This window comes from Melanotaenia boesemani, chromosome 8 (genome assembly GCF_017639745.1).
Source record: "Melanotaenia boesemani isolate fMelBoe1 chromosome 8, fMelBoe1.pri, whole genome shotgun sequence".
NCBI classification, from domain to species: Eukaryota; Metazoa; Chordata; class Actinopteri; order Atheriniformes; family Melanotaeniidae; genus Melanotaenia; species Melanotaenia boesemani.
Genome location: NC_055689.1, coordinates 7,030,257 through 7,172,611, shown reverse-complemented (window position 1 = coordinate 7,172,611; position 142,355 = coordinate 7,030,257). Strand labels below are relative to the sequence as shown.

Here is a 142,355-nt window from a genome sequence, read left to right as displayed (position 1 = left end):
GCAACTGTCTTGCAGGTTTTAGATGTTTCCCTGCTGCAACACAAGTGATCCAAATGAGCTTGTTGTCAAGTTCTGCACAAGCCTCTTAATGACCCATTAATAATTTAAATCAGGTGTACTGCAGCAGGTAAACATGAGAAACCTGTAGGAAAGCAGCTTAGGATTTCCACAGTTGGTGATCCCTACACTAGTACATCCGAAAAATCTTCATAATTAAAAAAGGGGGGGCTTAAAAAGATTCAACTTTTTAAAATTGAATATAAAAACTCAATATTTTAACTAATTTAAATCCAATTCTTGCAAGTCCAACTCAACTCAACTCAACTTTATTTATATAGCCCTTTAAAACAACCACAGCTGAAACAAAGTGCTGTACATAAATGGACAAAGCAACACATAAAGTACAAAAATCAACCAGGAAATAAATAATATCATAAAATATAATAAAATAATTGTTCATTGTTTTAAAAACGGTTTTAAAACAATAAGCAATTTTAAAAGAACAAATATAAACAAATAAAACCAATAAGTAAAACAAACCACAGCAACCTAAACAGGAACAGTCTCATACTGGGCTGAAAGCCAAAGAATAAAATGGGTTTTAAGATGAGTTTTAAAAATAGACAATGAAGAAGCTTGTCTAATGTGGAGAGGGAGCTCATTCCACAGTTTTGGACCAGCGACTGAAAAAGCTCGATCCCCCCTGAGCTTCCGTTTGGACCTCGGTACGTCCAGGAGCAGCAGATCAGCTGACCTGAGGCACCGAGCAGGAGCGTAGGGGTGGAGTAGCACAGAGAGGTAAGGAGGCGCCAGACCATTTAAAGATTTAAAAACAAATAAAAGAATCTTAAAATGAACTCTGTAGTGCACTGGCAGCCAGTGAAGTGAGGCCAGGATGGGAGTAATGTGCTCCCTCTTACGTACTCCAGCTAGGAGGCGTGCAGCTGCAATTTTGCACCAACTGGAGACGTGCGAGGGAGGACTGGCTAACCCCAAAGTAAAGAGCATTACAATAATCCAGCCGAGATGTAATGAAGGCATGGATTACTGTTTCAAAGTGTTGTTTTTTAAGAAAAGGTTTGACCTTAACAAGCTGCCTGATGTGGAAAAAGCTGGACTTTACTACAGAGCTGATTTGACTATCCAGTTTAAAATCGCTGTCCATCTTAAAACCCAAGTTTGAGACTGTTGGCTTTAAAAAACCTGCCAAAGGACCCAAATCAATGGTGCAGGGTTCACAAAAGCCACTGGGACCAAACAACATCACTTCAGTTTTTTCCTCATTAAGGAATAAAAAGTTTAGGGCCAACCAGACATGCCAGAAGAGGGACAAGGGAGAAAGACTGTTTCTTTTTAAGGGGCATATATATCTGACTGTCGTCAGCATAAAAGTGATGGGAGATGCCATGCCTTCTCAGGATTGAGCCCAGGGGCAGTAAATACAAAGAGAAGAGCAGAGGCCCTAAAATCGACCCCTGGGGAATCCCATAAGGAAGTGGAGCAGAGCTGGATTCAAAGTTTCCAGAGGTCATACTCATGCTTCTGTCGGAGAGATAAGACTTGAACCACTCCAATGCAGTACCACCAATGCCCACTAGGTGGCATAACCGAGCCACCAAAGTGTTGTGGTCCACGGTGTCAAAAGCTGCTGTTAAATCTAAGAAGAATAATATGTTCACCAGAGTCACTTGCTAAGAGGATGTCGTTAAACACTCTTGGCAAAGCTGACTCGGTGCTGTGCAGAGTTTTAAAACCAGACTGGAACACCTCCAGGACATCATGATCATCTAAAAACAGCTTGAGTTGAGTGTGAACAACTTTTTCTAAGATTTTAGAAATAAAAGGCAGCCTTGAAATAGGTCTGAAATTGGCCAGCACGCTGCCATCAAGGCCAGGTTTTTTAAGTAAGGGCTGGACCACAGCATGTTTAAAACTCAACTGAACAACTCCAGATGACAAACTACTGTTAATAATGGCCAGAACTGCCTGCCCTAGACTAGGAAAACATTTTTTCAAGAAACCAGGAGGGACAACATCAAGTGGAGAGCCTGACAGCTTCATATGGCCAATCAGATCTTCTAGGACTGAAAGAGATACCAGCTCAAACTCCCCAAGAGCTGCAGAACATCGAACAGAGACAGAGGGGTCAGATTCAGGAGTAGAGATGAGAGTCCTTGCAGTAGCAACCTTATCAAGAAAAAAGTGGAGGAAGCTACTGCAAGTCTCAGAAGATGCCTCCAGGCTAACAGGCTGTGGGGGATTAAGAACATTGTCTATGGTTTTAAACAACACATGTGGGTTATGGCGATTAGACTCAATAAGGTTTGCTAGATATTTCCTTTTAGCCTCCTTAACAGTGTGCTGGTAAGAGCGCCAACAGTCCTTAAGGATGAGGAAGAAAACCTGCAGCTTCTCCTTTTTCCACCTTCGCTCAGCTTTGAGGCACTCCCGTCTAGCTGCCCGAGTTTCGTCATTAAGCCAGGGCTCAGATTTAACCCTGGGCTTCACAATTTTTATTGGAGCCACAGAGTCCAGTATAGTTCGGCAGGAAGAGTCGAACCAGGAGCTGAGCTGCTCTGTGTCGGCAGAGGCAGGGAGTTCACAGAAGTGGTTAAAAGCCACAGAGAACTGACCAGCAGTTAAAGAGTTAAAAAACCGGCGACGTTGAACAGGAGCGCTAGATTTAAAATCAGCACAGGAGAAAGCAACCTCAAACACAACTGGCATATGATCAGAAATTGCTTCATCACAGATCTCCAAGTTAGACACAGATAAACCATGTGAGAGGACGAGGTCTAATGTGTGTCCATGTTCGTGTGTGGGACCAGACACACACTGCACCAAATTAAAAGAGTCAATAAGCTTTAAAAAGTCCTTCACCAGCGGCCTATCAGGACAACCCACATGAATATTAAAATCCCCAAGAAAAAGTGCACGGTCATACTTTGGCACAATTTCAGCCAGAAGATCCGAAAAGTCTTTAACAAAGTCTTTATTATATTTGGGTGGTCGGTAAATGACAGCGCACAGCACCGGGTCAGAGCGACCCACCTCAAATAAAGTCACTTCAAAGCTGGAGAGTGGGGATAAAACAGTGCGCTGCTTACATTTAAAAGCTGATTTAAAAACCACCGCCGTCCCTCCTCCACGGCCCGATGAGTGTTAAAATAAGAACAATCGGCAGGTAAAAACTCAACCATAGCGCTGGACTGACCAGCACCGATCCAAGTCTCGGTCACACAGAGGAAATCCAGACCACGGGAGCTGAAGAAATCCCTCAAGATAAAAGTTTTGTTCGCCAGGGACCTGGTGTTCACCAAGCCAATTCTGGAGAGAACTGGGGCCTGTAGTCCGGTGGGTCGGGAAGCGCAGGGCAATGCCCTCAGGAGCCGATGATCCACCCGACGCTGAGAGACCCGGGGAGGACAAGGGCTGCGTGGTTGGAGTTTCTCAAATAAGCCGGTGACAGGCACCAGGCTGGTGTCAATTGGGTCGAGGAAGCGTCGGTGTACAGTGTGGGCATATAATAATCCATATCCTGTCCGGGAAATGGATGAAGGGCGTGACAGCCTGAGCCAGAGCTTCAGTTTCACCAGCCGACCACCACGACTGCCGCGGCGACGGGGACGCTTCCGCCTAGGAGGTAGAGCCGAGGCCCGGCACAGGTGAGGCGGAATTACAGCCAGGAACGGGGGCAGATTATTTCTGCCATCATAACTGGAAGCGGTAAACTTTCCAATTTTCTGTCGAATAAATAAAAGGGACTGGCGATCATACACCAGCAGAGACTCGATCTGTTCAGTGCCAATAGTTAGAAATAAAATAAACATGGAACATAGCAGGAGCATCAGACGGCCAGCCGAACACACAGGCGCCATCTTCCTCATCCTGATTTATCAAGGACCAACCAATAAATATCTTTTACATTCCAAAATCAGCATAAGCTGTACTTTTCTAATAAACAGACCCAGTAAAACCACATTGTTTACAGTGGGTCTGATCCAAGTGGCAACTTCGGCCAGTGAAATGGGAAGCCTATGCGAAAAATTGTAGCTAGTTCACTCCTCACCCGCTAGGGGCTGGCTCCAAAACAGAGCAAATCTCCATAGATGTTAAAAAGACCAATTTCACAGCAGAAATGTTTAAAGCCTGATACAAAAAGCCATTTTATGATTAATAGGTCAAGTTTACCTTCATGACAACTGTATAGGGGGTGAATTTTTTTCTAAGTCATCCGTTTGGATGTTATTTAATCTTGAAATTCGGCATAATTAGGGGCGTGTCCTTTTGATTGACAGGTATCCAATATCTGCGGCAAGACGAGAGAGTGCAACACAACCGTGGTTTTTAACCCGGGTTAGCTCTGGGTTAGCTCTGGGTTAGCTCGGTTAGCTCATAGCTACAGGCAACTTGAAGTTTGATGGGTGTCAATCATCCACTTCCACCTTCACAGTCCCCCTCTTAGCTCCACCTCTTTGCCCATTTTTGGATTTTTCGAAAATGACAACACGCATAATGCTGCCAAGACGGCAATGGTGGGAACCACCCAATGAGTTTCAATTCAGCTCTTCAGAAACCTATGGGTGATGTCACAGAGGCTCCATCCATCTTTTATATACAGTCTATGGTCTGATCTCAGTTTGGTCCCAGTTTGAAGTTATCATGGCAAAGTCACAGTTTATAGAAACTGTGATCAGTAAACAACTAATCCTGATTGTACTTGGCTTCTTCTGAACACATTCAGTGAAGCCAGTCTGATGGAGTTAGTTGTACAAAGGTAGTAACAAGTTAACATTTATACCACTGCGGCGCAAAGCGTGTTGCTAACATAGATGCTAACATTAGCTTTCGTATTACAGTGACTAGCCTCTCCAGGGGGTTTTACATTGCATGTGGTGGATCCAAACTCCTGGACTTTTGTACTGCACAGGTTCCAGTTTGCTACTCTTATATTTGCTCTTATATAAGTTACAATGGTGCTGCAATAACCATTGTTTCGACTGCACCTGCAGAGGCATTTGTGTGATGTTGCATCAGTGTTACGTCTGGAAAAATTATAGCAAACAGAAGATCGGGCAGAGAAGATCATGAAAAATAAAAATAAAAGATGGTTTCTGAATCTTAAATCACAAGTCCGAGTCCAGTCTCAAGTCTCTAGAAATGCAACTTAAGTGTGACTTGAGTCCTAGTCCCAGCCTTTAGTCCCCATCTCTGGTATCTGTGACCTTTTCGTCCAGAATTTTGAAGCACAACTTTCTCGTACCTGAATCAGCTGTGCACCTTCATACAGAGACAAATGACAGTAGGTCGAATAAAGTGTTTACTGGATGTTTTGTTAGTTCTTATCACAGCTAAAGTTCTGCTAGGTTAGTCAAATGTGAAATTTTGTGTAGAAAATGTCAGCAAACATTGAGGTGGCCATCTGAATCTTTCGGTCTTCAAATTTTTAGGCCACAGAGGTAAAGTTCACTTTAATGGTAAAATTCTTTTTTAAAAAAAGTTCATCCATGGAACCTGGATGTTTTTTCATTTTCTACTCTGTTTATTTCATTGAAAGGTCGAGAGGGCAGCTGGAGCCTAACCCAGCTGCTAGTAGGAGAGAAATGTATATTTTTCATTTTCATAAAGCAGTAACCAGCAAATCTATAAAAAAAAAACTTTTTCTTTTATTTACAGAAAAACAAAATAAGCAGGGAAATTAACACATAAGTTAGATTACAAAAAATAATAATAATTTTGAAGCCAGTAAGAACATTGTGAAAATATGGATGCTTTGGAAGGCCAGCTTAGCAGCATTTTCAAAGCACGGGGAGAGGCTGTAGATCAATATATTGCATGTTTTTACTGTTTTCAGATTTCCTGCTACTACAGCTCTCAGAGCCAGGAGTATAGCGAAAGTACAGTCAGGAGCACCGTGACATTTACCGGTGGCCTGAGGATTGTTTTGGCAGTTTTTTTGAAAAATCAGCTTGAGCAGTCACAATGCACTGAGCAGAAATTAATCACTGACTTCCATGTTAATATGTCAGGCTTGAATCTAATGAGTGGGTGCACCACTGATACCTCTCAGTGACGAACATGGCAACAATCTGAGAAATGAAAAGGTGGAACAGAAAGTGGAGGAATAAAAGAAGGAGAGTCTTCCCACAGATGCAGGTATATGCTGCAAACCACAGTCTGGTCATCCTGGGTTAAAGTCTGGAGGCGTTAAATCTTCCCAGAAGATTTGCATAAATTTTGATGATGCTGAAAGGCACAGCTCTAAACTGTAAACCCACTGATGCCATATTTGGAGAGAGGTTGAAAGATCAAATTTCATCTGGGCACATTTGTGTGAAAGTGTAACAACCTTCCCATCGATTAGAGGTGTAATCAAGGCTCTAAATGAACTTTTAGCCAGTGTGGCTGGTAGATTCCCTATAAAAGATTTTACATTAGTCAAATTTTTTTCATCATAGATGTTTCTGTAATTGTTTTTATTGACTCTTTTCTATGAAAATGCTGAACAATATTTTCTCACCATTCTTTTTTCTAACAAGGAACAAAATAATGTACTGGCCAGTTACTGTCCAGCCCAGTAGTTTACATTGTCCCACCACAAATGTTTTTCCTTCTTTGTGACTTTCTAATATTAACCCACAGCCCATGGATGCATATTAGTGTTGATGGGAAAAGTAGTGAGTTGCTTCGGCTGAAGAGACAGCAGGTCCGGCTATTTTCAAAGGTCCGTCTCTCCTAGAAGAATCACTGCTTCCTGCTCCACAGTTTCTCTTCATTTAGTTTGCGAGGGAGGGTGAGTGAGTGATGAAAAGGTGGGAAGAGACATGAGTTGAGCCGTATATTTACACAGTCCTAACATTTGGGCACCGTTTTTTACCTGTTAGTTAACGTTGTTTAATTGTTGTAGCTACTTGTTGTATATTGATTTTAGCTTATGTTGATGTGGTGTGTTGTGAAGCAAAGCTCTTTGTTCCCAGACATATTAAGTGAACTTTGACACTCAGAGCTTGGGATTTGGCATAATCTAGCACTGAGGAATGGTTTGTGTTGGAAAGCAATTTTTTTGTTTAGTGATTTTGGAAAAACTTTTTTCTTTTGCTTTGTTCCTCCAAAAGATATTATTGTAATGTTATTGTTGTATTATTGTAATGTTTCAATCAATCCTTTAAATGAACATATGAACAAAGACCCACACTAAACAAATAAATTAAGACTTCAGATATTTTTATTTAACAAATTTTGCATCTCCTCCCTGAGCCGCCACATTGGCCGGCATTACCACCACACTGTCTTTGTCGTGTCTGCCCTCTTCCTTGTTTTACATCAGTCTTCTTGGCATTCTCAGAGCCCTGGGTATAAAAATACACAGATCCACATTTATTCAATATTTTACAATCCAATAACATTGATCCTAAATTAAAACATCAAACACTAATACAATAATCATTTGTAAGTGTTAAGGACCTCGAACAGACAAATCAGAGATGACCAAGGTTTTTTTATTATTATTATTACTAAATAAGGGTGATAAAGTTTAGCTTGATGTTCAGCCTCTGACACAAAGTTTTTTATACTGGTAATTACTTCTTCTCATCTTGACTCAATAAATCCATCTTTATACTATTAGTAGGACATTAAAGAGCTTTGCTTATTTATTAGATTGGTTTTCATGCTGGGGGAAATGAATATTTCTGGGTCAAAACAGCTGACTTACTGACCGACTGAATGGTTTCATAACATCAAATGTCAGCTTCATGTTCTGAAAGTGACCTAGATCTCAGACAAGAGTTGAAGAGTGTCATCACACTGTGGGTTGTTATTGAATCTTTGCGCTATTTCTTTTCAATGGAGAATATGATTATCTCTGTTGACTAACCTAGATTGCAATAAGGGCATTAATCATGACACAGATACAAAGAAAAAAAGACATTTTCTACCACAGGTTCGGCTGTTGAATAACGTACACCAAATTTCTGGTTATATAACTTCAATTATTAGTTGTGTTGTTGAAGGAGAATCATTTGCATTCATGACTTGTCTCAGAAAACTCAAAACCTGTAATTAGTCCACGCAGTTTTGCCCGAAGCAAACTCTGGAAGCTGACTGACATTTAAACATTGGGTTACAAAATTTATTTTAGACACAGCTGTATTGTACATTTAATGAGAATATATTCATTGTACAGAGAAAAAAAGATCTAAACTATATTGACGGGAAAAAAAAAGAAAAGAAAAAAGACTTCTAGTCTCAGCATCCTGCAGCACTCAGCACTCCATCCATAAATGGAAAGAACAGCTGCGATGAGAAGGACAATAACATGTTCTGGCAGCATGAATGATCATGTTGTGTCTTTGTAAATCTTGTACTAAGCAGTCGCCCATGGAAACATGTTTACAATATATAAAGTATGTTCAAAGAGGACGAGTCTTTTGGCTCAGGAATGGAACATGTCCGAACTACAGTATGTCCTGATAAACACCGACCCCAAGGTCAAAATCCACCGATCCACTCTTCAGACGCTGAACTTCACCCCAGAGTTGTGCATCTGGAGTGAAAGAAGTTTGTATTAAAGTTCAGGTCTAGATCTCTCCATCTGTAAATTGTTTGGGTTTGTGAATTAGAAAATGTATTTACGGGAGACTGTAAATATGAGTTGATTTCCACTGGCAGCTGCATTTCATATGAATTATTTGGCATTTTTTATTAGCTCTTATTTACATAAATCCTCAAATATTATGAAATGAAAGAAAGACTTTATCCCAGGGAAATATTTCAGTGTAGTTGTTTTTTAAAATATATAACAAAACTCAACAATCGTTAATTATGGATGAACAAGAACTCTATTGATCCATTTGTGGTGAGGGGAGGACTTCTGGGGTGCCAGAGAAATAAAGAATTTCACATAACAATCATTTTCATTACTTATGTCCACACAGCAAAGCCATCTGGGGGTAAGGTTACCACCCCAAGGAAAAATAAAACTAAGCACAGTGCAAGGCACACAGGTGCAAAAGCAAAAATGTGATTTAAGATTATAAGAAGAGTTTGCTTACAGTAAGTATTTTAATAAATCCTGCAATAAAGTTGAGGAAAGCAGAGACAGGACGCCTGCGCTGCAACACACCTAGAAAATAAAAATCCTCATGTTCCATATGGGGGGGGGGGGGGCATACCTGGGAGCCGAGGCACAGCTCTCCCACGCAGGGGATGGTGAAGCAGTGATCCACGTCCTCACTACTACGAAGCCATTGAGCTTTGTTAATGGCAGGACAAACAACACTAAAATTAAAAACACAAACTCCGGCTCAAACATCACATCCAAACTACAACTCCAGCCCGAGGAAAGGAGAAGCCACCAAACTGCAGCCTACCACACCAGCTCCAGCCTGGCACAGAGACAGGCTGCAGAAACCTGCTCATATATGCCACAACATGCATCAGGTGTGGGTCTTTCACAGAAAGAAATGAGAAGAGGAAGAAATTCCTTCCCACCACATATTCACATTCCTCTTGAAGCCAAATGACAGTCATTCCTTTGCAGGATCATGACAGTAGAATCTTTGTGACTCATTCTTCTTCTTTGGAAGTCTAAACATCACCTCATTCCTGAGAATTTTCCTGGTCAGATTTGTAGACTTTTTCATTTAAGCATAATTGACTAGACGTTGACTGTCGGATGTCTCAGCCAGTTAGAGGGAAGGTATTGTTTATGGCTACTGCCAGAGGAAGCTGGCTCAGGCTCTATCAATGGTGTTCTGGGCCTCTTTATCCGGCACGCTGATTTTCCCCTTCCTGGACATTTAGTTGAAGTCACAGAGAAAGAGGCTATTAGTAGAGTTTACTGTAAGCTCACCTCACTGACCAGTCTAAATATAGATTCTTAGACTGAATGAACAATAGGTTTCCACAACCCTGAGACTATCTATAGACACAACTATAATTACTCGGTCATGCCTTAATAAGAAAAAACGGAATAAAGAAAGAGTCCAGACAGTCTGTTCAAGCTGTAATCCAAATAAATGTACAGTTTCTGTTTGTGAGAACTGAAAGAGAACTTCCCAAAGAAACATGATCAACATGATCCTGTATCAGGAAATTAAAGTTTAAGTTTTCATCCATGAGGTATTTGTTTTAAGTTAATTATGATGAAAAATCTAATGAATAATTTGAGCTCCTTTATATATATATATATATATATATATATATATATATATATATATATATATAGTCTCTGTGGATATGATTTATTTATCTCTGATTTTATCCAGACTCCTTTGTTTAATATTGTGAGACATTTCTCCTTTAGCAAGAAGCTGAATCCCACATTGCCTTTTATGTCTTTATGGATGTCTCAGTGTGTATCTTAGCTGTTCCTAGGACAGCACTCTTCCAAAAAGAAACCCATCACGGTGTTCATGGATCTAAAGGTTCAAAGTTTAGGGTAAACTTCATTGTCTCCAAGGGGCAGTTTTTGATGCAAGGAGCAGATCGCCACAAAACAACAAAAAAAAAAAACAAAAGAAAACACATGTTCTTTGTATAAAAGAAAATAATACAAACTGATTCAATAAAAGATTAATAAAACATTTTCATAAGCAAAGTATCAACATTAAACTTTCTGAGTTTACAATAAAAAAATATGTGTTTATGGACCTTTGTATAAATGTCGCCATTAAGTGTAAGTTTGTCATGTAAAATTGTTTTGACTCTTTTCAACTTCCTCCTTCAGTTCCTAATATTTTTTCAAGCTTTTCATGTTCTTCCTTCTTGATTTTGCAGGATCATTACATCTTTCACTGCTCTCTTCTAGAGTTTGTGGACCACCACAATGACCAGTTAGCCAGTCGTAGCCTTGTCATTGTCCACCATTAATAATGTTTCCAGTCTTGACCCTGAAAGTTCCAGTCCAAACTCTGCACACCATTACAGCCACCTGGTTATGGTGCTCCAAGTCTGCATCTTGCAGGTCCCTCCTGCATCCATCCCCTGGTGCCTGGTGCAACTGCAGACCCGAGCCTCCTGCATCAACCCAGCAGCAGCTTGTCAGCTGCTTCTCTCAAGCCTGCAAAGAGTTTGGACATATAATTAGCCTGAAGAAGACCAACATCAGGACCCAGGGCACAGACTTCCCTCCAATATGGCACAATCTGGAAGTTGTTAACAGCCTTACATACTTCGGATCCACCATATCCAGCTTGTTCACCATCGACGCAAAGGTCAACAGCCGGATCGCCAAGGCAGCAGCAGTAATGGCCAGACTGAGCAAGAGGGTCTGGAACAACGCATTCCTCACTGAGAAGACAAAGCTGCATGTCTGCCAGACTCAGCAATCTCATCTACAGCAGCAAAGTATGGACCACCTACGCAGGGAATGAGAAACTCAACAGCTTCCACCTGAAGTGGATGCTCCGAGGAGGTCAGAAACAGAGACCATGCTGAAAGGAAAGCTAGCAGGAAGGAAGATCAGCTGCAGCCTCAGCAGGCATCAACATTCATCTGCAGCATAGGCCTTCAAGAATCGGACTCTTCAGCCATTTAAAAAGGTGCAGAAAGAGAAAAGCCAACCGGAAGCTACACCACCCTCTCTTGAAGATGAAAGAATGTCAAGGTGGAGCTGGTGTAACAGTCTGTAATAATACAAACCATCTAACAGAAAGCAGCCTAAATAAACTCTAATAGTGACATTAAAATGAAAAAGATAAAATTCTGTTAATGATTATATTTCATATTCTTATCTTATTATTTTAATTAATTTATTTATTGTCTGATTTACAGTATTTTTAGTGCCTTCTTACCCTGTATTTTTAATTATTGGTTTATTGTGTGTTTTTAATTTAATTCCGTTTTATGGTGTATATACTTGACTTTAAGATGAGAATTACCAAAAGAAATTTGGTTATGTGAATGTGTAATGACAATAAAGACTTTTTCACTCTTGAATCGTAAATGTCTCTTGATTGTACTCACAGCAACCCTTATGTTCCTCCTAAACTTGTATCAGAAAAGTCATTTTGAGACATGTTTTCACATGGCAGCAGTACTCAGCGGTTTCAGACACAACGTGTTGCTCAAATCTTATTAAATCAAGTTCATATCAGCTAAATCAGTCACACCTTTTCAGATAACTCTCTAACCAACATTGTTATTAAAGAGCAAGGACAAATATCATATGACCCCTGCAGGGGATTTACTGTCTGGTTCTCCTATACTCAAATTCATGGACTCATAGTACTCAAATTCATGGACTCATAGTACTCAAATTCATGGACTCTCAAATAAAATCCCCCTACAAACACAGACACAATCTTCACACCCCCTAAGGACCTTAAAGACCTGTGAAGTTATTCAATGACGACTCATTTGCTTCCACAGTATTGTGGAGGAAATTCAGCTTGGAGGAGTCTCCTCATCCTCCCACGCGTCTCGTTTCATTGGCTAAGGGGTGTGACATCACACACCAGACTGCCCTATAAAAAGTCACTTTCCCACACAGAGAGCAGAACAGCTGGGAGCTCATTCACTCACAACGACAAAACAGGAGACCACGTTTAACTCACTCGCTGGAAACTTTGGAGCTACCCAAGCAGAAAACATCTCATCATGTGCAGAGGACTGGAATTACTGCCTCTCACCTGCCTGGAGAGGTGAGCCAAGAGATTTATAGTTCTTTTTCTGAAGCAGAGATCACAGACTTCTCATTTTAATTAAACTCAGCATGTGTGTTTCTAACATTTTTCTGTATCTGTTTTCACAGAGCAAAGGAGCTGAGAGCTTTGTTTGGAAGTTTACTGCAGAAGTCGGACCACAGCATCAGCGAGCAGTCAAAGAAAAGTGAGAAACTGAGGTGAGAATTCATGAAGTGTCTAATTTTAAACAATTTAATGTAATTACAAGCCTTTTAAGAACTTTTTCTAATGATTTTTCTCTCTGTTCATGCAGGTTAAATGAAAACGAGCCTCTGAAATGGAAAGAGTCTTTTGAGAGTCTGTTGTCCAGCCAAAGTGAGTAGTGTCCTCCTATTCAGAGTTTATGTAAATGTTTTTCTCTTCTTTTTTTCCTATCTAAAGGTTTTAAAATATTAACCGCTTATTTCCTCTGCCTCCAGATGGACTGTGCCTGTTCAGAGCATTCCTTGTGTCGGAGTTTAGTGAGGAAAACATTGCTTTTTACTTAGCGTGTGAAGACTACAGGGCGACAAAACCTTCAAAACTGGCTGCCAAAGCAAAGAAAATCTATGAGGAGTTCATCTGCTCTGATGCTCCACGAGAGGTGAGGTGTATTTGTAATTAGGGTTAGACACTCAGATGCTCATCAAGCTGTTAAATTGTGATATTAAACCATTTATTTCCTCCATTCTACAGGTAAATCTTGACCATGTGACCAAAGCAATCACAAAAAAGAACATGGAGCAGCCCAGTCTGTCCAGTTTCGACCCGGCCCAGGCCAAAATCTACACCCTGATGGAAAAAGACTGCTACCCTCGCTTCCTCAAGTCTGCAACATACCTGGAGCTGACCAAGAACACCAAGATGGTCAAACGGACTTAAAAAACAATTCAAAGAGAGAAAAACATTGATCTATAAGCAGCAGACGTCATGTGAATCCTCCTCAAAGGGATGGACACTATCTGACGCACAGTGAAGACTGGAAAGGTTCAAGTGGAACAAATACCTCAGGCATGATGAGCTCTGGACTTATTCTACACCAGAGATCCTCAAAGATTCCTGGCTGATCTGGGTCCCTGCTGGAAGCTGAGGTGTACATGAGGCAGAGGAGAGGAAGATGACGCAGACTGAGTTACAAGAAGAGTCTGCCTCAGAATAAGTTGAGTTTACTGTGTATACAAGACTGCATGATGGCAGTTGAGGGTGACATGAGATAAAAAAAAAAACTGCAAGGAGATTTGAAAGAGTTGCTGTCACACAGCAGAACTAACACTGGGAGAGATATTTATCTGTAGCATGAATGTTTATTTATTCCTTATTTATTTGAAATGTTTATTTTGTTAATGTTTGCTGTGCAACTGGTTGAAATAAAGTATTTGTATTTTGAATTCAGTTTTTTAAATCAGAAGTTCTATATGTCAAAGGAAATGCACTGAATAAAAAAGAGGAAAAAAAGAAAATCCAGAGACTTGGTTGGCTTCTTTTTTACATGAAAAAGGTGCAGCGTTTGCAGAGATGGTTGATGTCATTAGTCATATGAGGCAAGAGGAAGAAGACTTGCTCATTTGTGCTGTTTTAGTTACCAGCCAGTCTGAGGCCGCAGTAAATCCACTTCACACATGGGTGGCCAGATGACTCCTTTTCTCTGAGGTTACAGTCAGTGGAAGAAGTGAAGTCAGAGCTCATGTGTATGAGTTCACAGGGTGATATTTATAAATCAAGTCTGATCTCTAGATCTGATTTTTTTTATCAGTAAGCAGAGGAAATGTTTTGCTTTCTTCCGGTATCAACAAAAAACATGGGTTATAAATATATATATATATATATATATATGATGCATGGAAAATGTCCTTTGTAATACCGAGAGGTGTTAATGAGGAACAGGAATCCACCAGGAACTAAAGAGAAACATAAACAGTTTCCTGAAACTCAAAGCTTCTCAGAAAGGCTCTACCGAAAAGAATTTTAAGCCAGAGCTATTATGTAGATATTTTCTGCGTAATGTTACAAGTCAAACTGTCTTTGAATGCACCACAGGCTGCATGGATGTTCTGCAGTTTGGCACTTTTTATTTAGTTTAAGATTATTTTTTTAACTGAAATCTATCATTTTTTTAGCAGCATTTATTGAATTATTTAGTTTTACTAAACAAACTAATCCATCTTTGAGAAGGTTGCAACTCTAGATGTTGAACAACTTCTTTACATTTTTATAAAAATTTGAAAGTGATGAAATTTAAACCTCATTTATTTTCTTTGTTTTCTTTTACCATTAGTTTTATGAAAATACGTTGGATTATCCGTTAAAAAGTAGTAGACCCTTTAAAGTTTACTGACCCTTTAAAGTTTTGCACTAAGAGAAAAACAAGAGAAAATGATTTCTTTTCTTTTTTCTTTAGACAATAATAAGAATAACCAAGGTTTTCTTTTTAACCAAAGGCTGAGAAAGCATCGATAATATAGTAACAGTGGTAAAATAGTTCATATTTGAATAATAATTTAGTAATAATGATAATTTCATTATTTACCCAAACCAAGTAATAGATGAGACTTAGACAGGTTTATTTCTACAATTTTCTTACAAGCTTCATTATAGTCATTTAAAAAATGCTCTACTAAATTGAACTGAATTGAATTGAATTGAATTGATATGAATTGAATTGAGCAGGTATTCTAACAATTCATCCTACCCATCCAGATGTTCTATCTATGCTTTCTGCACATGCACACATCATGTAGGGGGTGAGGACACGCCCGTAAAGCCATGCTACCCTCTACTCCATGTTTAAGAACAGCTGCACCTCCATGTTGTTGTGAGACTCTCATGTATAATAAATTATTTTAAAACTTTTAGATAATTTTTGCACGTTCATTGAAATTGTATATTACAATTATTTAGAGGTTGTTATTATCATATAATATATGCACAGATAAATTTATCATTTACACTGTCAAATCATCCTACATCCACAAGCTTATAAGCTAGCATACTTTGATGGGGTCATTTATACTGTCGAGGCATCCTACTTCCTTAAATTTATTCACAGTTTGATAACCCTGACCCGGTGATGTTATTTTGTAAGACAGTACCTACTTTATTGCTTCATTTAGTTTGAAGATCATTAAACCACATGTATGTGGATTAATGATCTTAAACTATTTTTTGATAGTACAAAACTGAATTGTACAAAAAAGATGCTCTTTTTTTCTGATTGGCAGCAGAGATCTAGATATACCTATAAATTCAGACTGTGGTAGGATGTTTTGACAAGGTAGCACATTTTAACAGGACACCGACAGTTAAAGGGTTATGTTATTTTTACCCTCAGATGTTGATCACTGACTCAGACTCAGTTGACTCAAATTTTCATGTGGGACTAAAAATCACACACATGGGAACCCTGTCACAGATCATTGAAAGTGATAAGAAAACCTGAATTTTAATCGCACTTTAATCATTCCCTGAGGAACCATCCCTACCCCATAAATAATCTGTAATCATACCACCAGAGTTTGATTGTAGTGTTTGCATACAACACAGAAAAGGTTTTGTGATCTTCTCGTGTGTGGTAGTGTATTTACTGGTCTGTATGTGAGGAGTTATCATGTTCATCATTATACAACACAATTTGCTGAAGAGAAGTTATGTGAGAGATGATCCTTTAATACATTCTTTATATAGATAGATAGATAGATAGATTAATGTTTTATATAAAAAATTTATATAAAATCAGATATATCAAAATGTTTTATATAAAATCAAACGTGAGTTATGTCTGGCAAAAAGGGGGAAAAAGGAGAATTGTGCCTTTAAAGTTAGATGGATCAGATCTAGGTTAGATTCAAGAATGCGGTTTTGTAAACGAAAGCCCAAAGATCTGACGTGCAGAGTTGTGAGATAACGTGTTTGTGTGGGCACGCATGTATCTGTTCAAAAACAAGTCTATTCTGCGTAGAAGCATCCAAGTGTCAGAGCTGGTTGCCATGGATACAGTGCAGCTCCATACCATGCACCTTCACAAGCAGGTTTGTTTACTACCTTTGCAGCCACTCAGTCTGTGAAGCGTCCTCCTCCCTTTTGTAAACCAGCCCCTTGCTTTCAACCTGCCACCATCCATCCATCACCGCCTCCCTCCTCACTGCTCTCCGACTGCCACTAACGACTCATGTTCAAACACTAAAGCCACTAAACGAGGTGTGTGCAAAGTCATTAATAGCACTCTGACACTCGTGGAAAATGGCAAAGGCCATCTCTCTGACCCATCTCTCTTTGTTTCCCTTATTTTTCCTCAGAAGTGACAAGCAGAGAGGCTTCTTATAAACCCAGACACACGCTAATTGAGATTAAGTGAAGAAACACTGGTTTGTGTTTTTGGCTCAGCAAACTGTGACCACAGTCTTTAGTAAAGAGAACAGATGGACGCGACTTTAGCTGTTGCTTACTCTTTGCTTACCAGCTGATGTGACCTACAAAGCTGCAGGATTTACTTTGAGTACGCTGTTCTGTTGGGCAGATGTTCATGTTTCATATGTCATTTAAGCTTTTAAATGTCAGCCTTCACACTGAAAATGAAAACAGCATGTTGAGACTTGATCAGGCGCGGCTCCATGTGGGTGGATGAAACTTGTGTTTTGTTTTTGTTTTTTTCCTTTTCATTTATTGATATCGGCCTTGAGAGTAGTTAGATTAATATTACAGATAGGTTTGCTGTGGCAACACAACATTTGTAAGAAATTACAAGCCTCTGCTTGAATGTTTTTTATCTGCTGAAAATGTGTATGTAGCTTTGTGATGCATCTATGTACATGGATGATCCTCTGTGATGATCCATCCTCTTTTGCTTACAGAATTTTGTTGTTCATCTGTGAAGTTTTATTGGGTAGACAACAACAGAGCTCGTTTCAACTGCTTTTAACAATTTTTTTTAGCGTTATCTTATAATTTGTTAGTGGAGCTCTTCTTCTGATTCTAGGTAGAGAAAGTGGGTCACAAAGATGTCAGGATTGAACATGGCCTACAAACTGGCCTACACCTGTCCTCTGCCCACAACCTGAGGCAGAGGACAGGTGGTTACTCCTGAGTGAAGGAGCTTTGGGATTAACTCCCTTCACTTTACCCAGCAGTGATAAAGTAGACATGGGACTCTGCTGGAACTAGAAGAGCTGTGTGGTGTTAATTGCTAAAGCTCGTAGCAAAACATTTGCAGATTAACAGGCAGCTTCTCAAAGCTAACTTTCTCTGCACCAACATCCTGTGTGCTGTGTGTGTGTGTGTGTGTGTGTGTGTGTGTGTGTGTGTGTGTGTGTGTGTGTGTGTGTGTGTGTGTGTGTGTGCTGTGTGTGTGTGTGTGTGTGTGTGTGTGTGTGTGTGTGTGTGTGTGTGTGTGTGTTTCCCCTGCTATAAGTCCATCTTACAGGGGCCACACTGTTCTTTTAGCAGTGCTGTAAACAACAACATGTCAATGTGCAATGACACGACTCTTATCCAAACAAAAACAGCTGACTTTTAAAAAAGTCATCAACTTTGTGCGCCGTTTTGACTATTCTATAAGTCGATTAGCCGTGCACATCCCTAGTTTATATCCACTTGCTAGCGTGTGAACAGAAACTTGGCTGCAACATCATGGAGCATCGTGGATGAAAAAGCTGTATTTCTTAGCCTTGGGACGCTGTTGGACAGCTCCCGAAATTTACATAACAGATGTCAGTGTGCCATCAAACGAGTCCAGAACACAGAGTTTTAAGGTCAGAAAGTTAAGGCTGACACACATTACAGGATTCTTCAAACCTTAAAAGAGCACACACTTGATGATAACAAAAGACAGATCGCACAAGATCCCTCTTTTCTGATCTTATAGTGTGGTGTGCACTACAGAGCACACTACACACTAACCGATTCTTCAGCAGAGTTTTAGGTTCTTCACACTCAATGTTCCAAATCTCAAATAGTCAAACGTGACTTAAGCGTAAACAAACATGGAGGAAAAAACAGGAAGCAGCAAAGATGGTTGTTTTCGGCCTTCTACTTTCCACGATAAAACACACAAAAAAGAAAAACCATTTTTGAAAAAGTCACAGAGACAGTAGGAATGTGGACTATGAGCATTACAGCATGAGTTGGAGGTGAGTAAAGATTGTCACAAGTATTACAGATAGGTTGGAGAGGAGGACTGTATGCTAGGTGCTAGCACTGGTGCTAGCATATCATGAATATTAGTAATTCAGTCTATCCCTGCTACCAGTGATAGGAATAACAGCATTACCAACATTTTTTGTTTGTTTTTACTTCAGTCAGTCAGTTGAGTCAGCTTGTGTCTTCATCGGCTTTTGTTCCGGTACACATTGTGCATGCTCTGCTCCTCTCAGAGCACCCCACACATCACTGGATTTCTAATCACAAATATCAAACATATTCCTTATTTATGATCTCTCCTTAAGAGGCCTTCCAAGTGAATCAGAGCGGACAATATCACTCTTAACACACCCCACGCCACAGGAAAATTGGACATGATGTCGATTACAAACATCAGACAATTGGGCCTTTGCTGGTTTTGAACATAAGGCGGAGACTGGTACAAAAATCGTCCCAATAATCCTGTAGTGTGTACCCCCCACTGCATAATGCATCTTCAAAGGATTATGTGTTTTAAATAGGCTACTTTATATTCTTTGGAAATGCAGGTTGCAGCAAGCAGCCAGCAGAACTAAAGACTGCATGATGTGAGAAATAAACTGAATGGGGACAGGAAGACAAACTGATCACAGCCTGTTGTACCTGATGTGTCTGTAAGTTATTAACAACTTAGATATAAACTGCATGCAATCCTAATTTCATAACAGCACCCCCAGTCCATTAAACACCAGCATGTAGGATTAAACTCCTCTTTATTTATATTTTACTGGTGTGTTCTTGCCTCCTTTATTCCCATTGTATACATTTTTTTTTATTAAATCCTAGGAAGAATAAACATATAAGAAAATACAAGAGCCCATCAAAATGTGTCAACCATCAACATATAGTAACAAAGAAATAAAAAAGAAGAAATAAATAGATGGAAACTCAAGCTGGAATATAATGTTCGCCTTGTTTCTGCTGCTGGAGTTTCCGCTGGCAAAGAAAAATAACCCAAAGCTCCTGCCAAGCCCAACTAGAAACTTGGAAAATCAGAGCAGGCCCCTAACAACCACCTAAAATAGCACAGTGAAAATATTGTGGGAAACACTTGACAAAATCTTAAGAAAAGAGATTTTTCCTGTCCTGATGAATTGTCTAAATAACCTGATTTTTTCCTCTTCCAGGCATAATTGAAAGTATGTGTTCTGAGAAACTCTGCTTTCTGCATCTTTTGTGTTATGACTTCTAAACGGATTATTGTTTAATGAGTTCACTCAGATAAACAGTTTCTAGGCACACATCATTCTGCACAGTTATACATCACTGACTAAAACACAATTTTGAGAGAAGGGATCTTAAATTTTCACAACATATTTCTTTTTACTGAGGCTGATCTCACCATCCTGGATTCATATCCAGCAAGGAATGTGTTTTATCTATCATGCTTCCACTTTCTTTTTACAGTTTTCGTTATCTCCTAAGTACTCACTGTTAAAACTGCTTTTTATTACTTTATTAAACATTCAGCTACATCTCTCTCCAAGCAACACAGTCAGGTTAAAGCATTCTAATGTAATTAACTGGTCATACTACTGTGACACTCTCTTACCTATTTTCCACCTAAAATTACAGTTTATACACTGAATCATGCTCACCCAATAACAGAGCATATGTTAAAAAAAATTTAGGTGTTCATGGAAGTTATCTATAAGTTTTCATAGTGATTTTAATCTTACTTATTTTTTGTTTTGTTTTGTTTTGATTTGGGGTTTTTTTCAAATTGTTTTCCTCAGTCTTTTTAATTAACAGGCAAATAACAGATAATTAGCCTTTTTAACTGACCTGAACAGTCCCTATGCACCCTGTTAAATGGCTTCATAAAATAAAATGTATTACTAAGCAGTTAATATTAACCTAGCTATCTTTTTTATATAACTTTTTAAACATAAAAACACACTAAAAATCAAATGTGCACCCTTCATTTGAGTTTGCTAACAGCTAAGCAACCAGTATGTTTGATAAACAAATGTTTAATAGAAGAGGAGGTGCATAACTTGGCTCTCTATCTGCTTTCATCTCCAGCTCTGTGGTTTGGCAGTGTTTTTGTTGGACTTGATTACTAAACACTGATGCTAATTGACATTTTATGCATTGGTTACACATGCTTTGGGTGTTTTGTCTCACTTTATTATAAGCACGGTCATAAATTAGGAAGAAAATGTTGCCCCCACATGCCCCAACTCAGTTTTATGCCAAGCTAACCCCAATAAACCAGAAGCTGAGCTTTAAAAAGCAAAGGAGGCTGCTAACAGGGAGCTAATGCTTTCAACAGTGACAGAAGAAGACTGAATATCAACTATCTCAAACAACTCAAACATCATAGTCCTATAATGTCTGAGTCAATGTTTCACGATGGATTTTTTCAGGTCAGTTCAGATAGTTGTTTTCTCTGTTTTCTCTGCCCTATAACTGAAAAAGAGAGGACAAGAAGATTAACTGACCACATATTATTGTACATTTTGTGTCAAAGTTATTAATAGCTTAGAGTGATTTCTTAATCTCGAAAAAGCAGGGACAGGTGTTGAACGTATCAAATGGCGGCCAGGCAGGGGCACAAACTGGAAAAAGGGTGACACGTCGTCAAAAAATATAACAATACAAAAGAAAAAAAAATTCAGTATTTGGTTTTACTGTGTGTGTTTTTAGAAAAACTTGAATAACATTACTTAGGCCATCATTTTAAGAGAATGACGACATGTAAATGAGACTAATAAAAAGTCTAGATTTTATGAAATAATGAACTGATTATTACAAATAAAGTGGTCATCAAAATATTTAATTAGTTACTTTGTCGTCTTTCTGCATTTGTTTAACAGGCCAAATCCATTAAATTTTTCATGCATGTGTATGTGTGTTTTGTTGGTTTCTAAACAAACAGAAAAAACTAAACTAACTACACATTCCCCTAAAAATCCTAAGAGAAAAAAAGACAGACAACAGGTTTGAGTTTCATTTTCATTTTTAGAATGGTGTCTCCAAAAATAACTGAGGTGTAGACATGATTCATGAATGGAAAAAAGAAAAATGACAATCTGACTCTTTTCAGTTTGCTGTTTTGTAAACACAGGATCACCATGTTTTACAGTGCTTGCTGTAAACACAGACAGGCTCTGCACCTGGATGAGCAGGCACAGGAGAGGCTGAGCCAATAGTTTCCAAAGCAACAATCAGTTGAAGTGAGGCGGTTGAAATGTCAGGAAGGTGGGTCCTGCTGCGGGCAGATGAGTGGGAGCGTTGTTAAACAATGGATCTGGCTTGTCAAGGCACTGGTTGAAATGAGTCAGCAAACTCACTTTAGAACGTATCTTCTGTATGAGTGGTGATAAATAGCATCGGCGGCTGCTTTTGAACTTGGAGTGGAGCGAAAAAAGAGGTGTAGTCATGGTTACCATGTTACCAAGGCAACAAACACTGCACAACTGAGTGGCCCCAGCTTAGTGTTCAATGTAAAATAATTATTCCACAAGAGCTTAAAGGCCATTTTCATTTGATTTGGATTGCAAAGTAGAAGAAAATTGTCAGCTGGAAATAAACTCCTTTGTGTCCACTAGTTAAAATCCTCAACAAAAATTACTGAGCTGTTTAAACCACTTGTACAAAATAAAAGACTACAACTTTTGTTTCAACACATGCTGTTAATTCTTTCCTTACATGAGGGTATAAAGCCAGCAGTGAGCCAAGGAGCATGGGAACTAATGATGAATCATGTTGTTGAAAGCACGTTTGGTTTTTGCTTAAATTATGAAGCTGGATGTGTGTCACATTTACATTAGTCATGCTGAACACTTTAAACATATGAAATGTGCACATGTAGAAGTAACTGGTGTAGTTAGGCTTGTTGATGTTCATGGCTCTTTAATAAAATCCCAACCAAAGTTATAGCAAATTTAGGCTAAAAGAACAGACCACACTGTGTTTAAAGCTAAACATGTTTGTTTCAGAGAGACTGTGCTGTAAGAATCCGCCTCAATGGGGTCTTTTCGTTTTCTACAGATGTTTTCACTTTCTAATTTTATTGCAGCTTTTGGAATGACACTTGATTTTTCCCATAATTACACTGACAGAAAAGAATTTTCTCAAATTAACTGCAAATTATGCAACAAATGAATAGGACAGTTTATTTCTGAAACAGGATTTCCCACAATTTTGTTTGTCCATTGATTATTTTAAACACAATTTCATCAGATGAAGTACTTTCCTGATGATAATCATAAATAAGAAGCTCTTTAGTCGCATATAATAAGCAAATCCAAACTGGATAAAAGAGAGCTTAAAAGAGGTCAGAGGACCCCTTTTAAGCATATTATCATAACATAAACAAAGAGTGCAACAAAGGGAAAAAGCCCAGAACTGGAACTTCAGTTTGTTTTTACTAAGTTTATCATAACAAAAATTCTCAATCGGACTAATATCTGGGCTGTACCTGTAGGTCATTCCCAAACGTGTTGTTTCCACTTTAAACACTGGAGTGTTGTTTTACTCATTTTTATGTTGAAAGATGAACCTCTGACTCATTCTCAACGCTGGAAAACTGAAAAACAAGTTTTCCCTGACAACTTACCTTTATTCAGCAGGATATGTCATTCTATCAGTCATCAGCAGCCTCTCCAACCCTGCTGGTAACAAGCAGCTCTGCAGCATGATACTGCCACCACCATGCTTCATTGTGGGGACGGCTTCCTAGAACTGATGAGAGGTGTTTGGTTGAAAAAAACTCCTTAACAGGCCACACCTTGCTAGTACCGGGTTGGACCCCTTTTCCCTTCAGAACTGCCTTTAATCTTGGTGTCATAGACTGACCCAGGTGTTGGAAACCTTCCTCAGAAGTTTTCCATATTGATATGACAGCATCACACAGTTGCTGCACATCCATGATGAGAATCTCCTGTTCCACCACATCCCAAAGCTGCTCTACTGGACTGAGATCTGGTGGCTGTGGAGGCCGTTGGAGTCCAGTGAACTCATTGTCATGTTCTAGAAAGCAGGTTGTGACTTGGTTCATTTTCCTGCTGGAAGTAGCATCAGAAGATGCTACACTGTGGTCATAAAGGGATGGACATGGTCAGCAACAATACTCAGGTAGGCCATGGTGGTTAAACCAGGCCATGTTGGTAATAAGGGGACCAAAGTGGGCCAAGAAAATATCCCCACACCATTTCACCACCAGCAGCCTGAACTGTTGATATATGGCTGGATGGATCTATGTTGTTATGTTGTTTCCACCTAATTCTTACCCTATCATCTGAGTTGTGTGGAGCGGAAATAGAAACTCATCACCAAGCAATGTTTTTCCATCCTCTATTGTCCAATCAGTCATCCCATTTTCCTCTGACATCAACGAGACATTTTGGTCCAGAAAACTGCTGCTCACCGGCTGCCCTTGCAGCAGCTAATAAGGATCGTTGATATAAATAAACAAATAAACTGGATTTTCTCTTCTTCAGACCATTCTCTTTAAACCTTAGAGATGGTTGTGTGTGAAAGTTCCAGTAGATCAGCAGTTTCTGAAATACTCAGACCAACAACCATGCCACGTTCAAAGTCATTTAAATCTCCTTTTTTACTCATTCTGATGCTCAGTTTGAACTTCAGCAAGTCGTCTTCACCATGTCTACATGACTAGATGCACTGAGATGCTGCCCTGTGATTGGCTGATTAGATCATTTGTGTTAACAAGCAATTAAACATGTGAAGTTGACAAGGGCTCAGTGGAGCTCTGTAGGATTTCTGGTTGTTTTGGCAGATTTTCTTGTGGGGCCATATTTTTCACTTTTTTTTTTTTTTTTTCGGATTGGATTATCCTTGAAATATAAAGACTCTTTATACGTCTCCATCCTGACCTCTAAAATAATTAGTAAGATTACATCTTAAATTGGTTTTTTTTTTTCTTTTTTTTTATGTCACCTCACTAACATGGATATTTAATGTAGGTCCAAGTAATAAGGGCCTTCATAACGTTCATGGGAAGCACGTTAAATATATTAATTTGCATGTTAATGTCATGAAGCATAAAATGATAAACTGGATGCAGTTCATTGCTGTTGTTTTTTATATTAATATACTTTAAACACTGTCTTCCAGCTAACACTGAAGGATCATCCAGTTAAAGTAACACACATTAGGATGGATGGCTTGCTTTGGCCAAAAATATTTACTTTAAGGATAAATAAGTCATTTTAAACATTTTGATTGTAGCATTAATTTTCTAGATTTCTGGGGTGTTTTGGGAAGTCAGACTAAACTGTTGTATTGGTAGAACTAAACTGAACTAAGCTTTCAGTTTTTACCAGAGGCAGCTGCTGCTCATATTACCTATCAGACAGCAGTCTTTAGAAGTCGTTAGTTATGTTCAGGTCACGTTTTTCTTTGGGTTTTGTAATAATAATAATAATAATAATAATAATAATAATATATTTTATTACTGGGCACCTTTCATGACACTCAAGGTCACCTTACAGGAACAGAATAAAATACAAAAAATTAAACAAAATACATTAAATCTGGATATTTTAAAATAACATACAGAGCAGGTTGTCCCTGACAATTCCTCAGTTTGGGTCTGTAGTGGGACCATTCTTCCTCAAATGCACCATGTCTCATTATAAAATCACAAAACTTCTGTTTCTAAGGCAGCAAAATAAGAAAAATGTTATTTTAAAAGTCACTGTATGTGTACAGTACAACTTTGGAACTTAGGTTCATGTTTTTAAATACCTTGGAAAAAAGCCCAAAAGCCATTTTTTACCTTAATGATTGTTTTCCAGGAACTCATTGTTTGTTGTGGCTTTTTTATAAACTCAGGGAAATTCTGAGCTCATTTAATCATAATTTCTTTTGGAAAACACAGGAAGTAATGTGACAGGCAGTCACGTTGTCACAGCAACAATGACAAATGTGTTTGACAATAACCGAGTGACTTCCCCAACTACAAGGTAGTTGGTTTGTTAGGTCAGCTTTGACAAACCAAGCAGGAAATGTCTTACTGACCTTTGGAAAGCAATGAACTTCACGTCACTCAGCAACTGGCCGCTTCAGTGTCTATAAATAGCAGCTTTGCCCAATGCTGAGCTTTGAGTTTAGATATCTTTACTCCCCAAAGCCCTGCAAGAGGACTCTGTCTATAGAGAAACTATTGTTAGCCCTTCTAAGATAATCTGTGGACAGTAAATAGATGTTGATGTGGTGAAACGTGTCCACTAAAGCTGTGGTTGCTGATTAAAGTTAGTCAGAAAGACAGAAAAAATAGCCACAGCATGTTTGTGAACACATGAAACCCACGTCACCAGTCACAATATCGGTCAAAAACGCTGAAGAGCTGAAAGTCGTCATTGAAGCAGCAGGAACTGGATGCACCAGTCGATTCACACAAGCAGAGATTGCAGAGTTTCTGGGGTTTTCTCAGTTGGATTGTGGAATATAGTTTGTCCCTGGAGTCGCATGTGTGTGTGTGTATATGTGTGTGTGTGTATGTGTGTGTGTCACACTAATGATTGTGCTCATTGAAAATGTCAGAAAAGCCAGAGAGATGAAGAACAACGTGGAGAATAAAGAGTTGCACACGTGAAACATGTGAATGTTTGATTTACTTTCCATTTCCACAACCTAAGAGTGATGTCGCCATCTGCTGGAAAAATGTGTAACCAAAAAATCAAGGTTGAGCTTCCACGTCATGTCTTCAGAAGTAATCTGTAATTGCCCAGTGATAATGCTTTTGTTTAAAACTTCTTGGACCAATACCTGGAGAATGTAAAAGCTGCAACTCATACTGAACCCTCCCTTTTTTTCCTTTTTTTTCAACTTTTGGCCTTACATCCCAACTGTTCACCTACTGCAGTGAGTCACAGCCATTGTTAGCCTTCTTTTCAACAGTCACAAAAAATGTTTTCTCTATAGTCATATATAATCATCTATAATTGATCCGCAGAGTCCTTATCCACTTTTAAGAGCAAGCTAAAAACTCACCTGTTTCCGCACTTAGCTTAACTCTTCTACTCGTCAGAATAAGTTAGAAAGATTTGTCGAGCTCTTTGGCTCAACTAAGTAATGAATAAGCTGTGTGCACTTATGCCTAAGATGATATTGTGTGATGAAATCGGGATCTTGTATTTAAACTTACAAAAAACAAAACAAAAAAGAAGCGCTGCCTCTAGAACTACATGACAGCACCTGGGTCCAACTGGACTCCCAGCAGTCTGACTACCACTTAATGATGATGTTCCATCTTGTTTGAATTCTTGCTTGTGTTGTTCTTACTCTCAGATGTAAGTCGCTTTGGATAAAAGCATCTGCTAAATGACTATATAAAATACAATAGAATAGAATAGAATAGAATAGAATAGAATAGAATAGAATAGAATAGAATATATAAGCTCCCAGTTTCACAAATTTTAAATGATCACCATATAGTTTCTTCATAAATATAAGTAGTGTTGCACTACCTACAGTCCAGGCCTTGATCTGGCCCGGTGTGTCTGACTGTGGAAACAGCTGAAATTAGCATGTTAGCATCTAAGCCCAGAATCATGAAAAAGAAACAACAAATCAGAACATAGTAAAATAAACAAACATCTTGGCCTCACCAGGTTTTAAAATTAAGTAAATATGACACTGGGTATACAGCAACATATTATTACTTTGGGTTATTGTTTTTTTTTGTGTGTGTGTGTGTGTGTGTGTGTGTGTGTGTGTGTGTGTGTGTGTGTGTGTGTGTGTGTGTGTGTGTGTGTGTGTGTGTGTTTGTGTGTTTGTTTTTTTAAGTCAAAATACAGAAGCAGTGACATTAAACCTTTGGAACAAATCGCTTCCTGTCTTCTTTTTACTGTATTTCTTTTTAAGTAATCTACATATTTCCTTTATTTATTTACTATTAATTATCTAATGTTTCATATTATTTGTTAATTGTTTGTTTTTTATATTCAGTTATATTTAATTTTATTCCAGTCTTTTTCTTTTTGTCATTTTTCTCCTTATTGTTGTTTTTTTTTTTTTTTTTTTTTCATATAATTGTTAATAGGTTCAATAGGTTCAGGCGCTAAGAAGTTAATTGATCATCAGTATTTGAGTTTTCTGCTCTGCAGTATTCAGGTGTGTGCAAACACTATATGAATGAGGAGAGACATCCACAATGATCTTAGAGAAGCAATAGTTACTGCTCTTCAATTGTCGAAGGGTTATAGAGTCATTTCCACTGTCTGCCCATCATTCTACAGAAAGAAAGGTTATTCACAAGTGGAAAACATTCAAGTCAGCTGCTAATCTTGATGTCCCAGTGAATTCAGTCCAAAGTAATGCTCAGAGACCCTTTTATAAACCCCAGAGATGCATCAGGCCTCAGCATGTTAAATATTCATGACAGTACAATTAGAAAAAGACTGAACAAGTATGGCTTGTTCGGAAGGGTTGTAGGAAATGGACTCTGCTCTCCAACCAAAGCATGGCAGCATGGCTTAGGTTAAGCAAAGTTGTTTCTGAGGAAACCACAAGACTTCTGGAACAATGGGCTGTGGTTGTATAAAGATGTTTCTCACTTGTGTTGAGTCTAGATAATTTTTCTTATTTCAGAAAATCTTACCAAGTGTAATTATCTTGCTGCAAGAACAGATAATTTCACTTTATTATAGTCTAAATCTTCACAATTCCAGTGTTTTTCCCTTTCCCTTTGCAGTGTAGCAAAGTATTGTAGATTTATATGTGGGGACATCTGAAGCTTTGGTGGGACCTAAGGAGAGCTGTGCAGAAACAAATGCTTGTAAACATCAATCATTTGTAACATCATAAAGCAACAAACATTAGAAATGAAAGAAGGTGCTCTTTCTTTCACATATTCCTGTGGAACTGCTGCCTACTGTGCTCCTTTTGTAATCCAGAAATCTGCTTCTGAACATGAATGTATATTTATCTGGGCCTGTACAAATTCATTCTTCATCATTTCTTTTATTTCTATTATTATGGGTGGGGTTGATCAGTAGAAACTAACAAAACCAGAAACAATGCTGTGATGTGCTTTTCTAGACTATGATTATACTTTCATTAGTCCATTTACCTGTAAAAAATAAAAACCCAATAAATGTTGCCTGGATTTTTTGGGTTATCACATAATTATTTTGCATTGTTTAAAATGGAAAGAGGACCATTTTCAGGAACTTCATGGATTCCTGGACTTCAGCTTGTTTGCTTTGACACCACTAGATGTCATGTAAGCATAAGCGAATACCAGCTGACAGTTCACGTAAGGAGTCCTTTCTTCTTTATCAGATCTTACATCCAGATAAATGGCCAAACATCTCCCACTGCCTCTGAACAAGAAAATCTCCCTCCGCCAAATTAGTTCCGAGCCGGACTCCGCTGTGCTGCGAGGAAAAAGCGACCATGTTTTGAGGTCCGTGCGTCATCGGGACACCGGCGGCCACTGCGTCTCAGTCATGCGTCAGACCGGAGCGGAGCAAGCGGGTCAATAACGGGTCGTATTCACCGATCCTCGACCAGCGCTTTAACCAATCTTAAAAACCAATTAATCGGTCGCGACCCGAGCGCCTCCACGCGCATGACCTCCAGAGACTAGACTAGTGTATGAGTGAGAAGGAGGAGGAGGAAGAGGAGGAGGAGAAAGATACGGTGGAGATGCGCATATCTGCAGGTCTCTAGCGCGGTCGTAAAACAAGTGTGGGGAGCCAGTCAGCTCTCACTGGAGCCATGCCGGGAGTAACTAAGTACAATTTAGTGGATGACGCGCACGATTTGAGGGTCCCCATGCACAACGAAGAGGTGTTTCAGCATGGGGTCTGCTTCGAGGCGAAGGTAAGCACCCTCTGCAACAGATAGAGGGCTAAGGACGGATTTCAGGCTCGAGGATCAGGAATCAGGAGATGTCAAGCCCAGACATGGCTGTTGTCTCTGCTTCTGATAACAGCCATCATTATGCTGTCATTCTGGGCATTTTTATCACCGTTAATGTGATTCAGTCTTATCCTTTGGCTGTATGAAAGCAGAGTTGTGCTTTGTGCTGTTTGATAAAAGCTGTCATGTATTTTTCATTAACTGTCAGTTTAAGTTTCACTCTTTGGCTTATAGCATGTGATTAATTCAGTCTGGGTCTGCAAGACTTGTCAGTTATTGTCATAAAACAATTTAAAATAAATAAAAAGGGGAATTGCAAAAATATTCAGTTGGATATAATCCAAGCAGCTAAAATCATGTTTGCCTGAAGCCTAATTTGCTTATATTGCTAATAAGTTTTGGTGAGTATGGAGTATTTGGGCTCCAGTGATGAGGAAACACTGTGCAAAAGTTTTGAGCCAACCCTCATTTCTTTATATTTTGCTTCCAAGCAGCCAGACTTTCTTGTCTGTCAAAGTTTTTATTCGGATATTAGATTTATTACTCATTTTCAGTCAAGTTTTTGTACCTGACTGTTTTCAGAAGAATATTGTTAGTAGTTGGTTCACTTACCCACGAATCATTCAAACAAAAAGAGACACATAACTAATGTTCATCTACAGTAGATCTTAAAGTGATGTTCTTAAGAAATACAGCAAAAATCTGGCAGACAGAACAGAATCTTACTTTCATTATACTGTAATATATTATCATTTCACAGAATTTGAGACATCTAGTGTTTATGAAAGAATTAAAATGTCAGTTTCCTTGTAAAAAGAATGTATTTTAACTCAAATTGTAATCTCTTCTAACCTGAATAAGCTTCCAAATTTCCAAACTTAACCATGTGATGTTTACATGTAACCATGGCAACTTGTGGAATGGGATCTATAACCTTGATGATTGTGTTGTAAAAATGAAGTAATTTAGCTCAAACCATGGCATTTTACATTCACCCAATCACACTCTCAGCACTTCTAGATCTGTATTAAGTGCTTCTATAAAAAAAAAAAATTATACACATTTATACCCTAATTGACACATCTGGAGGCAATGTGGTGTTCAGTGTCTTGCCCAAGGACAGTTCAGGCAGTGTGTGATCCACGAATCGTGGTAGATGACCACACTTCCTTCTTAGCTTCATCCACCACATGACGTCTGTTCTAGTGTAAAAATGTTTATATGAAGCATATTTTTATCATGCCATCTGCATGAGTCATTCAATATAAACATATGACAGGAATTATTTAAGCAGTCTTAAAAATAGTTCTTCGGGTTTCTTAAAGGACTTTCAAAAGATCTTCTTTGGATGTTTCTGCCTTTCATTCTGTTCTCTGTCCAGATGATCCCATGCTGCTGCAATAACACTGAGGTCTGGGCTCTGGGGAGAATTCATCCAGTTCATGTATCATGTAGCATACCATAGCCATGCTCCTCATGTAGCATGGCCTCAGCCAACAGTGGCCAGATCAGGTGAAGGTCCAGAGGCATCTCTCTGGTCCAACATGTCTAAAATGGTCATATCTGTTATTTGTTCATTGCCTTGAATACATACTATATGGGCACATTTTGGGGAGGAGGACAACCTAAAAATACAGAAAACCTCTGGAATTTTTTTTTCCTTACACACGTTTTTTTGCACATTTAAATAAATCACTGCATCTGTTTCCTTCTTTTCCAACAATATTTTTAAAAAAGAGGGTTGGTTCAAGACCTTTGCACAGTTTCATCCATTTGTAATAAACAGCATACAATCCCACTATTCCCTGAATAACCAGTAATCCTTAAACCGTTCTCTTTTGCAGTACATTGGGAGTTTGGAGGTGGGTCGCCCCGGCAGCCGAATGGAGATAGTCGCTGCCATGAGGCGAATCAGAGTAAGATAATTAAATATATTACTTTCCTGACGCACATGCTGACTGAACTTGACACTGGCGACAAAAGCTGCTTTGACTCTTTAGCTGTGAGACACTGATTTATGTCACTGCATGCACACCTCACATGTCTCTCTCTTGTGCTTCATCCTTCTGCACATTGCTTATTGGACCCTCTCACTCAGCATCCTCCCTGCACATAAATCACCTGTCTCTGCAGAAGTACACACTGGGCAGGTTCAGTGGGCTGTCTTAAGTGGTTAAAATCATGTTAGGCTCTATGCTGGAGACACTGCTGTGACTTGTCGCTGTTGCGTTACACAGAAGCTCAGGGTGGAAGGATTTAGCCGCTTGTCAGCTGTTAGATCTAATCTAACAACCAAGTTATTGTGTCATCCGGCGGTCAGCCACATCCAGTGGTGACATCCTGGAAAGACTTAATCCTCATCCCTTGCACACACTGCAGACTAATGGCCTTCTTGTTGTACTGGCCAGTATTTATTGTTTAATTTTTCTTTTGGATTTATTCATATTTATCCATTAAAAATCACATACCACATTTAGTGTTTGAATAATTCTTATGATAGTCAAGATTATTCTTGCCTGCTGCTTCATTTAATTCTAATCAACAAAGCTTTATTTGTATAACGTCAATTCACTGAATTCTTATTATAATCCAGTTATGATCCTTATTAGTCAAGTTATGTTCTTATAAATTCATACAGTTGATGAAGACAGTGATAATAATGATCAGTTAAATCTCCCACCCTGACAAACACTATCTGTAGAGCAGCTCAGGTGCAGTGAAAGAAACAAACAATATTCAAGATAATCCAAAGGTTGGAGGCCTTTCTGGTTAAATGTGCATTTTTCATACGTGCACAAATGAATGAATCTTAATTAAATACTCATATTGTGTCCTCCTTTTGTATCTAAACTCCGGCAGAAACTGCAAAATGTGTTTTTCTAAGGCTTTCAGGTAAAACTAATGAAATGCAGGAGATAAAGAAAGTAGAAGAAGAAAAAAACACATTGAGTGGAGGTAAAAATGGTTGAAATTAAAGCTGAAAACATAAAAGCTCATCTGTGAAAGCATCGGGCTGTTTATGAGCTCGGCACAGTAATTAAGAGTTCGCATTTCTGAAGGGGGGAGATAGACTCTGAATATTCAAAAGATTAACTTGTCCTCAAAGTACTCGCTGCAGCTTTGAGGTAAGACTGGAGGTGAGTTGGTGCAACTTGTGGCTGAGTTAGTTTCAGGCCACTGCACATGAAAATGTTGCGTGAACGCTCCCTGTGTTCCACTTCATCTCCCTCTGACAGCAGTATGCGAGGAGATGGATGATCCTTTTGGCCCTGTTTGTGTGTGTGGCTGCGTTTGCTTGGGATGACACACACACACACTGTGTCCTTCACCTCAGCATATACAACCCAGTCTGCATGTGGAAATTCCCATCCATTAAATGGATGAGAGAACATGTCAAGAACAAAAATCACAGGCTTATAGACAGAGGTGGACAGAGTGTCACTGTGTCACATCCCTGAGCGAGCAGAGGGCCAGTCTGAGCGCAGATTAAATGATTTTTGCACATCGGTTACATTTTGAGAGGAAAATATTTACAGAATAACTTAATCTGTGCAAACAAAAATTTATTCTGGGTACACAAAATGAATTCCTGTGCTGGCTCTTCAATGTGTATACACATGAAGATAATGTAGATTTCTCCTCAGAGTGCTGCCACACACCTGTGTACACGCTTATCGTCTTGTCATGGACTGTCTTGGCCCAGTTCTGTCAACTAGTGGTGTGCGGATCAATACTGAAGCATCGAACAGCGTGTGTGTGGGAAGATATATAGGTTTTAGAGAAACACCACAAACCTACTTAAACGTCTGAGAGTCAATCATAACACAGAATATAATGAAATTATGATGAGGAAGAGGAGGAGGAGAAGAGAGGAGGTGCTGCAAGGCTGAGACAGATGTCACTCTTACCCCTCATTTCCACTGGGTGCGTGTGCGCCATACTATGGCTGCACCACGGTTTTGTTTTGACCTCCGTGGCACGTCAATCCACACTGGGAGCATGTCCGGTGTGGAGCGCTCGCGAGTGCAGTCCACAAAGCTGGATCTGCCAGATCCCAAAATCACAGGAGAATTGGAGAATCTTGTGATTCTCCACTTCCAGGATAAACGTCTCGTCCATGATGGACAAAAAAAACGCTGAGACCCTCTGACTGAGGGATTATTTACAAACTGCAATGTTGGTAGCTAACGCTAACTCATTCCTCCACAGAAAATGAATAGTGGTCTGTGTAGCCTTTGCATCATTTAAGTGAAGGAGTCGTCACCTGGAAATTGTACTTTTTTAAGTTAAAACATGTGTATTGGTGTTGGACCAATGTGTTGACTTCCCTGAAAGAATTTCTTTTGAAGATGGTCGAGTTTTTCTATCTGGGCCTTTCCACCCCCTTCACAGCAGAACCACCAACAAGGGTAAACTCTTGCAAACGTCTGCTTTTAATTTGCTGCTGGAATTTCATCATCACAGGAGGCTATTTGAATAAGCCAGCCACTCTTCCACACCTAAAGTCATGCTTTAGGCGTGGAATGATATAATGATATAAAGTCATGCTTACTGCTGATGCAGCTAATGCTAATGCTAAGGGACGAGCCTAAAAGTTTAACCCCCTGCAATGTTTAAACAAGCCCCGTATTTTCTTTCTCATAAGTGGGGTGAAGTGCTCTGCCACGTAAATTTTTGTAAACATTTTGTTGTAAACGTGCCTCTTCCACCATCTCGGTATCTTCACTCTCAAGCTCAGAGTCTGGTTCAAACATAAATAGCTGAATTCCATAAGCTGCTGCTCGGTCAGGTTTACTCGCCATCACTAAGCTGTTGATGTTTTGGAGTCGGACACACTGTGCATGCACTGGGCCAGCCCCTCTTCTGACTCTGGCCTTCCTGCGACCAATCAGCTCGCACCTCATTAGCATTAGTCAAAAGCTTTCATGAACTCTCACGAGACGAAGGTGAGAACAAGCTCTATGTTTGATTTTTAATAAGTTTTCAAAAAAATATTAAAAGACACTTAAAAGACAATGGATACATGAAAAGACCAGGTGAATACACCTTTAGTTGTTTCCAAAACCTAAAAATGTCTATATAAAAGTCTCTGTTTTAAGACTGGAATTCTGCAACCTACCCAGACTAGAATCCACCTAAGCACAACAAAAAACTTACCAAAACGTGTTTCCTCAGGTTATATATTGAATTTTTACTCAGAAGACTCTGCATTATATCGCAGATCTTTTGCATATGATTTTAAAAAACTTGTTGTGTATGAGTCCAGGGGTGTTCGTCCTCCTCAATTTTAACATTTTAGACAGTTGCCATTTTTCATGTGTTTTTTCATTCCATTTGCCAGGGGTGGCGCTAGACTTTTACACATGGGGGCCAGAAGGTGGGGAAGCCTTTATCAGGGTACCATATAGTAAGAAAGGAAATTATTGTGTTTGCCTCTAACACACACACTAACATCCACTGCTGTCATAACAGTGGTCACATTAGAGAGACATGAGAAATAAAACCTCTTAACTTTAATAATCTGGATCAACAAGTGGAAATATCGGCAACAATTTCTGCAACAATTTCAAAAATTTGTTGCAGATATTTCCACTTGTTGATCCAACAATTTGTTGGGGTGCAGTATGTGTTGTTTGATGTGGGAGTAGAGGGGTCAGTCCTGGTTTACTGTCTGGTAAACCAGGACTGGATCCTTGTGTCTGAGCATGATAGCTTGTGTGGCTAGCTTCACTTTGGGAGGTTTGGGTCTGCTGATACTGAGGCTATGGTCTATCTTGACCTGAAATGTGCCCTTCCTCTTCACAAAAAAGTCAGAAATATCCCCCTGTATGGGATAAACTTTGTGCCACTGGGGAGCGAATCTGAATTGTTTATATTTGAATATGAATTGTTCAATTTGAACCTGAACATGCATGTTTGAATAATTGCTTTAAAAAATTGAGTCCAGATTACCGTATTTGATATTGAATCTTTGTTTTTTGAATGTGTATTGTAGTAAATTTGAGACTTTTGTATTTGAAAAATTTGTTTCCCTAATTATTGGCTTTTTACTACAATACACATTCAAAAAACAAAGATTCAATATCAAATACGGTAATCTGGACTCAATTTTTTAAAGCAATTATTCAAACATGCATGTTCAGGTTCAAATTGAACAATTCATATTCAAATATAAACAATTCAGATTCGCTCCCCAGTGGCACAAAGTTTATCCCATACCCTCTCACTTAATTCTTTTATCTTCCCATACAAAACGAGACTTGTTACAGATTATATTTCTTCACATTTTCAATTCCTAGCTTACTTTAATACCAGCATTGCTAACCTCCTGTTTAAATTAAACTGGATCATGTAGCTCTAGCTTAGCGCTAAGTAAAGCCGACACTGAGGTACTTTTTGAGCATTGTTATATTTTATTTTCAGCTCCAATGTAAGAATCTTCATTAACTCAGTTGAGTTTATCTTGAAAGAAATAAATTACAATTTATTTATAAGCAATTTATAAGTCTTATAAACTGAAAAGTAAGTGTTCATATTTTTTTTCACATTTCATATCACCCTTGCAAAAAGATATTCAAGCACACCGTACAATCGTGTGATTTTTCTTTAAGGGGCAAAAAGTAGGATATCTGTATCAGTACTGATGAAAAACTATCATGAACTAATGGTATTGAAAGGAAAAATTTTAGCGCTGCCCATTCCTCGTCATGTGACTGCAAGGCCACATCTGACTGATGAAGGTCATGCAGAGATGGAGATCAACTGGTGGCATCTCTCTGGTAAAAATAAAGCATATCTGATTGAATAAATGATAAAAAATAAATTAATAAAAGTAATGAGCAGAGTAAGAGTGGTGTTTTTGCTTCACAAATTTACTCAACAGTAAAAAGTATAGTGCAGTAAAACTACTCTGAAATGCTTTTTTCAAAGGCTGCTCATTACCCTCCTCTCCTTAGAGACAAATTGCTTCCACTGCTGCTTGTTTCTGGTAATATTAATTTTAATATTGTCTTTTCTTCTGCATTGTCAATTTTTTGTTTCCAACATAAACCAGCTGAGTTGTTTCAAAGAAATCAAAGAGAAGATGAGAGAGAATATCCGAGGCTGTCATGCTGAGCTGATGAGGGTTCGTTTTCTGTCTGATTTCACAGAACTTCCTCTAATCAATTAATCATTTGATGTTTGACTTTGTGTTTTTTTTTTAATGTGATGTACTTTTTCTGATAAAAGCCGTGGCTGTTTTTAAATCTCTGATATGTGGAGTCTGAGCCCGCTGGGGAAAGTACAGGCTGTATTAATCATGCAGAGGGATAAAAGTGTCCCACACATGTCTGCCTCCCAGCAGGAAGTCGGCCTTTGAAAGCTTTAAGAGCTCTCAGAAACTGAAACTGACAGTTTCTCCGTGTTTACTCAATCTCAGATTTCCCCCGGGGAAGATAAAACTATTCCCTCTCCACACGATCCCTCCTCTTGATTTATCTTGTGTAAAGAGCTCCGTCTCTACAGAGATATTTAACACTGTGAGATGCTGTAATCACTTTGGTTATTTTCTGGTTGTTTTTTCTCTGCAGTATGAGTTCAAACTGAAGAACATAAAGAAAAAGAAGGTCAACATTGTTGTATCCACCGACTGTGTCAGAGTGATCCTGCGCAAAAAGAAGAAGGCAAGTTTTGTGGAATTTTTCAGTTAATTACTTTAATCACTTTTTTACACTTGCCACTGTAATTCCATATGTTTGTGTGTTGCTACAGAGAAAAGGGTGGTCATGGGATGAGAACACCATCCTGGTGACACAGGATCCCATCTACAGGTGGGTTTGTTCAATTACAGACGTGGACAAAATTGTTGGTACCCTTCAGTTAATGAAAGAAAAACTCACAATGGTCACAGAAATAATTTGAATCTGACAAAAGTAATTATGAAAAAAAATTCTATGAAATTCAACCAATGAAAGTCAGACATTGCTTTTCAACCATGCTTCAACAGAATAAAAAAAATAAATAAACTCATGAAACAGGCCTGGACAAAAATGATGGTACCCCTAGAAAAGACTGAAAACAATGTGACCAAAGGGTCATGTTAATCCAAGGTGTGTCCGCTAATTAGCATCACAGGTGTGTACAATCTTATAACCAGTCAGTGGGCCTATATATAGGCTACAGGTAGTCCCTGTGCTGTTTGGTGACATGGTGTGTACCACACTCAACATGGACTAGAGGAAGCAAAGCAAAGAGTTGTCTCAGGAGATTAGAAAGAAAATTATAGACAAGCATGTTAAAGATAAAGGCTATAAGACCATCTCCAAGCAGCTTGATGTTCCTGTGACCACAGTTGCACATATTATTCAGAAATTTAAGATCCATGGGACTGTAGCCAACCTCCCTGGACGTGGCCGCAGGAGGAAAATTGATGACTAATCAAAGAGACGGATAATACGAACGGTAACAAAAGAACCCAGAAAAACTTCTAAAGAGATTAAAGGTGAACTTCAAGCTCAAGGAACATCAGTGTCAGATCGCACCATCCGTCGTTGTTTGAGCCAAAGTGGACTTAATGGAAGACGACCAAGGAGGAACCATTGTTGAAAACAAATCATAAAAAAGACAAACTACATGTTGACAAGCCACAAACCTTCTGGGAGAATTTCCTCAGGACAGATGAGACAAAAATGGAACTTTTTGCCAAAGCACATCAGCTCTATGTTTACTGAAGGAAAAATATGAAGCATATGAAGAAAGAACACCGTCCCTACTGTGAAACATGGAGGAGGCCCTGTTGTGTTCTGGGGCTGCTTTGCTGCATCTGGTACAGGGTGTCTTGAATCTGTGCAGGTACAATGAAATCTCAAGACTATCAAGGGATTCTAGAGAGAAATGTGCTGGCCAGTGTCAGAAAGCTTGGTCTCAGTCGCAGGTCATGGGTCTTGCAACGACAATGACCTAAAACACAGCTAAAAACACCCAAGAATGGCTAAGAGGAAAACATTGGACTATTCTAAAGTGGCTTCTATGAGCCCTGACCTAAATCACATTGAAGAGGGTCCATAAATAGTGTGGTATGGTTCGGCTGTATGGGCCCCTTTTTATAATGGAAACACACAAAATACCGGACCGCTCAGTAGAAACGAGGCTTTAGACCAAAAACAAGGAGATGGAAACCAAATATCAAAATCCCAATTAAAAACCTGCTGACCTGATTTAATTTGCCTCCACAGGATCTTTTACGTCTCACACGATGCTCAAGACCTGAAGATTTTCAGTTACATAGCCAGAGATGGACAGAGCAACATGTTCCGCTGCAATGTCTTCAAGTCTAAGAGGAAGGTAAGATGAACCATACTTTAGTCTGGTAATCAGTATTTTACTGACTGTGAGTAACATGTCATCATGTAAGGCAGGTTGATTCCTCTGATCATAATCACAGCTGGATCCATCCTGTCAAACCTCTGCTTCTGGCTAAGTCACAGGAGTCCTAACAAATAGTCAAAAGATTACCCAGTATCAGGGTTTTTCTCACCTTTCTCAACCTCGTTGGGAAACATTACAAGGTTAAGTAAAGTTATTAGGACAAAAGGAGACAACTGAAATCATGTCTCATGTATCCTATTGGTATAATAAGATAATAAGAAGTCTGCAATATAGTACGACCCTAATTCCAAAAAAGTTGGGACGCTGTGTGAAATGTAAATAAAAACAGAATAAAATAATTTGACTTGTAATTGGCTGAAGTTGTTTGTGATTTACTTTTAGAGCCTTGTGTTGCTCCTGTTCCAACTTTTTACAGACGTGTTGCTGCCATCAAATTCAAAATGAGCAAATATTTCCCATGAAATGATAAAATGTCTCGGTTTCAACATTTGATGCGTTATTTAAGTTCTATTGTAATTAAAATATGAGTTAATTATATTTATAAATCAGTGTATTCTGTTTTTATTTACATTTTATTACACAGTGACACTATTTTGGAACTGGGGTTGACCTTTAATATCAATGTTCATAATTAGGAATTAAAAGAAAAATGCACAAAAATCTATTTTATCACTAGCACAGGCAAGTCACAATAAACCTCCTGTTATTATTTTAATTCCACATGAATAATTGTTAGTATAACTGGATAAATATAATCCAGCATCAGTTTGAAAGCTGCAGCCTCAAGGAATTGTGGGAAAGAAAGATGTCTTAATAAAGGATGCTGATCTCCTCTTCCTTTCATCAGGACATACTCCTGAGATATTCCTGGGTCATTTTACTGAGTTGGGAATATTCTATAAGCAAGGGAGACTATATGAGCAACCAGTTTTTTTTGTTCTGCCATCTGCTGTCTCTACTGGAGCTGCCTACAACAGTGACAGCAGTTGGATTAACGGCTTTGGGCTGGGATGAAGGAATAGAAGATAAAGAGAGAAAATAAGACTTCCGTAAATATCAGTTTACTAATTTGGGAGATGCATGTTGCTGTGGTAGTTAGTGTCATCGCCTCACAGCAAGAAGGTTCTGGTTCAAATCTCAGCTGGAGCCTTTCTGTGTGGAAGTTCCTCCAACAGTCCAAACATGAACCTAACACGGGTGGTGTTAGGTTCATGTAATCCTACATCCTCGCTGGTAGTGAGTGTTAGCATGCATGGTGATGGATCTGTCCAGGATGTTCTCGCCTGTTTAGATCACTGATTAAAACCTCAGGTTTGATTATTAGTTTCCCAGCAGAGTTTAATTAAAAGGAAAATAATTAAGGCAGTTGTTCTACATTATTAATCAAGTCACAGAAGAATCTTTCTGCAAATGAGAAGCGTGAAATTGTGCATTGATTTGAGGATAGAATTTAAAAAAAATAGCACATTTCGTGCAAACTTAAGAAAGATTATTGTACTGTTAAAAATTAGCTTCAGAGTGAAAATGGGTTGTTTAGATAAAAAGTTTTTGTTAGAAAAATGAATCGCAAGCAATTTTTAAAAAGCCATCATTGATCAGCAAGCCGGTATTTGAAGCTGCTGGTGAAAGTCCAGAGGCTGCAGTTGTCCACAGAGCTGGATCTGTGTTTTGTTCACTGATGAATGCGGCGCTACACTGGATGGTTCAGATGGAGTTCTGCACTGTAAACCCAGATTCAGTTTAAATATAAACTTTTTAGTAGTGCTCAGTAATTATTTTATGTTTTATAAACAATGTCTCACTTAAACCTAAAAGGTTGTTTTTAATTTAGTGCGGTAAAAATGATTAGCAAAAAAAACGTTTTATGGGGGCTTTAAGTATCTGGACCACAAAGGTTCATGGGAAATGCATGTTTGACAGGAATTAAACTTTGTGATTGTCATCCTATAAATTTGAGTTATGTGCTTTACTACTTTTGTTGTGTTTACGTTTAGACAGTGTTGTTGGAAAATCGTGTTCTGTTTAAATGTTGAAGTTGGTACCATGAGTGTGAAGGAACGTTCAGGCTGAGAAACACACCACCCCACAATAGTCTTTGAATTGTACCAGGGGTAGAAATAACGCTGGTTACTGACATTGATGCAAATTTATCTTCTTAAGCTATTACTGTTATGTTCTTACGTGTGTGTTTATTACCTTTAAAATATGTGTTATTAAGTTAATATTAGGTTACTTTAGGATTAATCAAGTATTAAATTTGGAGCAAGGTGACTTTCCAAGAAACTGATTCACAGGGATTGAGATTCCTTATTTGAAAAAACTAAATAATTTAAGTAAATCTAACTTAACGATGCACTACGCCATGCACCACTTATTGATGGCTAATCCAGCATCCATCTTGCATCTTACCTGCACTGTGAGCTCTCTCCAGCCAGTAAAAGTCAGTCTTATCTTGACTTCTGTCTTATCTCTTGCTCTGTCTCTCTTTTTTTTACTCTCTTCCTCTTGGAGCTTGTCCACAACTACCAGCATCTTTATGATTTTTCCTCCTCGTTGTACAGTGACATACACTCGTGCCTTAACAGGTGGCAACACATTGGAAGCGTTTGGGGCGTTGATTCAGAGACTTACTAAGAAACGCCCCACAAAAACAATGTGACCAGCAGATTGGCTTTTCACTATTTCTAAGTCCCTGGCGGTGACTGCCGCAAATATGTACAAAGACGATGCAGAACATTGACGTCCACGCTTGCGTACTCAGCAATATCCCAGCTCTGAAAGTGTCTTCTACATACATGTAGGTTCTAACTAACCATTTCCTGGCATTGGATAATAGGAAGGACAATTTCTTCTGCATTGAAGACAGCGCTCCATGCCATGCTGTAAAAATACCATTTAGTTTTTGGCTGCTATGGAAATAAAGGGAGAAAAACTAATGTGGGGTCAACATCATCCCCTACCTTCAACCTTACTTAGAACCTGTAGAGCATCTTTTAAATAAAAGATCTATAAGGTTGGGGTCAGTAAAACTTCAAACAGCAACTTTTGGAGGAAATTCTGGTCTCCTCAAAATAGATCCAGGCCAAAAAGTATCCATGGACTTCCAGGTTCAACGGATGAGAAAGAAAGTTATCAGAGGCGGGCTCCACCTTAACATGAAACATGATCTGTAGAAAAGATTTTTTAATTTATTTTTAGAAAGATTTTGTCCTACGTAAGACATAAAATGAAACGGGTGAACAATTTCAGTTCTTTACAACCTGTTTAATGTCAAATCATCAGTAACACTGAGTTTTGAGTAAATTTTCATCATTAGCAGTTCTGTTCAATAAAATCCAGATAATCTAGAACTATTTTTGATGATTGAAAATCATATTCATTATCATTGACATTGATTATAACGGCATATGTAGAAGGGTGTATTTTGAGGAATAAAGGCTTGTGTTTTTCACATTCAGGGATTGTTTGTTTGTTTGTTTGTTTGTTTGTTTGTTTGTTTGTTTGTTTGTTTGTTTGTTTGTTTGTTTGTTTGTTTGTTTGTTTGTTTGTTTGTCTTTTGGCTGCTGATAATTTTGGAGCACCTGAGAACTGCTAAGGTTCTTCTCAGTTGTCTAGACATTTACCAACTAAATGATTTGTAGTACAGTGATTTCTTCCATGAAAGAAGAGCAGAGAGGAACACTGGGGTCTGTTCTTACCATCAGTGGGAAAAATCCAGATGGCTCTGATGCTACAGCTCAACTCATTGATGTAATTAGAAAAGATTTGCTTATGAAAGATAGTTCTAGACAGAAAATTCATGCAAACACACCCCAAGGATTTTTTTAAGGCACATGTAATCACCCAAACTATTTCTTCTGACAACTTCCCAGATTGTTGTGTGTATTGTTGTGATAAACCATCTGGAGGTGTCAGGCTAACAAACATGTAGCTGAAAGCTCAGATTTGAGTTAACCCTGCATATCATACATAGATGCTGGAAATACCTACAATACTACAAATAAATACTAATTATGACCATTATAATAGTGAAAATACCAAAAAACACCGACAGCATTGACAAATGCTTTGTGCTAAAGTGCTTAGTCAGTTGAAAGAAGCCAGACCTCAGCTCGGAGAGGGAGCACCAGTAGGATGCTGAAGCAAAGAGGGGTTAGAGTTTAAGAACTGGAAAGCTGTGGGGGGAAAAGTAGCTCTTTTCCCTTTGTGTCCTGCAACCTGGACATTGTGGTCTGTGCCCCGATGGGAGCCACTTAAACACAACATGTGTGAGAGGTCCTGTCAGATCTGGCGAGCAGTGTGGGTGCTTTGTTGCTCACACAAGACAGGCAGAGCTCCACAGGTTGTCTAATGGTTTCAGTGTGGTGCAGTGTAGCTGTGTCTGGTTCTGCAGAGTGATGGACTGAAACCAGCAGATGCGTAATGGTGAGCAATGAAAGAATTATAAAAAGTCATGAGAATGTTTTTAGTCACCCCAAAAAATCTGTTTCCTCATTAGGTACAGTCTCTGATTACATTTCCTGAGGATCGCTTCAATATTACAGGAAAACCTGAGAGAGCCCTCAAAAATTGTGCCCAGGTACCTGTACTCATCCACAACATCCACAGGCTTCTCTGAAATGGTGGTGGTAATAGCCTCTGCCTGCTGGAGAAAGTCACTAATGACCTCTTTTGTCTTCTTAGAGTTCAACTGATGATAAAATAAAGAAAGGATGGACATCAGATGAGGGAATTTTGGCCTTCAGGGAAGAAGTTACACTTAAAAAGACTCAACACTAAGAGTGGATTTTAACTACATTCCTTTTGTTAACAGTTGTTTACGTTAAGTCTGTCAGTATCTGTGCTGCAGTTTGGTTGCTGGTTCGTGAAAAAGTGACTTGCTCCATTTAAATAACGAAGATGTTTTTTAGGTTGGGATGAATAAATTAATGAATCTTTATCGTCATCACACAAGAAGTACAATTAAACTCTGTAAAATGTTCTCTCTGTAAGAAATAAAGTTATATTTAAAGAATAAATCCAATAAGGAACAAGTTTAATTTCTTTTGAGTGGGGAGAATTGTTGTTATCCCTGTTCTTAGCAGCTATTAGTTTGGTTCCTCCTCAACAAATGTGTTGGAACTGAGAGCACCGCTCTCTACTGCAGTTTAGACATTAGCTACTCGCAAGTGCTTCAGCCACTTGGAAAATGAAAATATTACCTTCATTTTTCCTCTCAAAGACCTCCTCCGTTTGGTTTACGTACCTTAATGAAATCAGTCGGCAGTATAACTAACTTCACTGAAGTATTTTAACTGACTGTGATGGGAGTATCTGGTAATGTCGCCACAGTGACAGCCTTAAAGCATTTTGGGAGCAGCTCTGAATGAAATCTCACCATTTGGTAACTTGGGCATGGTTGAAACTAAGTCATGCTGCGTGATGGAGGTTGGATTGGCAGGGGAGGGCTTTGGAAATTCATGGACTAATAACTTGATAGTTTGTGACTTCTACCCACTAAAGGACTCACCAAAACTGATCTTTTCCCTCCTCTACTTAGTTCCAGTCACGTCCATGTTCACAGTTGTCCTCTTCCCATCAGCTCAGCCTGTTCTTTTTCATTTCTTTCTCCATATATTAGATGAGTGGCCACGTCTCCCCAACGAGTCTTGTCATAGTGACCTAGAGCCCAGAGTCCATGGTATAAACTGATGCTCCTAACATCCCGGCCTTCCCTGCCTCAGAGTGTATTTTGACCTTTAATTTTGGCCTGTCTCTTTTTTTCACTTGGATGAATCGAACTGAAATGTCATTTTTATTTATTTCCATGTGATTTTCCAGATGGAAGTTTAAGGCTATTTTTAGGATGTTGCTATTGCTCATTTGATTTGCCATCATAAAGAGCAGTTCTGTTGTGTTTGGCTTTGGGTGCTTTTTTTGGTTTTAAGCCAAATGTAAAGATGGAATCCAAAAACTTAATGATTTGTTCAATTTGCAGGACAAGGATGGTAGTCAAAGGAACTAAAAACATTTATTAAACTTAGGACCATCCACCCACTAAACTCAATAATCCAATATATTCATATGCCCTATTTGTTCTGTACATTACTTTTTCATTTACAGACCACAAAAGGTAAAGTTATTTGTGTGTAATTAGATTTATTCTTAACTTTCATAGATAATACCATCAAATAAAGTAAAGAGGGAAAATTAAATGACTAAATTTAGTTTAATGACTCAGATTTCACTATTTTAACAGTCTTAACTAGTCAGGAAAATTTAGCTAATTATTAGAAGTCAGAGGGAACAGGAGGAAGAAGAGGAAGACAACGACGACGAAGACAACTGAGGAGATGGCGAGAGTTGTGTAAGTGTGTCGTGCATGTTGGGTGGTTGCAAACAACTTTATGGTGGTGCATCACCGCCACCAACCAGTGTCCAAAACTGACCTCAGAACTCCGAACTCAGCACTGCCCACAAGTGACTTTATAACCATGGCAACACACAAGACACATGGAACTATGAAGGGCGGTGACCTTTTACAACGCTTGAAACGGACACTTCATAGCACTAGACGAAGAAGTTGTTTTATTGCTTTTTAGCAATATTTTTTTTTAATAGACTCTGCTTTTGTAATCAAGGTGCTCTCAACTTAATCATGGCCTTGTTTGACATTTACGTCCTAATGTGTCTTTTGTATGTGGGCGCGATGGTCTTTTGGCATCCCGCTCAAAACACTGCGAGTCAGTAGTGGAGGAGGCCTACCTGTGCTCACCTACACCTGGGAGGAACTTCTTAACCTACGGACATTTGTCACTTATAAACCTGATTTGGACATTGAACTACATGACATCAAACGTAGGAACAGGAAACGAGGCTGCAGAGGGGGAATTAAAGTTAAAAATTGGCGGCGGGGTTACAAGCCCGTGCTTCCCTCAGTTATTATGAGAAATGTTCGCTCACTTTGTAACAAAGTGGATGAACTGTCGGTGTGTGTCCGCTATGAACGTCTATACCGGCAAACCAGTCTTATGTGCTTCACGGAAACCTGGCTGACTGAGAAGACACCGGAGTCCCACGTGAAGCTAGATGGATTTACACTTCACAAGATGGACAGAGAGACCATCTGCTGAGATGGTGGGAGGAGGCGTGTGAGACTCTAAAAGGGTGCTTCGAATGCACGGATTGGTGTGTGTTTTTAGAGGATGATCGTAATGATGGGGATGACATTGTTGACAAAGTGACATGTTATATTAACTACTGTGTGGATCTGGTACTTCCTTGTAAGCCCTGGGTGACCAAGGAGGTCAAAGCTGCAATTAATAAGAAAAAGTTAGCTTTCTTCAGTGGTGATAAAGACACAATCAAGAAAGCACAAAAGAAGCTCAAAACAGTAATCAGACAGAGTAAAAAGAAATATAAGGATAAATTGGAAAGCTCTGTGATAGATTGTAGCACCAAAAGTCTCTGGGACAGTATGAAAACTATGACTGGGTATGGAGCTGGTAAGTCCACTCCAGATGGGATGAGGTTGAATGTGAATGAGATGAACCAGTATTTTGCTTGATTTGATCATACTGATTTCACACATGAACATGCCCAAATAATATCATCACTTGCTGTATAAAATGTGGAAATCTCCTCTCCAGAAATTAGTTTTAGTGTTAGTGATGTCCAACAGCAGCTAAGGCACCTGAAGCCTAATAAGGCAGCAGGCCCGGATGGTGTCCACCCTCGTGCCCTGAAAGTCTTTGCAGAGCAACTTGGGTCTGTTCTTCATTTTATTTTTTCGCTGTCTATGTCTACAGCCAAAATACCAGCAATATGGAAAACTTCTTGTCTTGTACCCATCCCTAAGAAAGCGAATGTGAACTGTACTTTGTCTAATCTCAGGCCTATAGCATTGACATCACACATTATGAAGTGCTTTGAGAAGGTTGTTCTTGGCCACCTGAGAGGACAGGTAGCACCTTTTCAAGATCCATTACAGTTTGCATACAGGAAGGGCAGGCGTGTGGATGATGCTCTACTGTACTTGCTTCACACTGTTTATCAGCACCTTGAGAAAACTGGTAGCTCTATTCGAATCATGTTCTTTGATTTTTCTAGTGCTTTTAATACAATACAACCACATATTTTAGCTAATAAGTTATTGAATTTTAATTTGAATAATAAGACTGTTGCCTGGGTTTTAGACTAGAGCTCCACAGGGCATGGTTTTACCTCCGTTTTTATTCACTTTCTATACAGCCGATTATAGACACAGTCATGCATCCTGTCAGATGCAGAAATTCTCTGATGATACTGCCTTGTTAGGCCTGATTTCTCAGGATGATAATCTGGTTTACAGGGAAGAAATTGACTCTTTTGTTGGTTGGTGTGAGGCCAATTTCTTACAGCTAAATGTTAACAAAACACAGGAGTTAATTATTGATTTTAGGAGAAAAAGGGGAACAGTCTCTCCAGTGGTCATCAAAGGCCAGGCTATTGAAATAGTTGAAAGTTATAAGTATCTTGGAGTTCATCTGGACCATAAATTGAACTGGAGGAAGAACAGTGAAGCTGTCTTCAAAAAGGCCCAGTCCAGACTGTTCTTTCTGAGAAAGCTTCATTCTTTTGATGTGAGCAGGAGGCTCTTGTCTGTCTTTTATCAGGGGATCGTGGCCAGTGTCTTGTTTTATGCTGTACTTTGTTGGGGTGGGAGCATCACCTCGGAAGACAAAAATCGGATGAACAAACTGATTAAAAAGGCCAGCTCAGTGGTGGGGCTGAGCTTGGACTCTGTGGACATTGTTGTGGACAAGAGGATGAGGTCCAAACTAAGAACTGTTCTGTCTTTCACAGACCATCCTCTCCACAGTGTTGTAAGTGAAATTAAGAGCTCTTTTAGTGGCCTATTGGTGATGCCACGGTGCTCAACTGAACGTTTAAGGAAGTCTTTTGTTCCTGTTGCTGTGCGCTTTTTGTGATTTTCTTTTTATCTGTATGTTTTAATGGTTGTGTTCTGTGTTGCAATGATGTCGTAATGGTGTGTAGCAGAGTCTATTAATGTAGTGTTGGGATTAATAAAGTTATCTTATCTTATCTTATCTTATGGGGCATGAGTCACCGTAGTTTCCAGAGGAGAATGTAGAGGCTTGAACTTGATGGTCGCTATCCTGTAGGTTTTTTGTTGTCCGGCTCCAACATACCCGATTCAAATCAAACAGATCAAACTGGTTCTTGTCAACTTCTTCACAATGACCCATTAATTTCAGTCAGGTGTGTTGGAGCAGGGAAACAATAAAAACCTGCTAAGTAGCGGTAGCTTTTGTTCAGGGGCTAATTTTCTAAGCTGGTGTCAATAAGGGGCATTTATGGAAAACGGGATGTTTGCCATCACATTTGTGCTGAAAACTGAGCTAATCGTGCATTTACAATAAGGTAGCTGTGTTACAGTGACCAGGCAACATTATCAGTCATTACATCAAAGCGAGCATATTATTATTTTCTTGATGTTTTTTCAGTGAAAATGGCAGGACTGTCATGATCCATGGGCATTTGGTCTATTTTTGGTTTGGGAATTTTGGATTTCTATTTCTTTGTATACCTGGTTATCAATTTATATTTGTCTGTTTCGTTGTTGCTTCAGTTTAACCTACTTAATTTTCTCTGTATTTATCAGGGGTCTTAGAGTGCCTTTTTAGTCTTAAGTGCTGAGAATTTGTGGAGTTTAGTCCTACTTTTAAACCTAAGAATAAAAGCTATTTATCAACTTTCTCAAGTCTAAGAATCACTCCTACTCCTAATATTTAAAAGACCACCAGAGGTGTCATAAGTGGTTAGGGGTTTCCTGTCGAGCAGGGCTACTCAGCTCGGTCCCACAAGGGCAACAATCCAGCGGGTTTTCAATGTCTTTCTGCTCCAACACACCTGACTCAAATTAATGAGTCGTTGCACAAAACTTCATAGGCTGTAGGATTCATTTAACTTGAGTGAGGTGAGTTAGAGCAGAAGGCTTGCAACGTATTTAGTTGGTTTGCATTTTCCTCCCATGCGTTTCTTTTATCACGGCTGGTAAACTAATTCTACAAGTAGGAAATTCTCCTCCTCTTTTCACTTCGGTTTTCTTTGTGATTCCATGTTGGTTTCAGCTCTGTGGACAGTGACTGTGGTAGAACTAAAGTAGGTAAATTACTGCACGCCAGTTTCAAGTTAGTCTCCTAGTTAATGACTTGGAAAAGAAAGGAAAGGCAAATTTATTTATATCACATTTAAGCTACTATGAATTAATTAATTATTTAATTAATTAATGAAACTTTATTGTCATTGCAACAGGTGCAACAACATACTAGGCAGTTCAAAGGGCTTTACATGAAACATACATCAAGTAAAAGCAGCAAATGCAACACAGACATGAAGTACAATCAGAAAATTCTGCATTGGAAATGTACAATTTAGTTGTTTTTTTTTTTATTAACCATTTATTTTTTTTTAATGTATATATTTTGTATAATTTTGTTGATTATTGTCAAAATATACACTCCCACTGTCCGTTTAACAATTCATTGAGATGTCCTTCTAAAGCCGCATTCGGACAGAGAAGTTCTAAGAACGGTCCACCTCAAATTTTGTTCTATGAACTGTCCTTCTCCAGAGGAACTGCTTCATTTTGCATTTGCACATGAGTCAGAGACCGATGTGACGTAACCGTCTACGACAGTGACGTGTGATTTTAGCGCCACACAACAACAAAATAAAACCCAGAGAGAAGAAAACAACACCACCCAGAAGCTAATATTCTTGTCATCTGTAGCTGCAACAGATGTTTTTAAAAATGACGAGGCCACAAGAAGCAGAAATCCAGCAAGGGGCGTAGCTTCCAAACACCTACATCATGTGGGTTCCTATGGAGCCCTGAAAAGACCCTGCCTAAAATGGTTATAGGAACCGAGGGTCTTAATCCATAGTTCCTATATGTCCGAATGCACAAAAAAACTGCCTTTTTTCTGAAAAAGTTAAATGAATTTCAAAAGGTTCCTACAGGGGGAAAGCAGCTTAAGATATTTCCATATTCTTAGATAAATAGTTCCATTCAGCAATTGGTCAGTTCAGTGGAGTTGGAAGGGATGTCATCTAAAATTCCCTTTACGGCTCCTAGTAATGTTGTAACCCTACACTTCGTATCCTACACTTCGCTAAAAGTGTGAGTGAGACACTTGATAAGTCATTTTTAAGTGCAGCTTTTAGCGAGGAATTTTTATTTTCTTAGGCGTAGGAGTAAGAAATTGATAAATATGGCCCCTGGTTTACTGTTGGCTAATTACACCACCTGCTCCTCATCTTGTCATTAGTTGCCCAAATGCATATATACCATTTGGTTTGTATTGTTCAGATTCCCAGTTTTTTCTTCTTCCTGACTCTGTTTGGTGTTTCTAGCTCATCCACGTGGTGATATGACAGCGCCCTTCGTTTCATCAAATATAATTTCTCATGTCAACTTGCTTCCTGCCTTATCCCTGCATTTAAGTCCATACCATCATTCTGACAATGGAGCCAGTGGATCTAACCCTCTGGTTGTCATTCAATAGACCAGGAAAAAAAACTTGTAAATTAATAAACTGATATTAAATGGAAGAATAAATCTAATCTGGCAACACCGCCCCCTTGAAGACCAACATCACGGAAACCACCTTTAAAAAAATGCTACTTAAGTTTCTGACCTTAAAACTCTGGTTTTTCAGTTGTTTTGATGGCACACTGTCATTTATGTACATTCCTGGAGGTGTAGTTGCCCTGCTTCATCTGAAGGCTGAGAAACTGCACTTTTGATTGTTATTTTTCCAAACCAGGACACCATTATGAATGCCCACCATGGCTGATTCAGCAAAGAAACCCAAGAGCACATTATCAGAAGAAGAAAGAAAGAGAGAATGTGACATAAGATGAGTCATCATCGGACTGACTTTTGCTAGAGAGAGCTCAGAGAAGAGACAGGATGTAAAACGGCTGCTTTCTGCCAAACGTTGAGTAGTGCTACTTTAAATAGGGAAAAAAGATGAGAAGTAAAGGAGAAACATTCAGATTTTTTGAAGATTTCTTTGCCAGATGAAATGATCTGGAGTCTCATCATCACTGTGAGGCCAACATAAGGTTTGAAGGTTTTAACCCAACATAAAAGGCTTCAATCAGGATTTTTTTTTATTACCTTTGTTATAGGCTGCTGGTGGCGGTTTCACATGTTAAGAGTCTGAAACGGACAAGCTTCTTGCTGCAGATTTATTTGAGCTATAACGTTTAGCATTGTATTTAATTTTTGTTCTGCTGTTCAGCTTCTCGTGATAATATTTCTGCCTGTGGTCTCAATGATTAATTGTCCTACTGGACTGCACACATGGCCAATATATCTGAGAGTTAGACCCCTCATGTGTGTAATTTTGAGAGGAAAATGAAAAGCATGCTTTTCTCCACATATCTGCATATCCAGCAGAGCCAATTTTTCTTCCACGACAAAGACTGAGCATCAGCGAGGTTGACTCCCATCCCCTCACCATGGATACCAGGCCGACAGTGACCTAGCAAAGCTGAATACTAATCATTCCAGTGGGAAGAGAAAAGAAAAAGGGCTTTTTCTTTACGCACCATAGCTGAATGAAACACCCACCACGTTGTCATGGAACACAACAAGTGTGCCTCTCGGCCTCCCTGGGGTTGCAGGGCCTTATCTGGGTGTTACAGACCAAGTATGTCGGCTGAGTAGGTGGAGATGGATCAGTTGGTAAATGAAAATTTCATTTATTTACATCACCGCATGTTGCAGTGCAAGGCTTAGACGTCAGCTTTGTGCTTCCTCTCAGAGGGATGGCAGTTTAACAAGACAATTCAATGGCAAATTAAAATTCTCTGTTCGGTATCATTGGAACTTTATAATCAATTTCCCCACTGTATTCTTGTTTTACTTGTTGTTTTAGTTTTGCTATTGCACTTGATTAAAATGGTTTCGAGCTTGAGTTATGTTGCCATATTGACCGAATGCCTTGAGGCGAGACGATCCTCCAGACGCAGGTGGCAATAAATTTATTTTGACGCGGCTCCTGCTGACATTCAATATAGAAAACATCACCTTTACTGAAACTGAGGAAGGAGGATAAAGATCCTTTCCAACAGATTAAGAACGCTATCGTTGGACCACATATTGATGCTTTGGGGGGAAAAGAGAGCTTCACATTTATCATTAAAGTCCTGGTGTCTTAAAGGTCATTTTTTGTAACCTGTTTGTTCTGTCTAAAAACTCCTACACCTGCAGTCAGGTAAGAACAAAATGTAGTATTTATGATAATTGTTGAACCTGAAATGTTGCACACTTATAAAGTGTTCTGATTTCATGACTTTGTCCTCAAAACATCAGTTACTTAAAGCAAGACTACATTACTTTCCAACCTTAAAACTCTGTTCTTCTGGATTGTTTCAATGACACACTGATGGTCTATGAAGCAAAACTCGGCTATAAAGTGACACACCTTCCTGGAAGAAAAAGTTATAAAGTGTGGCTTCTCAGCATTGGGATGCTGCAGGGCATCAAAACAAGGTCAGAAAGGTAGCACTACTTTAAGTTTGATTAGAACAGACTTTCTATTAATAATTGCATATAATAAGAGAAATATAATTTACAAATACACAACGACTAGTCAACCTCATCATATCAGAACAAGTTTGCTTCCTTTCTTACGTTCTTCCATAAGCTTTTGGTCCTTGAGTTGCTTTCTCTCATAAACCTCATTCATTCAGTCTTCTGGGAGCTTTGAGCTCCAGCATGATTACTTGCTTGCTGGACACTAAAATGATGATCATTCAGTTCCTCCTCGCGACTGTTTCCCTCCCTTCTTGATCTGAAAAGTCGGTGTGGTTTTTCTTCAATAGGAACTCTGTTCTTCGTGGGAGGAAAGTGAAGAATATCTTGCTCTCTGCTCTCAGCAGAGATTTTTCTGACTGGACAAATATACATAGAGTTGCTTCCTTTGGGAATTTTCCACAAGAGGGCAACTCTCCCCTTGTGCTAGATCATCTTTAAGATTTTCCAAGGAGTTAGAGAGCAGAGCTGTAAATAATTCATGTGACCTGGACAGAGTGCGAATTATCCTCCTACTTCCTGTTTCTACATCCAGCTGGACTCCCTTATGGAAAACTCAACCATAGGCCATTGTGGGATTGAGGGCCATGTATGGTTGGGCATCCTTATCTCGCTTTCTTTCAGGATTGTACCAACAGGTTTCCTCTTTCTCAGCCATTGGTATACAACTAACACCTGATGGGTAGACAGACATATTGGTGTGAGATTCTGGAGCCAGTGGTGATCCCACTTCTCCAGAATCTGAAACCTAACTCCATCCTCCAGGACGACCATGCTCTCCCCCACAGAGCCAGGATCATCAAGAATACCTCCAGAGTTTGGGATTGGAGATGATGAAATGACCTACTGAGTCCAGACCTTATGGGATCAGTTTGGGTTTGCTGGACGTGTTCTTCCACATGACTGAGGTCTCCGACAGTTTAAAATGAAAAAAGTATATAAATGACCAATATGTGTTGTTGTTTTCCCTGACTACTGTGGTAGAGTGCAAAAAGCTCAGAACAAGAGTGAATACCAGCAGGAGGACATAGCAGTGGATTCTGGTACCTTTTATTGGAGGCACTCCACATACGTATGTTGTTCATTCTACAGAAAACATGATTCTTACAAGTTTTTAACGTAAATAAATCACTGTCCAATGGGAAGTGACTTCTCAGAAGCCCCTCCCAGCAGAGAGGTTTGCATCAGGAAGCGTGAAAAAGAGAGTGGGGAAGCATGACTACAAAGATGGCAGCGAGCGCAGAACTCTGATCAGCGAGAATAAAACACAGGAAACAGATAACAAAATATATATTGTCAAACAAAGAAAAGACAAAGACAAGGTTATGGTTAGTTTTACTTTTAAAACAACATTTTTACTTTTTTCACTCCCATAGATCAGGCTTCCCAACCATGTATAACACACCAGTTGGTTTATTAAAGAGGAGAAATAATTAACCAAACACTAATTTTGTGCCGAGTTTAGTTACACAGATTATTGTATTCATGTTGGATTGATGTTTTGTTTTTTTGGATCAGTACTAGTTGATCTTTGATCTGATGTACTGGTGTGTTTTAATTTAGTTCTTCCTTCTTGTTTCCCTCTGTCTCTACTTTCTCAACTCCTTTGCCACCTCATGCCCCCCCCTGCTGTGTACCCTCATTTTTGTATTCCTTCATAATATTCTCCCCCTGCTGCTCCTCTCTGCCCCCTTTGTCATAACCACACACCTCCCCCACTTCCTCTGCGTCCTCCCACACAGTCTCAGGCCATGAGGATTGTGCGAACGGTGGGCCAGGCCTTTGACGTTTGTCACCAGATGACCTTGCAGCTGAAAAGTGAAGACCAGGAGGATGAAGAGGGGAGGGCGGAGGAGCAAGAGGCAGCTTCAGGTGAAACTGTAAATCTATTAAATGACTTCCCTCCTGTCATTCCCCTTCCTTGCATCACTCCTCAGGCTTTCATCTCTTACTTTCTGGCTCTCACACACACAAACTGATTTCCCCACAGAAACAGCGACAGAGCACATTTCTCTGAGAAAAGATGTCATCATCCTCCACAGTTTTTTCTTCTTTGCATGAAGCTGTAAATTTGTTTTGGTGAGACAAGCGAACCAATGATCAAAGACCGCTGTCGCGTGGGCTCTCCGCTCGGCTGTCGCTGCCTCGAGATGTGGTGCAAACTTTGAAATCAAAACAGTATGAAAAAACCTCCAACGCATCTCGTCCCTCTGCAGCAAAGAAGAGGTTGGCGTTGTCAGAGGAGACGGACCTTGAAGCCACCACAGAGGAGAGCATCGAGTGTGTCTCTTCATCAGACCTGGAGAAGAACAAAAAGGACGAGGCTCTGGGAACAGATGGGAAGGTAGAACACATCCAGCATACAAAACCTTGCGTCACTAGGAGCCAATATTAACATTTGAGAATTTTTTAAATGTATGTTGATATTCAAACTACAAAAACAGCCAGTTTAGTTCAGTCTCTTGTCATTACAGCAATAAGAAGCTACATTTCTATCAGCTTTACATTCAATTTTGAATTTCAGACCTGCAACACATTCTTAAAAATGCTAGAAACATTCACATTTAGACCTGGTAGTAGAATATAAAGTAAATGAATGAATAAAAAAAATCATTTTAAACAGGTGATGTGATTTGCCATCCAGCAGTATCCTTAAACAGTTGATTCTTTGAGGAGCAAAGACGGACAGAAGATTTCCACCTACCCACCTCATGAACAATTTCCTATTTATCTACCTAAAGTCGTATTTACAAACTTTTTATAAAGATTGTGGCGTTCATGAAAATCTTTTTATTTCAAAATCTTTAATCTACGAGCACTCAACCCTGGTACACACTAAAGGATTGTTTAAATCTCAAGAGATTATTTTATTTTTAATTTTTCTGTTCTAGACCTCACACATGATGATAAAAAATCAGGCATTTAACAGTGTTGATCATACTGTGTGCTCCGATAATCTCAGCACAGAAGAACACACACATAACAATGCTGTCCTGCAACTGATCTACAATCTAATCCTCCGAGCCAGAAATCTCGCGTGGATAAACGTGATCTAACAAAAACAAAGAAGAAGAAACGTGGTGGCAACTGGAAAACACAACACCCAGCATGAAAGAGGAAATACAAGACGAGGGAATGATGGTGGTCTTGGGACTATTGTTAACAAAAAAAGTCCAGAACTAAAAAAAGACTGGAGACGGCGTGAACACGGACTTTATATCCTTTCTTGCTCCCTTGTCAGCTCGCTCTCTCATTGGCTACGTCCATGTCATAATCCACATAGTCACACTTCAGGAGTCGTCTGCTTTCCTCACACACGTGAAGTGGTCATAAATATTGAACATGTTCAATACTTCCTATTGTCGACCACGACCAGTTTCAGAGCCGATTAACGGGACAAATTCATTCTTAACACACCTCAGACCACAGGATGATCTTATAGATAAATCTTATGAGATTTAAGATAATCAGGGGTTTGCCATCCTTGGTCGGGAGGGGGCAAAATCAGGACCAAAACAGCTCAATAATCTTTGTGTGCCCAGCTTCAGGACTACTTTAGTGTTTGTGTTGTCTCCTGCTGTTCAGTTCTTTAAAACACACTAATAGGATAACAACAATGTTTTTGTGAGAGTTTTAAATTAAAATTAGATAAGTTACAAAACATTTTGTTTTAAAATAAATAGCAAGATGTTGCAGATTGTGTCCTAATGTTGTTTCCCTCAGGGGAAAAAAATAAAATATCTTTCAATCATTTCAAGTCACAGTTAAGACCAGATTTAATCCTGTTGCTGGTGAACCACAAGAATATCACTCCATAAATGTCCAAGTCACCGGTGACTCCCAGATCCCCCTGCTGAATGATATCTTTTATAGTTAAAATTTACTACAAGAATATTTTTTATTATTACTTTTATTAGATTACGGAGGTTATGCCCAGGCCCCTGTTTGACTGCTTAAAATCCTTCTTTTTTTTTTTTTGCCTAAATGGGTTGGTATGGATAAGACTTAGTGTGGACCTGTTATTTTAATGGACTACTTTTACTGGACCTTTGCTAATGTAAAAGGAAGTCTTGCTTTTCTGAAAGTATCTGCTACTGGAGCTCAGTATGACTTCAAAGATAAATTACATTTCCAACTGGTCTGAAACAAGTTTTTACTGAATCTACATGTATGATTGTAGTCTGGAATGATATGCATCATTCAGAGAATCCTAACTTTCCAGTGGTGTAAAACATCTGTACTTGGAAGGTAGACTGAGTGAAAGGTAGCTCACAAGACGTCTAGTACCAACAGGTTAAAAACACCACTGACCAACCTTCTGACTCACCTAGAGGGTTTATTTCATCTGATGCACCACTCGCTCCATCGCCTTAAAAAGATGTTGAGTGTGTTTGACAAGGAGGTAATTTGCTTTACAAACTGTAGAAGGTTCAGTATGTAAAGTGAGAAGAACATTTATTCCACAATGTCCACTACACCACAAGGATGTGGGTCTTGACGCATTCATGGGACCAGACTGCAAGTTCCAGTCCAAGTTCAGGAGTAATTAATTGCCCATTTGTTTATAAAGCTGCTTTTATATTTTAATATCTAATTATCTAGAACTACGTGTGTGTCAAGGTGAGTGGAGGTAGAACAAAATGCAAGGTGAAGACACAGGCAGCAGCAGATGTGGGAATCAATGGTTTAATTATGATAACAAAAGCCACTGCACAAGCAGGAGAACCAGAAAGTAACACAAGGCTGGAAAAACTAAACTAAGAAGCAGACTAATACAAGAGATGACACTGGGGGTGACAACAACAAGGATCTGCCAATGAACAGAAGAAACAAAGGTGTACATGTGCAGAGGACAATTAACCAAATGAGCAGCAGGTGTAGCAACCAATGAATCGGGACTGCAGTAACAGGAACAGACACAACATACAAGGTGGTGGACTCTACAAAATAAAACAGGAAGCACAAAAGACATTAGACAAGACCAGAAACCAAAACAAAAGTCTAGAAGAACTCAATAAAAACCCACAGACCATGACAGGGTTGTTTTAAAAAATGAGGGCATTCAGGTTTCAGTGCACATCTTTAATATTATTCATTTTCATTCATTCTGTTTGCACTCAGTTTATTTTTCCTCATCTCTGTCCCACCTCTGTCTGTCTCTGTCTGCACACGGCCGGTCAAGCTTGACCTTTTTATGGGTATTTTCAGGCACTTAGCTGTAAATTACGATCAGCTGGTTCATCCTTTTAACATACGGGGGTGATTGGTGAATACCAGTGATGTGCGGTCAGGAGAGGCAGTCACAATAAAAATGCATTTTCAGTATGACTCTATACAATCGACAAATTTGAGGATGTCCCGATCAAATACAGAGCAGAAATCCCGGGTGAGAATTTCACAGTCTATAAACATGTTCATGAATCTCACGAAGAGTTTACATAAAAAAATTAAGCACAACTTAAGAACAAATTGAAGAAGATTTTGGTAAATGAGGCTCAATGTTGCTTGAAGAAAAACTGGAAGGGATTAGAATATTTCTCTCTCCATTATAACATTAAACTATTAAAGAAAAGGAGACAGTGTTGCATCAAGAGCTGTCGTATGTAAAGAGCTAATTTAGCTGCATCTGTAAGGGATTACTGCAGGAAATGTGCTGCACCACAAAGTTACATTCACAAATGCTGTGTTTGGTGTGTTTGGTGTCTAATCAGTATATAGCCCTGTTTCCTCCAAAGGGTCCGGCTTGGTACAAGACAGGACAGGACAGTAAACGTTTGTTTTGCAGGCAAAAACTGTGAAAGGTGCCAGAATATCAGGCACCTTTTGGGGGGCCAATCAATTTGGAGCTTGATGCAATCCATTGATTAGTTGAAAGATCATTGTTTACTGTGTAACTCATCAATAAGAACAAAGCAGGGAAAAACAAAAATTGTGTTTGCAGCTTGAAGCATCCTGTCATAGCCTGTCTTTTACAATAAACAGTAACATGCAAGAAGAAAGAACACAAACTGTTTTGTTGTGCTTTGTTTCTGTGTTGTGTTCTTCTTTGTTATAATTCAAGGCAGGCGTCGCGTCGCTATGACATTTTGCTGTTACGTAGCTGATGCAACTATCAGTATCCAGCATATACCCTGCCTACCAGGTAAGGATACATGGTGACTGTGGAAACGCAACAGAGATCAGAGTCTTTTTTGTTTTAGAAGAAGAAGAATAAATGGACCACAGATGAAAAGGACAACTTTGATAAGTCCAAGAGACAAACTCTAAGCTGGTATAGATAGTGTAGAAAATAAAGAAAATTTAATTTCACAGCAACATATGCTGCCGTAAAGGTGACATCTTTTCCAGCTCGGTCCATGGATTCTTCAACAAGACACAGCAAAACACCCCTCTGCACAAATTACAAAGATATGGTTGCAGAAGAAGAGGGTACAGGTTCTAGACTGGCCTTCCTGCAGTCCTGACCTGTAACCCAGCAGAATTTTAAAACAACGAATTAAATGACAGAATTGAACTTGCATACATTTAGACATGATTGTCGGAAGAATGGGACAAAAAAAAACCTGAAACAATACAAAGTGGTAAAAGCTTGATGTGATGTGTCACAGGCCTGAAATGTCAAAATGAAGATTTGTGAACAAATAAATGAAGTCAACAAGATAAAGCATGAATTGTCCTGACTTCATGCTGCATTCCCAGACAACAGTGAAACAAAATTCAGTGGAAGACAACATTGCTCAGCCCTGGATGGTGCTTCTAACAGCTGTCATAATGAAGTCTCGCTGGTTTTAACTCAGTCTGAGAGACCAAGCATTTGTTTTTCTGGTATTTGAGTAAAATTGTCATTTACAGATGGGAAGAATGTAAATAAACATGTTCTACTAAAGTGTTCTCGTGGATGTTGCATTGTTGGTAATATATGTAATTTTGCAGCTTCACACATGATTATGAGCAAAATGAGGATATTACAATGATAGATAGGAAACAATGAACAATACTAAAGCACAAACTTTCTTTTAGAGAAAACTTTGCCTCTACCGCCTCTATATTCTTTCAGAGCAGGACAAACTGGAGGCAGTTTAGGAGATTTGATTTTGCAATAATTTATTGAAATGAAAAGATTCTAAAGAATTCCCTCTTTAATGCCAGACAGGATCATGTTGTAAACAGTTCTAAAGGAATGTTGGTTGAGCAGCCAAGTCTTTAAAAGCTTGTTTTTAAGGAAACGCTCCATAAAGTCTCTTCAATATTGATGGGCTCATGTAGTTTATTGATGAAACTGCTAGAAAACTGCCCTCTGATATTTGTCTGCTCATCAAGTCTCAAATACTCCGAGGGCTTTAGTGTTCTGGAGGGAAATGTGGCGTAGCTTTAGCGAGGAGATCATTTGTGTGAATGAATGCTCATGTCAACAAACAATGGTTGTCTTACAACAAAGGAAAAGAAAATCTGCCAATTTGAAGGTTAAATTAAGATTAATAAGACAAGTCATAACTGTGTTTCCCACAGAATGAGGGGTGAAAATTTTATGTCATTTTTGGGGGACAAAAACAATAAAATTTTAGAATAATTTAGGAGAGATGAAAAAAAAATGTTCCCCCTCTCCATCCTCCTGCTCCTTTCCAACTTGCCTTTCCCAAAAGATGCATAATTGATTCAATACATGTTTTACATCGATGATTGTAACGCATTTTGGGGCTGCGTTAGAACATAGGTCCCCAACCCTGGTCCTCAAGGCCCACTATCCTGCAGGGCTTAGACGTCTTTTATGTTAGTCTTTTAGCATTTACCATTACCAAAGTAACCATTACACAAGGATCTGGATCACTAACAACCAACACAAGGGTGGGTCAAGAACAATAAAAGGTATACATTTTAGGAATTAATGAAGTAATGAACTGATTTGATGTAAAAAGTAAATTATGTAAAATTGTAAGAGCAAAGTCAATGATAATATTTCAAAAACTACTGTTTACTTAGGACGATCCTGTATTTTATGTTTTTAATCACTGCTGCACAACCTTTTTTCTCAGGCTAATTCATAACAAGAGTTATAAGGAAGGTGGAGGGGGCAGGGGGCAGGGGGCACGATTCCAGGGGTGATTTGTGATGTCATTATGAAAACTTTGTCTCAAATGTTTTTTTGTTTTTGTAAAATAAGTTATCTTCTTTTTAGTAATGTTGTATCAAATGGTCTGTAAATTGTAGTTACTGTGCATACCCCCCTTACCCCACCCTCCACATAGCTAGTCCATTTAATGCCTGTTTGCTGCCATCCACACATTTAAGAGTTAAAGAAGTTAGAACACTTTAAAGTACGGTGATTGTCACGTCTATGCATGTTGCATCAGATGTATGTCTCCCAAATCAACGCTAATGCTGCCCCCCTCCCCCCAACATTGACCTGGAGTCCGGGAATATTCTCATTTTTAATTTATGGATTGAAGATTTATAATCATCGCTTTGGTGTCCCAAACTCAAAATTAAAGGCCAGTTTCTTCCTTCTGCAGAAACAGCACCAAATACAAATTCATTCTTCATTTACTTTGAGTTTCCAATCTGATATGCTCTTTATAAGTTAAACTTGACAAGTTTGATAAGGTTGATGATCCTCTCTCTGACTCCTTACAAGCTTACCGCATTTCTCTTGAACCAGGAATCTTCAGGCAAAGTGGATTTAAAACATAAACACATCATACAAATATTTTCATCGCAAAACTCCACATGGAACATCAAGAGGTGATGATATCCAAGTGGCAATCTGAGGATTTCTACATCAGGCTGAGATGAAACAGCCATCAGCACACAGTCTCTTTGCATTTCTCTCCACGAGGAGATCAGACCAGCACACACACACACACACACACACACACACACACACACACATACACACACACACACACATACACACACACAGCCTCCCATATATTTTTCTTTCCACCACTACTCTAACATTTAGGGTTGTTAGTTGCACTACCCTATAATTTAATCATTGTGATATGTTTTCTTTTGTTAGCTATTCAGAAGGGAATGTGCAGGATATTTTGGAGAAGTTCAACTACAAAGATCAGTAATGACAGAGCAATCAAATTCAAAACTGTGTACAAATAAATCTCCACAAACAAGATTTCAGAGTAAGCCGAGTACATTGAACCCTCACTGAGTGAACCAGCTATATCTGGTATGAAGCTTGCATCACCGATTACTGAGTGAAACATTTTATTCTCAATAGCAAAAAAATCTGATAACTTAATCAAGAGTGTCAGGATCCCAAATTATGGACCTAATGTGGAGTTAAGTCATGTACTTGACTGAAATGTGAAGCACGGACAGTAAAAGGGGTTGAAATGAACTTAGTCCACCTTTTACTTGAATAGAAATTTGAGAGGGTCAGTAGCAGCCAGGTGCTGCTGATGAAAAGTACTTTATTAACTGAGCTCATATATTAAAGTGGACTTTTTTTTTTTTATTTGCTTGTCTGCATCATTCAGATGCAGTGGTGGGACTCACGGAATTAAAATCTGGTAATCTAACTAATTACTCTTTCCATCATTACAATGCTGTTGCCGTTACTGAGGATAAAACATTACTGACAGCGCATTAATATTCTACGATAAGATTAGTTTTGGTTTGGGGTGAATATAATTTTCACATTCGTTCGGACTATATTGTGCTGCTGCTACAATGGAGAGGAGGCGGAGTAATTGGCTGAAACTGGAGAATACACTCAATTTTTGAGTTGTTGCATTGTGACCAGGTGCAAGCCAACTGGGTCTGAACCTAGAGACGGGATTTATGGCTCTTTGAATGGAGCCGGATCTTGAGGAGCCATTCCTTTTAAAGAGCCATTCAAAAGACTGGCTTGTTCTTAAAATACCTGACAAAATTTCACAATATATAAGAATAACAAACAATCAAAATATGTACCTATAACATATAAACATTGAAGGTGGCCCCCAATCATCCCAGATTTAGACATCCCAGCAAACACTATACTAGTTTCAAACACTATAATGCTCAGAGAAACAGCAAACAACCTATGAGCCGCATCTCGAGCTGTTCAGGCCTCAGTCAGTGCTGCTTCATAAAGCCTCAAACTTGACAATGTCAATATTTTCCAATCTAAAAAAAGAAACAGAGACACTAAGGATTTTGTCATGATTTCAACGTGTCACTTTTTACTGCAGGTGTGCGACGAGCCCCCTTTGCTGCTGAGTTCACCCATCCTCGGGGCCTCGTCGGGTCAGTCAGCAGCAGAGGTGTCCTGCTCTGCAGAGCATCAGCTCCAGCTCCTTCAGAAACAACTGCAGCAGCAGGAACAGCAAGCTCTGGCGGTTTCAGCACAGGTACTCTGTTGGTTTTGCTTTCTCTCCTCCTGTGTTGGTGTTTCTAGAGATGCACACTGCAGTCTTTAATTATAATTAAGTACTGCACAAATTAAACACCCTGAAGACACCACAAGAATAAGTCCACAAAGAATACTTGGCACAACTTATACACATAACTGATTACTATTATATATAATTGTAATAATGTTATAAATGACATCTGTGTGCAGGTTCATGTGCTCCAGGAGCAGCTGTCGGTGGAGATGTGTGCACGGACTGAAGCCCAGGCCAGAGTACAGAGGCTGCTGCAGCAGAACACTGACCTGCTGCAGCATATTTCACTCTTAGTTAAGCAGATCCAGGAGCTTGAGCTCAAATCTGCTGGCCACTTAAGATCCAGTGAGTGAAAATCAGCTTTTCTTCTTTACTTACTGCTCAGCTTCCATTCTGATTCAGCTTATGTTTTCAGTCCTCTTCAGTGTTTGTTTTCTTCTAACATCAGAGCTCATTTTCTCACTTTCTTGCCCTTTCTTCCTGTTATAGCTCATTTTCCTGATCTACTTCTGGCATGCAATTAATTATCCCATGACAGCCTTGTCAGAGTATGCAGTACTCCGCTTTCGGCCAGAGATATGCTGCAATATACTAATGACTTTTTAAATCCTGTCAGTACAGAAATCTTCCAACTCTGGTTTCTCATCTGTTTAAACACTCTGTATCTGTTTGGATGTGATAACTAAAATTCCTTCTGTACTTTATTTTATCCTGTATGTCCATCTTTCACTCGTTCTTTTTATCTCGTCTTTATCTTCAGTGGGATCCCAGGACAGTCTGCTGGAGATAACTTTCCGTGCCAAGCCCCTCAGCATTCCCTGTACACCCCTCACCCCTTCTTCATCCACAGCCCCACTCGCATCTCAGTCCCAGCTCCAGATTAGTGATGGTACATGGCTATCTGCTCTGCCAGGGCCCTGCTCTCCAGGTACCGCCAACGCCATTCCTCTGGGCATGAGCGGCAGCGGAGTTCGACTCGAGTGCTTTCGCTTCTCGGCCCCTGGGTCTGACAACCAGGGGCCAGGCCAGGACACCGGAGAGACTCCCAGTGATGAAAGCTCACTGCTGGGGGAGCAGGTCCTGGGAGCCTTGGAGTTACTTCGCTTTAGGGAATCGGGGATCGGATCAGAGTACGAATCAAACACAGACGAGAGCGACGATCGAGACAGCTGGGGGCACGGGGAAGGAGTGGGGGCGGATGGTGCTGCACGACTCTTTAATGTGCTGAATGCAGAGAGCCTCGCAGACTGCTTAGGAGATGAGATGGCTGTTTAGTGGTCTCCATGCACAAGGCAACTTTAAACTCATGCACCATCCAGGAGATATTTAGAATCTGAAGGACTTCACAACGCAGAACTTAAATATTATGAAAAAAGATTTCAACATCTGCAGGTGTAACCGATCATGTAATCGTGACACTCACTCATGATTGTTCTTGCAAACATTTTAAAGAGGCCAAGCTATGCTTTTCAGAGTTTCCCTGTCCTTCAGTGTGTGTCATAGTGTCTTGTGCATGGTAAAAGGTTTGCAAAGTCCACACCTAAGCAGGAGCAAGTTTTCTCCCACAGAAAACCTGCTCCCGAACTGCCACAAACATTCATCACTTTATTCATTACCTAACATGTTGGTATGACAGCTGCTTAGCTACTAGTTGGGCTGCAACTCAAAAAACAGCAGTTGCCTACATTGGTTTGTTTCAATTTAATAATGTTGAACAGAAAATACACACAAGTACGGAAGCCAAAAGCAGCCATGCCTGCAGTTTTTTATTTTATCTCAAGATCACAAAGCTTGTCTTTACTTGATAACTAGACACCTGCCTTTTGTTTTTCTCAACATATTGGGTATAAAGAGATAACAAGCGTCGTCTCAAAATCACATGATGAACAAGGTGGGCTTGAAAATGAGCAGTTAGCAGCTAAACCTGGCATTTTCATCATGGAATACGGTCATGCCATCAGGGAAAAAATCATGGACTGCCTTTGACAGGCTTGTACAGTAAGCACCAAGCAAGATGGCTGCATCACTTCATCTGGCTCTCTTCATACCCTGATGCTCTCTTCAATCTGGAACAGGGTCAATATGGACTCATCAGACCACATGTCACTTCTTCCAGTGCTCCAGAGTCCAATCTTTATGCTCCCTAGCAAATTCACGCCCTTTTTTCTGATTATTATTACTGATGAATAGTTCTGTTAAGGCTATACATCTGTTTAGTCCCAATCCCTTGAGTTCCCTTTACATTGTGTGTGGGGAAATGTTCTTACTTTAACTATGAAACATAATCATGAGTTCCACTGGTGTTTATTTAATAATTTGATGTCACCAAACATTTAAGTCATCACCGATCACCATCATTCAATATTTTTATTTCATTCACATTTTGTACTGAAAGACGACGGTTCCCCACAATCTTTCCAGTTTTCTATAATGTGTTGGACAGTTATTGACCCAGTTTTAGTAGTTTCAGCATCTCCTTGTATTTTTTTTTTTTTTTTTTTTTTTTTGCTTGTTGCCCATAATTTGATGCTTCTTCAGCAGATGTTTTCTACAACCATAGGATGTGTCTTTCCACATTTGTTTAAGAAATAAAAAAAACGAATTATTTAACTAGAGTTAAATAACTTGTTGCAGCTTAAATATCATCCTCCATGAAGTGATTATCTAATGGGAGGCTTTTTCCTATTTGCCCATTTAAATCCAGGTGGTGACTTTATTTATTTATTTATTTTATTTTTATTTTTATTTTTTTAAATGCATCTTGACAGTGGCTTTCCTGAGCATCAACAAAGCAAGACATCTTTGTTTATCATAGCTTTTAGAAAATAATTAAGCCATTATCTTGAGATAACATAGCTGATTCAATATCTTATGCTAATAATTTTCAAAAAAAACCTTTTCATGCGTGGCCACTCTCAGCTTCCACACACCAGGCTAGTTTCCTTTTCCTGCTTTCTGCTAGCTCTAAAATGTAATTATTTTCCCCAAGAACAAACACAACATCTTTCATTCACTGAATAATAGTGAAATAAAGTGGATTACTTGTGTTTTTGATGTGAGAAAAATCTATATTCAGGGCCCTTCGGTTTTTACATCAGCTTGGCGTGAGATCTGTTTTCAGGGTGTGGGGAAGATCATTGCATCAAATTTGCATTCTGCTTTTCGCCTGTTTGCTTCTCTCCTACTTCTTGTGCTCACACGTATTGTATATTAACACAGCTAAATTCCCAGTAAAGCTGCTCCCTTTCATGTATATTTCAAGTTTGACATTGTGATTGAAAATCAGTCCAATAAGATTATATGTTAACCAGTGGTTACTGTAGAAGCATCTTTACTGTTGCTCTGAACTGATCAAGTCCATTATATTATAACTGCAGCATAATCTAAAAATTGAATCCAGATAGGTTAAAGGTGACATCTGAATAGTGATTATATCGACATAAGACTGCCTCTTGCAGTAGTTTACCACAAGGACAACACTGGGCATGCTCAAGCTGCTCACTGTAAGTTGGCAGCACTGGTGGTGCCTGCCTCCTCTTTTGACACTGCAAGGTTGTGATTTGTTTAGTAATAGATGGATTCTGTGATTGTTATTTTCAAACTATTTTTAATTTTTGTGATAACATGGACTCATATCTCAGAGGTAAACAGCTTACTGATCTCTTCTGCTGAAAAATGTGGCCATTTCATACTGTCAGCAGCACTTTATTTAATGCCGTAGTGCAGCAGTGATAAACTGCTGTGTCACTGTTGCTCCACCTGTTAAAGGAATTGTTTTGGAAAGTCCTGAAATATGAAGTCATGAAACGATGGAAGTGTGTCAGAGACTTCAGGACTCTGGTGCTGCATGCCAACTTTTTGAATTGCTGAATTTGGAAGGTGATTCTGAGCTGTTTCCAGAGTCCATTAATCTCTTCTAGGCCCACCATGTTTCCCCCCTTAAATTCCCTTCCTCACCCTTCTCTTCGCTGTTCCCTGAAACTCGTCCCCTTTTTTCCATTTCTCTCAGTCTGTCTCTTACATTTCTCTCCAAGGTTATGTCTGTTCACAAGAAGTGTACTCAAAATGAAAGTGCACTTACATCAATGTTTTGCTCTGTGGAATTAAATGTCATTTTTCAAATGCCATCTGCTCTCTTGGTGTGTTTAGTCTTTACCGTGCGACTTACTAATTGCTGAAATTAATCCTGGGCTGATTTAGACTGAAATATAACACAACAATAAGTGTCACTGGCTCCCGGTCTGACCTTTTCAAAATGTTTCCTCATTAGTATTGCTTGAGAAAATGAGTTGTGGGCATGTGGAATGTCCTTTGTGAGGGTGATGGCTCTTTATTATCATTAAAGCTACACCAGCTGTGCCCATTAAACAGGGTCAGCTCCCATTAGGCACAGTGTGTCTGCAGGCAGCAGTAGCTTGATGTAAGCAGATAAGCTGGATAATAAGAATAATATCAGCCATTACCCACCTACAGCCAGCCACGACACTCTGCAGCTGCACTCGTACGGCTGCTGCTGACAGAAATGGTGGGCGGCTTCTAGCAGTTGGCCTCTGTTTTTATTTGCTTGATTATAAAGAAGACTGATCTGTAGTGTCACTCTGTTTCCACCCTCTATGAATCCACATCATCTTCCTTTGTACTCTTCTGCTGAAATTAAGCTTGAAGTGATGCCATTCTGAAATGATTAGTGCACATATATTATGTTTATAGCATTGTTTGGTCTTAGGGGAGATGGAAGCATGACTGTAAGAACAATATTATCAGAAATATCCCAAATTAATTACTTCACTGATTGTAATGTCCTAATTTATTTATTTAAATTCTTTCTGACAGTGATGTTCTCTAGTGAAAGATAAAAGTAGCCACCACAAATCTGCTGTTTTACCGCATCGTTCCTGTTCAAGATTTATCTATATCTACAATTCTTGGACAAGTCCAACTTTTTTTCCTTAGCTCTTGCATGTTAAAACACTTCTGTCCCTTTTTATGTCATCAAGAACTCAAAACTAAAATTACACAAATATTTCCTAATATGGTTTACATTACAGTATACTAGTGTTACAGTTCAGCTGGTTTGTTGTCTTATTTAATGTGAAGACATAAACTTTAATGTAGAGTGTTTTTACAACAATGTTAGTTAACTCTTCTTCTTTAACTGTCTTAAGAAATAGTGATACTAAATTTGTTTATGGTTAGCTTTCATTCTTAGAAGCTTGCATAATTAATGATGACTAAATTATTTATTTTTAATTACTCATCAAAGGAACAGTACATGTTTACCAATTATTTATTCTCCAAACTAAAGAAAATAGTAAATGAATTGTAGTTGGAACTAGCAACCAATTAGCAAAGATTAGCTTCAAGACTGTAAATGGAAAAATAGCAAAACAATTGTGTCCATAAGCAGTAAAACACATTTAATTAATGTCACTTATGTATGAAGCTAGCTAGCTATTTCACATGTTAAAAATGTGTGGCTCCTTATATTATAACTGAAAAATCATCAAACAGACTCACAGTTAAAGACAATACAGTATGGTTGATATTGTACAGTTCAACCTGTTTTTTGTTTGTTTGTTTTTTTTTTTGTTTTTTTTTTTTGTTGTTGTTGTTGTTGTTTTATTTACATTTCAGAATATTAATATTTTATTTTAATGTGGAGTAGTGAACTGCTATCCCAGTAAACTTTCTGTCACTGCCTTAATGGTGATACTAAGCTCCTATTTTCTGTTCAGCATTCATTCTTAGAAGCTAGCATACTTAATAATGGCTGAACAATTTATTAGTAACCACTCAATAAAGGAACACCAAAATACCAGAGGAAATACAATGTGTCCCCATGTGGGAAAGTTGGAACTAGCAACTAAATAGAATAGCTCAGTGTCAAGACTTTAACAACAAAACAGCAACACGATTGTGTCCACATGGAAAACAAAACAAAAAAAAAAAAAAAAAAAAAAATTTGTTAATGCCACTCATGAAATGTATGCTAAATATAGCTAGCTAGCTATTTCACATGTGAAATACATGTGTGGTTACGTATTGCTAACTGAAAAATCATCAAGCAGACTCACAGCTAAGACTAAGGTAATGCTAATATGGCTAATATATAATTTAGCCATTGATTAATCTAATTTACATACCGAAACATTAATATTTGATAATGCTGTGGAGTGTAGTGAACTGCTCTTCCAGTACTCTCTTGAACTCTCTTGGATGATACTAAGATACTTTATGTTTAGCATTCATTCTTAGAGGCTAGCATACTTAATGATAGCTAACTTCTTAGTAATCCATCAAATGAACAACACGTTAACACTTATTTAATCTACCGACAAGAGAGATCATAGCTTAGCTTAGAACCAGATTGTTAATGGAAAAACAGCAACACAACTGTACCCACAAGCAACAACACACTTGCCACTCATGTATGAAAAACTGAATGTGAATCTAGAAATAGCTAGGTTTGCCAAGCTATTGTAGTATATGTTTTGATCTGTTGTGTTTTTGTTGTTTTTTTGTTTTTTTTGTTGTTGTTGTTGGTTTTTTTGTTTTTTTTCTTATAGTTCTTTACAGTTTAAGCATGCAATAGGCAGCAGAAAGTACAGCCTGCCCAGGCTGTACACAGATTTTGGTCAGTAAAAGAAAATGTGAAAAGTAAGCTTTGGTAATTCATTCTAAGACCCAGCAGCGTGGGAAGCAGACTGGAGGCTTGGAGCATCTAGAAGTGATGCAAGATGAGCTCTAGAAGAGCCGCACCATCCGATGCCTCTGGCGTGTCTTGCCTTCTGACAGCGTTAACAGCATCTGCCACCTGCTGCCACTATTATGTCTTTCTGACACTGGTAATGTCCACGCCGTGCTCACTAATTAAAACCCTTTTACACTTTTCAACGAGGTCCATCAGAATCTCAGTCTCACATTCCGATAAAATCATTATCTTCCCTCTTTTCCTCTACCGAGCCATCATGGAAATGATACAATGAATATTTATGACAGGCGTCCACCTGACCTTTTATAGCCACCATGTGGGCGTGGCAACACGCTCCCTCAAGTGTGCCAACTTTAGAGTTGATTCGGATTTATGAACAGGAACAGCCACGGGACACGTGTCCACGCTCTTTTATAAATCTGAAAGGTTTTGTGCGCCTCATTTCCTTTTTTCCCTAGGTACGCTACCTGTAGTTTGCTTTGCTACGTGCAGTTTGATAGATGAGGCCCCAGGACTCAAACCTGGGTTGGCTGCTCCACCTGTTGAGCTAAATCACTTTTCTATGTTATCTACTTCATCCTTATGAATTGTCTGTTGATTTCTGACAAGATTCAGCCCCTATTTCTTTTAATACTTTTAACTCATTTCATTCAGGCCAATGAGTTTTTTCTCTTTCAAACATCATGACCACTTCAGCAATGTGCATACAGCTTTTTCTTTGTAGTAAAATGACCTATTTCTTTTTTTTCTTCTTCTTCTTCTTTCTTTTTTTTTATCAGTAGCTCTTTTTAAGAGCCTCTCAGCTCCCTCTCTGGGTCCTAATTGAAACCATTCATGAATCAGGTGGAATTCTGGGATTTCTGCCTCACCTCAAAGTACCAAAGCATGTTATTTTCTCTGTTTCTTTTCTCCAGCCAGGAAGACTGTTACATCAGCCTTGGTTTCCTCTCGCTCTCTCTCCCTCTCTCCCTCTCTCTTCTTCCTCTGTCTCTCTGTCCCTCTTTTCAGTTCCCAAAAAGTCTTCCCAAAGAAGAGGTCAGCAACTTTCGGTGTTAAATGCACCACTTCGCAGCAGATGTGGAATATTCCCTGAGACAGGCTGTTTGAAAGAAAATAACTTTCCCAAAGTAAGTAAAATATTTGTTTTTTTTCTCACATGTGGCTATAAAGCTCAGTATCCACATTCACTTTATAGGAAGCTGGGGACAGTTTATGGACTCACATCATAAAGAAAATATCTGTTGTTTATAATAATCTGATATATGAAAAGGAGTATCAAACTGTATGTATACTTTAAAAAGGACTTGATTATAGGATTATGTATATGTATTCAACACTGCAGAAATTTGAATTTAAGACACGAGGCTTGTGTATGTGTAGTGCTGTGTTTGTTCCTCTGTTTTTTACCAGCTTTGTTTATTTTGGAATAATAGTGCATACCTCTACAGACCATATTAATTGTAATGTGCTCCAAGTTAACACAATATATTAGATGATGGTCATCTAGAGTTATAAGGCTCTTGCAAGACCAATAAGATTCGGGTGACTATTATTTTGGACAATAACAAGGCTCCATCGTTAGACTCAGGTTGTTCTTCTTTTCTAACTATGTTTACCCAAAATCTGATTAGCATCCTTTCCTGGACGATTATCATCGGTGCATCCAACAAATCATTCACATTTCATTCAAAACAAAGGCTTTGCTGTGGAGGATTTGTCCACATTATATGTGATTGAAAGCTTATTTGCGGAAAGTTTAGCTGCTTTCCTCACCCACTGATCCACAACTTTTCTTTCAGGAGCTTTTTGAGAAGAGATGAAGATCACGGACGTTAAACTGATCACACATGGTGTCTTCTTAATTCTGCTGGCCATTACTGTAAAGGCTCAAGTTAACCCAGGTAAATGCTCAGCCTTACATTTTAGGATCAAACATACAGAAGCATCATGTCAAAGATTAAAATAACTTTTTTTCTTTTTATAAGCCCGATGGATTGGCATGTTGACATGCCAGAGCAGGATTAGGTGGGTGGGCTCAGAAAGCAGGAATATGATGTGTTTATATGTGTGGATGCCTGTGATTGTGTATATGGTTTACCTAATGGTCAGAAAGTAAATATCCTCAGAACAAGCAGCGCTTTGATAAGCAGGGGGGGGGGGGCATTGTGGATAAAAAAAATTAAATTGTAGGTGTAGCTTTAGGTAACCACACACAGCTACACTTACATTCCCTCACACACTCACACACATGCAGTCATTTGACAAGTTGGAATATTTTCCCAGTCAAAGGCTTGTTTGTTCATCTGCTCCCTAAATGTCCACCAGAGGGATTTTTTTTAGTAGAACTGTGAATAAAACTCACAACCCTTTAATTAGATTAATGTTGGCAGTAGTAAACAGAGGATCCCTGGTGCATTGAGCTGCTGTACAAGTATGACACTATATTTCTGTTATTATCAAACATATTTTTCACATATACCCAGAATCTTAGTAGTTTCTCTCTCATCCCTGTGGCAAAAATCATGAAAACGCATGAAAAATAAAGAGCGGGTAGCTCAGTGGACACTCCCTACTCATTTTGCTTAGACTGGCACCTACACAGTGATGCCTCTGTTTGGCTTTAGAGGCCTTGCAGGGCTACAGGAAGAGGGCTGGAGGTAGTGGGAGTAGAGAGGGACCACTTACCACTCAATTCCTCAAATCCTGCAAATATTTAAAAGGGAAAAAAGATGGCATGTGAAAGCTCTCACTCTGTCACCATTCCTAATGTTTGCCACGTGTATTAATGATGTCTCCTCTGTTTATAGAAATCTGTCGCTATCCTCTGGGTATGACTGGCGGGCAAATCCAGGATGAAGACATCTCTGCTTCCAGTCAGTGGTCTGAGTCCACTGCTGCACGATTTGGAAGGCAACTTTGATTCAGTTTTTTTCTTCTTATAGCTTAGCTTAATTTTATTTCCTTTTGGGAAGCTAAACAAATGTCATAAGACTGCGTGCAAGGTGTACCTGAACTCTGTCCTTCATTCGCTCCTCCTCAGGCTTGACTTTGATAACGGAGATGGTGACGGGGCCTGGTGTCCTGACATCATGTCCGAGCCGGCTGGCCTCAAAGAGTACCTCCAGGTGGACCTGCGTTCGCTCCACTTCATCACACTGGTGGGCACCCAAGGTCGCCATGCTGACGGCATTGGTAATGAGTTTGCCCAGAGATACAAGATCAAGTACAGCCGTGATGGCAATAACTGGGTGGGCTGGCATGACAGAAAAGGAAAGCAGGTGAGTATAAGTAAAAATCCCACTGTTTCCTGATATTTGAAGTTTCCAGCTCCGTTTTTTTTTTTTTGTTTGTTTGTTTTCTCAATTGAAGCATTTTACAATTTATTGGTTATTATTTTAGTTAGATTGAGGGGAAAGATCAGTAAAACTCCAGGGGGCTCATTTATCAAACTGTGTGTAGCAAAGCAAACTACAGGTGGCATCTGTGGTGCAAAAAGGAAATGCTGCGCACTTCTACTTTCAGATTTATCAAAGCGTGCACACGCATGTCCTACATCTGTTTCCATTCATAAATCAGAATCAACTTTAAAGCTGGCGCACGTGAGGGAACGCCTTCCCACGCCCACATGCTGGCTATAAATGGTCAGGTGGACGCCTGTAATACATATTCATCACATCGTTTGCATGATGGCTCGGGAGTGAAAAAGAGGAAAAAAGTGGATTTTTTTCGGGTTGTGAGACGGAGATCTTATGAACCACATTGACAAACATAAAAATGTTTAAATGGTGGGCATGGCGTGGGCATTATTTGTGTCAGAAAGGCAGAATAGTGATAGCAGGTGGCTGACCCTGTCAACGCAGTGTCAGAAGGGAAGACACGCCAGAGGCATCGGAACATCTGGGTTGATATCTCAGTCGGTAGAGCATTCATCTGCCATGCAGGAAATCGAAGTTTGAATCCTACAGGTGTGAATCTTTTCGGAGAAAAGCATCTGCTAAATGACAATACTGATGCCGGTAATTTACTCATTTGTTTTAATTTATAAAATAAATATGTACAGATAGATCTGAGATTGGTAGCAGTTTATTTAGTGTAAAATAATATTTCTTTCTAGTTGCTGGGTGCTCCAGCTGGGTGGTCGGTGCTCCAGCTGGGTGGGCGGTGCAAAGGGACACAATCGTCGCTTAACCAGGTGGACAAGGAGTTGTGGGAAATAAAGACCATCTTGACAGAAATTGGGACAACAATTTAAAAAAGCGTTGTGTAAGAATAAATAAATAAAAGGAAATCCTCCTTGTTTCATTAGCGTTGCATCACTTCTAGACCTCCAGCCTCCAGTCTGCGTACCTCTCTGTTGAATGACTTTCTGACATGCTGGCAGCAGACTGTCACCTTATTTAACTGGATGTATTTTATAACATGCAAGTTTTGTTTCACAATGACAGAACATATTTTAGTGGTTGAGGTTCTTATTAATATCATCTCCCTTTTTCCATAAAATCCTGTGGGTTTTGAAGGCCTGTTTCAAAAACAAGATTTGTCCTTACCAGGTCCAAAAATTTATTTTAGGTATTTATTTAAAGCAACACTACATAAGTTTCCAACTTAAAAACTGTGTTTCTGACTTGTTTTATGGCGCAGACATTTATTATGTACATTCGTGGAGCCGTTGTTGCCTTGAAGTGTTCTGTGCCAGCAACTGAATGTCAACGCACTGGCCGTTTCAAATGTGCACCATGACTGATTCAGCAAAGAAGCACAAGAGGATAGGAAGTGAAGAAAAGAAATAGAGAAAGTGACAGAGCAAGCGATAAAACAAGAATCAACACTGGACTGATTTTTACTGGCTGGAGAGATCTCAGAGAAGAGACAGGTTGAAAGAAGGATTATGAATTTGCTTTCATTAGGGACGCCAAATGGCACAAATTGGCCAAAATTAGCAGTGGCTGTTGGACAGATGGTCTCACTTTTGACTCCAGAATACTATGCTAGTCATTGTTTATTGTCTACTCAGTGACTGCAGGATGTCTGGGTTCTATGGCTGCAAAACAAGCCCAAATCATCTGCCCACCCCACTGTGCTTGATAGTTGGCAGAGGAAATTCTTGGGTCTCTGGGGGCCCCAAGCAAAATTTTACGGGGGGCCCTTCCAACTAGCTTTCATTGCCCTTTTATTATGATATTGAATATTTATCAAATCAAACTTTATTTATAAAGCACCTTTCATGCCACAGGCAACACAAAGTGCTTTACATGATTAAAAACATTTATGCATATATAAAACAAAACAAATTGGAAATACATAATAATAGAAACACTCACCAAAGTATTTCACACAGCCGCACGCAGACTGCCCTCTCTTTATTTTTCATGCTTTTTCATGATTTTTGCCACAGGGATGAGAGAGAAACTACTGAGATTCTGGGTGTATGTGAAAAATATGTTTGATAATAACAGAAATATAAATATTTTTTTCTTTTTTTTTTTTTCTTTTTATGTTTTTAAGGACCAAAGAAATACTTTAGATTGACTTATTCAAAATAAATGACAAAAAGATGGACTTTTCTCCCCATTTTTCCTTGGGTTGGGTTTTACAGGGTTAAAGAATGTCTTCAGTCAGAGACTTCTTCAGCATCACTGTCCTTCCTGCCCACGGTTGTTCATATTTATTTTATCTAATTCATATATCATTTGTTTTTGTATTACAACAACAATTTTCCTTTTGGGGATTAAAAAGGGAATAATCTAAAGTTTTTATCAGGATTAAACATTGACACTGCGTATGTTTACATAATTTGGTGTGACATTTAACTTTGTCTAAACTGTGTCCTCTGCCAGATCATCGAGGGCAACAAGAATCCATACGATGCTGTCCTGAAGGATCTGGAGCCTCCCATCATCGCTCGTTTTGTTCGCTTCATGCCCGTCACGGACCACTCCATGATTGTGTGTATGAGAGTGGAGCTCTACGGCTGTGAATGGCTGGGTTAGTCATAACTCTTTATTATACAGACTGGAATATGCTCATCACATTAATAAATATCCAATTTACAGAATGTGAAGTTTTCTCAAGTAATGTTGTTCATACTCTGCTGTACTCTACTGAAGTGTAGGTGTCTGCTTAAATCAGTCCTTATAGTTCATGTTTGACTTGCCTATTTTAGATGGCCTGATGTCTTATAGCATTCCAGAGGGACACCAAATGATCTACAGAGGCCTGGATGTCTTCTTTAATGACTCTGTGTATGATGGAGCATCAGCTGAAAGGTTGTAGTGAGCGTTGTATTTTTATCCAAAAGAAGTCAGTAATGTACAAATATTTTTTAAGAAAAGAAAATCAAATATTTGAAGTTTTTCTAATCAACAACTCATCCATATATGCCTCCAGCCGACTGACGAAAGGCCTCGGCCAGCTAACAGATGGCACCTGGGGTCTGGATGATTTCCTGCACAGTCACACCTACGGCATGTGGCCCGGATATGACTATGTGGGATGGAGCAACAAAAGTTTCCCAAAAGGTTACGTGGAGATGATCTTTGATTTTGACCACGTCCGAAACTTCACTTCTATGAAGGTAAGGATTCAGTCAAGGGGGAAAATTTCAAAGTCTTTCTGTGGACAGCATGAGGACTGAAAAAGAGGAATAGTTGTAGAACTGCTGAGCTCACAATCCTCTGAATAGAGCTCTGCACTCATCCCCCATTACTGCTGCAAGTTTTATTAAGATATAAAGTGTAATAAAATATGATATAGGAGGACAAGGAAATTACATTTTGATGCATGGTTCTTGAAGCAGTCTAGTTAAAAGAAAAAGATTAACTTATAAATCTTACCATAAGAAAGCCTGTTCATTTCCCTTTCAAACTGAGGCACATTTGTAAGGAAAATGCATTTGTGGGATGAGCAGGAGAGTAGAGTATGTGGGTTGTGCTCACGAAAACCTTGTGTTTTTGCCAAATTCTGCCTTTGATTCTTGTTTTGAGTCTCTGGTAAACCAGTGCTGACAATAAGGTGCCTAATTAGCAATAGCATGTGCAGTGAAACCTGGACATGTGGAGGTTTCATTGCACATGTTACTCTAATGCTCAGAGATGAGTCCAGATTCTGCCCTCTGTGGAGAACGCCATGGTTCGAATTACAGGGGAGCTAAAGGGAGCTCAGCTTCCCTGAAAATCCCATGACCTCCCCTGAAAACATTCTCCATAAAGTCCATAAAGTTCCTCGTGTTTCTTAAGTTAAAAAAAATGCAGTGATTTGTTATTGTTGTGTGTTTACTCATTTATTTCTTTCAGTTTTCCAAACATATTTCTTTACTATTTGACACCCTTTTACATTGATTTCTTCTGAGGTAATCCATGCGTGACTCGTCACCACACAAGGAAAAGTCACCTATACCTCTCAATGGATCAGTACCAAGTTTCTTATCGTGGAAACCTGTTATAAAAACCATTTTTACAGCCCAGGCCGCTGTAGTTAGGCTAATAAACAGGACTGATCATAGTCCATTTTAACATTGACGTGTTTTATGATTTTGATGATGATGACTGAACTAGGGTTCTGTTTCAGTAAGACTTGTTCATCATAAGAGCCTCTGTTTCAGACTAACTTTGTTGCATGCCATGAGCCGCCCAAGCAATGACCCCTTTTTTTCTCGCTTTTTGTGTTTGTTAAAAAAGCCAACCCTTATTCAGTTTTTGATTTTTGTGTAAATAAAATGAAATGCCAAGAAAATAAAAGAATGATGACATTAAACAGTAAAATAACAAAGAAGGACAGTGATAAACAGATAAGGCTGCTTTTGACCACATTAATGTGCACTAATATATGTGCATGTGATTTAGGAAGTCAGAGAGCATGCCCAAAAATAAGGCTCCCCCAAAACCCCCTTTTTATTCAAAACCTGGAGAACATTATTCAGACTGCTGGACCAATAGGATGAAAAGCAGTATGATGGTGTGGGGCAGTATCTTCCTCACTGGAGGCAATCTCACTGCAGAGAGAGACTGCATAGTCTGGGACCAAAGTCTATCCTCCAAGGCACTCACCCCCAGAGAGCGGGCTTTATCAAAGTCTGCCTCCAGATTTTGGGAGTGGAGATGAATAACCTGCCTGCAGTCCTGACCTCAACACCACTGAACACTTCTGGGATCAGCTTAGGATGCTGTTGGTGCCAGAATCACAAAAAAAAAAAAAACACATTAGCTGACTTGTGACAAATGGGATGCCATCCCACAGCAGTGTGTGACTGAGCTGGTGACCAGCATGGGGATGAGGAGGTACCAGGCTGTTGTGGCTTCGTATGGATCTTCCACATGCTACACAAGGCCTTGTTTTGTTAAATTAAGACATTGTGAAATTGCCAGTATGTTTTATTTCTTCAGACTTTTATCATCCAACTCAATAAATTACTCCAAACATGAGTCAACAGAAGAATAAGCTGTTTGCCTTTGGCAGAGAAGATCTGACTGAATTTGTGCATCCTACAAATATGGCACCATTTATAAGGAAATAAACACGTTTTCCATTGGTATAAGATTCTTTTCCAAGCAGCATTGTTACAACAAAGAAATAGCCCACCAGAAACTACTTTCCAAACTTTTTATGCTAGGTTAATGTTCTTCAATAAATCTTAGTTTAAGCTTTCTCCTTCTCAGGTTCACTGCAGTAACATGTTCAGCCGCGGAGTGAAAGTGTTCAGACAAGTCACTTGCTTCTTCCGGTCTGGATCACAGTGGGAGGATGACCCGGTGACTTTCAAGCCCACTGTTGACCACATGAGCCAAAGTGCCCTTTTTGTCAGCGTGCCCCTCGGGGACCGCACAGCCAGGATCATAAAGTGTCGTTTCCACTTCAGTGACACGTGGATGCTGTTCAGTGAGGTGGCCTTTCAGTCAGGTGAAAAAGATCACTTCTCTTTAAAGGTTTAATTCCACACATGTGGAGGCGATGCCTCGACTCCACATCCTTTAGCTGTGTGTTTTTTGGATTACAGGCTCTGCCGTGTACAATACCTCGTTGACTCCTCACAAACATGGACATCCAGCAAACACACTACCAGGTTGGCAGCTATGACTTCTCTCTCTCTCTCTCTCTGTCTCTCTCTCTCTCTCTCTCTTGCTCACTGTCTCTCTCTCTCTTTATGTTTCTTAAACTTGACAGTGACAATCAGACAGTCCAGAATAAAATAAGGTTGCTGGAAAATGACACACTGTGAAACAAAACATGGGACAAATTATTATTTTCATTTAAACAAATGAAATCACATACAACAATACATCTATAATATCATTTTAACATAAACATATTTCAATAAATCTTTGTCAACTTAAAAAAATGTGTATGAAAGGTGGAACAAAAAGGTTTTGTGGTCAAACACTGCCCCCTGCTGACAGAATCAGAAACTACTCATCATTCAGACAAAAAGGCTTCTTATGTGATTTTACAAATGCAACAGGTATTATGAAAGAAAAACTTCATTATTTTAGAATATAGCGTAATAACTTGAATAACTGTTGACCGCACTAAAAGTCATCTCAACTTTCAACTCATATCTGGTGTGTCAGGGGATGATCCCACTCACAAGGTGGATGACAGCAACACAAGGATCCTAATTGGCTGCCTGGTGGCCATCATAGCCATCCTATTGGCTATCATAGTCATCATACTGTGGCGGCAGGTCTGGCAGAAGATGCTTGAGAAGGTGAGAAGAGTTTTTGTTTTGCCGATTTTTTTATCTTGGAAATCAGTGTTTTGATGTCTCACCTTTATCATATGAGTAATCGTTCATTTCCATTGTTATTGATTGATTTGATTGATCTATATGATGCTTTGAGTTTATCACTTCAAAGCCGACATTCTCCTCTGGGTGATACAGAGGCAAAGAACAGCCATGCTTGAATAATATTTTAAATATTAATATCTCAAAGCAACAAGTTTACTATCTCCTTATCTTGAAATAATGGTTTAATCCTTTCTAACAAACTACAATAAGATAAAAACAAAGATGTCTTTCTTTGTCAGCATTCACACCATCGGCAGGAAGGGAACAGAATAACATGTGCATGCCTTAACTTCTCCAGGACAGTAATTAGGACGCTGCAACAGTTCACTGTGGTGAAGAGAGAACTGAGCAAAAAGGCAAAGCTTTTGTTTACTGGTCTATTTTTATTCCAATTCTCACCTCTGGCCACCAGATTTGGGTAGTGACCAAAAGAATGAGTTCATGAATACAAGTGGCTGAAACGTTCCTCCTTATCGAAAGGAGTAACTTGAGTTTAGGATTATAATTTGGTTGCCTCCTGGCAGCTTCCCCTTGGAGGTTTTCTGGGCTCATCCTACTGGAAGGAGACTCTAAGGCTGACTCAGGACTTGTAGAAAGGATTATATTTTCCTCCGCCTTGGAGTCACACAAGAGGAGCTGAAGAGTGTCATTCAGGAGAACCTGAACCTGTTGCCTTTGGCAACCTGACTTAAATTACATGGAAGAGAATTGGATGGATGTATGGATGCCTTAACTTGATGTTACAGATTCTGAGCAATTGTGGCCATTACCAATTAAAATGGCTGATAACCATTTTCAACCTCATCTTGATCATCTCATGAGCAAAAACAGTTCATCTTGTGATAGCCTGTTACAATGGTTGGTTATCTTGAGGAAACTAAATCTGATTGAGATAATAAGAAAAACTCGCTAGTTCATTAAAATGAGCTTTGTGATCCCAAGCTAACAGAATGAAAAATAAATACATCCATACATGACCATGCTGATACTGATGTTTAGCCACTGATGAGCTGACACACACTCTCACACATATGTAGGCATCCCGCCGGTTGTTAGACGACGAGCTCACTGCTCGTCTTGCCATCCAGACCAGAGCCTTCTCCTTCCACCACTCCTCTCTGTCCAGCGAGGACGGCTCCACTTCCAACTCCACCTATGAGAGAATCTACCCCCTCTGCGCCGACTACCAGGAGCCTTCCCGACTCATCCGGAAACTGCCCGAGTTCGCTCAGTCCTCTGAACATCTCGGTACTGTAAGCTGGCAAAAATAAACAAATACCTTTGATTTCAGCTAAACTTCAGGTCCTGTTCATGTCTCTCTTCCAGAGTCGAGCACCTCGTGCAGAGCGCTCGCAGCTGGTTCAGACAGCGCTCCCCACTATGCAGAGGCAGATATCATCAGTCTGCAGGAGTCCTCCAACAGCAGCACGTGCTCCATCCCAGCAGTCAACATCAGTCTGTTTGCCGGCACTGATTCATCCATGAGGGAGTTTCCCAGAGAGAAGCTTGTCTACAAGGAGAAACTGGGAGAGGGCCAGTTCGGAGAAGTATATTCAGTTTTGTTGCTGTAAATCTTTGCTGGCACAGCTCGACATACTTGGCTCATTTTCTCTTTACCCTCATTAAGGTGGTGTCACTGTAAAGCTATTATTCAGCTTGCTGTAGGGCAAAAGCACCAAACTGTGAACTGACATGCATGCTAATAAACAGGCAGCACTTGGAGATAAACAAATGGCTCCAAGTGGTGCCAAGCAAATGATGGACTGCTGTTCCACACAGGTGCACTTGTGTGAGGCAAAGGGCATGCAGGACTTTTTGGATGAGGATTTGTCGGTGGAGGGAAACAGTGAGTCACCTCTGCTTGTTGCTGTTAAAACACTGCGGGAAGATGCAAACAAGAATGCAAGGTAAAGGCAGCTGGCACAAAAGATTTGTTTGTTTTCAGGTCTTTTCCCAATCCTAACCGTTTTTCCTGGCTGTGATGCAGGAACGACTTCCTGAAGGAGATCCGCATCATGTCTCGTCTGCGGGACCCCAACATTGTCCGCTTGCTGGCGGTGTGCATGGACACGGACCCGCTGTGCATGATCACAGAGTACATGGAAAATGGAGACCTGAATCAGTTCCTGTGCAACCTCAGACTGAAGGCGACTTCTGACGGACACACGGCAGAAGAAGAAGAAAAGGAATTGGTCAGGTATGATCCTAACTTAACCTGAAATGATCATTTACCAGGATGACCAGGAAGTAACACCTAACAGTTCATAATATTCTGTCTTCTGTGATCTCTGCATACTTAGTTACGCTAAACTGACTGGCATGGCGGTGCAGATTGCATCTGGTATGAAGTACTTGTCCTCGCTTAATTTCGTCCACCGAGATCTGGCAACTCGTAACTGCCTGGTGGGGAAGAACTGCACTATAAAGATCGCTGATTTTGGCATGAGTCGAAACCTGTACAGAGGGGACTACTACCGCATCCAGGGCCGGGCAGTCCTGCCCATTCGGTGGATGTCATGGGAGAGCATCCTCCTAGTGAGTAATCAAAACACCTGGAACAAACTAAAAAGAAAATGTGATTATCTTACCAGTCCTCTTGATTCTTGTCTTAGTGGACATGTAGCCTTGAAAATGGCCGCCATGGCTGAAGGGCTACCACTACAATTTGATATCTATAAGAAAAGAGGGATCTCAATGCAAAGAGAAGGAAGTTTGTGCAACATTCAGTCTGTAATAAAGCTGCCAATCATCTGTCCTCTCAGGGTAAGTTTACCATGGCCAGTGATGTGTGGGCGTTTGGAGTGACTCTGTGGGAAGTCCTGACTCTGTGTAAGGAGCAGCCCTACTCCCAGCTTTCTGACGAGCAGGTCATCGAAAACACAGGCGAGTTCTTCAGAGACCAGGGCAAGCAGGTGAGCGTCACACAAGTTTAAGCTGCAATCTCTGAAGAACACAAGGTGCCAGGATTCGTCTTAAAACTGTGGTGCCGACTAAAAAGTGTGAAAAACACATCATTTTTAGGGCACTCTAGTCAGCTCTCTTAAAACTATCTGTTTTATGTCACAAAATGTGTAAAAGACACTTCATACACCCATAGGCAGAAAGAGGCAGACATATCCTTGGATAGCGCTCTCCTCCTTCACATGTACTCTGCAGATCAACTCAGACTCCTACTTCTCTGTTGTTCTTAAATACAAACAACATGAATGAATAAATCTCAACAAGCTTAACGATCCTGTCCGGTGACATCAGAAGAAATATATTTTATTGTGTGGTCATGGATTATTCATGAGAATTGCATGTCTTCTTTACATTTTGGTGCAGCGAACAAGACGTTATCACGTGGCCACATGTTACCAAGTCATGGGAACAGAATAAGTCAAGGCCACGACTTAATTCTGCATCAACTTTCCCAATGTCTGCATATTGTTTTCATTACAGAGTGTGTGCCGTAAGGCCCCCAATTATTGGTCTCTTACTAATTATAACACTGAGTTTAATTACATGAGATCACAGGACATCATTTACTTTAGGTCCAGTTTCAGGCTACCAAGCTGTCACCAGATATGGCTGTAGTAACTAAACGAAGAGCAAATAAATTTACAGAGAAAGTGGAACCATAATTAAAACAATAAAAACAATCAGAGTAATCCAGAAAAAACTAATCTGAAGAATTTGAAGGTGACCAGGTAAAGTTGATTTTTAATTTACTTTTAATTTTTTTTTACTTTTTAAAAAACAAAATAAAAAAAAACAGAGCTAAGGCTGTGCAGTGGCATGTGGTTTTAGTCTGTTTTTACTCTTTGTGCTGCTTGTTACAGAAACTTTGAACTTATTAGTTAATCAACAAAAACACAAACATTAACATAGGGAAAGGTGCTTTAAATGCAGCATCTTTGAGTATTAAAAGTTCTTCTAACAGTACTCTGAAAGCTATGCATTTTGTACTTTAAAAAGCACCACCTAGTCAGAATACCATAAATAACGTGTGTTTTATGGATTTTCCAGATTTTAAAAAAGGCCCAATTTTAATGTGGAAGCTGTGAAAAAAGACAAATATGGCCCTTTAGGTATTCCATACAAATTATGTAGTATAATCTGTAAATGTTTATGCTACGACAAGAATACATGTGATACATTACAAATGTTTGTTGAAATTAAAAGCAAGGCTGCTGCTCATGGGGTCTGTTCTGACTGTCTCCTGCTATTAGGTGTACCTGCCACAGCCTCCACGTTGTCCTGACAGAGTCTACAATGACCTCATGCTAAGCTGTTGGAGGAGAAACGCCAAACAGAGACCGAGTTTTGAGGATATACACACTCAGCTGATGGAGAGTGTGGCGTAACTTCTCTTGACCATTAACTGTCTCAATATTCCTTAAATGTTGATTCATTGTGAATTAATTTGGAGTCGGAGGCAACACCATTAGTCATTCATATGACACTGTAAATATTGAAATATAAAATAAATACTTAATACACTTGAACAAAGCCCTATATTGTAGATATCATGCACTTAGCACTCACCTCTGTGTATTTAATATTTATAAAGTGCTTTATGATATTCCCTGGTAAACACCATTGTGAATATTTTGTTTTTTACCATTTCTCTACATGCATGTATTGTATTGCACTTCCAATAGAGAATATCAGAGCTTATGTGTGACTTTAAAAAACAAAACATTACTATTTATGCTTGTATTTTTAAACATATAAACGTGGCATGATAATGATTTCTGTTATGGATGAGAATGTTCTTTTTGGGGGTTTTTTTTGTTTGTTTTTTTATTACTATGCAAAACGCTTCCTTTGTTTTATGAACATGTTTTTGTACTATTACAGAAATGCATTCACTGCATATCCAACTTCACGTCCTAATAAGCTGAGAAAATGTGTAAAACATAAATAAAACTAAAATGCAATGATTTGCAATTGTCATTAATAAAATTTTTATGCGCAAAAGATCATAGAAACCATTTTAAATGTTGAATGTGAGACTATTTCACTATTTCATGAAAACTACAAGCTCAGCACATAGACTCTTCTACTGAAAACCTCTGCAAAAGATAATAAAGGATGGGAAATAAATGCAGTTCAGCAGGGTCTTGTTAAAATATGCAAAGACCTCCCGGATAAAGATAACACCTGGATGGGAGCACATTTTGCTCTACAACATGTGTAGACTTTTCAGGTGGTCTCTTTCTAGGTGTGCAAGTTGCCAGTGCACCTCCATACCATCAGAGGTTCAGGCTTTTGAACTGAACAAACTGATGTGATATGATGGCAGGTATATTAAATTATGAGGTGCTGAACCTGCACTTTATTTTGCTATATAATAACAGTCTTCATTCAAAGAGATCACCAATGTGTTTTTAAAAGATGCTTCCCTCTGCCATTAATAGAAACCATCTAAAGATTATTCTTTAAAAAGGACTGTAAAAATAAGAACCCTGCTCGAATACGTTTTACTGAAAGCTGAAGAAAACAAAGAATATTATTTTTATTTTGAGGGATACAAACTTTAGAACAGGTTTTTGATTTTGTATAAGAAAGATATGTCTGGGAGTTCATTTGAGACATGAAAAAGGAGTAAATTTGCCCTGATAAGACTTCAGTGATGTCAACCTTTTGCTAATAATTTAGTGTAAATGGGTAATTATTTTATACATTTGTTAAGCTATGGGAGTGGTGACCTTCAGAGGTTAGAGAAGTGGACTTGGGGCTGGAGAATCCACAATCAAGTTCCCAGACTAGCAAAGGAAGTAAGCCACTATGGGCCCTTGAGCAAGATCCTTGACCCCACCTGCTCCAAGTGTGTTAGAATATGGTGCTGCTCATTGAGATATGTCAATAGCAGAGGACTACCCGTTTCCCTGTGACATGATTGGAAATATTTCTTCTTATTCTATTCAAATATTACATTTTACAGGAGCAGATTCTGGTGTGTGGACTTTATTTATTTGTCTGATGGTTCTTCTTCTATTCAGTGATTAATGTAGGTTATAAAACCTTAATTTCAAATCCTTATAGTTAAGCTAAAACAAACTAAAGTAAAAGAAAAGAATATGAAAAATGTCTAAACAAAACGTTTTACTTGGACCATACCTTGTTTTTGTTCAATGTTGTTTTCTTATTCCTCTCAGCTTATTTTTTAATATACTATCTTTTAACACTAATTTGGGGAAGTTTTCTCCCTTTTCAGCCTTAAATTAATCCCAGAAATTTGTTAATTTCTTTTTAAATATGACCTTACATTTTTATCACTATTTTTGTCTGATTTTGTCCTGTTTTTAAGTATGATCAGTCTGTCCTTGATCATTTAGGTGCTTTCTTTTTTCATTGAATTCTTGTTGGTTTCTGGACAGCCTTTTCATAATTAATTGTTTTTCTTCTTTTTTTTTATTCATTCATTCATTCGTTCATTCATTCATTCATTCATTCATTCATTTAGAATGGGTCACTTTTAATCGTTGGGTTCCTTTGCAGGCTTTTTCCTTTTCGCCTGACGTAGTCGAAGCTGATTGGTCAGCTGTTTATTGACATCCAATCACACCACGCAGCCGTTTGCCTCTTTCATTGGCTGCGTCTCTCCGACGTAGTCTCTTTAGTAGGCTGCGTCTCTCCGTTGAGGTCGCGCGATGGGCCGTCCGGCTGCGGTTAGAGAGACTTCAAAGCGGGTCCAAATTCATTACGACTTTTTAACTTTTCGTTTTTGTTTTTAATCTACAACCGCTCAGATATGGAGAAAGTTGTCATTGTAACTGGCGCGAACAGGTAAGCCCACTGAAAAAGCCTCCTAGCTTCAGTTAAAGACCCGTTGTGTCTTCTTGAAAACTACTAATGAGCTGATAAATACTGAATTATCAGTGTGTGCTGACATTAGAAACTGTAGCTTCTCTGAGGGAGAGTAATACTCCCATTGAGAGATTGACAGCCTGTAAACCTCTCATAAGCCGCCTGTAACACTTATGAGCTGCAAGAAAGTTCACTCATTTATTATTACATGTAATTATTTTAGCCTAAAGTAGCGTTTGTGCGAAGTGAGCTTTAAAGCTTCTTTATAGAAAGGCCACACAATACTGCAGCTTTTCCCAAATCCTAAATTACACACAATAGCTAACAATATATAATGTAGTCATTATATTATATTGGTAATACTTTAAAAAATACTTGCATAAAAATAAAATAAACAAATAATAGTAATATTATGCACCTGCCTTCAGTATTTCTGTCATGATTCTCTAAACGGATTCTTTACTCTTTCCTCAGTCTGTGAGATAAAAGTGCATATATGTGAGCTGCTGTGTTTCCATTATCTGTGTGTTTGCAGTGGCATCGGCCTGGCCTTGTGTGAGAGACTGCTGACTGAGGACAGTCAGCTACGACTGTGTCTGGCCTGCAGAAACATGCAGCGGGCTGAAGCTGCCCGCTCTGCCCTCCTGACCTCTCACACCACCGCCCAGGTCGAGCTATTGCACCTCGATGTTGGCTCTGTGCAGTCAGTGCTCAGCGCTGCTGAGGAAGTCAAGACCAGGTGAGAGATATCAGATATTCTGACCTCATGATGCTGCCAATTGTTGTCTTTACTGTGAAGTTTCATCACCTACACTGATTGATCCTTTTCTCATATATTCCCACAGGTACAGCAGAATTGACTTTTTGTATCTAAATGCAGGAATTATGCCTAATCCAGCAGTGGACATTGGAGCATTTTTTAAAGGTCTCTTTTCCAGGTAAATTTAAGCTCATGATTTACGTTGTTTTTATATTTGCAGATAAGACCCCTTACTGTCCCTTCCCTTCCTCCCCATAGAAATGCCGTCAACATGTTTGCAACAGCAGAGGGGCTCCTAACTCAGCAGGACCGTCTCACCTCAGATGGCCTGCAGGAAGTTTTTACCACTAACCTTTTTGGCCATTTTCTTCTGGTATGCTGCAAACTACACACAGACTCCAGAACTGTATAGTGTCATGTCTGCATGTGCTGTCTAAATGACAAACATCCAGAATATGTAATTATCGAACTACTCTCATAAAGCTGACATTAATGTATTGATGTTCCAGATCAGAGAGTTGGAGCCTCTGCTGTGTCAACCTGGTCACACATCCAGGATAGTGTGGACATCCTCGAGTAACGCCAGTCGCTCTGCCTTCAGCATTCAGGACATTCAGCACAGGAATGGGAAGGAGTCGTACAGCTCATCCAAATACGCTTCAGACATGCTCAGTGTGGCGCTCAACAGACACAAGAACAGCCAGGTTTGTCTTTCATACTCACACTTCCAGTACATTCAAGGCTATCAACATAAGCTTTTACATCCAGAGATTGTGCTCCTTTTTGAGGCAATGGTTGAGATTTACAGTTCAGAAGACGCCATAAAGCTCTCTTTGTGACAGGGGCTGTTCTCCTCTGTAACATGTCCAGGACTGGTGATGACTAATTTGACCTATGGCATCCTCCCCTCCTTCTTCTGGACGCTGATCATGCCCGTCATGTGGATGGTGAGCTGTGATTCATTTTCTGTGTGTTAGCTCAATTCTGCTTTAAACAACACTCCTGCTTCTCTTGTCTTAAAACAGATAAGGATGTTCACCAACACTTTCACTCTGACACCTAACAACGGAGCGGAGGCTCTAGTATGTTTTCAGTTTTCATGTTTCTCATCATGATCCCTGTAAATAATTCTAACTCATCCACAATAAATGCCTCACGGACATAAATTCTTGCTGTGGTCTTTCACAGCATTGGCTTTTTCTTCAGAAGCCTGAATCTCTGGATCCAAGAGCAAAGTATCACAGTTTAACGTCAGGCCTTGGAACAAACTTCACCCAACCTCGACAAGTGAGTAACAACGGGTCAATAGTTCCAGAGATGCTGCTCAAGCTGGTATAAACTAGAGTACATGTAACTATTTATTCTGCAGTAGATTAAAGTTTAATGGCATTTATACAATCACTGGTCACTTTATTAGGTACACCTTGCTAGTACCTGGTTGGAGCTCCTATTTCCTTCAGAACTGCCTTAATGCTTTGTGTCATAGATTCAACAAGGTGTTGAAAACATTCCTCAGAGATTTTGCTCCATTTTGACATGACAGCATCACAGAGTTGCTGCATCCATGATGAGAATCTCCCACTCCACCACATCCCAAAGCTGCTCTACTGGACTGAGATCTGAGATGATCGGAGCTTTGTGACATGGTGCATTATCCTGCTGGAAGTAGCATCAGAAGATGGTAACAAAAGCAGCCTGAGCCATTGATACAAGCCAGGATGGATCCATGTTTCCATGTTTCCAGATGGTTGTGTGTGAAAATCCCAGTAGATCAGCAGTTTCTGCTCACTTTGAACTTCAGCAAGTCGTCTTCACCATGTCTGCATGACGAAATGCTCTGATTTGCTGCCTTATGATTGGCTGATTAGATATTTGTGTTAACTAGCAGTTGAGCATGTGTACCTAATAAAGTGGCTGGTGAGTGCATTTGCAGAGTATGTCAAGTATTTTTTTTTTTTCTGCCTTTTCCTATGTGGTTAACTACTGAAACTAAACACGATTTGGATCTATAAATGAAACGATTGTTAGTAGATTTGCTGTAGTCTCTTCCTGTGTGATGTCTAGTATTGAACAGAAATCAGGTAGATTCAAACTACACAGATCTTTTCTGTTATGTTGCTTCAAATGCTTATTGACATGCAGATAATCAGGATTCTCTTATTTTATGTTTCAGATGGACATTGACGATGAAATGTCCGAAGAGTTGTTTTTAAAACTTCTCGAACTGGAGAAAGCTGTTAGAAGGAAAGTAAATGAGAGAAACGCTGAAAGCAAAGCTTATCAGCGGTACCTCAGTGAGATAGAGTAGCGGTGCGTCTTTGCTCTCTTGAAATGGACTGTGTGCAGTTTGAACTAATATTGCTGTTTTATGCTACGCATTATTACCTGATAAACCACCAAATAAAGTGCTTCCTGTAACGGTATTTCCTCTAACTCAACCAAGGTGTCAACCAGGCCTGTTGCAGTTAAATCATGTTGCACAGATCAAATCTTCTTGCTTCAGTTTGTTGAAAATGACAAATCTCATATTTCAACATTGTTTTGCACCACCTATAAGAGTGAATTAAAACAGGCAGAAAGATGTACAATCTTTTATCTTCAATAAATAATATTTATGATATAATAGTGGGACAAAAACTTGTTGACGTTATTAGTATGACAGTTAATTACATCATTGTTTATGCCTTAATTAAGAGACTGAGGTGATTGTTTGGTAAATATATTGTATTGAATAAAAGTAGTTGATTAAAAAAAAAAAGTTGGATAGTTTTTTTTTATTCCCAGATTCAGAACAGATACCAGAGTAATGATAGATTATATATAAAGGGTGTAGTGACATCTAGTGGCTGAAATTGGTAATTAATCTAACTGAAAATCTTCCGTCTTAGTTAAACTAGCCATGAAAAACACAGACGTCCCTTTAGTAGGTGCCAAAGTTTAGCTCATCCCTCTTCAACACTAACTTTAAATTATTTTATTGTTGCTTTTATTGAAACATTTTCCTTTTCTAGGGTTGTTATTTACCAAGGAGTAAAAAATGGATGTCATTTTGTTTTGGTTTTTTCCAAGAGTGAAAAATTACATTTGCTGTGAGCTTACAATTTGAGGATTTCTTTTCTAGATTATTATTTATATAATCAATAATTGACTTGTTCTATACATTGCACCAATTTCAGCTCTTTGTAGGGCTTTAAATCCCTTGTTTGGTCCTTACATAATATTATCATTTCAGGGGATAACGATTCAGGGTTTGCAAACATAAATTCTGCCCCAAAGCAATTTCTGTTCAATTTGATTCAATGTTCAGATTCCGGTGATTGATAAAAATTTTTTAACTTGATTAATCCCAATTGGAAAATTCAGCTCTGCATTTGACCCATCTGTGGATGTTCCCTTCCCTGTAATAGAGAGCAGTGGGCAGCTGTGGAGCAGTTGGGAGGTTAAGGGTCCACAGTGCTTCACCTTTTGCTGGCACACCAGGGATTTGAACCCAGCTTCTTCAGACCCAAGCCCACCTCTGGACCACTGAGCAGTGATATATTGTTATTTTCAACTTGAATCGATGCTGCTGGCTCACTGATCACTGAGTCTATGAAACTTAATGTAATGTTACATCCCTGCTCTGCTAACTGTACCTTCAAGCACTTCAGTGCTCAGTGATAATATGTACTTGACCCAACTAACACGAGAGGTCTGGCTATAATAACTGTGTGTGTGTGTGTGTGTGTGTGTGTGTGTGTGTGTGTGTGTGTGTGTGTGTGTGTGTGTGTGTGTGTGTGTGTGTGAGTGTGTGTGTGTGTGTGAGGGGCTTTTCATTGCAATGATCGCTCTACAAACCTACTGACATGACTTCATGTACCTTTTTCATTTTTCAGATGTTCATGTTAGAAAGATGGTTTTTGTGTTATTTTTGGTGCTGTCATGTTGAAATGTATAGATAGATAGATAGATAGATAGATAGATAGATAGATAGATAGATAGATAGATAGATAGATAGATAGATAGATAGATAGATAGATATAGCCATTAGTGTAAAATAGAGAACAGATATAACACATATATAACATATTAAAACATATTAGATTAGATATTATTTACATATTAAAAAATGTATATAAAAATAAACACAAATAAAATATTCATACAAGAAAAGCATAGAAACACAAAAAGTTAAATAAAAGAGCAATACGGGCCAACTATTTACAAAAGATGTACATATAGATAAGATCACCTTCCACAAATGGGATGAATGGTTTCTTAAATCTCTCTGTGACACTGGAGCTGCAGCAGCCTGAAAAAAGCTCTTCTGTCCCTCCAGTATATTGTGTAGTGACTTTATCTACTCATAAAATGTAAAAGAAGCTTCTTACCTTCTTTTCAATGTACTTGATTCAAATGATTATTCTTTATTTTGCATCAACTTCCTAACATTAATATAAGTTTCAGTTTGAGTGGATGTGACTAATATTTAGAAATGGCAGTCCTTATTGTGTCCATCAGCACAGAACAGACATAATAAGATGAAATGGTGTAACATAACAGAGCAGAAGAAAAAGGGGAGACGCTGACATAATGTCGGGGCTTTGAGATGGCTTTGTCATGAATTGCTGCTTTACAAATGAAGCTGAATTGAATTAAAATATTGGTGAATACACAATGTCAGTGTTTATTGTTCTTTCAGAAAGGATTTAAGATTTAAAATTTAATTATAAGTGAGAATCTGTAAACAGCCAGATGTGAACTTTCTCTTTGTATAGTTAAAGTACATTTCAAGGCCTTTTTAGTAGGCTAAAGAATGTGGGATATCTATAACATCTGCATATTGGCCATTTCACACATTGGTCTTTACGGAACCGCACCTGACTACAAATGTGTTCAAGGCTCAGCTATATAAGCTGAAAATAAAACTAATTTATATCTAGTCTAATTTATATAAATATTAACCTGTTTTAAATTTTCTTCATGTATACTACTGTATACTTTATGTATCTCATAACTTTTTCTGTATTTGTTTTCAGAAAAGGATTGCGTTGCCCCATCCTGATTAAAGAGTGTTCATTTTGGGTCTTTTTTCTCAGTTTTATTTATTTATTTATGTATTATTTATGTATTTATTTATTTATTATCATCAAACACAAGCTCTGGCTATCATGATGAAATGGTGGCATCTTCAACCAGTTTGACAACTTTCTTTGTGTCTTCATGAAGAGTTGCTTCTGCAGAATGCAGACCTGTTAGATTTGTTCCCAACAATAGTCCTCCAGCGTGACCTCACAAGCCCAAACCACATCACTTTCTGCTTTTTACTAACTGACAAATCCCACTTAATCTCAGGATATCCACGCCTGCAGCATCAGCATAAAGGCCACACACGTGCTGAATTTTTTTAATAGTTCAAACAAACGTGAAGAAAATGTCAGATCTTTCATTTGTAAAACATTTATTTGTACTTTCTTCAAAACAAGGATGATCAACTCTAATTGATAGGTCATCTATTTGTCTTACTGTGGCTATTTTTAGAACAGGCTCTCCATCAATTGTTTACTTTTATTCAGCAGAGCTCACATTTCCTGCAGCCTCAAACTAACCACCGTAATGTAACGACATTCAAAGCACGACATGCTTGTTACGTCGCCAGAGAAATTAAAATCCGGATTAATAAAAATGGGAAATTAAAGTATGTCGTTATATAACGTAAATAAAAACATCGCATTCACCGCGTGCTCAGATTGGTGCGCGCTGCGCGATGTCCCGGATGATGCTCGCACCGGAAGAGAAGGGGCAGCTCTCCCAGCCATCTTGTGGCAGCATCCAGCGAACTGGTCGCATCAAGCCTCGTAGAATCGGAGGTGAATCCCGTTGAAGGGGCGCCATCATGCCCGGACACCTGCAAGAAGGCTTCGGCTGCGTCGTAACCAACAGGTTCGACCAGTTATTGGACGATGAGTCCGACCCGTTCGAGATACTGAAAGCTGCAGAAAACAAGAAGAAGGAGGGAGCCGCCGCTGGTTCCACCAAGACCGCGGCTCAAGCCGCCAAGCAGCCGAAGAAGGAGTCACAGAAGGACAGAAAAAACCCTCTGCTGGACAAAAAGGAGGAGACCCAGGCGCCTGTTCCCCTGAAGAAAGAAGGTAAAAATGGCGCTAGCTCTTTCTCATCTGTGTTTATGTGCTCTCTCTCATGTGCAGCTTCTGTTAGCTGCGTTAGCTGCTGGTCGGAGCCAGGAACAGCGTGAGGTCAACATGGACCCTGTCCTGGTGTTATTAGAGGACACGCTGCTAATGAGCACGGAAAAATATGTTGTTAATGCAAAGAGGGCCGGTTAAATGCGTGGGAAAGACATCCAGCAAAGTCCTGAGTAGAACAAACTGGTTAGTGTGTCGCAGATATGGTTTCCTGTAGCATCCGAGAGGAAGGTGCAGTGTTGGGTTTCTGTCTGATGGGTGATGCTCATTCACTGGCTGCGCAGCTCTGTTAGCAGATTGCAGGCTTTGCAAAGCAAATAAGAGAGATTAGCCTGAGCAGAGGGAAATATAAACAACTTCTCTGAGTACATGCTTCTCATCCTTTTAAGCTATACATACATGAAAACGATTTGATAACCAGAAATGAGTTGTTGTAAACAAAAGAAGAGTTTAAACTGGTCTTTATATAGTTGCAGTAACAGTATGTTGATTGTTAAATTAGCTGCTCTACATGGTTTTCTGTATGTACCTGCATGCACGTGGTGTAGAACAGAAGTGTTGACATTTAAAAGGGCAGACGGGTTGACTTCTGCTTCTGTGTCTTTTAGGCATCAGGCGGGTGGGCAGAAGACCAGACCAGCAGGGCCAGCCTGGATCCCAGCATCAGGGCGGGCAGAGTGAAGGTCGACCTGGAGACAAGAGGCCGGACCGGAGACCACCTCGTGAGCGCCGTTTTGAGAAACCTGCTGAGGATAAGCCTGAGGGAGGTGGAGAGTTCCCTGCAGACAAGTGAGTTTCTGTGAAGACTGATAACCAGCATGTCTTCCTCTGAAGTAGATCTGAAGCTGGCCGGTTTTTAGACAAGATTAACCATTGAGATGCATTTAGCATTAAAACTAACTAACTGCTTAAACGTTTCCCAAACAGAATATTATTGTTTTATTTTGGTAATTCACATGAGCTCAGTTCTTTAATTCGATTGTATTGATTGAAACTTTTTCTGTATTTTGTCCACCAGGCCTTCTGGAGACAGGCCCCCAAGAGGGCGTGGTGGCGGCCGGGGCGGGCGTGGTGGAAGAGGACGGGGCATGGGTCGAGGCGACGGCTTCGACTCGCGTGGGAAACGAGAATTTGACAGACACAGCGGGAATGACAAATCGTGAGTCAGACGTTACAGGAACAGTCTTCTACTTTTAAAAATGGGGTTATGCGAGGAACTTTTGAGTAGTGATGGCAGGGGTCTGCAACCTGCGGCTCCAGAGCCGCAAGTGGCTCTCCAGACCTTCCATAATAGCTCTTAATACAAAAATGATAAAGAACTAACCATTTATTATCTGTACCACTTTGTCCATTAAGGGTCGCAAGGAAGCTGGAGCCTAACCCAGCATTTAACAGGTGAGAGGCAGGTACACCCTGCACAGCTCACCACTCCATCGCAGGGCCAACACACAGACAAGCCACATTCACGCTTACACTCACTTCTAGGAAGAATTTAGAGTGACCAGTTAACCTAACATGCATGTCTTTGGACGATGGGAGGAAGCCGGAGAACACGGAGAGAACTCATGAATACCCGGGTAGAACATGCAAACTCCACACAGAAAGGCCGAACCGCCACCCAGTCGAGGCTCGAACCAGCAAAAAAACTAACTAGTGTTTTTAAATATAGATATAACAAATGCAGGTTTCTGCAATTTAGCATTTATCATTTTCAACAATTATCTCTATCCCATAGAATGTCAGTTTGTCTTCTTTTTGCAAAAGTTTTATTTTTGTCTGTGTTTTACAAAATAGAAATAAAAACTGGTTCTTCAAAAATGACGACAAATTTCCCGTAGTAGAAATTTATCAAAAACGATAAATTGTCTTATTTTTCAAAGGGTCTTCTAACATTTGCGGCTCTAAACGAGTTTTAATTAGCTGGCTGAGGGAAAATGGCTCTTTGGATTGGAAAGGTTGCAGACCCCTGAGTTATTGGACACTGAGGTCCAGAAGTACTTCACACAACTTGAAAAGATCATTTGCAATGCAGGAATGCATCTCTGGAAGCGTAAATGTGTTCACTTGGAAAAACCAGACTTTTTTTTATTTTTTCCTGAATTTACAAGATGACTTAAACACTGCGATATTTTTACAAAACTACGGGCTCCTCTTGATGTCATTATTAACAAATTATTATTGAATTATTATTAAACTTGTCTCTTATTACAAGGACAAACTAGGAAATAAGATCAGTGCTAGTTCAATAGTGACAGTTTTCAAGGTCTTTATTGCAACGAGATGGTGTTTTTTATTTTATTATTATTTTTTTTTTGTGTGTGTGTGTTTTTTTTATTTTAGGGGGTTTGTTTGCTTCCACGTGAATGCAGTGTTCTCCCCTGACATGTTCATCAATTATGTAAATCTTCTACAGTTAAATAAACTGAAGTAAATGGAGGGAAAGCTAATATTTTTGTGTCCCTGGGGGCCCAGAACTGTTAAATAAAAGATTGAATGTTTTTTTGAACCGTCCACTAGCTTGTTCTGTAGAAAGGCTGTATGTTATTTCCACTAGATGTTCCTGAAACAGCAGCTATTTTACTGTCCTCTGCAGGAAGGCTGTGCAGGTCATGTTGTGTGAAGAGGTCATTTTTATTATTTACACTTGTTTGTTTTGGAGCGTCTAAGTTTGTGTGTGTTTCTTTTAATTGCAGCAACAATCCAAAAAGCGAGGAGAAGCGCGGCGGCTCTGGATCGCACAACTGGGGCAACTTGAAGGAAGAAGTGAGGTGAGTTTTAACAAAAGACATGTGGTCTGTTTGTGTCGGACAAATAATTACACACCTAGTATTTCTACTGACTTTGTGCCATCTCTGTTTGGTCTTTGTTTTATTAGCGTTAGTTTAGACCCTGGTTTAAAGATGTTTACAGCCCTGTTGTAGACTTTAATATTAGCATCTCATATGTTAATGATACCACTACAATGAGAATTTAACTGAGTGGCTGTACATTTGTTCCCAGTGAAGCTGAACAGACCCCTGCTCCTGAGACGACCCCGGAGGGGGAGGAAAACGCACCTGCCAGCTCCGAGAACAAGTGAGAATCTGTTCTTCTGGCCATTGTATTTGGGCTTTGGGTTGAATTTGATAAGAGCTAAGAAATCTTCTCGATTTTAAGAATTTCTCACAAATCAGTCATCGCTCATGAAGCGAGTTTGTGTCGTAAACGGCTTCTGCGTGCACGTCTGTGCAGGCTTTGCTGCAAATAGGATAAACATTGTAACTGACCCTTTGGTCTGAGGATTAGGAAGCATGTGTAGAGGTGAGAGGATTGGCAGTTTGAGGTTTAAGTTCTTACGTTGTTGTTGTATTTCAGAGAGAATGAGGTGGAAGAAGTGAAAAGCGAAGGTCCCAGAGAGATGACCCTGGACGAGTGGAAGGCCATGCAGGACAAGGAGCGCACCAAGGTGGAGTTCAACATCCGAAAGCCCAACGAAGGCACTGACAGCCAGTGGAAGAAAGGATACGTGCTGCACAAGTCCAAGAGTGAAGACGTGAGTGGGGTGATTTGTGATGATAGGAAATGTTTGTTCGCTGTGTTCTGCTCACACGCTTAGGTTCAGGTCGTTGTTTCTCAGTGGGGAAGCAGTCATCTACACAGTCAATGCAATATTTTGAAGTCAGAATGCAGACGTAGTCCACTATTGTTTATTTATTTCTTAGAGAAGATACAGAGGTGTGAAGGCTTTCTTTGGCTTTTAATTGACAGTAGCTTGGCAGGGAAGGGGTCAAAGAAAGACTGGGTATAAAGTTAGGATTTAAACCAGTTGCAGCTTCTTCACGCTGGGTGGTCGCTCAGCCAGTTGTGCTACATGTAGGCAACTTTAAGACTTCCTTCCTGTCAAAAAACAATGTCCTGGTTAACTTTTTAAAACCTGGGGTCCCCCAGTTCTAGAGACGTTCAAGATCACCTGGTGCCAGACTGTCTGAATGACCATTTTGGAGACTTCATCTGAACTTTCTGGACTCAAATTTTGTTCTGCTTCATGTTGTTAAAGCCAATTTTCACCTGGTGTGTGTGCACCATGCTCCGGCTGTGCTGCTGCTGTTTTAGTCGATGGTTTAGTTCATACTGGGTTCGCCTCGTGTCATGGCGTATTTATACCTGCTCAGCATCACCGCCATAGGCACCACGTAGCTCTGCAGAGGCTGGATGCGCACTTCTTCCAGACCTGATGCGCATCCCTGCTACACAGACAGTTAAACGGAGGTACTACCTTGTGATTGGTCAGTTTGGGATCACGTGTTGCTGGATATCTGGATCTTCTCACTGAATTGGAGTAGTAACCATCGTTTTTAAAAACAATAACCAGTGGGTCAAGTTGGTGAGAGGCCGATCGAATTATTTCTTTTTCTTCCACAAGCTAATAAAGACACTGAACCGTACTGGACGCCATTGTTGTTTAAAACCAGAAAATACCTCAGAACTGAAGTGAACCAAAAGAACTCCAACCTGTTGAGTTTACCGGTCGATACTACCCCTGCTGCCACCTTCAGGTTAGGAGGAGAAACTGCAACGCAACACCAAAACGACGTGCACCCCCACGCTCAAGTATGAAAGCAAACTCACCAGCGTCAGCTACGCCGTAACCGACCGCAGGCAGACACCGCATGAGTATAAATCCGCATTCAGAAGTGTCATGTCCATTCAGATAGGACCAGACAGGAAATCAGACACGGGAGAGGTGTAAAGCATCCAGTAAATTTCAAAATAAAAGTGCGGATTTGTGCTCGCTGAACTATGAAAGCATTATGTCATTAATCAGTCAGCATGTGTCTTTGTTTTTTTCGTCACTGATGAATCACAAGATTCTTCTGTGATCTCGTGAAACCAGCTACACAGATGGCACTCGCAGGCGCTCCGCATCTAACATGTTACCGGTGTGAATCGACTCACTGCGGAGGTCGGAACGAAACCGCAGCGCACACGGACCTGGTGGAATTTGGGGGTTCGAGTTGGGCTTTGCAGTGATAATGTTCATAAACAGTACTATGATGTGATAGAGCTTTAGAGCTACAGCTGCATCTTTAGACTGTAATCTGTTTTATTTGGAAAAGTCGGCTTTAAAAAAAAAAAAAAAAAAGAAAACCTGGCTCAGGTTAAAATTTTGGCTTAAAATAAAACTTATGTCTGATATGATTTTAACATCTGCATCCTGAAAAGTTTGGTTAGTTTTTTTAAGGCAAGCCTGAAACTCATTTTATTTTATTTTTTTTATTTGTGCTGTGTACCATCTTTATTTATTCTTTGCCAGTAACACATAAACTGATATTCACACATCTTAACCCTTTACTACAAACCAAAAATATTTAAACTGACCTAGTGGTAGGAGAGAGACACTTTTTTTATTATGGATATGCAACTTTCGAGCACATCCCTCAGAACAGGCTCAAAGCTCAGAGGGTAAAAAGATGATTTATGGAAACTGTAAAATACTTAAGGAGGGTATTTATTATTATTATATATTTCAAGCATTTAAATTTTTAAAACGGTTTGAAGGCTTGGTGTAATGAGTTTATTTTTGTGAATGTTGGTTTGTTTTACATTAGAGCTAAAAATAACCACAAATGGTTGTTTTATTCATTTATTATTGACTTATTTCTTTTCTTTTTCAGAGGCCTGTTGGTGCTTTGATCGATGCTGCAGAGATGGAAGCGGACTCTCCTGCTCTGTTCAACAAGGTGCTTTCATTTTGTAAAGTCTGAAAACGTCCAGTGGGAGCATTTTTTGTTAAACCATCTTTTATGAAACTGCGTTTCATTGAAAGCTTCTTTGGACGAGAACAGCGGTCTCAGAAAGATTAATTTAGATTCAGCTGCTTTCAGAGAATTTATTTTCTTTGCTTACTTTATTAAACTATTTAATCGTTGATCTAAATCCAGTCAAATCTCTTTGGCAGGGAACCGCCGACGAGTCCGCTGACCACCATTTCCGTAAACCAGCCAACGACATCACATCTCAGCTGGAGATCAACTTTGGAGACCTGGGCCGTCCTGGCCGCGGGCGTGGGGGCGCTCGCGGAGGCAGAGGAGGCCGTGGCGGGGGAGGCAGCAGGACGGCACGCGGGGGAGGGCGGTCTGAAAAGGTAACAACAAAAAGCTCTTGTTGCTGCCAACAAAGGTTCTGCGTTCCTCACAAAAGACCAGGCTCGCTGACTGAACAGGCTGTAAAACCACTGACTGCTGCTGAGGCCCTGAAATAACAGAAGCTCCACCATTCACAGCTCTGGGGCTGACCTCATGTCACTGATGAGGGCAGTAGGTCTGGATCAGACTAGAGTCTTGAACTGTGAAGTTGGCTTTAAATTGTGCGTCTTGTAGTATTTATAATGTACATGGAAGTTTCTATACCAGTACAAATATAGAGTACGGTGGCCTCAAAGGGTGAAATGTCAGTTGTATAAGAGTAGAAACAAATCCCAGCTCGTATTACCATTCCTGTCTCATCTCACTACAACAATACAGCCTTTGTTACCTGGCAACCAGTTCACACACACGCTGAATGGCTCTAATGAACAAAATGAAAGATTCTTTATTTAATCTGGGAAAATTAAACTGCACTGGCATGCAAAGGTTTGGGCACCCCAGTCAAAATTTCTGGTACTGTTAACAGTAAAGCAAGTAGAAGATGAAATGACCTCCAAAAAACATGAAGTGACCAATAATGTAATCATTTTAAATTTGATAAAGCCAATAACGTATTAACTTGCTAATAATGTAAAAAGTTATTATGCTGTTGGTTGGTTAAATGTAATGAGTGAATAAGTTGGTGTGTGATCTGATGTTTGTCCTCATCATTTAGGACAAATGAGTACACATTTTTCTGTGGCAGCTTCATGTGCAGGGGTTAGCTTCTCCAACCCCAGCTGTATCTGCCTGGCACTATTTGAAGTTGCTGGACCAGGCTGCTCAGATTCTGGTTGCATGAGTCCTTCCAGCAGGTGGACTCTTGTCACTGCTGGTTCTTCACATCTGTTTGGTGCAGCAGCGCCTTGAAATCATATATTATAAATGACCCTGCTAGAACCAGGTTGTGTGTACCTGTTTGACTGGTTTCATTCTCGGTTCACATGGGTACAAGCTGCTATATCTGAAGGTCTAATGCCAGTATTACAGCTACCTGGCTATTTTCTCAGCATCAGGTTCAAACTGATAAATGCTCACTTGTTCATCTAATTCATCGGTATTGTGCATATTTGTACCATCATGGCTGGTTTCCAGTATACTGGAGTGGCATGGTACAAAAAATGTCATTTAGCTTTCATGTAAATTGACCACAGATCAGGTCAGATATGTTTTAGACTCCTAACAGGACCCTGGCAGGGAAAATCTCCTGTATCGTTCCTTCAAACAGTGAGGTTAGATCAGGTGTGTCCAATTCCAGTCATCGAAGGCCACAGTCCTCTAGGTTTTAAGTGTTTCCCTCATCCAACACACCTGATTCAAATCAAATAGCTCTCCTCAACAGCTTGTTGTCAAGTTCTGCCCAAGCATGATGGCCCATTAATCTGATTCAGGTGTGCTGCAGCAAGAAACATCCAAAACCTGCTGGACGGTGGCCCTTGAGGACTGACTTTGGACATCCCAGGGTTAGATGGTGCGATGTATTCTCTGCTAGGGCTGCATGATATTAGGAAAGTATGCGATAAGACTGTTCATTCAGATTCTCTATAGTTATTGTAAGGTACAATAAATTGTAAGACACTGTTGAAAAAGCAGAGCTCTTAAATACAAATAAAACCAAAATAAATAATGAAAGGTTTAAATATGAAAGCTGCGATGATGATTTGATTGTGATGAATCAAATTTGATTCCACTTTGTTTTCTTGTAAGAGTTGAAAAGGTCTCATGCACAAACAATTTTATAGCTTTTGGTTGACTTAACATTTGTAGCGTTTTAGCTAATCTGGGTTTTCTTTCTTTGGTAAGGCACAACATGTGTAAATGAGTTTTGTGCGTGGTTTGTTTCTGGCAGGAGCAGCTTTGCAGTCTAACTCTTGCTTCTTTATGGAGCTGCTGCAAACGGTGAAACGGAGCAGCTGTGCTCGAACCTTTAGTCATAAACCTGTTTTAAATAATCTCCACACAAAACATGACTCTGCTGCTCATCTGCAGCTTTGAATCCCAGCCATCTCCAAACAGCCTAAATAAAAGTTTCCGAAAGTATGAGTCTTTGTTGGTCACACACAAATATCTTGAGCTTGCACAGATGATCGTGTGTCGTGAGAAACATTCCTCACATTGTCAGATAATGTAATGAATGTGTCCTGCTTTAGTTCATTTCTCTTTGCTTATATTTTTCTGTGGTTTTGTCTAATACAAATAGCCAATGGTCATTTCTGACCCTCTTCCCGATTGTCTTATGTTTGCTCCCCACAGGCGAGTGGCGCGTCGGTCCCCAATGTGGATGATCCCGAGGCCTTCCCAGCCTTGGCCTAAAGGCTCCGTCTTTCACCACCGGCCCACCCATCTGCCCTTCCGGGCCCCTCCTCTACGAGGCTTGCATGCTTACCACATCTTCAAGTATATAAGAAAAACAAAGAGAGAAAAAAATGACAAAAAAAGACTGTCATCCCATAACACTCACAACACCCAAGGACTAAAATTTTATCTGTTTTAAAGAACAAAAGACGACAAAAAGATGGAAAAAGGACCTCTTGTTACACTGAAGTTTTGTATTTAGGAACATAAAAGCAGGGATGGTTTTTTTTCTCTTTTTTTTCCAGAGTTTATGCATACTTCATGTTGTTTTTTTGTTTTTTTTTTTTTTTTGCTGCTTGAATTTCTACATTTCTGCTATTAGGTTGAAGTGTGTGCATCTCTTCCCCTTCAAGAGCTTTTGTGCTCCCCCATCCTCCCTCTTGACTTGAGATCTGTATTATGAGGTCAGCTGTAGAGATGACTTTGTACTGGAGGCGTCATCTCCTCCTCCTTCCTCAGTAATACACACATGGGGTAGCGCAACACTACATGAGAAACTTGTACCAGATGTCAGACGCACAGCTTAAAATGCATTTAAAGTGTCATTTTTTGGCTCCTGACCACCCATCCCTTTTTGTTGAGGCACAAATCGAGGATGGGTAACCAGCTTGATGGGTTTTTTCTGCTCGTTTTGCAGTGAAAGTGAAAGCCTCTTATACAGTTTGTAATTTTTGGTGGACCAGTGGTTTAGTAACGTTTTGTATCCCCTGATCCAGATGTGCTACCTGTGTTTTCAGGGTGTCCCAGGGCCCAGTGTATCTTTAGGCTGGTCCTCTTAGGTCACACAAACTGCTTTCTTGTACATTCAGGACCACTAAGCAAATATTGTGGGTTTTTTTTTTTTTCCTTTCAATTTTTTTTCTTTTGTTAACGATATATGCGTGTGCTTGTGTGTGTGATTGCAGCAAAAGCGTGAGACTGAATGTGTGGATTTGAGTTAGTTACTTAGAATTGAAGTATTCCTCTGCTTTGAACTTGCCGTCCTTGCGCCGCAAGTTCTCGCCTGAAGTAGTTCATACTGTCTTTTGAGAAGTGATTGTTTAAATGTAGATGAGAACGATAGATGGACCATGGACATATCTTGCTTCTACAGAATCTTTCAGATCTCAGAGCACTTGGTTTTATCTGCACCAGTCCTATGAAAATTGTTTTCCTTCCTCCTTTGAAACCCATATTTTTTGCTGATCTTTTTATTCTCTCAGTGCAGAAGCATCAATGCATAATTTGTCTGAAAGAATCGTCAGCTGTCATTGTGGAACAATCACAAGCCACAGAATGTAATGTAAGCTAGTGGTGCTTTCAGCCGTCTGTGTCAGCTTTTCAAGTGAGCATTTCTTTTCTTTTAATAAAGGGTATGTTTCACGTTGGGGTTAGAACGGGGGAGGGGAGGGTTCGTTGAAGATATGGAGTGAATTTTAAAGTTTTACATGTTCTAGATAAAGGCTCGCTGGTGACACGTCGATACAGTCGGCTGGAGCAGTTATCTTGTAGGACTGTTTGAGCCACATGACGACAAAACTTTCTGCAAACATCCCTGTTCTAATAAATCGCTCTAGAGGTGTTAGTCGTGTTCAGTCAATGGCTGTTGGGTTGCCTTTAATCAATGTAATTTTTATTTCTAAAGCTGCATACAAATGTGCTGCTGGATTGTTAATCTGGGCGTATTTTCCAGTTCATACTTGGACGTGAGGGATAGTCACTAATGGTTTGTCAGTTTCACAGGCTAAAAGTTAGTTTGAGGTTTAATTTTATTTAACTTTATTTTAAAGGGTATTTTCTCACCCATGTAATACTATAAAAAATTTAACTTAAAGGAACAGCATTGCAGATGTCCACCAAATGTCCATAAAGTTAAATAAACCCCTGAATATGTCAACAAACCTTTTTATCGGAGTAGGATCTGGCTGTATTTGGTTTTGAATGTAATGTCCTTTTTTTTCCTAACAAAGAACAACTTACATGTTGCAACAAGGTAAAATATTTAATGAAAAATGGAGTAATTACAAATTAAGAATAACTTATAAAAGTAACTAAATTGAACTTGTGTAATTACAGTTTTCAAGCCTTATTGCAGATGAGTTTGGTCGTGTGAACAGTTTGTATAAGTGGCTTTGGTTTTAAGATCTTACTCTTCTGCAAAAAGAATTTAGAGCAATTTGGAATGATCTGTAAGGTGGTTGTATTTTCTTATTTTAAAGCTCATAGGACATTGAAAAATCTTCCAACAAACTGGCATTAATTCATTTGGAAACATTTCCATGGCCTTTTGGTGAATGATTAATGTAAAAATAAGATACAATTTCAATACAAATATCAAAATCCTTCTTAAATTTCTTGAGGAAATATTTAAATAATGACACCACCTTTATTTTATTGTACGATATTTGAGTGGAAACATCCAACTCTGAATGTAATGGACAGCATTTTAGCTGGCCTTCCATTGCCGTACGCGCCTCCTACTCATGAAGGCTCCGCCCTCACTGACAAGGCCTTTCGTTCTACGCATGCGCATAGAAGATCTGTCTTCCTGTCAAAAGCTCTTGAACGTTACGTCAATGATGGCGGAGCTCCATAAACGTCGTGTCGCACCGGGAGAGAGCAGCTCGTCCGCTGAGGGAGCATCCCGGAGTTCAACATCTGCCGACACCTCCCCTGTTTTGGTGAAACTCTTAGCGGCGGGGTTTTACGGTGTCAGCTCGTTTCTCATCGTGGTCGTCAACAAAAGCGTCCTCACCAACTACAGGTAAAGCTCGTACAAAGTTCAAACGGGACCTGGCTCGTGCCTGATATTTGACACGCCTCATATTGCTATTGATGCCTATTAACTGATAAGAGGATAAATAAAATAATAGAGAACTTAGAACACATTCAGCAGTGATGTTGCCCAGTTTGAGGGGGAAAATTTTTCTTTTATAGATAAATCTTTAACGATATTTGTTTGTTTTTTTTATATATAAAATCTTAAACGGATCTTTAACGAAGGGTGTTTAATGTACATATTGTACCCTTTTAAATTGCGCAACTCCTGGATAACCTCACTTGTTTTGGTTATTTTGTTAAACTTGTTGCTTTAAATATAATATCAGTCATACTGTAAATTAAAGAGTAGCAGAATGTTTATTGCACACTTGCTGACCACCTTATTAGGTACACCTTGCTAGTACCGGGTTGAACTGCCTTCATTCTTGGTTTCATAGATTCAACAAGTTGTTGGAAACATTCCTCAGAGGTTTTGCTCCATATTAACATGACAGCATCACAGTTGCTGCAGGTTTGTCGGCTGCATCCATGATGAGAATCTCCTGTTCCACCACATCCCAAAGATGCTCTGATTGAGACCTGGTGACTGTGGAGGCCGTTGGAGTCCAGTGAACTCATTGTCATGTTCTAGAAAGCAGTTGGAGATGATTTGTCTAAACTTTAGATGTCCGAAAAGGGAGAAGGAGAAAGTTTGTTGTGACTTAACAATTTATACCATCATTAAAAGAAGAGAAAAAAAAACATTAACACTCTCAGATGCATCTGACTTTATACAATTATTCAAAAGGAAATCATAACATCAAAGTTACATAAATTTGAATTTAGCACGGCACAATAAGATTTTGGTTTAACGGGATGATTCTTCCCCATAATTTCTTAATTTCATAGCTTTAAACAGTTGCTTTGGTTATGTTTTGTAAATGTTTTGTTTTTTACAGATTTCCATCGTCAACATGTGTTGGACTGGGCCAGGTAAGTGTCTCGTAATTTGAGCAGAAAATCCTTCCCGTTCACAACGTCGCAGAGCCTGATGTGTTGTGTTGCTTTGCTTTTATCCCTGCAGATGCTGGCCACGATAGTGGTTCTAAGGACAGGGAAAATGTTGGGTGTTATATCATTTCCAGGCCTGGATTCAACTATACCTCGCAAGGTAAGGAGAGGATTATTTAGGATGAAGTTGCAGACGTTACAAAGCAGTTATTACATTATGATATTTTGCATGTGACCTGTCTTTCCAGATGTTTCCACTGCCTCTGTTGTATGTTGGGAATCAAATATCAGGGCTGTTTGGGACACAACGTCTCAAGTGAGGGCTCGTTACCTCTTATTACTTCAGTGCATCATGTGCAATGTAAATGCCTCTTGGTAAGAAACCCCAAACATGACTTTTCACTTTTTTTTCTCTCCATCTCAGCTTACCCATGTTTACAGTCCTGAGGAGGTTCAGTATTCTTCTTACTATGGTGTTTGAGGGATTCCTGCTGAAGTAAGTTAAATTTTTATTTCCTTTGTTTATGTTTACACTGTGTGATGATGTATTTACTGCAACCCATTTCTTCCCTCCACAGAAAGACGTTCTCTGCTTCCATAAAGATGACGGTGTTTACCATGATCTTTGGTGCTTTCATTGCTGCTAGGTGAGATGTCTCCATGGACAAACACTGACACCTAGTTCAGGCTTTGTGTGCAGGCACAGATCTTATTCTTTGCACTTGCTGTGTTGTTTCTGTTTCCATAGCGCCGACTTGGCTTTCGATCTTGAAGGATACATATTCATAATGCTGAATAACCTTCTGACAGCAGCCAGTGGAGCTTACGTGAAGAAGAAACTTGACTCCAAGGTGAGCGGAGCAGCAGATGACGGCGTGGCGGCTCTCTGACCAAACACACCTGGAAAATAATGTGTCACTGCTGTTTTTACAGGAGCTGGGCAAATATGGCCTTTTGTATTACAACGCTTTGATCATGATTTTCCCAACTTTGGCATATGCTTACTACTCTGGAGACTTGCAAATGGTGAGTTTCCTGACACAGACAAGGATGTATGAGCAGAGGCTTGTATTACAAAGCGTGAGTGTCATACTCCGGATATCTTATAAGCAGTACAGTGAAGCTCAATATTAACTTGGTAATTCAACCCAGGGTTTCCCCATCAGTGCATGCTCACATTAAAGGAGTGTTGTTTGCAGCATCTGACCAATCGCAAACATTGAGAACCCCTGCAGAACAGCTACTTCACTGTGGTGGAGCAGACAGTCATTCTTTATAAATATGAAGAATTTAAACACATCATTCAGGCCAAAAAGCAACACTGTTACCGTTTCACTTTATTATAGCGCAGACGTTTCAGAGTTTCCTCAGTTCCCCTCTTTCCTTTATATTTTACTTTCCGTTCTTTAGAGGCTCAGCTCCCAGTGTGAGCACATGACCATGACAGCACAAGTAGTTGTGCGTTCATAAATTCATGGTTCTGCAGTTCTGCCATGTGTGAGCATTATTTTTAACCTCTGTATTTCAGGTGCAACCCTAGTGGAGCTAAACGGACTTGGAAACAAGTCAAAAACAAGTACAGAAACATTCTTCAAAGTGGACAAGGCTTTATTTCTTCATCAAAAAGTGCATCTATCCACATAAACTCTTTCTCTCCTTAGCGCTGCTCTCACGATCCGCACACCAACATGGACAGGATGTTCTAAGAATGGGCGGCCATTTTCCAAGAGAACTGATTGGTCAGGAGGTGGTGCTTTTATACTTGTTGATCTCTTATCCAGAACATATAAGTTCTGGATAAGAGATCTGGATTTATGTATACTGTAAGTTACCACAGTGAGTTACCCTGGTCAGTGAGTCAGCACCATAGTACAACAAACCCCAGGTTACCCCTGAAGTTACCTCGATAAGAGAATATCCAGCTTTGTAGTACAGGCCTCCAGTGTCCAACAGCTGGAGTTGGGACTGATATCTGTGTGTGTTTGGGGACAGGGTTGGGAGTACAACGGCTGGTCTGATCACCTGTTTGTTATCCAGTTTGTCCTCTCCTGTGTCATGGGGTAAAGTAGAAGCCAAGCTCCATCCATCGCATGTGTTTAATAGAAAACTTCTCGCATTGCTGCTCTTGTTGACATCTCCTCCTGTGTGTTGTACAGCTTTGTTTTAATGTACTCCATCATGCTGTGCACACTGTGCAACTCTGCGCTCACCACCTCCATCATAGGTTGTATTAAGGTAAGAGCTTTCACGCTGGCAAGGCTCTCTGGACTGCTGCGCTTTATGAAGACTGATGTACACAGTTACTTTCTCTGACTCCCCCAGAATATCCTTGTCACTTACATCGGGATGGTGTTTGGTGGAGACTACATATTCACTTGGACGAACTTCATAGGTCTGAACATCAGGTACGACTGAACTTATCCAGAATGTGCATGTAAGGGTGTGAACACAGACCACCTTGGGGTGTGGTCTGGACCTTATCTGGCCTTAAATGAAGCCTTGGCCCAGATACCCCAGAGGTTAAATCATCAAATAAATGCTGGCGGGTTCCCAGATTGAATAGGAAGCATGTTGATGCCTGGTTGTGGAGAGATTTATGAACCTGGGAGTGGATTTTGCTGTCTCTGTTTCTTACAGCATTGCTGGGAGCCTGGTGTATTCCTATATCACCTTTACACAGGAACATAAAAGTAAGCACAGTTCAAATAACTGAAATTTGCATCTGGTTTATGTTTTTCTGAGGTTTGAGTAATAGTTTGAAATAATCTGAAATCTAGAGTGAAGCAGCAAAGTGAGAAACTCTTTCAGTTCTGGATTTTAGTTGTTAGACAAAAAAAAAATCATCTGGTTCTTAGCAGGTTGTAAAATAAGGTAAAAACAAGCGCAGATAAAGGACAATGTGTCATGTCATAGACTCTGTCTTTACCTATTAAACTAAACTAAATGTAGAAAAAGAATATGGAAAAACTAAGTACACCCTGACTGCTGCTACATCAGTTAAGAAGGCAAAGGGGTGGGGAGAATAAATTTTCTTTACTTGTACTTTGTACATGTTTTATTGTTTGTGAGGAGAAAGAAAGCAGGAAGCCAGATGCTGCTTATCAAATGAACATGATTAATTGATTATAATCAGTGTGATCACATCTAAAAACGCTCTGCAGCATCCAGGTGTTTAACACAATGCCAAGGAGGAAAGACATCAGAAATAATCTTAGAGAAGCAAATGTTGCTGCAAATCAGTCCTGGTGGTCATTTCTGAACTATCTGGAGGTCATAGTTATACAGAGTAAAAGATTATTTATAAGTGGAAAACATTCAAAACAGCTGCCGGTCTTCCCAGGAGTGGATGTCATAAAAACTACAAAAACAAAAAAACAAGAGCTCCATCTGAAGTGTGTCGAGGTTTCAGTTAGCATGTTAAATGTCAGCGTGTGACGGGACAGTTGGAAGAAGCTTAGATTTGCAAAGCATCATGTTTGAGGAAAACTAAACACAGTTATCTCAAACCATCTGTACGGGATAGAGGGCGTTTTAAAATCTTTGAGTCAGTCATAAACACTTCTGTAAAACGAAGTACTGCAGAGTCAAATGTGAGGCAGGTAAAGCTTTGCTGAAACTGGGTCATGCTTCAGGACAATGATCCCGAACAGCAGGCTGGAAAAGAAAAGAATCAAGCACCTTTACCCTGTAAAGTTTACACCATGTCAAAGCAAGAGAAAATGTTTCTTTGCATTTTTTCTTTTCCTTTAGACAATAATACAAAGAATCAAATGGTTGAAATGACAGTTTATAATATAGTAACAATAGTGAAATGATCCAGATTTGATCTGGTAATGGGATCATAAACACTTGCTTTTTGCATCACATACCCAAACCTAGTGGTAGAGATGGTTCAGACAGGCTCATTTCCAAATATTTTCAATAAGATTCTTAAGTCACTGAAAGATTTGCTCCATCAAATGTTAGAGCAGGCAGTTTAAGGGTTAAAACCTCAATGAAATAAGGTTTACGGAATTTGTTGGACTAAAATTCCTCCTCAGCATCAAACAGAAAATGATCACTTTGAGTTGCTGCTGTTAAATTACAGGCGAGGGGTTCCACATTTTGTCTTTGTTTTAGTTAAGTGTGAAGATGAAAGAGTAAAATTATGCGTGTGGTTGCTCATCGAAGGTTGAATTTGCCTCATTTTAAAACCTGGTCAGACCAGATGATTTTTAAATGTCCTAATTTATAAAACCTTATAAGTTAAAGTTTTTTCCCACTTTAAACATGTTTTATTTTTCATCATATTGAACAGAAAAGGAGTAAAAGATGAAGTCTCATCCTGACTTTGAAGACTACCCTGCACACTTCATGAGAGGAAGTCATTTATTATGTACTGTGTACTTCTGTACAAATACAGAAAGTTTTCTTTAGTCATGACCAACTATTTTCTATCTGTAATTAAGAATATATTTTTCTAATCTTTTAACTGATTTAATGTTAAACATTTGAGATAAATAAAATGTGTTTTAATGTACTGATTTGTGTATCATGCATTTTATTAATTCAGACTTTAAATACAAATAAAAAGTTAAATGTTCCTTTTTTTGTATCTAGTGACTCATTCAGTTATACATTTATTATACATCCAATGTTATTCCATTCATGGCCAGTGTTTGAATATACTTCATTTTTATTTATGCCATCATTTACACTGAAAAAGGACATTTTCAAAAGAAAAAAATAAATAAAAACTACGTGAATCAAACTTAATTCCTGAATGTAAGCTGGAGTACAATCATTAAAGCTTTAAGCAGAACAGCTGCTGTACCAGAACACGTCTTCCACGTCACACTTCATGTCAGCCAGGTGTGTTTAAGTGCTGCAAATTCAACTTAAGAGGATATTTTGTTATGAAGCACTCTGAACAAGCAGATTTTTATTTAAACCAGAAGGCAAGCAGTACAAGCAGCCATCGAGTGGCTTTTCTGCAACAAACGTTCATACTGAGCAGGGTCACAGGACTCGGAGGTAAAGCTGCGAGAGGGAGGAATGGCTAATTTATTTATTTATTTACTACATCCATTTCCAAAGGCAAACTGCTTTCCCCTCAGAAAATAAAATGGAAATTTAAAATAAAGCACAGCCTACAAGGAAGACCAGAAAATACAGACATGAATCGACAGTTGTGACAAAGAAACGCACCAACTGCTCCAAGTAAGAAATCTATACAAACTTTACAAAAATCACAAACTTTCTGTCCAGTAAAAACAAAACGTTGAGCAAAGCACCGACTATGAAAGTTTAAAAATACAGAGATCTACACGATGAGTTATAATACAGGACATCACTGATGTCAGCTGCTTTCCACAAACAAACCTGCAGGAGGACGACCCGCCGGGTTTATTTATCATAATCCAACAAACAGCTGTGACAGGAAGAAGTGAGGGCAGTGAAATGGATTTCTGCTGTGGGGGGGTCACTCATCGATAACGATGAAAAACATACAATCAAAGTGCAACTAAATGGAGCTAGTGACAGCACCAGCCTACTTCGCTTATTTAGGACAACTTGCACACATAATCGTTAAATCCTCGTGGCTTGAAAAGCAAGAACCCATCATCAGATTTTCTTTGTTGTCAGTTTTTTTTGGTTAAAAAATATAAATATCTCTTGTGTAAAAAAATATCACAGGTGATTTCTTTAAGTACAAATAGAAAAAAGGAAATTCTTGGCGAAATTTTGTCAGTCTCAAAAGAAAGAAAAGGAATGAGAAGATGGGTGGAGGATGTTTAGTAGGATATGCTGAAGCTGTGGTACTTTGGGGTGAGCTTTGCAGACAGTCGGTACATGGATGGGATGGAGGGGGCCAGAGAAGCTGCTGCTCCTCCTGCAGGATCAGCTGCAGTTTGGTTGGCTGTGGTCTTCAACGAGTCTTTTTCTGCTCTCAGGTCAACAGAGGTTCATCGTCCTCATTCTATGTTCCACTAACCCCATTTTCACCTCAACTCAGTGTCTTGTAGTAACATTGCTGAACCGTGGAGCCTTCAGTTCTCATGTGTTCTGGATGGTTCCACCTCACTTTGGCCCAAAGGCTCTGCCTCTGTCCTGCACCTCTTGGCCGGTCTGTCAAGCGCCACTGCTGCTGCATTTTTGTGGTCTAGCAAAGGCTCCAGAGAGCCGTTCCTGTCATGGCTGGGAGCACTGAGCTGGCTGCAGCCGTTGGAGTTGTTGTCAGGAACTGAAGGAGGCGCCTCCAGCACTGGATGAGAGGGACCGTTGGACTGAACCACCTCTGGTTTGACTGGATTTCCTGGAGGCAACTGAGAGCCATCTACAGGGTGGCTAGCAACACCTGCCAAATAAACACAAATTATTTCAGGTGTCATGAGATCATCTGAACTTAAAGTACAGAAATACACTTTATTAGCTTCCTAATACAAACAACTAAACAGCCAATCACACAGCAGCATCTCCATAATTTTGGTCATGGCCACATGGTACTCTAGAGCCCTGCACAAGCATCTCTAGGGTTCACAGAGAACGGTCTAAAGAAGAGAAAATATCCAAAGAGCAGCAGCTGTCTGGACCAAAATGTCTTGTTGAGGTCAGAGGTCAGAGGAGAATGGACAGACTGGTTGGAGATGATAGGAAGGCAACAGGGAAGTGTTGATAGACAGCCTCAGTAGAGCAGCTTTGGGATGTGGTGGAACGGGAGATTCTCATCATGGATGCAACCAACTAATCTGCACTTCTCAGAGCAAAACCTCTGAGAAATGTTTCTAACACCTTGTTGAATCTATGAAACCAAGAATGAAAACAGTTCTGAAGGAAAAAGGAGCTCCAACCAGATTCGAACGATGTGGACCTAATAAAGTGGCTGGTGAGTGTTCACAGCCAGTTTGATGCTTTTGGATTTATCTCACCAGGCTTAAAGGTGATGTAGTCAAAATTATCTGGCTTTACAGTGGAAAAATATAATAAACGATCATCATATTGTAGTGATTTTGCTGGTTAGTTACTTTAATTATTACTTTTAGTGTAATAGAAGTGTTAGAATACATTTGTCTTCTTGTATTTCTTCCAACTTACTTTTGACCAAAAAGAAATACGAGATAAAAGACATGACAAAGCATGCACGTATTACTGTATTTAGGGATTCATTGTGTTGATATTTTTAAGATGATTTCTAGTAACTGTGTATGTGCACACTCATCAGTCTTTCATATTTCAGTCTCACCGTTCTGACTGCTGCTGTCCTCCTTCTCAGAGTGGCTGGCGCTGCTGCTGGAGGTGGTGGGAGGCGGTGATGCAGCTCGACTGGATGTCGTGCTCTCAGTCTCATCCAGTAATCTGTCCATGTAATCCCTGATGGAAAAACACACAACCTGTCATCATTTCACAGTGTATGTCAGGAGGTTTGTTTTCTAATTCAACAGCATGCTTTGTGTATTAACACTGCATGGTTTGGTATGGTGAATCTTGGTTTGTCGTGATGGAGAGACTTCCATTATAAAGCCTGAAGTGGAAGCTCCATGCACAGGTGTGAAGCTTTTTATTAGAGCTCCATAGCAACAGGCCTAAAGTTGTCCAACTTAACTTCTAGTTTTACAATTTTCTATTCAATTGTGCACTTTTGAACACTAGACATCACTTTACTGGTGAGCAAAATAAATCACAAACCAAACAAATTATGGTTGATTCTTTCATCTAAAACAAGCTACAGCTGAGCAGCATACAACAAAAGTAAGACCACTGAGCCAAAGTTTGTCCTTGCCTAATTTCTATTCCCAAATTAGAAAGCTCCACCTGGGCTGTATGAAGACAGGTAACGAATCCTTGGTTTAAAGCACTTTCCTTCCTCAATCATAATGAAAGGCTGGAGATAATGATGAACTTGGAGATGCTGCAGGAGTAATATGCAATTCAGACCCATAAAGCAAGTAAAAATAAAAACTTCAGTGTAAAAGTGAATGCATTAATCATGGCGTAAGAGAGAAAGCCTTCTTTATAAGTAACTATGAATGCTACCTTCCTGCAGAGAGAAGGTTGTGGAAGCAGTCATCTTTAAACAAATATTCAGCACAGTAGATGTTATAATATTCTAGGAAACTCAAGCCAAAGACTACACATTTTATTTATACAGGTTTCCAGGCGCACCAGCAAAACACTGAGGCGCAACCAAATTTTCCCAGCGTTGCTCTCACCAACCCTCACCAACCACATTTAAATACATTTAGGATTTCCTTTTATTCGTTCCCCATATACACCGATGGTTATCTAAATGACTGACCTAGAATGAGGTTTAGGAAATTGCTTTTCTGTATTTGAAGCACAAATCTATGGCAGAAAAAAGGGATTATTTTTAAAAGCGGACTTAAAGTGCTAGCTTCACTGAACCAAACTAAATTGAACATTTCAAACTCTGAAATGGATCATGCAGCTGTGCTGCTTTAGGAAAAGTACAAGACACGTGGAAGTATGAGGATGGCGACATATGACAACGTTTGGAACGAGTGTCCCTATTTACATACATCTGAGAACATAAATGGGCCTTTTACAGATTTGTAAATGAATACTCTTCTGTACTGGATCAAATGGAGTTGGATGCAGAGTTAATTCTGGTTCGAATTTTGACAGTAAAAAACACCTTAAGATTCATAACTAAAAAAAAAAAAAACAATTACCTTCCCTTCCAAACATACACATGTAGACCCAATTTATCCACATGTTTCCTGGGTGTAAATTCATCCCTCACCATGGTAATATTTGTAGCTAGGGCTGCACAATTCATCGAATTTTTATCGTGATCACGATTTTGGTGGGCACAATTAAATGAGCCTGATCATCAAGGATATTTACATTCAAAATGTGAGCTGCCATCCACCAGGGGGCGAACACAAGGCCAAGGCTTCATCGAGCTGCCTAAATAACAAGGGCGCACACATTTTACAGTCGGCAGCTAGTTGTACTCAGTGTTGCCAACTTAGCGACTTTGTCGCTACATTTAGCGAGTTTTTACTCGCCTCTAGTGACAAATCTAGCAACTTTTTCTGGTGATATTGGAGACTTTTGGAGACTGACGTGAAAGAGCGTATGGTTGACTCTTCAATGAGGCCTGGGTGCTGCAGACCCCTCCCCCATCCAAAGCACTCAGAAGAGGTTTGTTCAGGCAGCAGAGCAGATGATCGCTTCTGTTTCATGACCAGGCTGAAAATGAAACGTACAAAGCTGCTGCTGGCTGATCCCGTGCTGGCTTACCGTCAGATATTAATGAGTGTGGACATAAATATTTAAAAAGTTAAGTGTTGTGACATGTTGCAGACTCCTAATTAAAAACAAATTACACTTAATAAAATTAAACTTAAAAAACAAAGAAAATATTGACTGAGGAATTAAATTTTATTATTTTTTGCTGTTCTAAACATTTTTAGGTCTTTTCATCAATTTTTGTCTTTCTCACGACATCCCTCTCCACGGTAGCATCCATTACAACTATATATACTAGTGATGGGATGTTCGGCTCTTTTGGCTCCCGAACGGCTCTTAATTTAGCATCTTTTGTAGCCCCATAATTTACATTAACTTCTCAAAAATTAATGGTAAATGTTTTTTTTTTTTTTTTTGCATTTATTTATGACATATTCAAATTTAAAGTTTAATTTTTCACTAAAAATCGTTGCCACATAATTTATCGTTGGTGCAATAAAAATACATGTTTTTTTAAACTGAATGATCGTGATTAATAGTAATTACAAAATTGATCAAAATAATCGTGATTATTATTTTGGTTATAACCGTGCAGCCCTATTTGTAACCCATTAAAACTGTGTGTGCCTGCAAGAGGAAAACAAGTCAGACAAAGTTTTGCTCGAGTCTGAAAGAAAAAACTTTTATTCATACTTTTTTTTGTAGTTTTCTTGCTTGTATTTTTGGTTTTAAATAAGAAGACTTACGTGACACCGGGGTGAAGGTTGTATTTCCTTTTTCCGAGTCTGGTTTGCTGTGCAAAGAAATCATAACGCTCAGACTTCTTCCACATGTAATAAAAGGCCACACATTCTCCTACAGACCTAGTTCTCACCTGAAAGATTTAATTCAGCAGACATGAAATCAGCATTATTACCACTGAAGACACAAATCAGATTATAACTTGAAAATCTGACGGAACTCAAAGTGATCCACAGACATTTAAACACCAACAAAAGCAACAAAAAGTTGTCTTAAAGAGCAAAAAACAAAATTTGAAGAAAATTTTTCCAGCTTTGAACACATTAAAAAATATCAAATGAAAGCTGTGGATGTTAAAATGTATTTTCCTTCATATAACTGATTATAATTTTAAAAAAAAAAAAGTTCTCTCTCACCTTATTGGCCTGTATTAAATGAAAATCTTTTCCATAAGCTTTCAGTCCTTGTTCAAAGTTTCTACATTCCTCTTCGGTCCAGACCGATATCTCCTCTGTTGAAGAGACGGCGAGTGTTAAGGTTGCATTTGGGCTCATTTAGAAAAAAAGCAAGCAATTATACAACCACTTTAGGGTATGTTTCACTCTGAGTGTGTGTGGAGTGGACTAGTTCTTACTAGTCAACCAGACCACGTCATAAAATGTCTAACTAGGGGTGGGAGATATATCAAATATACTCTATATATCCTGAATACTTTGACGTATGATATTTAAAATGGCCATACTGCGAACATGGAGTATAAACAGTCACAGCAGTGTTTAAATCATCTACGCTTTCATCCGTTTGCCTGGGTAGAAGCTTGTCTGAACCAAACAGAAGCTTCAGTCTTTCTTGGATAATGTATAATGATCAATAACATCGAATAGTTCAACCTGTTTAAAGGCATCTTGTGTCTGAACTTGCTTCTAATCTGTGAAAATACTTGGAAACGCTTCACAGCTTCGTTGCACAGCTTTAGCCGTCTTAGTTTATTTGAGTACCACTTCATTCTACAGAAATATGTGGGTCTACATAAGTAACTGATATCAGCACAGCCAGGGGACATCTCTATTCTCAATGTGTTATAAAGAAAATAACCATTTCCAAAACACCAGGTTTATACACTGAAAGTTTTCGCCTGATTAACTCTGATCAGTTTATTTTTGATTCACTATGAAAATGGATCAGCAGCTGACTTTAAGCATGACTGCCATTTTGAGTATAAAATGATTAAATTAAATCAAACTAATCTAATTCAGAGCTATCAAAGTCAGATTTAGACCATGAAGTTTGGCTGTAACTGATTTTCAAAATATCTACATTATTACTCCCTTACAACCATTTAACTGACAAAGTACTGAGACAATATGGACATAATCATCTATGTATGTGGCTCTTTTTGTAAATAATACTTTGGACAATACTGTTGAAATCAGTTTAACATTTATTTTTTGGACAGTAACAGTCAGTAACATTAAAAATTTATCTGCAACTTAATTGTGTCAATTAGGAGCCAGGTTACTTAAATAAATAGAACTACACCCCTTTTAATAACTTATTACATCATTGTAGGAGCAGCAAAAGCACTAAAGCAAAATGTAAGAAAAGGTCTGTTTACCTCTGGCAGCTTTTACATTAAACCTCAGCCTTCTCAGAGCTTCCTCTGTGTCAAAGTCACATTTTACTAGTTCATACAAGGCCTGCAGAGAGACAGAATCATTCTGATTATTCACATAATCACAAATCAGTGTAAAAGTTTGTGATTCATTACGAGCTGCAGACGTTGTCACCTGTTCATTGTCTTTGACATGGGATCCCTCTGGGATTGCATCAACTCCCTTTTCATCTCCTGTCCGCCTCGATGCCTCTGTCAAGAACTCCACAACTTTGCCCTCAGAAAGACATTCGGGGTTCCACAACAACTGGTCGTCATTTTCATAAACTACAGGACAGAGGAAAAGAAAACAGAACAATAAGACAAAGAACTTTTATCTGCTAAACAGCCTGGAGTCGATTCAGAGAACCACTCTTACCTTTTTCATTGTCTTTATATTTACACAGACCCACAGGGGTCTCCGCCTGATACATGGAGCCCACCATGATCTCCTGTTGGGGAAAAGACAGCGTTTATACAGTGAAAAGTCCACTTTTTAATTAAGGACAAATGAAGAAGCTTCTTAGAGATCAGAGCATGAACAGGTTCGGTTTCTATTACAATTTAACAGCTGTGTTTCTATAAAATCGCGTTATTGCACACCTTTTTCCAGTCTTCAGATGGAACGTAGTCCTCATCTTCATCTGACTCATCCTCCACATCATTATTACCTAAAACACGGTGACCATTAGTGGGTCAAATCTTCACATACAGATGTTAACAAATAAAGCTACAACAAGAAAAAACATCTGGAAAGCACATACTTTCGAAGTACTTGAGCCTCTGAGGGCGAATGAGTTCTGCTGTGCCGAGTGACCTGACTGAGCGTGTGCGAACTTCAGATGTGGCCTGGGCTTCCCTCCCGTGTCCTGATGAGGTCTTAAAATCTTCACCCTGGAGACACACGTGCAAAAAATACATTAAAAACGGAGGAAAGAAGCTGTGAATTTTCCCTAAATGGTGGACCATGTAAATATGAACATGGACAATAAATAAATTTCTTCCTCAGCTTTGGAATCACAGTTTCATAAAACTGTAAACATCAGGCTACATTACTAAGTTCTCCCTTTCAGAAAAACATCTACATACATTTATTTATTCCTACAGCTATTGCAGCCTTAAATAGTTAACAATTTAATTCATAACTCTTCCTTCATATTTTGCACTTGTTACTTTTAACCAGATTTTAACCGTGTGTATAAAGTGGATTTTTTTTGTGCACCATCACTGCTTTTATATTGTTTTCAACATCTGAACCACACCTAAACCAGATTCTATATCAAAGACAAATAGGGCCCGACCGACTGATCGGGCGGCTGATTAAATCGGCTGATTATACCCCTTTTCAAAATAATCATCACGGATGGATTTTTGTCGATTAAAGGCCGATACATTTTTATTTTCTCATAAAATGGTAGTTGTGCAGAATGATGTCATTTCGCCATTTGTCCACTAGATGGAGCTGTGACTCCATTCAATCCTCGCCACTGTCTTCTCAGTAAACTACAGGAATAAAGGTGAGTTTGCTTTCACACTCAAGCGTAGGAAGTGTGCATCGTTTTGGTGTTGTGTTGCAGTTTCTCCTTCTAACCTGAAGGTGGCAGCAGGGGTGTTATCGACCGGTAAACTCACCAGGTCGGAGGTCTTTTGATGGTTCACTTCAGTGCGGTAGGTATTTTCTGTTTTAAAACAACAATGGTTCCGTGTCTTTAATAGCTTGTGGAGGAGATGAAGAAATAATCTGATCAGACTTTCATCAACTTGCTCCACTGGTTACTGTTTTTTAAAAACGGTGGTTACCACACAAATTCAGCGAGAACATCCAGATATCCGGCAACACGTGATCCGAAACTGACCAATCACAGCGGAGTACCTCTGTGCAACCGTATGAGTAGCAGGGGTGCACGTCAGGTCTGGAAGAGGTGCGTATCAAACCTCTGCAGAGCTACGCCGAGCTTACGGCAGTTACGCAGATGCCGCGCGACCATAAATCCGCCTTAAGACCATGGATGTATTATAGAACTGGATAACGGACTGAACAATGGCGGCACGCCGATTTTTCCCAGTGGCCACTCGTGGTACTGCAACAAAAAATCCCATGGGGCCCAAAAAGCATTTTTCCCATAGGCCACAATGGTAAAAGACACGGCTGTAAAACTGTTGACAGGACGTCTTCAGCTTTAAACACAGCTAATTACTAATCTTTCTATTCAATATTTTTAATTCATGGACATTTAATCCGTCAATTATTTTTCAAAAGGCCATAAAAGCCACAGAAAAGTCTCTATTTCTCCGGTGACGTCACGGCTGTGCACATGCACTGCCGAAGCGCGGTCATGCTGTGTCGGGAGCGAGGAGGACGGCTGTTGACTTCAATATGATGGGAAAGCTGTTCGTAAAAGTTAAGTTAAAGTTAAGTTTCTTTTTTCTGATATCGAGTAACTTAATACATTTGTATTCTTAATGTTTGATATTACATGCATGATAGTTCCTGTTTTTAAACGTATTGTGACCTAAATCCTAATTAGCTCTAGGTTGTAGTTACGACCACCTGTTTAAACCACCTGATAGTGCGTTTTACTGGTTTATTTTATGTAAAGAGAGATTCAGCCCATGAATAGATTGGGGAAAGTGAGGGTGGCTTTTTTTTTTATTTGTTAATTTCTTATATTTTGGTTCACATTAGTTCACTTTTTGTTAAGTAGTTTAATCACACTGTTCACCCAGAGGGCAATAGAATTTTTTTTAATTAAAATATTTTGTCTTATGAGCTGCTATTCTATTTTCGTTAGTTCAAATAAAATATGAATAACAGTCTTGACGCATCGCTGTCAGTGATATTTTGTTATACATATACAGTTAAATATTTTGGGAGTGTTGAGCCATTTCATGACAGCGACACAATGTCGCCAAGTTAGGTAAAATAGCCTACAAAACCATTTTCAATCCCTAACGGAAATCACGATACATAAAATACATAACTACATAATAAATATAGAATGGTGATAACCCAAGTGGCCTAGTTTTCCTTAACATAGTCCTCAGTTTAAACAAAGTTTTTTTTTCTTTGTCAATTAAAAAACTGCAGCATTTAACAAAGTGGAATCCGGCAAAACACAAGAAAGGAACATTTTAAGAGACGCAATTGATAATCTTGGTGTCATCCAGGGAATAGCAGAAAAATAAAGAGAATATGCATGGGTAGCACAATGAAATAATGCATTAACAAGGACTTCTAACATTTATTACAAAAGACGTGCCTGAAATTATTCATGAATAAAGGTAGGAATTGTAAGTCATCGTGAAAATTTGACACGGGATTATACAAATATACAATATAGACTGACTTATATTGGGCTATTACGAATCCCATATAGAAATTCATCAGATTAAAACAAACCATCATTTTAACAATTACTACACAACTTTTTCCACGTATATTATATCATTACTTTACATCGAGGTCCGATCGTGTGCCGTAGAAAATCATCATCTGAGTTTGTACAGCTCTCATACTGCAGATTAATGTCGTGACCGCGCGTCGCTGGATCAGGTCACTGGGCTGCGCATTGCTCGTTCACAGTGACGTGAAGCATGATGGGAGGTGACACTACTGCGCATGCTCTATGGGCCCAATATGCGGAAGTAACCCGGAAGCCTGAGAACTTTTTCGGCGTATGCGCTGGGTGAGCAACTTCCATAGAAATGAATGGGCCGCCATTTTCAGTCCGTTATCCAGTTCTATAATACATCCATGCTTAAGACACAGCCAGACAACATAACAGGAGCGGGCTGAGCAGAGCTTGATGACAGCTAGGTTTAAAACGATGTTGTGAAATTGAGAATGACTCAACATGTCTCCAGTTTCAGTTTAACTCTGTTTGCCATGTGTCATGATACTGACCCGCGTTTCGTTGAGCCGGTGTTCTAACATTTCATCCTCCCCATCAAGTCATGCTGCCTATGCCTTCTACACATGCGCACAACACAAAAACGTCATTTTAATATGCAGTAAGAACACGGCAATAAATCCATAGTCCATGTGTAACAGCTGTACCTCTGTGTTGTGAGGCTTTCGTCAGCTGTACCTTGTGAAATAAACTAATAACTTTCATTTCATATATGTATTGTATGTATGTCATAAAAATTGTAGAACTAAATTCAAAGTAGTCTGCGTCTTTCATCATTATAAAAGCCTAATAATAGAAACTTTTATTAATTTATACTGTTGAGACGTCCTAAACCTTCATACTTGGAGTAATTTACACTGTCGGATCATACTATCTTCATAAATATATTAGGTTACTTTAATGGCTGTGCCGTGTTGTGAGTCTTTCACGTTGTGAAATAAACTAAATTTTTATTAATATGCATTTTCATAGAAATTGTAAATGAAAAATTCTTTAAACTACTTTGAGTGTTTAATAATGTGAATATCTACATTCATTATTCACTGTAGAATCGTCCTACCTACATACATATAAAGTAGCATACTTTGATAGTGTAATTTACATCCTACCTGCATAAATACACGATATAAAGTAGCATACTTTGATGGGGCCATTTTAACTGTCGAATCATTGTACCTGCATTAATAAGGTAGCATACTTTTAGAGTAATCTGTCAAGACATCCAACCTTCATTAATTTATTAAAAATTTCATTTTAAACAACAGTGATGTTATTTCTTAAGATTGTACCCAAAGGATACTTAAGTTAATTTAAAGACAATTAATCCAAAATATTTGAATTAATGACCTTTAAATGAGCTATTTTTGATCACAAAAACTGATTTGTATGATAAGTGCGCACGGTACTCTGTTCTGACAGGGTAGCAGAGATCAACAGCGGTAGCACGTTTTGACAGAACACCGGTCAGGATTTGCATTGCTAACGTTGTGCTTAAGTTACTCTCCGTCTGTTTATGTTAGCTATAACATCGCTGCACTTGTGTCAACCTAGCATAGCATTAGCTAAAATCTTAAAAGCCATTAAGCAACTGCAAAAATAAGGTAAGTGTATAAAATAATTGTGTACAGAACAAGCATTAATCAGATCATCAGCTGTGTTTTGGAGCAAGGAGGAGCAACGTGAGCGTGGGGGGAGGGGGTTCATTCAGTGTAGGCCTGAAAAGCTAAAATGATTAACACTGCTGTCTTCAGCAACTGTCATGATGTCATGTTGCTCTTAGTTTTAATTTTCAGAACAGCAGCTCCCTGTCTGTGTGTGACTGTTAAATGTTTAAAATGCAACTCTGTTAAAGATGACATGTTTTGACATCCGAAAAAGGCCTCTTTTTATTTTGGTTCAGTATTTGTATAATATATATATATATAACTAGTATAATATAAATATGATATAATTTCCCAGAGGTCTAATGCTTTGTTGCATGTTTTTGTACTTGAAAGTTCCTGTTTTTAAGTAAAATGTTCCGCCTGTAATTATTAATATCTTTGTTATTGTAAGCATTAGGGGGCAAAACAGAAGATATTTTATAAATTATATATTTTTTAATAATCGGCCGATTAATGGGTTATCAGATTGTTTTTCCTGCTAAATACTGGAATCAACATCAGCCTCAAAAAATCCATATGGTCGGTTTTTCTATTTTTTTTTCTGATTCTGATACAATATTTTTGTATGTATTAACTGCCTATGAGCCTTTAATGTTTAAGATACTAAAAGTTAAACCTTGTGCTCTCTGGAGCCTTTTGTACCTTCAGGAATTCATGATGTAGCTGTTACAACTATTACACATCCTTATTCCCATGTTTTTGTCTATGAACATGCACACGTGTGAGAGAAATGTGTTGCATCTGCCTTAAAATATTCAACAAGGACCGTCCATCACACTTTCCCAGAGTTCTGCATCAAAGTGGAGTTACACTGTTTTCTACTGGGTGCAACATTGTGTGGAAGACACATGAAAGATGTGAATTAAACATTTTTTTTTTACCACAGAACATCTGAAATGTGCAAACATACCACCACGACCGAGCTCAAAATGTCTGAGCTCAGTGTCAATATACCAGCACAAAACCAAAATACCTCATTTCTTTTCAGCTCGCCAGTACTTCTGCTGCTTTCATCATTATCAAGGTCCTCTTCCTCATCTTCTTCCTCATCCTCCTCTTCCTCAGGTTCCTCGTCTTCCTCCTCCTCCTCCTCCTCAGTTGGTGATCTGCCCCCATAACCATAAAGACTCAGCAGTTCATGTATGGGCATCTCACCCTCCTAACCAGAGAAAAATGACTTTGTTTTAGCAAAATAATCAATTATGAATTTGAAAAGAAGCAGTTCAACATTTCTATTAAAAACATTCTATCTTTAAAAAGAAAATCAACATTTTAGTTTTTTTCATTTTTCATCTTTTTTATTAAACACCATTTTATTATTATTAATATTATTATTGTTGTTGTTGCTACTGTTATTATTATTATTATTATTATTATCAGGGGTGCGCATAACTTTTTCAGTGAGCTACTCAGGTGAGTACCAGGAGGTGGTGTTTGGTACTCACCCCATAAGTAGCGTGGTCTTAATAAACAGGCTTACATTTGCCAGTAAGAAAGACAGTTAAAATGGATAACAAAGGTGTATTCTTTATTAAGCATAGTCTTCCTCACTGTCCTCCTCAGCGTCACCCCCATTGTTTTTTGCATCATCTTCCTGGATGGTAGACGATGGAGGTGCTGCAGATGCACCTCCCTGTCCTTGGTTGAGCCTCTGATTAGCTGTCTCCATCCATCAGCCAACAGTTGGCTTCGAGTGAAATGACTCTGTGCTCTGCTTTGACAGGTGAATGTGCATCAGGACTGAGAGATGGAGATGTGACATTCGAGATCTGTACTTTGTTTTTGTTATGATGTGAGGATCCCCTCTCACAAGCTGCACTGCTTAAAGACGGTGTAAGAGACAGCTTAACCACCTTGTTGATGTTGGAATAAGCGTTTGAGTTACTTGTATTTACTATTTGGACCAAGTCATACACAGAAGAGGCCCCAGGCGTTTTCCTGCCGCATCTATTGTGGCGTCTTTGTCAAGTTGCAAGGTGGCCTCATTGAGAATACTGTAAACGGTTGTTTCTAAAACTGTGGAGATCCTGCATTTCCTGAGGCCATGTTGAAGGATTAAGTACTAAGAAATGATCACATGACTTCAGAGAGTCATATCTAATTTCAAACTCTTCAGTTAGCCCCCTGAGTAAGTTTGTCTCGTCTCTGTCAGCATCAACATTAGAAACAGTGTGTGCCCTGTGGCCTTCACCATCAAGCAGAAGTTTGAATTGTACAATGGCCTCCATGAGTTCATCCTTACATTCTCCAATGGTCAGCTTTTCCTTCTGAAACCTAATGGATGTGGTCTTCAAAACAATGTCAAGCACTGAAAATGTTCTATGCAGATATGCTGCGAGCCACTGTTATCACTGGTAACCAGTTGTATTTTAATGGCTGGCAATTGTCTTGATATTTGTAAGTATTTTTTTAAATAAAACTGCAGCAGCTTGAACACAGATGAACGATGAAATGTCTCACAGTAAGGAAAAGTCTTCTCTTCAGTTCTGACTAGTTACTTTGTAGGTGACGAAATACCAAAGAAGCTGCTTGACGTCTGTTGCTTTTTGGACATCTGTGACAGTAGTTGACAAGCAACATGTGTAAGACTGGTTAGATGGGAAATTGGTCAAGTACACAACAGCGCGTTGTAACACACGCTGCATTACGCATTCCTGATTTTTGACATGCATGCATACCAGCGTACCAGTTATGTGCACCCCTGATTATCTTCCTCATCATCATCATTATTATTATTACTACAGGTGAAACTAAAACATTAGAATATTGCACAAAACTTAATTTCAGTAATTTCACTTAAAAAGGTAAACTAATATAATATATAGACTCACTGCAAGCAAAGTGAGAGAATTCAAGCATTTATTCGTTATAATTTTGATGATTATGGCTTACAGCCTATTAAAACCCAAAAATCTAAATCTCAGAAAATTAGAAAAGTGTGAAAAGGTTCAATATTGTAGCCACACTCTAATCAGCTAATTAATCCGAAACACAAGCAAAGGACTCCTGAGCATTAAATGGTTTCTCAGTCTATTTCAGTAAAATTTACAGTCATGGGTTGCTTTGAGGAAAGCCTCAAAAGGTAATTGCAGAAGAAGTTAAACGCTCTCAAAGTGCTGCATCAAAGCACATCAATAAAAAGTTGAGTGGAAGAGAAAAGTGTGGAAGAAAAAGGTGGAACAACCAGCAGGGATGACCGCAGCCTGGACAGAAAAAATCAGGAAAAGGCCATTAAAACTGTGGGGGAGTTTCACAAGGAGTGGACTAAGGCTGGTGTTAGAGCTTCCAAAGCCACCACACACAGACAGATCCTGGACCAGGACTTCAGATGTCAAGCTGCTCCAGAACAAAATACAACATCAGAAGCGTCTTTCCTGAGCTGAAGGTAAAAATGAACTGGTCTGCTAAGCAGTGGTCCAAAGTGCTCTTTCCTGCAAATTCTGCATCTCATTTGGAAATCAAGGTCCCAGAGTCTGGAGGAAGGATGGAGGATGGAGAGGCAACGATCCAAGATGCTTAAAGTTTAGTGTGAAGTTTCCACAGTCGGTGTTGATGTGGGAGCCTTGTCATCTGCTGGTGTTGGTCCTCTGATCTTTATTAAGTCCAGAGTCAACGCAGGAGATTTTAGAGCACTTCATGCTTCCTTCAGCAGAAAAGCTTTTTGGAGATGCTGACTATGTTTTCCAGCAGGATTTGACACCTGTCCACACTGCTACAAGAACCAAAACCTGGTTCAAAGGATGACTGTGCTTGATTGGCCAGCAAACTCTTCTGACCTGAACCCTGTAGAAAATCTACAGGACATTACCAGGAGAAAGATGAGACACACGAGCAATGCAGAGTTGAAGGCCGCAACTGAAACATCCTGGTCTTCCACTAAACCCCAGCATGGCAACAGGCTGATAACATCCATGCCACACCGCACAGAGGCTGTAATTTATGTAACTGAGTTCACACACATGACTATACTCTTCAGATGGTCAACATTTCTGTATTCATAATCCCATTTTTTCTGATTTCTTGTAATATTCTAATTTTCTGAGATTTAGATTTTTGGGTTTTCATAAACTGCAAGCCATAATCATCAAAAGTATAATGAAATATTTCACTTTGCATATGAGTCTATATATTAGCTTACCATTTTAAGTTGAATTACTAAAATAAACTAAGTTCTGAGTGATCATTTTTTTATAGTTTTTTTTTTTGTTTAACTTTTCCCTGATGGATAAAGCTAGTTTTTGGAAAATAGAAAATAAAAAGGTCATTTTTTCCGCTTCTATTCTATACAAAAGCAATGACTAAAACTCAGGATTGAGCTAAATAGTCTTTTAACTTGGGAAAATACAGTTAAACACATGTATACATTACATATTAACAAAAGGGTTGACACAAACCCGCGCAAGATCTTCAATCTCATTGGCATTTGTCTCATCTGCTGCTTCCAACATCTCCTCTTCTTCAAGGGTACGTTCATCATCAAAGTCATGAACGAGCATGTCAGCAGACGGATCGAAATCATGGTCATCGGAACCTGCCGAACCTCCTACAGATGCAACAAAAAGAAAAACACATCACTAAGATTAGAAATGAAAAAAAACTTACCTGTAGTTCTAAATATGACTCAGTTATTACTATTATTATTATTATTATTTGTAGTATTAGTAGATAAAGAAGTATATTTTCTTAGGTTTATTCAAATAGGCTGGCCTAAGAAAAAGCGTTAATTAATAATAATAAAAATTGTAATGTGATATTTAACTTTGACTTAAATAATACAAATAGAAAAATAAGGCTAGTTCAACTACTGTGATTTGAACTTTGGTGTCCTTTACAATTACATCTATTTACTTTTCATTTAAGCACTAAATTTATTATTGCATGATAATTTAAATAACAGACTTCAACCGTGTACCATTAAAGACAAAACAAAGAAGGGGGGGGGGGGAGATAAAATTACCTGGACTCGAATTACCGAGGGAGGGCTGTAAAAAAAAAAGGAAAACAAAACATTAATAAAGTTAAGGGACATGTCTAGATGCTAACATCTTATCATAAATAAACGTAGAGCGGGTTCATGCCTGTGCAGGCTCGTATTATGTTCAGACTGTAGAGCAGCCGGACGTAAATATGAGCTCGGAAAAAAGCGCGCACGGCGCGGTGCGTTATGTCAGGAGAAACAAAGAATAGTTATCGCTTCCAGAGAAAGAATATAGTGTACCTATAATATAGTAACAGTGTAATTATTAGAAATATTTAAATGTTTACTAACTGAATTTAACCACAGATAGATTAAAGAGTTGAGAACTTTGTGGGAAAATTTCCTTAACTCGCTAACTTAAATGACAAGTTCCAGGCTAGTTAATCCCCCATTATATATTTTGCTAAAGCGTCCAAGTTTTAACTTCATATTAATAGCCTGCTAATAATAATAATAAAAACAGAACACTCAGTGGTCCAAACTGGGATACTTCCACTACACTGTTTATTAATAGCATTAACAAGCGTGGGTAAGCAGCCTTAAACAAAATCGCAAGTAATATTGCTTTAGCCGCAGCTACCTTCCGTCGGGCTAACGCTGCTAACGCTAGCTAAATCCGAAGTTTACTAAACATGCTTGAGTCAAGAAATGGTGACTGTCTAGCAATGCAAACACATGACACTTAATTTTGTTTATGAGAGTTATAACACACAAACGATGAACACATCCGGCTGAACCAAGTATCTGATAGTAGAAATCAACATTTTCCGAATATTTATTTCACTTTCTTACCTCCGCCATGTTTGCAGCCTGCAGGGTCACGTCAGGGGTTAGCGTCAGTACCCGTATGTAGAGCCCCGCCCACCTGCGTTATCAAGAACGTAATGTTGCTACAGCTCAGAAGGTCCAGTCACAGTTTAATGTAACAAATTCAGGACAAGATCGGTTTCAGAAGTTGAGCCGTTATAATAAAAGTATTAGTTTTCAATTAAAATGAGAATCAAAGAAAAATGATCTACATAAAAAACTAACACGTATAACTGCGTAACAAACCTTACTCAGCACATTTATATGACACTATGAAAAAGAATGTAATTGTTAACCCAATAGTGGACTTGAGATACATCTAAATGGGTTAGTCTGACGGAAATTGTTCAAATCAAGGCTCTTAGATATGGACTAACACATCCAGATATTTGGAGCTTGATATTTTCTATATTTAAAGATTTGTGTGAATGTAATTAATAAAGTGGACAAAACACCATTTAATTCAGTTTCCAAAGGAAGAGCAAGGGGAACAAACAGGGGTCTTGATGCAACTGTGAGGAGAGAAACTGTGGAAATCTGTAGTATTTTATAACTTCCACCTAGATAAATCTGCAGTACTGCTCAGTCCTGAATGGTGTTATGTCCAACAGATCTTGAAGGGCAGGCCTTCATTGAATGTATTTGATCCTTCTTAACTGACCTTTGATCCTTCTTTCCCATTTTTTTGACATTCCTGATGAAAATTTCACCAAGGCAGAGTCACCTAACAAGACATGTCTCTTGTAATATTAAGGATATATTTTGATGTAGCTTTTAAACTATGCACAAGTTCACTTTCCATGCTGGCACGAATAAAAATGATCATAATTTGTCAAAAGCTTCTGTTTCTTTATACTTCATAGTATACAGTACATATAAAGAAGCTGACAGAAGAAAATTCATCTTTTTATTAGTACATATATTGTGGATGTTTCACTCAAAGTACACAGCATACACAATTGCAACACAGAACAAAGACCTGTTCTTGAAGGAGTATGATGCAAAGGTGTCGTTAGATGCATCCCACAGAAAGCGGCTGCTGACTTGCATGCTCTGCCCGTTGAGCTGGCCAATGTGGATTAGCACAACAATTTTATATCTGGGGACCATGAGTTCCTTCACACGGCTTCTTATTATCTTGGAGGAAAAGAGAATAATTATCAATAATTAAAATAATAAAGCAGAGATTCAAAAAGATTGAGGAAAATTGCATTGGTTTATATTTACCGCACACAGAGTTAGCGTCAGTTCTCGAGCCCGTTGTACTTCATAGTTTTCTTCTTGGAGGTGGTTGGTAAGTACATCCTTCAGTATGTCTGAAGCAGCAGTGACGGGAAATGGTTTATTAGGTCCTGTGTTAAAAAAAAAAACACAAAAAAAATTAATAAAACTCATCTCTGATTTCATGCTTTAGATATGAGGCTTTATATATAAGGCTAAATTTACACTAAAACAAAATGGAGTAGAGGTAAAAAATTTCACTTCAGTCAGTCATCATCACTACTTAGATATTATTTATCCATTTCTGAATTAGTTTATTTAAACATATTTATTAAAAACTGGGCTAATATGGATCATATAACAGGTTTGTTTTATTAGATTAAAACAGGGATACAATAAATCAGATTAAATTGGATATCTAAAAGTGTTAGCAAAAAGTAGTTTATTAAAGTGTACTACGAATATACTTATTTTATACTAAAACTGAGAGTATGCTGAAAGTTTACTTTTAATATACTATATTTTTTATACTTAAGAATAGTATACTGAAGTATACTTCGCTTATACTGAAAAGTATCAAGAAAAGTCTGAGCCTAAGTACATTAATACTACAACTTATACTTTCATACTAAAGCTTATACTTGTACTTAATTATTTTTTTTACTTCTTTCTGCCACAAAGTACTAATATTTAGTAGATCTTGATCCAAGAACAGAATAAGGTCAGGTAAACCTTAAAAGTTTACAGTTAATAGTATGTGTGCTCAACTGCAATATCTTTATGTTCCCAAAAATTTTGTTTTAGTAATTCTAAGTTCATAAAAGTATACTTAAAGTATACTTCAATAAAATAAAATGTGGACTAGAAGTATTTACCTAGTACATTTAGCATGCTGACATGAGTGTACTATTTGGAAGTGTACTTTTGTAAACTTAAAATGACCCTAAAGTATACTTAAAGTATATTTTTTAAACTTGAAATGTTCCAATTTAGTCTGAAGAAGTATTAAGTTAGTACACTACAAGTACATGGTCTGTAGAATACTTGCAATACCTATACTCAAGTATACTTAATGAAATAAACTTCAAGTATACTACTTTTTGCTAAGGGCGAGATGACTTTGTGAATTGTGAAAATGTGTGAAAGGAGCTTTATTGCACCCAGCTGGTAGGTATTCTCCAAAGTTACAGTTCTCTGAGTGGCGTCTTCATGCTGTCCCAGGTCTTCGGTATATGACACAGTACTAAAAGAACTAGGGAAAAATAACACAGTAACACAGAGAAAATGCACTGCTAAAGACTGATATTCAAATAAACACCTTTAAATGGTTACCAAATAAAATTTCAGGCAAACACTATCGTGCTGAGTCATCAGAAACAAGACAGATAAAACGTATTAGACGACATAATTTGTACAGGTTACTCACTCTTTCGTCTTGACCGTTTCTTTTCCTCTGGTTCCGTGGCTTCCATCAGCAGGCAGCTTGCCTGTCTTCTTCTCCTTTTTTTGGAGTTTGTCTATATTTTGATCAGACATCTCAGCTCATCTCTCATAAAAAAACTAAGGCGCCAACTTTGCTAGCTTAATTTACTCACGATAGCTCGTAAATACACAATTCTTTCAGTTGAGGATGAACGCTGGAGTCTTAATGAACAAACAGCAACCACGTCGAGCTAAACTGGGGTTATGATAAATATTACTGAATCATTAATTAATTTTTTTTTTTTTACTGGTATCGGTTTCAGGACCTCCTAAACAGCACAGTAATCCAACAGTTTGGCGTTGCTATGGCAACGGTTAACGGCAGCGGGTGGAGAGTTTCTTTCTTTTCTTTTCTTTTTTCTTTCTTTTTCTTTTTTTTTTTTTAATAAAGTTTATTGCACTTAATACACTTACAAAGGGAGAATACAGATGCCGGTTTCAAACTGGGAGTCGCTAAATAATTAAATGTGTGTGTGTGTGTGTATATATATATATATATATATACCCCGTTCAAACCTGAGACAACTGGAGCAGTGCTTAGGAGGAGTGGGCCAAAATAGCTGCTGAGAGGTGCAGAAGTCTCAGGGACAGGTAGAAGAATCGTTTGATTGCCATGATTGCCTCAAAAAGTTGTGCAACAAGAAATAAAAGTTAAGGGTACCATCATTTTTGTCCAGGCCTGTTTCATGAGTTTATTTTTTAAATAATTCTGTTGAAGCATGGTTGAAAAGCAATGTCTGACTTTGTTTAAATATCATAGAATTTTTATTTATTGTTACTTTTGTCAGATTCAAGTTATTTCTGTGGCCATTGTGAGTTTTTCTTTCATTAACCAAAGGGTACCAACAATTTTGTCCATGTCTGTATATTGCTGGAAGAAAATGGATCAAGCGCACCATTTGGAGAATTGAATAAACTGAATTGCTGTTTATCTAAAAGTTGCTTCAAGCTGTTGCCTCTTTTATGGAATTTCTGGGCCAATAAAAGAGAGATGATACTACATTTAGCCAGATTGATGTTTAATACATTCACATGCAAAAATGACCAAGTAAGTGAGTCACTTAGTTATAATCATTCATATTTGTTTGTATGTGGTCTTGTTGGATATATCCTAGTGTATATAAATTTTTAATTAATTAGCTAGTTGGTTGGGCAGCGCTCCGCTTCCCTCTACAGTGATAAAGAGTTCTGACTTGCCTGCTGTTGTCGTGGTCCTGAAGGGGTGGTGTAATCGTGAATCAGCTGGTGTGCAGTGTACCGGTTGCTGTGCTGTTAGTCCTGTGTGCTGTCCTCTTATAGGGGTGTGACTTTTCTATTTGTTTGCAGTGCTGTCCAGGATTGTGGAGAAGCTGTGCTGGGGCACCCTTCCTGGCCTGCCGTCCCAGAGGTCTTAGATTGGCTATTTATTAATTCTAATAAAGATTTACCTGTTAGTACTCTTAACCTGTCTATGGTGGTCCTTTTTGCCTCTGATTAATCCACACCAGATTAACAAAGGTGGTGCAGCTCAATATTCAACAAAGAAAGTTATTACAGTACATGCATTGATCAGTTCTTAGTCGATGTAAATGTTTATGACAGTTTAGGTAGGAGCATCTCGTCTCATCCTCTAGAAGCTGCCAGAAGTGCCATGCACCTCATTAAGATTTAATCTTTCCATCTCTCTGATTTGTAGTGTCAGTAACAATACTCAACCACTAGATGGCAATATTGTATGGTTTAAGTTCTTTTGAACAGGCTGTGTAACAGTAAACCCTTGTTGCAGATAAGCCAAGTTTGACATGCTGCACCAAAGTTGTTTTTTTCTGATCAGGTTAAAGATAAATTGTGGAACCACCATGTAATTTCCACTTCTTAAATATCTATATATGATTTAAAAATGCAGATTAGACTGTCATTAAAAGAGTGCCTGCAGATGTTAAAGGACTATTGCAAACTGCTTAGCAACTTTTTAAGTCATGCTGTGAGAAAAAATCTAATTTCATATTGTGGTGTCACAGGTATATATTTTATATATGTATATATATATATATACACACATATATGCTCTATATAGGCTCTGTGGTTGGCATGAAGCTGGACTCCCTGGTGACAGTGGCAGAGAGGAGAACACTAAAAAAACTACTGGCTATTGTGAATGATGCCAGTCATTTTCTGCACACTGTCATCAGTGCACAGAGAAGCCTGACCAGTAACAGGCTGCTCCTCCCCAAGAGTAGGACCAACCGGCTCAGAGACTCCTTTGTCCCCCGAGCCATCAAACTGTACAACTCTGCATTAGGCAGGAGGGGGAGAAGGAGGGGGGAGAGGGAGGTGTGCAGTCCACCTGATACAACACATGCAAAATAACCCATACAAACAGGTGCAATAACTTATACGTGCAATAGTGAACTGGGAATCTGTACCACCTCTACTGTGCGCAATGCTTGTTTATATTGTTTTATTTAACTTATCTTATTATTATTTATTGCATTCTATTTAGACTTTTCTTGCACCTTATTGCCTCTATTTTACTTTATACCTGTATATATTATATCTTGTGCTTATCCTGCTTTACTGTTGGTGTTGTATTGCTGCTGGTACCCAAATTTCCCTGAGGACTCTCCAAAGGGATTAATAAAGTATTTCTATTCTATATATAGTTGATGCAGGTTTAAGCTCTCTTTCTGGTTACATGGTCTTGTGTTTGTCACAGTTTTATGACTTAGGTTCTTAGAGGGTTAAATGAAAAAATTCTTCTTAGGCTGATCATAATGTAAGAAAAGGAAGAAAGAAAAACAGATGTGAGAGCAATTTAATTTATTCTTTGAAAATATTTTTTAAAAATTATAGTATGTTCTACAAAGCCAGCTATAAAATGAAATTGCTTGGTGACATATCTTTGCTGATGTGTATAAACATGGCAGCATAGTCTGTCTGCAAAATCATTCAGTGCCAAGAAACAGGGTGAAGACTAAAAAAGAATTTTATGGACAGATAATCTAAAGGCAGAATTAACTTGAACCCCTGAATATACACATTACTCTGATCTCAATATGTACTTCCTGTGTGAAATAACCATCTAGATAAAGATGTATATAAGACATCAATGTTATGGGAAAGGGTTTCTACTTTGAATGAGGGGAGCACCACTCAGTCTCTGAAAGGTGAGATCAGACATGTAAAGGTAGAAGGAATCAGTCCTGACTACATCACACACAGTAACAATACTGAAAAACAGGATACCTTATTTATTTTTGATCTATGTTTTTGTGATTGACTTCCCCTGGGTAAACCTCAGATGCTGAAGTGCAAGTGAACGTAGCGTGTAATGTATGTGCACATGTTTTTTATATGACGTACATCAGTGCTGCCATGTTCTTGATCAAAATGCAGCATTCTTTGAACTCTGGTCTGCTTGTTCACCAGAGTGTGAATGAACGTTCACACTGCGCCAAATGAACCGTATCAATGGAAGTAGATCAGGCTTCGTTTAAAGCACTGTACATGTGTTCTGATTCACAGGTACTGTTTACTCGCTCTAACGTAACAGGAGCAAGTTAAATAGTACCCATGAGTGAAAACATCGTGAGGAGTAATTTCTGCACCACGATGGAGCAGTATGATATTTGTGAGCAGAACAGCATCCTGACAGATTAACCTCTCCTTTACACTGGGTGTGTGTGCGCCATGTTACGGCTGCACCATGGTTTTATTCCAACCTTTGTGGCACGGCAATCTATACCAGGAGCGTGTTAGGTGTGAAGCGCCTGAGACCCTCTGACTGGTTAAATACATAATGTTTACATGATTTAGGAGCACAAATCTGCACAGGGGCTTTTATTTTGAAAATTACCGGAAGCTTTTACACTGCTCTCGTTCTGATTTCCTGTCTACCCCTATCTGAACTGCGTAAATTGACGCATTCTGAGTGCGTGAAGCGTCAAGGTGGAATTAAGTCAGGTGCGTGTGCGACACGTTACGGCTGCACCGCGGCCTCCGCTGCTATTCACGGCTGTTTTAGTCAATGGTTTGTTTTATACCGGGTGAGCCGCACGTATCAGAAGCGTCCCAGAAGCACATTGCCATGGCGCTCCGCACTTCTGGGATGCTTCTGATACACACTGTGGTGCACCCAGTGGAAACTAAACCACTGACTGAAACGGCACAAATAGCAGCGGAGGTCGTGGTGCAGCCGTAACATGATGCACACGCACCCAGTACAAAGGAGGGGTATGTCCACTGAGCAAAGGTGGCCCTATAAGATGAACAATGGTGACGAGCAGAGACTAAACTCTCTCAAAGCATGCGGCTCTGCTCACCCCTCGCTCAACTTTGTAGTTATTGATATTATTAGTGTGGTAGTTCCAAGCAAAAAGTGAGTGTGTGTAAAAGAGACTACAATAAGGTGTGTGTTTTTAAATAATGGTGTGTGAAGGCTTTTTTAAACTAGTTTTTATTATGGGTTGCACGAAAAGTGCTTTATAAATAAAATTTGATTTGATATTTGCTATTAGGCAGAAACATGTATGTTAAAAATGAATCTTTTAAAAACACATTTTTGTCAAACCATACCATACCAATTTATCTATAAAGGTCCTTAAAAAAACAACAAGGATGACCAAAGTTTTGCACAAAAGATCAATCAACAGACGCAGTAGCCAAAAGTTAAAAGACATAAAATACACAAATTGTAAAAATGACAATAAAAGAACAATAAATAATGTTTAAAAGGTACATAAAAGTCAAGCAAAATCACAAACAACCGTATCCTTACATTTGTCTGATAAAATCTTATAAAGAAAGGGGAAAAAAATTGGCTATCAGTGATAGCCATGCCAATACCAAATGTTTTTATCTGGGGAATCAGTTTGCAAGATGTATTTTATTATTTTTGTATCCAAACTTCACATGTTTTATTATGATACTGGTAAAGCAGTATATTCTGACTCGATGAGTAACATTTGAATAAGTACGTCACTACCTTGGGGCATGTTATGGGCAGCGCTCAGATGAAGATTTGTTTTTGTAACAGTGTTATTACATCTCACAACCTTAGGTGGCGCAAAAGTGCGAAAAATCTGCCATAGCTCTGCCGTGTGCTGTTTTAAGAGTTTGATAATGAAAACTGAAACATGTAAGACTTTTTTTTAGGAGATTAATAATCATACGACTGGGACAAGAAAACTTCCAGTTTCCTTCCCCATTTAATAGTGTCTTACATTTTAAACTGCTATGTAATACAGCAGCAAAAAAAACCTAATTTTAAACAATTTTTCTTTTATCGTAGAGTTACCAGTTAAACTCAGAGCCCTACTACTCTGCTAAACTGGATGTTAAGCATTTCTGTGGTTCCTTCTGAGGTCCTTTGTGGCCCCTCTCAAGCAGGTTTAAGCAGGGAGGCCCATTTGTTTTTCTCTGTTTTAACTATGGTATAAAAACATTTGAGTGGTCAGGGCGATTGCTCCTTTGGCTCTGCCTCCCCCAGGCAGTCATGAAGTCTTAAACAGACCATCATGACTCACGCCATTCATCACAATAAGTGGAATCATATATCCAGGATGCATACAGTTAACAGGCTGTGAACTATTTGTGGGTTCTCACTTCAGTGACTAATGCTGACTCCACAGTGTTTTAAGGTCATACTTCTTTGCTGAGGAGATCCATTTGATCATCTAAAGGGTTTCAAGTTTTTAGTCTATAATGAAAAACCACGTCATTTTAACCACATCAACAATGAAAACCATCTGAATTTTTGGTCAATACTGGATGTATTTAAACGAGGAATATCTTAATAGCAGCTGAAATTCAAGGAGCAAACATCACCCTGTTTATTAAAACGAATTAAGAAAAAAAAACTCAAAATAAATGTCATTTTCACAGTCACAGCCTTTGCATGTGTGCTTCTTTGCTAACTAAAATGTTCTACTGTGTGCTTTTCACCATTAAGTGGGAGTGGAAACTGCAGCTGTCTGCAGTAAAGTGAGTCTCTCCAGAACCCTTCAAATGATCATGCATCTTAAACAAGTGTCTGTTAAGCCTCTACACAAAAGGCTTTTTAGAAACACGCTTTGGAGTTTTCTGACTGTGCCAGTCGGGGCAAAAATTTGTCATAGGGCTTATTTTTAAAGCAAACAGCTCCACATCCTGTCTGTTGATTTGCTGTTTGACACTAACTGTGCTTTTGAGAGCTGATGAGACACTCTCACTGACATCCACCCCTCCTCCCCGAACAGCAGAGAACTGTCCAGACAACTTCCGAGTCTCGTGTTAAAATCTACAGAGCGAAGCTTCACTTGGTGACAAGGAGGGCTTTCACCTCTAAAATGCGGGGTGCTTCTCAGAGGACCACACCGGAGCAGCGTTCAGCCATCCCCAGTCTGTTGGCCGGGGATTATGAGGTGGTGAGTGTGGAGCCAAGGATGTCACCTTCTCTGTTTCAGGGTCAGACTAGCACAGGAGTTAGTTTCTTGTGGGATAACCACGCATTTCAATGCCCCCATGAGGTTATTTAAAGTGTGAGGGCTTTAGTGTGTGGCGGTAAAAGTTACTGGAAACCTCAGTGACTGTTCCAGTGAGGATGGAGAAACCCACACAGACTGTCTGTGGGGTGGTGGTTAGCACCATTTTAGATGTGTGAGGACATAAAGGTAGCCTTTTGGTTCATAATATTCTCTAGATGGGAAAAATTTTACTGAAATGAAATGAATACTCTAATCATGTGGACAGAATATACAATCAACACTCACAGATCACTAGAAGGTCCACCTGTTCAATTAGATGTTAAAACAAATAGCTAATTAGCCAATCACATGACAGCAACTTATATTTTGTCATGTAGACATAGAGTACTTGCTGAAGTCCAAACTGAGCATCAGAATGCAAAAGAAAGGGGATTTAAGTGAATTTGAACATTTTATGGTTGTTGGTCTGAGTATTTAATGGGATTTTCACACACAACCATCTCTAGAGTTTACAGAGGATGGTCTGAAGAAGAGAAAATATCCAGTGAGCAAAATGTTTTGCTGATGTCAGAGGTCAGAGGAGGATGGACTGGTGGGAGATGATAGAAAGGCAACAGGAAGTCAAATAAGCACTGGTTTCTACCAAGGTCTGTAGAACAGTATCTTTAAACACACAACACGTCCAACCTTGAAGCAGGTGGGCTACAGCAGCAGAAGACCACACCGGGTGCCTCCTGTCAGCTAAGAACATGAAACTGAGGCTAAAATTCACACACACTCACCAACACTGGACAACAGAAGATGGAGAAATGTTGCTGGTCTGATGAGTCTCCATTTCAGCTCCACATTCAGATGGTGGGTTCAGAATATTGAAAACATGGATCCATTCTTTCTTGGATCAACAGTTCACACAGGTGTTGGTGTAATGGTGTGGGGAATATTTTCTTGATGCCCTTAGTAACAGTTGAGCATAATTTGAACACCACAGCCTACCTGAGTATTGTTGCTGACCATGTCCATCCCACAGTGAAGCATCTTCTTATGGCTACTTCTAGCAGGATAATGCACCATGCCACAAAGCTCAGATCATTTCCAGTTGTTTTCTTGAACATGACAATGAGTTCACTGGACTCCAGTGTATATGAATGCACATATACACTTTATTACACTGCTTCAACCCACTACAGTCTTGGCCAAAAGTTTTTGCAGTGACTCAAATTGTGTGTCTCACTAACTTTTAACAGTTTTCATCAGTGACGTGCGGTGAAGTTTATGGTTGGTGAGGCACTGATTTACAATTGTAAGAACTGAAAAGAGCATCTTATTTCAATATTCATTCAACAGCATGCAACTGGTAATGCTTCTTATCCTATCAGCGTTCCTCTTTCAATTACACTCACACACCCACTGTTACTAACTCCTCAGTGAGAAAAGTAGCTACTGGCTGTCCTAAAATTCGCTAGAAATTGCTAAATGACATCATCTAATGTGCATAATAGCCTGATACATGGAGGCTGCTGTGGAGAAAAATGTCATGGGAAAGGCAAAAATGGACGAAAAGACAAGCTAAAAATGTTTAAAAAGGCAAAACTAATAAAAATAAAACAAATTCTTTGGTTAATATTTTCTTTTATTCTAGTTTAATTTTATTAAGTGTAGGTTGTTTTCTAATAAGGAGGCTGCAACATTTCACAACACTTGTTTTCCTCCACACTCTTCATTAATAGACATTAATATCTGACTGTAAGCCAGCGCGAGATCATCCTGCACCAGCTTTGAACTTTCAATTTTCAGCCTGGTCATGAAACAGGTGATCATCTCCTGCTTTGAATGCAGCTACTGCTGCCTCACCTGACTGCACGTCACTGGTTTTCATGTTGATGAAGCGTATTTATTTCATATTGTCGTGAAGACCGATCAGAACATCTTTAGTATGAATGTTAACTTCATCACAGAATCCCAGCTTTTATCATACTTTTGTCCTGACATAAAATGATTACCCATCATTCTTTTGGTATCATATGATCAGCACAAGTGTTAGTAAATACATGTCAGCTGAAGTGCCACGCCCACTTCCAGTAATGGTTAACAGCAGAAAGTTGAAATCATTTTTTAATCGGTAAGCAATGGTTGCTTCTGTAGAAACCGGTGCAGCCATCATTGCTTGGTATAAAAATGGCTTAGTTGCAAGGAAATTACTGGTGAGTATATTTCACCTACAAGAACTGTACTACATCCTTAAAAACAAGGAGAGAGGTTCTGCTGTGATGAAGAAAGCTTCAGGATGTCCAAGAATGTCTACCAAGTGCCCGGATCATCCCCTGCTGAGGAGCCAGCCATGTAATCAGGTTGCCAGCAGATCAGAGTGACAGCAGGCAGGTGTGAGTGCTTCTGCACACACTGTTAGATGAGAACTTTTGGGCCATAGTGTAGAGAAGGGCAGCAAAGAGGCAATGTCTCTTCAAGCAGAACATCAAGAAAAAATGAATTTCTGCAGAAAGTTCAAGGACTGGACAACAGACGACTGGCGTAAAGTTACATTCTCCAAGGAGGCCCCCTTCTGTCTATTAAGGACATCTGGAAAATCAGTTGTCCAAAGAAGAAAAGATGAACTTTACCAGGAGTCCTATGTCAAGACAGCAGTGAGGCACCCTGAGACTATACATGTGTGGGGTCCTTCTTATCCAGTGGAGTGAGCTCACTCCCAGTTCTGCAGAAAAACACAGCCATGAACAAAGAATGACTTCAAGATTCCCTCAAAGTTAAAATAATTAATAACTTTCAGTGCATTTTCCAGCATGATGCACCAAGTCACAAGGCTACAACAATGTCATATCATGTATTGAAATTCTGTAATAGTGGCCTGAAAACTTTCTAGATCTTTATCCAATCCAGAACTTTTCTCAAAAGGTGAATGGACAAATAGAAACCTGCAAACTGGGATCAGCTTGAGGGATTGATAAGGAAAGAATGGCTCACCATCAGTTGGGATTTCACTCAGAATGTGATGTTTAGTTTGTGAGTCAACTGCAGACAATTTAAAGAAAAAGGGTCAACACAGAAAATCTGAAGATTTTACCACAAATTTGATTTCTGCTTTAAAACAGAAAATCTAATAGAAACATGTAGAATATTCTTTCAAAATGCTGAAACAGCAAAGCAAGTGAAAGCAAAACATTTGGTCAGGACTGTAGGCCTGATGCATCCCTCCATCCATCCATCCCTCCATCCATCCATCCATCCATCCATCCATCCATCTATCCATCCATCCATCCATCCATCCATCCCTCCCTCCCTCCATCCATTCCTCCCTCCCTCCCTCCCTCCCTCCCTCCATCCCTCCCTCCCTCCCTCCCTCCCTCCCTCCATCCATCCATCCATCCCTCCCTCCCTCCATCCCTCCATCCCTCCATCCATCCATCCATCCATCCATCCCTCCCTCCCTCCCTCCCTCCCTCCCTCCCTCCCTCCCTCCATCCATCCCTCCCTCCCTCCCTCCCTCCTCCATCCATCCATCCATCCATCCCTCCCTCCATCCAATCCATCCATCCATCCATCCATCCCTCCATCCATCCATCCATCCATCCATCCATCCATCCATCCATCCCTCCCTCCCTCCATTCATTCATCCATCCATCCCTCCATCCCTCCCTCCCTCCCTCCCTCCCTCCATCCCATCCATCCATCCATCCATCCATCCATCCACCCATCCCTCCCTCCCTCCCTCCATCCCTCCATCCATCCATCCATCCCTCCCTCCCTCCATCCATCCATCCATCCATCCATCCACCCACCCATCCTCCCTCCCTCCCTCCCTCACTCCATCCATCCATCCCCCCTCCCTCCCTCCCTCCCTCCCTCCCTCCATCCACCCACCCACCCATCCATCCATCCATCCATCCATCCATCCATCCATCCATTCCTCCCTCCATCCATCCATCCATCCACCATCCATCCATCCATCCATCCATCCATCCATCCATCCCTCCATCCCTCCCTCCCTCCCTCCCTCCATCCATCCATCCCTCCCTCCCTCCATCCATCCATCCATCCCTTCCTCCCTCCCTCCATCCATCCATCCATCCCTCCACCATCCCTCCTCCCTCCCTCCATCCCTCTCATCCACCCACCCACCCCATCCATCCATCATCCATCCCTCCCTCCCTCCCTCCCTCCCCTCCATCCATCCATCCATCCATCCATCCATCCATCCCTCCCTCCCTCCCTCCCCTCCCTCCATCCATCCATCCATCCCTCCATCCCTCCCTCCCTCCATCCATCCATCCATCCATCCATCCATCCACCCATCCACCCATCCATCCATCCATCCATCCATCCCTCCCTCCCTCCCTCCCTCCATCCATCCATCCATCCATCCATCCCTCCCTCCCTCCCTCCCTCCATCCATCCATCCATCCCTCCATCCCTCCCTCCCTCCCTCCCTCCATCCATCCATCCATCCATCCATCCACCCATCCACCCATCCACCCATCCACCCATCCACCCATCCATCCATCCATCCATCCCTCCCTCCCTCCCTCCCTCCATCCATCCATCCATCCATCCATCCATCCACCCATCCATCCATCCATCCATCCCTCCCTCCCTCCCTCCCTCCCTCCATCCATCCATCCATCCATCCCTCCCTCCCTCCATCCATCTATCCACCCACCCACCCATCCATCCATCCATCCATCCATCCATCCATCCATCCATCCATCCATTTCTATGTCTGCTTATTCCATTGCATTGTGGTGGGGTACCAGGCAGCAGGTACCAGAGAGGTAGGGAGGGCCAACCAATAATCTCTCACACTCACTCCTGACTGCTAAACTAGCATCAATGCATGTAGAATAAAAATCAATGATTTAAAGTTTTCTCTCAAGAAATGAAAGATTAATGGTTGTGATTAAGGAAAATCTAATAACTGTGAAAGACAAAAGTGAAAGACTAATGTACTGCTGACCAAATGGTTCAGTTCAGGCCCAGTTCAGTCAGAAACTCGAGTCTTTGGGATTAATGTTGCAAATCAACACAAAGCACACACAGACAAAAAGGTGGAAAATACTAATTAAACTCAGAATTTCTGAAAACAAGTGATGTTGAAGTAAACCACATGAAGGAGCTCCTAAATATTCTCCATTTTGTGACTGTTGATACTGTTCTGCCAGACATTGTGAGTCACCGGTTTAAACTTTTATTGCTGCTAAATTTTAAAATAATGGTGCAGTTTTTTATTAGATGCTGTTT

The 142,355-nt window shown here is 39.3% G+C and overlaps 8 protein-coding genes across 12 annotated transcripts; 6 read left to right on the top strand and 2 right to left on the bottom strand.

Moving 5' to 3' along the window:
• Positions 1-12,507: 12,507 nt before the first annotated feature.
• Positions 12,508-13,912, top strand: rgs5b (regulator of G protein signaling 5b). The gene is made up of 5 exons (XM_041991520.1): positions 12,508-12,644; positions 12,755-12,844; positions 12,940-13,001; positions 13,106-13,269; positions 13,362-13,912. Exons 1-5 carry the CDS (start codon positions 12,601-12,603, stop codon positions 13,545-13,547), a joined length of 546 nt encoding a protein of 181 aa, XP_041847454.1. The 5' UTR covers positions 12,508-12,600; the 3' UTR covers positions 13,548-13,912.
• A 15,324-nt stretch (positions 13,913-29,236) lies between these two features.
• LOC121643899 (carboxyl-terminal PDZ ligand of neuronal nitric oxide synthase protein-like) lies at positions 29,237-65,599 on the top strand. Its single transcript, XM_041991498.1, has 10 exons — positions 29,237-29,636; positions 31,520-31,591; positions 37,247-37,339; positions 37,428-37,486; positions 38,891-38,999; positions 54,375-54,504; positions 54,849-54,976; positions 62,820-62,978; positions 63,191-63,359; positions 63,775-65,599. The coding sequence occupies exons 1-10, from the start codon at positions 29,532-29,534 to the stop codon at positions 64,287-64,289; spliced, it is 1,539 nt and encodes a 512-aa protein (XP_041847432.1). The 5' UTR covers positions 29,237-29,531; the 3' UTR covers positions 64,290-65,599.
• A 5,170-nt stretch (positions 65,600-70,769) lies between these two features.
• Positions 70,770-84,434, top strand: ddr2b (discoidin domain receptor tyrosine kinase 2b). The gene is made up of 17 exons (XM_041991490.1): positions 70,770-70,853; positions 71,526-71,627; positions 72,534-72,636; positions 72,767-73,004; positions 75,564-75,711; positions 75,890-75,992; positions 76,114-76,300; positions 78,381-78,621; positions 78,719-78,784; positions 79,290-79,426; positions 80,545-80,755; positions 80,834-81,054; positions 81,287-81,414; positions 81,495-81,704; positions 81,808-82,042; positions 82,270-82,419; positions 83,719-84,434. Exons 2-17 carry the CDS (start codon positions 71,543-71,545, stop codon positions 83,851-83,853), a joined length of 2,598 nt encoding a protein of 865 aa, XP_041847424.1. The 5' UTR covers positions 70,770-70,853; positions 71,526-71,542; the 3' UTR covers positions 83,854-84,434.
• A 1,689-nt stretch (positions 84,435-86,123) lies between these two features.
• LOC121643906 (3-keto-steroid reductase/17-beta-hydroxysteroid dehydrogenase 7-like) lies at positions 86,124-89,832 on the top strand. Of its 2 annotated transcripts, XM_041991510.1 has the most exons (9): positions 86,125-86,281; positions 86,838-87,041; positions 87,148-87,240; positions 87,321-87,435; positions 87,572-87,766; positions 87,905-88,009; positions 88,088-88,144; positions 88,251-88,349; positions 89,236-89,832. In XM_041991510.1, the coding sequence occupies exons 1-9, from the start codon at positions 86,247-86,249 to the stop codon at positions 89,368-89,370; spliced, it is 1,038 nt and encodes a 345-aa protein (XP_041847444.1). In that variant the 5' UTR covers positions 86,125-86,246; the 3' UTR covers positions 89,371-89,832. The 2 variants fall into 2 exon arrangements, 1 of the variants encoding a protein (XP_041847444.1); XR_006011188.1 differs by lacking the exons at positions 88,251-88,349; positions 89,236-89,832 and having other exon boundaries at positions 86,124-86,281; positions 87,933-88,009.
• Positions 89,833-92,736: 2,904 nt separating this feature from the next.
• LOC121643904 (plasminogen activator inhibitor 1 RNA-binding protein-like) lies at positions 92,737-103,330 on the top strand. Of its 2 annotated transcripts, XM_041991505.1 has the most exons (10): positions 92,737-93,193; positions 93,856-94,036; positions 94,266-94,406; positions 94,604-94,642; positions 95,941-96,015; positions 96,248-96,322; positions 96,602-96,779; positions 98,902-98,967; positions 99,186-99,371; positions 101,665-103,330. In XM_041991505.1, exons 1-10 carry the CDS (start codon positions 92,938-92,940, stop codon positions 101,722-101,724), a joined length of 1,257 nt encoding a protein of 418 aa, XP_041847439.1. In that variant the 5' UTR covers positions 92,737-92,937; the 3' UTR covers positions 101,725-103,330. The 2 variants fall into 2 exon arrangements, with proteins under 2 accessions (XP_041847439.1, XP_041847440.1); XM_041991506.1 differs by lacking the exon at positions 94,604-94,642 and having other exon boundaries at positions 92,740-93,193.
• A 466-nt stretch (positions 103,331-103,796) lies between these two features.
• Positions 103,797-109,996, top strand: LOC121643905 (UDP-N-acetylglucosamine/UDP-glucose/GDP-mannose transporter-like). Of its 2 annotated transcripts, XM_041991509.1 has the most exons (13): positions 103,797-104,509; positions 105,465-105,498; positions 105,590-105,676; positions 105,765-105,832; positions 105,941-106,012; positions 106,095-106,163; positions 106,265-106,367; positions 106,450-106,542; positions 107,509-107,576; positions 107,673-107,751; positions 107,839-107,921; positions 108,154-108,206; positions 109,814-109,996. In XM_041991509.1, the coding sequence occupies exons 1-13, from the start codon at positions 104,229-104,231 to the stop codon at positions 109,822-109,824; spliced, it is 1,101 nt and encodes a 366-aa protein (XP_041847443.1). In that variant the 5' UTR covers positions 103,797-104,228; the 3' UTR covers positions 109,825-109,996. The 2 variants fall into 2 exon arrangements, with proteins under 2 accessions (XP_041847443.1, XP_041847442.1); XM_041991508.1 differs by lacking the exon at positions 109,814-109,996 and having other exon boundaries at positions 108,154-109,801.
• Positions 109,997-110,549: 553 nt separating this feature from the next.
• On the bottom strand, positions 110,550-127,988 carry mier1b (mesoderm induction early response 1b, transcriptional regulator). Of its 2 annotated transcripts, none has more exons than XM_041991499.1 (13): positions 127,945-127,988; positions 127,132-127,156; positions 126,569-126,717; positions 123,148-123,333; positions 117,865-117,994; positions 117,704-117,771; positions 117,480-117,552; positions 117,237-117,388; positions 117,065-117,146; positions 115,866-115,960; positions 115,455-115,582; positions 112,739-112,866; positions 110,550-111,853 (listed from the first exon to the last, which is right to left on the bottom strand). In XM_041991499.1, exons 1-13 carry the CDS (start codon positions 127,951-127,953, stop codon positions 111,546-111,548), a joined length of 1,533 nt encoding a protein of 510 aa, XP_041847433.1. In that variant the 5' UTR covers positions 127,954-127,988; the 3' UTR covers positions 110,550-111,545. The 2 variants fall into 2 exon arrangements, with proteins under 2 accessions (XP_041847433.1, XP_041847434.1); XM_041991500.1 differs by having other exon boundaries at positions 115,455-115,501.
• An 891-nt stretch (positions 127,989-128,879) lies between these two features.
• Positions 128,880-130,721, bottom strand: dynlt5 (dynein light chain Tctex-type family member 5). Its single transcript, XM_041991521.1, has 4 exons — positions 130,607-130,721; positions 130,341-130,423; positions 129,187-129,311; positions 128,880-129,096 (listed from the first exon to the last, which is right to left on the bottom strand). The coding sequence occupies exons 1-4, from the start codon at positions 130,714-130,716 to the stop codon at positions 128,893-128,895; spliced, it is 522 nt and encodes a 173-aa protein (XP_041847455.1). The 5' UTR covers positions 130,717-130,721; the 3' UTR covers positions 128,880-128,892.
• Positions 130,722-142,355: the final 11,634 nt, after the last annotated feature.

Excerpts from the sequence above, each read along its gene's own strand:
- LOC121643899 (XM_041991498.1), top strand. The coding sequence starts at position 29,532 with ATGCCGGGAGTAACTAAGTACAATTTAGTGGATGACGCGCACGATTTG. Across the intron at positions 37,340-37,427 it reads TCCTGCGCAAAAAGAAGAAG|AGAAAAGGGTGGTCATGGGA; the intron begins GCAAGTTTTGTG and ends GTGTTGCTACAG. Across the intron at positions 39,000-54,374 it reads TCTTCAAGTCTAAGAGGAAG|TCTCAGGCCATGAGGATTGT; the intron begins GTAAGATGAACC and ends CCTCCCACACAG.
- rgs5b (XM_041991520.1), top strand. The coding sequence starts at position 12,601 with ATGTGCAGAGGACTGGAATTACTGCCTCTCACCTGCCTGGAGAG. Across the intron at positions 12,645-12,754 it reads CCTCTCACCTGCCTGGAGAG|AGCAAAGGAGCTGAGAGCTT; the intron begins GTGAGCCAAGAG and ends CTGTTTTCACAG. Across the intron at positions 13,270-13,361 it reads GCTCTGATGCTCCACGAGAG|GTAAATCTTGACCATGTGAC; the intron begins GTGAGGTGTATT and ends TCCATTCTACAG.
- dynlt5 (XM_041991521.1), bottom strand. The coding sequence starts at position 130,716 with ATGTCTGATCAAAATATAGACAAACTCCAAAAAAAGGAGAAGAAGACA. Across the intron at positions 130,424-130,606 it reads GAAACGGTCAAGACGAAAGA|TACTGTGTCATATACCGAAG; the intron begins GTGAGTAACCTG and ends TAGTTCTTTTAG. Across the intron at positions 129,097-129,186 it reads TGACGCTAACTCTGTGTGCG|ATAATAAGAAGCCGTGTGAA; the intron begins GTAAATATAAAC and ends TTTTCCTCCAAG.
- mier1b (XM_041991499.1), bottom strand. Across the intron at positions 115,961-117,064 it reads TAATGTAAAAGCTGCCAGAG|AGGAGATATCGGTCTGGACC; the intron begins GTAAACAGACCT and ends TCTCTTCAACAG. Across the intron at positions 112,867-115,454 it reads AACCTTCACCCCGGTGTCAC|GGATTACATGGACAGATTAC; the intron begins GTAAGTCTTCTT and ends TTTTTCCATCAG.
- LOC121643906 (XM_041991510.1), top strand. The coding sequence starts at position 86,247 with ATGGAGAAAGTTGTCATTGTAACTGGCGCGAACAG. Across the intron at positions 88,145-88,250 it reads ACAACGGAGCGGAGGCTCTA|CATTGGCTTTTTCTTCAGAA; the intron begins GTATGTTTTCAG and ends GGTCTTTCACAG. Across the intron at positions 88,350-89,235 it reads ACTTCACCCAACCTCGACAA|ATGGACATTGACGATGAAAT; the intron begins GTGAGTAACAAC and ends TTTATGTTTCAG.
- LOC121643904 (XM_041991505.1), top strand. The coding sequence starts at position 92,938 with ATGCCCGGACACCTGCAAGAAGGCTTCGGCTGCGTCGTAACCAACAGG. Across the intron at positions 94,037-94,265 it reads GGAGAGTTCCCTGCAGACAA|GCCTTCTGGAGACAGGCCCC; the intron begins GTGAGTTTCTGT and ends TTTGTCCACCAG. Across the intron at positions 96,323-96,601 it reads CCTGCCAGCTCCGAGAACAA|AGAGAATGAGGTGGAAGAAG; the intron begins GTGAGAATCTGT and ends GTTGTATTTCAG.
- LOC121643905 (XM_041991508.1), top strand. The coding sequence starts at position 104,229 with ATGAAGGCTCCGCCCTCACTGACAAGGCCTTTCGTTCTACGCATGCGC. Across the intron at positions 104,510-105,464 it reads AGCGTCCTCACCAACTACAG|ATTTCCATCGTCAACATGTG; the intron begins GTAAAGCTCGTA and ends TGTTTTTTACAG. Across the intron at positions 107,922-108,153 it reads TTCATAGGTCTGAACATCAG|CATTGCTGGGAGCCTGGTGT; the intron begins GTACGACTGAAC and ends TGTTTCTTACAG.
- ddr2b (XM_041991490.1), top strand. The coding sequence starts at position 71,543 with ATGAAGATCACGGACGTTAAACTGATCACACATGGTGTCTTCTTAATT. Across the intron at positions 73,005-75,563 it reads ATGACAGAAAAGGAAAGCAG|ATCATCGAGGGCAACAAGAA; the intron begins GTGAGTATAAGT and ends GTCCTCTGCCAG. Across the intron at positions 78,785-79,289 it reads TCCAGCAAACACACTACCAG|GGGATGATCCCACTCACAAG; the intron begins GTTGGCAGCTAT and ends CTGGTGTGTCAG.